Source organism: Phalacrocorax aristotelis, chromosome 8 (genome assembly GCF_949628215.1).
Source record: "Phalacrocorax aristotelis chromosome 8, bGulAri2.1, whole genome shotgun sequence".
NCBI classification, from domain to species: domain Eukaryota; kingdom Metazoa; phylum Chordata; class Aves; order Suliformes; family Phalacrocoracidae; genus Phalacrocorax; species Phalacrocorax aristotelis.
The window spans coordinates 33375963-33500076 of NC_134283.1; the positions used below are offsets into that span (position 1 = coordinate 33375963).

General features: G+C 53.7%; 12 protein-coding genes across 24 annotated transcripts; 5 read left to right on the plus strand and 7 right to left on the minus strand.

The window, feature by feature from the left end:
- Nucleotides 1-9659: 9659 nt before the first annotated feature.
- On the minus strand, nt 9660-19361 carry ZMAT2 (zinc finger matrin-type 2). Its single transcript, XM_075102345.1, has 6 exons — nt 19239-19361; nt 16218-16311; nt 15608-15731; nt 14475-14548; nt 12047-12192; nt 9660-10513 (listed from the first exon to the last, which is right to left on the minus strand). The coding sequence occupies exons 1-6, from the start codon at nt 19254-19256 to the stop codon at nt 10370-10372; spliced, it is 600 nt and encodes a 199-aa protein (XP_074958446.1). The 5' UTR covers nt 19257-19361; the 3' UTR covers nt 9660-10369.
- Nucleotides 19362-19435: 74 nt separating this feature from the next.
- LOC142061380 (histidine--tRNA ligase, cytoplasmic-like) lies at nt 19436-25122 on the plus strand. 7 transcript variants are annotated; one of them, XM_075102334.1, is made up of 12 exons: nt 19436-19660; nt 19759-19878; nt 20289-20384; nt 21164-21289; nt 21459-21566; nt 21728-21826; nt 22135-22228; nt 22384-22511; nt 22614-22856; nt 23644-23760; nt 24051-24197; nt 24443-25122. In XM_075102334.1, the coding sequence occupies exons 1-12, from the start codon at nt 19436-19438 to the stop codon at nt 24497-24499; spliced, it is 1560 nt and encodes a 519-aa protein (XP_074958435.1). In that variant the 3' UTR covers nt 24500-25122. The 7 variants fall into 7 exon arrangements, with proteins under 7 accessions (XP_074958435.1, XP_074958434.1, XP_074958439.1 ...); XM_075102333.1 differs by lacking the exon at nt 20289-20384 and adding an exon at nt 20699-20803; XM_075102340.1 differs by having other exon boundaries at nt 19520-19660; nt 19759-20159.
- A 120-nt stretch (nt 25123-25242) lies between these two features.
- LOC142061382 (histidine--tRNA ligase, cytoplasmic) lies at nt 25243-40591 on the plus strand. 2 transcript variants are annotated; one of them, XM_075102342.1, is made up of 13 exons: nt 25243-25409; nt 26291-26380; nt 28243-28362; nt 28559-28654; nt 29227-29352; nt 31488-31595; nt 33105-33203; nt 35791-35884; nt 36040-36167; nt 36270-36512; nt 38001-38117; nt 38897-39043; nt 40083-40591. In XM_075102342.1, exons 1-13 carry the CDS (start codon nt 25332-25334, stop codon nt 40140-40142), a joined length of 1506 nt encoding a protein of 501 aa, XP_074958443.1. In that variant the 5' UTR covers nt 25243-25331; the 3' UTR covers nt 40143-40591. The 2 variants fall into 2 exon arrangements, with proteins under 2 accessions (XP_074958443.1, XP_074958444.1); XM_075102343.1 differs by lacking the exon at nt 36270-36512 and having other exon boundaries at nt 25257-25409.
- Nucleotides 40592-40805: 214 nt separating this feature from the next.
- DND1 (DND microRNA-mediated repression inhibitor 1) lies at nt 40806-45077 on the plus strand. The gene is made up of 5 exons (XM_075102344.1): nt 40806-41170; nt 42285-42402; nt 42523-42984; nt 43720-44118; nt 44396-45077. Exons 1-5 carry the CDS (start codon nt 40952-40954, stop codon nt 44410-44412), a joined length of 1215 nt encoding a protein of 404 aa, XP_074958445.1. The 5' UTR covers nt 40806-40951; the 3' UTR covers nt 44413-45077.
- Nucleotides 45078-49481: 4404 nt separating this feature from the next.
- On the minus strand, nt 49482-52659 carry WDR55 (WD repeat domain 55). The gene is made up of 8 exons (XM_075102130.1): nt 52439-52659; nt 51953-52279; nt 51721-51821; nt 51555-51642; nt 51192-51371; nt 50966-51065; nt 50713-50882; nt 49482-50548 (listed from the first exon to the last, which is right to left on the minus strand). Exons 1-8 carry the CDS (start codon nt 52657-52659, stop codon nt 50230-50232), a joined length of 1506 nt encoding a protein of 501 aa, XP_074958231.1. The 3' UTR covers nt 49482-50229.
- A 402-nt stretch (nt 52660-53061) lies between these two features.
- Nucleotides 53062-62271, minus strand: IK (IK cytokine). Its single transcript, XM_075102332.1, has 20 exons — nt 62190-62271; nt 61367-61433; nt 61048-61140; nt 60501-60560; nt 59770-59937; nt 59575-59689; nt 59266-59336; nt 59107-59153; nt 58678-58841; nt 58449-58557; nt 57972-58011; nt 57361-57562; nt 56988-57006; nt 56409-56487; nt 56047-56127; nt 55427-55484; nt 54912-55000; nt 54487-54595; nt 53761-53795; nt 53062-53327 (listed from the first exon to the last, which is right to left on the minus strand). The coding sequence occupies exons 1-20, from the start codon at nt 62203-62205 to the stop codon at nt 53300-53302; spliced, it is 1650 nt and encodes a 549-aa protein (XP_074958433.1). The 5' UTR covers nt 62206-62271; the 3' UTR covers nt 53062-53299.
- Nucleotides 62272-62307: 36 nt separating this feature from the next.
- On the plus strand, nt 62308-63856 carry NDUFA2 (NADH:ubiquinone oxidoreductase subunit A2). Of its 2 annotated transcripts, none has more exons than XM_075102347.1 (3): nt 62308-62466; nt 62642-62881; nt 63661-63856. In XM_075102347.1, exons 1-3 carry the CDS (start codon nt 62360-62362, stop codon nt 63707-63709), a joined length of 396 nt encoding a protein of 131 aa, XP_074958448.1. In that variant the 5' UTR covers nt 62308-62359; the 3' UTR covers nt 63710-63856. The 2 variants fall into 2 exon arrangements, with proteins under 2 accessions (XP_074958448.1, XP_074958449.1); XM_075102348.1 differs by having other exon boundaries at nt 62642-62748.
- On the minus strand, nt 63778-71260 carry TMCO6 (transmembrane and coiled-coil domains 6). Its single transcript, XM_075102341.1, has 12 exons — nt 71129-71260; nt 70354-70478; nt 69995-70104; nt 69670-69853; nt 68345-68449; nt 67595-67680; nt 66906-67022; nt 66131-66242; nt 65869-66043; nt 65629-65723; nt 64857-65024; nt 63778-64357 (listed from the first exon to the last, which is right to left on the minus strand). Exons 1-12 carry the CDS (start codon nt 71217-71219, stop codon nt 64193-64195), a joined length of 1533 nt encoding a protein of 510 aa, XP_074958442.1. The 5' UTR covers nt 71220-71260; the 3' UTR covers nt 63778-64192.
- Nucleotides 71261-71306: 46 nt separating this feature from the next.
- CD14 (CD14 molecule) lies at nt 71307-77501 on the plus strand. Its single transcript, XM_075102349.1, has 2 exons — nt 71307-73395; nt 74479-77501. Exon 2 carries the CDS (start codon nt 74489-74491, stop codon nt 75842-75844), a length of 1356 nt encoding a protein of 451 aa, XP_074958450.1. The 5' UTR covers nt 71307-73395; nt 74479-74488; the 3' UTR covers nt 75845-77501.
- Nucleotides 77502-83518: 6017 nt separating this feature from the next.
- On the minus strand, nt 83519-85470 carry SLC35A4 (solute carrier family 35 member A4). Its single transcript, XM_075102350.1, has one exon. It carries the CDS (start codon nt 85468-85470, stop codon nt 84523-84525), a length of 948 nt encoding a protein of 315 aa, XP_074958451.1. The 3' UTR covers nt 83519-84522.
- Nucleotides 83519-87312, minus strand: LOC142061388 (SLC35A4 upstream open reading frame protein). Its single transcript, XM_075102351.1, has 3 exons — nt 87268-87312; nt 87034-87132; nt 83519-86244 (listed from the first exon to the last, which is right to left on the minus strand). The coding sequence occupies exons 1-3, from the start codon at nt 87280-87282 to the stop codon at nt 86047-86049; spliced, it is 312 nt and encodes a 103-aa protein (XP_074958452.1). The 5' UTR covers nt 87283-87312; the 3' UTR covers nt 83519-86046.
- Nucleotides 87313-102028: 14716 nt separating this feature from the next.
- On the minus strand, nt 102029-111424 carry STING1 (stimulator of interferon response cGAMP interactor 1). 5 transcript variants are annotated; one of them, XM_075102357.1, is made up of 9 exons: nt 110328-111424; nt 110106-110221; nt 108017-108200; nt 107433-107677; nt 106631-106811; nt 105619-105727; nt 105223-105461; nt 103398-103584; nt 102029-102513 (listed from the first exon to the last, which is right to left on the minus strand). In XM_075102357.1, the coding sequence occupies exons 4-9, from the start codon at nt 107675-107677 to the stop codon at nt 102320-102322; spliced, it is 1155 nt and encodes a 384-aa protein (XP_074958458.1). In that variant the 5' UTR covers nt 108017-108200; nt 110106-110221; nt 110328-111424; the 3' UTR covers nt 102029-102319. The 5 variants fall into 5 exon arrangements, with proteins under 5 accessions (XP_074958458.1, XP_074958456.1, XP_074958453.1 ...); XM_075102355.1 differs by having other exon boundaries at nt 108017-108417; nt 110328-111255; XM_075102352.1 differs by having other exon boundaries at nt 102029-102624; nt 108017-108417; nt 110328-111255.
- Between the last annotated feature and the right edge of the window lie 12690 nt (nt 111425-124114).

Here is a 124114-nt window from a genome sequence, read left to right on the forward strand (position 1 = left end):
GGCGGCTCCCCCCACGCGTACAAACTTTCCGCCCCCCGCGAAAGGCGAGGGGGAGGCGGGCGCGGAACGGAGGGCGACAGACGGAGCCCCCTGCTACGTCCCCAGCCCTCCCCGCCCCGGTACCGATCACGGTCCCTCCGCTGGCCGATCCGTTCTCCCCGCAGACCGGTCTTCAGCCGCCGCCGCGCCCGGGCAGCTCCGCCCGCCGCCTCCCACTGCGCCGTCCCCGGGGGCGCCCGGTAACGGGACGGGGCGGCCGCCCCCCCCCCGCCCCGCGGCTGCTTAGGGCGCGGATAATCCCGTAACGATCTAGTTAAGGGCTCGGCGGGGCTCGGAGCGGCTTTAGCCGTGCAGTGATATTTCATTGCCTTTGTCTCTGCCTCTCGGTCCGCGGTGGGAAGGGAACCGCCGGCCCCAGCTGCCCCCCGACCCGCTCCCCACGGGGACCCGCGTGGGAGGCAGGATCCAGGGGCGACCGGGAGAGCGGAGGAAGCGGGAGGCGGCGAGGCTGGAGGGGTTTGTCAGGCTGGGGAAGGGGGGATTTGGTCGCGGGGAGCGCAGCGTGACCCACGCTGGACGTGCCGCGCTCGTGGAGCCGCCGGTTAGGGAGAGGCGCAGGCAAGGGCGGGGTGACTCCGCGGGGCGAGCAGGTGGAAGGAGCGCCGCGGCTGGGTCACGCGTGGGCTCGGGCCGCTCACGGTGGAATCGGGCCGGCTCCCGGTAAGCGAAGCCCAGGCTGCATCGGAAGCGCCGATCGCGGCCGGCCAGTCCTCCGCACCATCTCCCACGCCAAGGCCACCCCTGGTGTCGTCGTTGTCACCCCTCCCCCCCGTCCCTTTCTGTTTCTTTCTCATCCCACAGTTCTCCCCCCGCCTCAGTCCCCGATCCCCGTCCTGCACCGCCTGCCCGGGGCTGGGACCCAGGCCGTGCGAGGGCTGGGGTAGGGCTGCTCTGGGAACCCTCCCAGGGCTGCTTAGGCCAGAGGGGGGTTTGGGGGCGGACAACACACTGGACTCAGAGATTGTCGGGGGTGTCGTTTCCCTCTCTCCAGTCCTTCCCCGTCCTCGACCAAGCGCGTCCCGGGAAACCCTCGGAGCGGCTCTCGCCCTTTTGTTTGGTTCAGAGTAAAATATTCATACTGCACTCTCCAATGTGTAAACTGCTCTCGGCAGCATCCGGCCCCCCCCGGCCCCCTGCCCGGTCCTGTCTGCCCTTTTCTGGCTCTGCTCCCCGCCCCCACAGCTCTCCATCGCTGCTTCCTTGGGGGGTGGTTCTGTCCCCCCCCCCGCTCCTTGCTTTCCTCCCCTAAGGGAGGTCATGGAATAGTCCCATCCTGTTCCTTTTCCTTACCTCCCCAAACCTTGGGGTCCCTTCCCGCCCCCCCCAGCCCCCACGATTCCAGGGGACCAAGACCAAAAGTGGGGGACATGTGAGGGGGCACAGGCTTGTTCAGAGGATCACTTTCCTGAAGGAAATGGCACAGGCTGGGGGTGGCTGCGGTTGCTGCAGAGGGACGTGAGATCCAAAACCGAGCCTTGTTTAGGGGAGCATAGCAGAGGAGGGTGAACGGGTGAACAGCAGGATGGGGGAGATGTCATGGGAACAGTCCAGCACCCCAGCTAACACCCCATTTCACATCCTGTAGATTTTAAGTCCCCTCTTGTGACACAGGGATGTTTTCAGCTGCCAGCCCTGTTCTCTCAGGGTAGGGACTCAGGACGCAGCTAGAAGCTTGTTTTTGGAAACGCTGGAAGCCAGAAGAAGGGGGTGGGGGGTGGTGCCTCTCTGAGATGTCTTGGCACAGGCAGGCAGGTGGCTGCTTGCGGCAGGTCAGCACTGATGTGTCTTGGCAAGGCCAGCTGGAGAGAGATCAGGGTGGGATGAAGCAGGAGATGCCGCAGGTTGAGCTGCCTTGGAAAAACCACGCAGAGAGAAAAGGGCTGGGGGAACATCATAAAGCTGCCTGCAGACACCAAATCTTGCCCAGACACCACCATCACTCCATTTTCCTACCTGCTGTGTTCTGGGGCAGCAGAAGGGTCTGCAAGAAAAGCTGTCCCTGCCAGACCACACATCCCTTCCCCCAGCTCCCCAAGGTGCCTGTCCGCCCAGCCATGCATGTGGGTTCGCTGCTCCCTTCTTGCTCAAAGCTACAGCAGTTATTGTTTGCAGTCCCCAAGGAGGGAACCACAGTGGGAGGGGGAGTCTTCTGACTGAAGGCAAGTGCAGCCCTGGTCCCATGCTGGTCACTCCCAAGTTGCTGGTGCAGGGTCAGGTGCTGGGGGTTTGGCCTTTGAAGCCACAAAGCTCTGCAGCAGGATGCCCTGATCAGTGCTCCTCCCCCTCCGAGGCTTTGGCTCCCTGCTTTCCCTCAGGAGGAGAAAACAGTGCCCTGAAGGGGTTGATGGCCATCTCGGTGTGTTTATCAGGGCCAGTGGGGCACTCTGACTGCCCTTGGGTGCTGGGATGCAAAACATGAAACATGCCCAGTCTTGTTTCAGAGGTGCACAGGGATGGGATGAGAAGCTATGGGCATGAGCTGGAGAAGGGAAACTCTCATTGGGTATTAGGGAAAATATCTTCACCGTGAGGATGAAGGGCACAGGGACCAGACTGGGGCAGGAATTGCCATCCTTGGAGAGCCACCTGAGCAACCTGATGTACCAGCCCATATCTGACCAAGGATACACCAGGAAGCTCCAAAGGTCCCAGCTGATAAAAACTATTGTGTGATTCAGAAAGCCCCAATCTGTAGCAACCCACCCTGAGCAGAGGTGAAGTGGTCACCAAGGCGAGGGTGCCCAGAGAGCCTTAGTTTCACAGAATAACAGAATCACAGAATGGTAGGGGTTGGAAGGGACTTCTGGAGATCATCTTGTCCTACCCCCCTGCTTGAGCAGGTCCTGTCATTGAGCACCACTGAAAAGAGTCCAGTTCCATCCTCTTGGCAGCCACCCTTCAGGTATTTATAAGCAGTATAAGATCCCCCTTCAGTGTTCTCTTCTCCAGGCTAAACAAACCCAGGCCTCACAGCCTTTCCTCCTAGAGTGAGATGCTCCAGTCCCCTGATCATCTTGGTAGCTCTCCACTAGACTTGCCTAAGCAGTTCCCTGTCCTTCTTAAACTGGGGGCCCAAAACTGGACACAGTACTCTGAATGTGGTCTCATTAGGGCAGAGAAGAGGGGGAGGATAACCTCCCTTGACCTGCTGGCCACAATCCTTTTAATGCAGCCTAGGATACCATTGGCCTTCTTGGCCACAAAGGCACAGTGCTGGCTCATGGTCATCTTGCTGTCCACCAGCACTGCTAGCTCCTCAACAGAGCCGCTTTCCAGTAGGTCAGCCCCCAACACGTATCAGTGCATGGGGTTGATCCTCCCCAGCTGCTCCCATTTCAAGGGAGCGCCAGGTCCTGTGTTTGTCAAGCAGCCATTTCTTTTTGCAGATGCCTTGCCCAGAGGTGAGGTATGGAGCAATGAAGGATGCTGGGACTCCATTCCCACTGGAAGTCTTAGTCCATGGGCTCTGTCCTGCAAGGTGCTTGAGTTGTTCATCACCTTCATATTCCCTGGCAGTGGTGCAGGTAGACCTTTCGCACTAGACAGGTGTGTCAGTAAAGTTTTCCTGAAGTTCAAGGTGGTTTGTAGGTGAGAAGAAGACGTAGCTAAGATGGACAACTCAGGAGTCACTACTGGTAGAGTGAATTGGATTCCCTTGGTCAGTGACACATAGCAACATATCCCCCAAACCTTCTTGCTGGGATAGATAGAGGCTGAGACACTGGCCCAGCTCTGCATGGACCCTCCATAGCCATTATCTACTTTTGAGCATTTTCAGGACATGAGGGGCCAGTCCCACCCAACTTCTGGGTGAGCCAGTTCTTACTCACTGTGGGACATGAACCTCACTGGCAGCTCAGAAAGCCAATGTCTCTGCTCCTGTTTCAGAAGGGTGGATTTTCTTGCAAGCTCAAGCCTGCAAAGGGAGTTGCTTTCATGGCTGGTGTCTTGTTCCTCTTGAAGTAAGAGACCTGAGATCCAAATCAGAAGAAGGGCTGGGTCCCCATTATACTGAGAGCTGGGACTTGCACTGTTCTGGGCACCTTATTTAGAGGCCCCCCCCCAAGTGTCCTGTGGGAATGTTTCCTCTCCCCTGGGAAGGACTGAGAAGGAGGGGGAAGGCGGTCAGTGAGCAGGAAAGTAAGGGTGGGCAACAGTGTAATGCTTGCATGGGGGAAGAGCAGAGGCTTTGGGAGAGAGGAAGTGACAGCTCTCCTTTGTCGGACACCAGCGTGCCCGATCTTGGAATACTGTGCACAGCACCTGTGTCTGAAGTTTTGAAAAAATATTAAAAAACTGATTTAAGGCCTGGAAAAATATCTTATAGGGAGAAGCATAAGTGAAACTGCCTGATCTCTGTGCAAAAAGAAGCCAGAGGAGGTTTGATGGCAGGACCAGGGAGGTGTCACAAGGATGAAAATTTGGGGACAACTTGAGAGTTAAAGGCAAGCAGACCCATGGCTTGAGCCAGACAGCTTCACGTGCTGGACAGCGAGAGGGGATCAAGCTATCAGAACTGTTGATGTCTATGTTTCTTGGTGTCTGCAGATCCATGTGGAACAGAAGATGTGGCTTCATTAAGTCCATTTTCCCCAGTGTATCTTGATTGAACGGGAAGACCGGCCCTAGGGAGGGGGCGTTCCGATTCACCTCACCTCCTCCAGCAGAGAAACCACTGCAGGTCTCCCCTCCATATGGGTGATCCTACAAAAAATTTGACCTGCTCTTTCCTATGAGAAGAAGGTCCTGTAGCCACAAGGAAGTATCTTGTCAGCTCCCAAAGGACTCCAGGGAAGGGGCCATAACTCTAACAGCTCCCCTTGGCAGGATCCATGATCCTCTCCTCTCCTCTCGTCTCCTCTCCTCTCGTCTCCTCTCCTCTCGTCTCCTCTCGTCTCCTCTCGTCTCCTCTCGTCTCGTCTCGTCTCGTCTCGTCTCGTCTCCTCTCCTCTCCTCTCCTCTCCTCTCCTTTCCTCTCCTCTCACAACATGCTAAACAGCAGCTGGAAATGTTGGAGTTGGGACCCCAACAAGGCGGCCAAGCAGCAGGAGCTGGGGTGGATGTTTCCTTGTCCTCTCCCCACACACACCCAAACAACAAACAGGTGCCTGCATTTCACTTTGAAGTGCCACATCCCTGGTCTAGGTTGGTGGTTTCAGGAGGGAAAGGTAGAAAAAGCATGTTCTCCTTTGTCCCCATTTCTAGTTTTTAGCCGTCTGCTTCTGTGGAGCCATCCTGGATCTCTGGGGATGCATCTCTGGAGAATAAATTCCAACTCTTCCAGTCTGGGACAGATATGGGGATATTCCCTGCTTCCCTGCCCCCCCTTCACTTCATTTCTCTGTCCCAGTTCCCAGGATAGGGACCACTTCTACCATCTCACCCTCCCCGAGCCTCTGCCAGGGCCTGTGTGGTGCTTGAGACACTCCCCAACATCCCCATCTGCTCCTGGGAGCAGATCCTCCAGATCTCCCTTTTCTCCCCCACCAGCTCTACTTCTTTCATCTCTGTCTGGGAGATCAGTTATCAAGGGTGTTGACATGCACGCACCCGACTCCCCTGGGAGGATGGGGAGCAGTGAAGCTGGGGGTGGTGTTCTGCTGCAAGAAGGCAAAGCTGCCATCAGCAGGCACTTTGATCTACAGACAATTACAGACGAGTGTAGGACCTCGCTCTGCTCAGCCAATAAATAATGGAATTTGTGTGTTGACACAGACAGATTTCCCCCAAACTGTCAGGGAAGGGGAGACAGAGAGTGAGTGAATGGGTGCCTGAGCAGCTGGAGGGAAGGGGAAAGGAGCAGGCAGGGGAAGGGACAAGGAGGGCCTGTGTGAAAACAGGGAGAGGGGGCAAAGTAGGAAAAAAAGAATAGGTTTGGGGAGGCAATGCTGATGAGGGAAGCTGCTCAGGGAAGACAAGGAGCCTAAGGAACACATATTTGTAGAGGGGAAGGAAAATCAAGACAGGAACTGTGGGTGGAAAGGCAGGGAGGGAGTGCTGCATGCGCAGCAGGCTGGTAGCAGAGGGAAAAAAAATCTGAAGGTGGAAAAGAAAAAGAAGGAGGAACAAAGGCATGGCAGGGCCACCGGGGCTCCCCGGCTGCCTGGCAGATCACACAGTCTCTGAGCAGGGACCATATTCCCACAGCCCCCTGCAGAGCAGCCCTGACCCGCCCCCCACCCCCCAGCCTCCCATTCCTTCCCACTCCCTTCTGCAGAAACACCAGCTCCAGCAGGGGTTGGACCTTTGCCCTTGCACAGAATGGGCTCTCCACCAGGGACGCTTTGTCCCACCAGCTGAGGAAAGCAGGACAGGTTACAGGTTGGGCCAAGCATTGACAAATTGGGGTGATGCTTAGTAAACAGGAAGCTCATAGAGCTGTGGGGAACAGAAATACTGGCTCCAGGGTTGTGTGGGATGGTGCTGCAGCAGTAGGTCAGCTCATGGGGCATGGGAGACCTGGGAGCCTCTCAGCCCTCACAGCTCGTCCCCAGAAGAGCAGGGGTTTGGTTGTACATCCTCCCGGCATCGCCATACTGGATCAAAGAGAAGCAGGACAGGGGCTTTCCAGGGATATTGCCCATGGATGTTTAGCTTAATGATGGCAAACGGCAAGAGCAGCAGCCTAACTGGGGCAGCAGTAGCTTATGGCCTGAGCAGTGGGAGGACTGGAGCTCCTGCCAAGCTCTTAAACCTCTCTTTCAGGAGGGCAGGGTGTAAAACTAGTGTAAATCGCTAAAAAGCTGGGTCTTTTTGGTAATAAAGCCACTGAAGCAGGTAATGATTCACCTGGCCAAGGCAGAGCAATGCATGGGGACAGTCTGGGACCCCTTCTTCTCCAGGATGACTCCAGGTCCCTGATCCCAGTCATTTTACTGGGATGGTGGGAATCCGGGGCTGTATTTGGCTGCTGCTCCTCTAGTCCCGAGCAGGACCTGAAGAGAGTGATGGGAAGGTGGGACAGCAGGGGAGGGCAGGGTTGAGGGGTGCACAATGGCATCCCAGTTCCCTCTGAAGGAAGGGAGAAAGGCAGCTTTGCAGTGTGGGTGTTGGTGCTCAGCCTCTCTGCAAGGCTTCAATCCTCCCTCCCAGAATGAAGCCAGGGAAGAAGATGACTGGGAGAGAAGTGGTGGGGGCAAGATTGTGTTTTCTCTGGGGTCTGCTGCAATGCCCCAGTGCTTCTTCAACAGTCCCATCACTACTTAACAGGGTGGAGCTATAATAGTCCGGCTCAGGCTGATCACGATCCCCAGCCTGGCTAGGACATACAGGGTGCAGGTAGGTCTGTTGAACTGGGAGATCGTACCCCCAGGTCCTCTGAGCCACACGCTGTGAGGAACTGCTCTGTGGCCAGGGCAGAGCCTTGTACCCTCTGCCCAGGTGCTGACAACAAGCACCAAGGCGGCTCCAGGCACCTCAAAACACTTTTACAGTGAGACCACGCAGGATACCCCAGCCTGGATGTGGGAACCATGAGAAACGTTCCTCCTTACTCCACCAGCTCCCAGTTTCAGTCCACAGAACAGCTGCACCAAAAGGGGCCGCAGGTCCAGCAAGAGGGAAGCGGGAATCATCAGGCAGGCACAGAGCACCCTGGCCCTGTTTGCTGGTGGGGAGAAGCAGGAAAGAGCTGCAGAGCTGGGGCCTCCCTCTCTCTAATTAAAACCCCAAGCTCTGACCCATACAGGTACGTCCAGCACCAGCAGCCTTACAATTCAGCATGGAGATGGAGAGTGCTAATGAAGAGTCACAGAGAACCACTGCTCCCACACTGGGGGCAGTGAGAGAAGGGTTAACACCCCACAGCAGCACTGAGCAGCTGTGGGCACAAAGAGTTAACATGGCAAGTGCAGAAAATGTTATCCACCTCTTTTCTAAATATTATTTCTTCCCATGAAACCAGCTTTTCATCCTTGGCTAGAGGCAGCTCCCGCTGCTGGGAATCCAGCAAAAGCTTGTGTCTGCTGCTGCACACACCACTGCTCCCAGCAAGCCACTGAGACAAAGAGCTCGGCTCTCCCAGCAAGAGCAGCCCCAGCGCTGGGACCAGGCTGCAGCAGTGCAGAGATGCTGGGGCTGGGGCTTCAGTCCAGAGGGTGCAGACAGCCTCGGGATGGAGGCCAGTCGTTTTACCAAGGAGGAATCTTGTTAATGAAAACCCTCTCTCATCCCACTGCACCACAGAGGGATTTCCTCCCTGTCTCCCAGGATGGAGAGCAGTGGGCAGCAGCACTGGGACAGGCTGGGTCAGGCCAGTGCAGGCTCCAGCCCACGGCAGCAGGCTGCACAACCCCGGCCATCTCCCATGGAAGGTTTTTCTGGGGCTGCCACTTCACACCTCCCCCCCTTGGGTGCACCGTAATGGACAAGAACAGCAGCATGCTCCGTGGGGAAACACAGGCAGCAGCCACTGGCTCCAAGGTCACAACCTGGGGATGAGGGAGGGTGCAGGGCAGCCCCTGCCCCTTCCCCAGAAGCCCAAACCGAATTCAGGCTGCAGTGAGGCTCTGGTTGGCTGTAGAGCTGGTGGCTTGGATAAAATGGCTACTGCTAAATCTTCTCTGAAATGTCCTAAACTTTTAATGCGTATGAAACCACAGCAGCATCCCTTTCGCGCCCCAGAGGGCACAAAGGCACAAGCACCTTCCCTCTCCCATTCAGCCTGCTGAATTCACATGCTGCAATCTGAACAGCACTAGGTACGTGGCTGGAATGAAAGTTGCCTTTCCAGCTTGTGTGCTCAGAGAGCATTTGCCAAAGTCAAAGGATTGCCAAGTTAAAAGGGTCAAACCTCCAAGGACAGTTGTATCTGACTGGCTATAAATCATTTCAATAGCATCTTCAACGGGGATTATAATCTGAATTGAAGCGTAAAGACCCAAGGCAATGAAGCTGTCAGCAGTCTAAGATTAAGGAATTAAAACAGCAGCAAAGCATTACAGGATTTGTTCTAGATGTATTAGAAAGAGCAGGCTAACCACACTGCAGCCTTCCTCGGGTCGGAAATTTTATATGAGTACAGAGAAGGGCAAGAGCAAGGATCTCATCAACATACATAAAAAGAGAGGAAAGACAAGAGCTATGAAAACCCAGCCACACAACATATAAATCCTAACTGTAGATGGAAATGAGTCACACAAGGTTTGACTGAGGTAAATAAAAGCAGAAATGAAGTGGATTTAAGGGAGGGTAGAGGTGAAAAGACACTGATAGCCAGCAGACAGGAAAAAAATGGCCCTTAATATACTAAGGCTGGTAAAACCTGGAACACAGCCCAGCCTGCTCTTCGATTGCCTAATGGAAATGCAGCTCCCCAGTCCTGTCCTCCTTTCCCCTTCCCTTTCCCCTCTCTTCCCTCCCCCCTTCCATGTTCTTACACCCATCTCCAGAATTACTTGAAAAAGCCAAGAATGACCGCAACTGCCTGCATAGGGCAGCTGGCAGCTGAGCTGAGAGAGAGGGTGACAAGCCTTGCCTTTGCCTCCATCAAGGTCCCCAGAAGGCCACCACCATTTGCACAGCTTGGGAGAACCAGCAACTCTTCTTGGTGGGAAGCAGCAGCTCTCAAAACAAAGAAGGAATCAAACTCCCACCAAAGGGCCCATTAAAATGATCCATTTATTTCTGGCAAATTGCACACACCTTTCTTTCATTTGCTCTATCCTAGATCAGTCATGGGGAGGAATTTCTCCCCTGCCTTAAAGATATCAAAGTTATGGGACAAAACACAAAGAAAAGCAGGGAAGTATCCCTTGCAGATAAAATACACAGGAAAGTTTTGGTGACCCGGACTCCATGCAGCCACCAGCTCTGCTCAGTACAAGCCATAAAGATGCAGGTTGTACCGCTCAACACCGCTCGCTGCGGCATGTTTCCTTCAGTTACACGATCCAAAAAGAAACTGAATTACTCCCTGCGTCTCAAACACACAGCCTGGTTGGCAACTAGAACAACTAGGGCCTGGAACAACAATATCTGGTTGACAACTAGATTAATCCTGAACCAGGCCATCTGTACAGAACTGTTGCACTTTATTGACACAAAAACATACCCAGCAGAATGCTCCCCTGCACGCATAAGGCCATAGAGCAGTGATGAGCAGCCAGATCTAGGACACAGAAGGAGATGGGAAGCTAATGACAGGCAGAGCTTGTTCTGCAGCACAGGTAGGGCAGGGAATCGCTTTTCGACTCCTCCAGCCAACCTCTACTGGGAGATTTACATAAAAGTCCTCAATTAAGTCTTTTGAGAGATATCCAGAGTCCCCTGGGTAAAAACAATTTGTATCAAGAGGAGAGTCCAGAGCTGCTCAGTGATTCTTTTTGGTTGAGCCGAAACCAGAGAAACCCATCACAGCTGCCATTTCATCATCCTCTTCAAATGTCAAATCTTCCTCCGCTCGTCTTTTCTTCTCTCTCTGCTTCTCCTTCTTGTAGGCTTTGGCCTTCTCCTCCTGTAGCAAGGGACAGGACAGCAAAATAATTTGAACCTCCTGAGCTGAGTAAGCTTTTGAGACACCGGGCACTGCACAGTTAACCCAAGTCCTACCAACAGTACCCAAACTGTGTCTGAGGAAATAGAACAGCCAGCAGAAATCCTGGACTGCGGTTTCCCAGGAGGAAGTCTCCCACTGTCTCCAGACCACTCCACCTACCACCCCAAGAGCAGAGTCACACAGAGGACGTAGCCAAAAAGAAGTGTTATGAAACTCTCTCTCCTGAACAAACGTCAGAAGTTTTGTCTGGAATCAACACTGAGGCAAGAAGGAGCTGTTTTTAAAGCGGGAGGCATTTCCCTCATAGGATGCCCTGTTCTAGTGACTGTGATGCTGAATGTTGCTTCCTGTTGGCTTTCAGCCTGGCAGTGACAGCTGCTCACTGGAACAGAAACTGAAGCTCTGAGTGGCTTTGGGGGGTTTTGGCATCAAAAAGTTTGCACTGTTTTAATCAAAGTGTTTTGCTCTGCAAGGATCACAAGCCCTGGAACAGCGCCAGGCTTGTACTGGGCGATGTAGAAGCACGGCTTCAGCTCTCAACTTAGCAACTGCTCCTACCATTCCCATCACCATCTGCTGTGCCGCAGCTACTGGAGACATTCATGCCTTGGAGAAAGCTACACCAAAAGCTGCTGCTGATTTCTTTGTTGCCATACGTTGACTGGCAGTAGCTTTTTAACCCACAGCACTTGCTGCACGGCTGGGGCACCTGTCTCCTAACTCTCCCAACAAATCAGGCTCAGCGGCACCAAAGCCTGCTCGAGAGCAGAGCAGAGGGCTGCTCTGCCTGCACCCCAGCAGAGTAATCCTGTGGTGAAGCAGAGCTCAGGGCTTGGGCAGGGAGACTCAAATCGGCAGCAGTTTTTAATGTTTGGTTGTTATGTGACTGCTGATGGAGAAGAAGCATCCACAGAAACTCCTCAACTGTCAGAACTTTGTCAGATTTTCAAATACATTTGATCTTCATGTCAGGGAGCTGACACCTAAGCCCAGGTTTGGGAGGAATCTGCTGTCTTTCACTGCATCCACGCATATCTCACACCACAGCACGCTGCTCACAGAGCCCTTCCACACTCAGGGAGGCCACACAGAAGCAACATGCCACATGGAGAAGGATCCCAGCAATCCTAAGAACCATGGAAGATAAGGGACAAAGACACAGATCTGCTTATCAGAGCACACAAGTTCAAACACAACTAATGGGAAACAAAAACCAGGTGCACTGTCAGGCTTGTGCTGCTCTCAGTGGAAACCTGAAGCATCAAAAGTTATCCTTACACAGAACGAGGGGGAAAGGGTTTCCAAGAACAGCAGCAGAAAACTTTTTAAAAAGAAAACAACAAAGAAACAAAACCCACTCATAGCAGCAGACAAAAAGCCCATGCTACCAAGAACAAGGCTTCTGTGGAACAAGATTAGGAACCAGGGTTGATTTTCTCACAAAACATGTTTCGGGGGGGCTTTGCTTCATCAGCCGCTGCCCAGACTCACCTCCTCACGGAGTTCCTTCATCCTCTCCTCAAAGTCATAGTCCTTCTGCTTCTCCTCCATCTTCTTCTTGTTCACCTCAAAGCGTTTCTTCACCTGGTCCAGTGTGGAGCGCTCCACCCGCATGGACATGCCCAGATTTCTCTGGTCTAGAAAAACAGGAGTGGAATCAAATATGTTCAGCAATACTCACAGCCTTTGATGGTCTGCACATAGGCCCTGTCCCTGATCCCAATTTAAATATCTCAGCACAGTAGTCTCTTCCTGCCTGTCATCCATGCCGCAAAGCAGCTTCCAGGGCCACACTACACTCATGCACAAGGCCACATACCCTCAGGGCTCAGTGCTCTAAGCTGACCTAATTGCACTGACTTGCAGGCCACCCACCACCCAATGCACAGGGAGCAGCACTGTCCCCTGTGTTCCCAAGCAGCAAAGCCTGGCAGGGCACTGTACCACCGCACAGGTAACCCACAGCCAGCTTGAGGAGTGTAACGCAGCAGTGCCTCCTCCCCCAGGGAGGCATGCACTTTCTGTCCTCATCTGGTCCCATATTCCTACGCAGATTGGGATTTCTTATGTCAGAGGGGATGGGCTTAAGAGGGACACCATAACCTAAACCAGGCAGTGACTACAATGATCTGTACATTACTTGTAATGAGAAGGAGGACCCAGCCTATTCTTTTAAGGTTCCCTATTAGGATGCTCCCCATTGTGTTGGTGTTCTGACACTTCAGGAAATTTAATTTTGGACCAGTGGAAAAAAAATGGTTTGAGTGCTGAAAAAGGGGCCAGGATAAAACTGGCAAGCTGGCATCTCTCAGCTGTGGGAGAGGCTAAATAAGACATCAGCGGCTCTCAGTAGAGTTCCTGCTTGCACAGGACATTTCTAGCTAAAGCAGAGACATGAAATATTAAGCCAGGCCTCTGATTCGGTGGCTGCTTAGAACAGATTCCCAAGTTTCTGCTCATGAGTAAGCCTAGATTGAAGGGGCCACCCCTGGCAATGCCTCCAACCCGCACTGCCTGGTGGATCCAAACAGCCTGTTGACAGGTTTGTCCCAGGGATGCAGCAGCACTTAGAAGCCCAAAGTACACACCAGGAACTAGCAAGAGGGCTGCCAAGAACAGGCAAGTTTCAGCCAGATTTATGGACTGGATCAAAAGCTCCCAAACTTACTCTGTAAATCATATTGTACTAAAGAGCTATGCATCAGCCACTTTCCAGCCCCAGCTCAACCCTTCATCTCAGGCCCATGCACGAAGTCATGCCAGGAGTTGTGATTCCAGATTCTCTCATGTACTTATTGCTAATCTCCCAACATGTCAAACAAAGCACTTAAGCGTCCTTCTTCCATTCACATAAAAGCACAGGGCTTTAACATGTTGGGTTTTCTTTTCCTAGCTACAGAAAACTGGCCCTTGGGTCCTCTTCTGAACCTCCCATTTCTCAAAGGTTCAAGCAGCCAAGTGTGCAGCTCTGGATCACATACATCACTGCCTTTTTATAATGGGTCCATTTGTTGACTTCCACAGGGATCCAAAATCACCTTCAGGAGCAGAACAACATGGCAAGAATGTGTCAGTGCATCCTGCTGCTCCTCTACTTTCTCCACTTTCCCCACTCTCTGAACAAGTTGAGGAAAAGCAATGCCCACAGTCATGAAATGAGAGTCAGTTCAATAAGGTTCCAGTCCTCTTTTTCAAGTTAAACACAGTAAGGGAACACACCAATAAACTGAGAATCCTTTTGTCTTTGTCTTGACCTAAGTTAACTGCATCGTCATGGCAATGGAGAGAAGAACCAGAGCTAGGTACAGGATGATAACACCATCACACTGCTGGACCCAACTTCAGGGTCATTGTGCCCCACTCCTGTCTCTGCTCATCCTCAGCAAACCACAGCCTCCATCCGTGTGAACCCTGATCCATACTCTGGAGCCCAGGGACCAGCTAGTTTTGAGCTTCATACTCAACTTTCTACAGAGAAGCTTCTGATGCAAAAATGGGCTACTCCTATACCTTTTACTTATTTAAGAATTTCTTTAAAGTTTTAATGCTGTAAAAAAGCCTGGCTCCAGATTTTCAAAAGAGATATCAGGATTTGCTGACCCTGGGCTTCTCACAGCACAGACTCTCTGGGTGCTGAAAATACGTCCATCTAAACAGGGTAAACCAATCACTCTTTCTTCTGGCCTTATTGCGTGAAAATGGTCCAGTACCCTGGAATGTGCCAGGAGGTAAAGGCAGCACCTCCACAGCTCTCATGAGCAAACATTGCCTACATCCAGATCCCCAAAGCACACTTTGATTCATGTATGAAAGTGTTCAGCCCTCAGACACTGTTGAGGCACACAGGGAACAGCCCGGCGCATTGCAGCTGTCCTCCAATTCAACCAACCCTCCAACAAAGCAGAAAAATTGTCTTTACGTTTTTTGCCATTGATGTGATCCAAGAAGTTAATGGAGTCTTTCACCACACAGTCGCATACGTTACAGTAATACCTGGCAGAGAGAGAGAAAACATTAATGCCAAAGCATGAGACAAGCCTCACCTCACAGAACAACTATTTGAGATAATCTAAAATGTGAAATCTGCATGTCACTTGGGATATGACTCCTTTCTCGAGGGCAAGAGGGAAGCTACGTCCATTACAGAGAGCCCCAGGGAAAAGAAATGTACAAAGGCACACCCCAGATTGACAGAGCTGCCCGGGTTAACGCTGGAGGTACCGACCCTTAAGCTGACACCACTCTGACAGACTACAGTAACCAAGACATGAGCTGATCTGTAACTATGTCAATCACAGCATCTTCCCCTTCCAGTTCCAGCCAACAGGGTGGGATGGACTCTGTGACATTGCAGGGCTCAGCTGCCCTTCTCCAAGGCAGGGCTGCCCACACAGCCAGGTTTACAGACTGCAGACTGCTGAAGGCTCTCACCTGGCTGCAAGATAAGTTCTCCCATCCCTATTAGCTCACAGCAGCAAGTCCCTGCTTTATACAGCAGTGCCTTCTGCCCGTCTTAAGAGCTGTTGCAAAAACCCAGCCAGGGCCTATAATTCCTGGGTGCTGTTCAGGATGCTGTGCATCTCCCTGGTGCTGCTAGCTACTAGGCTACAACAGTGAAACACTGATAGGCTTACTCTTGAGATGGCACAAACTCAATGCATTCTTCTCAAGTTCTTGACAGCTTAGGGTGAGCTAAGATTCCTTTCAGCCTTTGGCCGAACACAATCTGCACAAACAGCAGCCAAACACCATTCCTAAGGACAGGTATCTGGATATTTCTCCCATTCCCAGTGCACAGATATCCAAATCAGAAACTCAGATCAACAGCAGTGAGGGTCTCACTGCAAGCAGGCCTCTTGGCTAACAAAACCCAAGCAGGCAGCAGAGATCTGCCTCAGTTGTTTCTACAGATGGTCAAAGCAACACTGATATCAAGTACTAATGTCTGAAGGGGCTCAGCCTGCTGCGTCTCTTCCATACGTACTGCTGTACCACAGCTCCCTGGTCTCATCAGCACAACTCTGAGACTCCAACAAAAAGACCATGACCTACCCTCCCATCTCTGACTGAGGGGTAGTTTTGGTGATGACGATGGTTTTCCCCAGCTTCGATTCCAGGTCCACTTTGTAGTCTCGGTGCCGCAGAAGTTCCCTTTTGACAGGCTGAGCTGGTTTGCCTAACACATAATCAAAAAACCGAAGCATTTATCAGAAAAGGTCAAGCTTGACACACTGGATTTCATGTTGCCCTTGATGAAGAGGGGCTACCAGGAACCTGGGGACTACTTGATTCATGCAGAATCAGTAAAGAATATAACTTCTTTCCCACTATTTCCTGGTTCCTATTAGAACCACATAGATCTGTGAGGTATCTCCAGCTCTGATGTGGGTTATACTCTGATATTATCTTTCCAGGGGCTGATTGTTCCTCTTCCTCCCCAAAGAACAGGCAAAAAGAGGCAAAGGTTCTCAGTAATTACTTTTATAAAAAAAATATATTCAGTGGCAAGCACAGGAAAAAGGATCAGAGCAAGCCAGCCTTGAATTTCTGCTGCTTCCCCCAGGACTTCACTTCTAGCTGCTCTCTCCCTCTCAAACTCAAAGGGTTTGGGTGACTCACTGCCAAATGAGCAAAGCTTGCCTGAAGTCAGTACACTACACACCATCTTTCTTTTCTCTCTCTTCCGTAAGACGCTTCTCTGCAAGTTTCTCATATTCATCTTTGTCCCACTTTCGGCGGAAGTCCAAGTTCTTAGTCTGAGAAGGAAACAAAGTGTATTAACATTTATTATACAGTTTGACTAGCTCTGAGGGGAGACTGGGAAAAGAGGTAGAATCACTTGGCTTGTGAGGCCACAGCAGTAAATTAGGGGCACTACATTATATCCCCATGTCCTCTCTTTTCATACCTAGGAATGAATCACGTAGCTTAAGAGAATGGTTGGATACCAGGGAAGCACCTGTACAGAGCACACAGTAAGCTGTCCTGCTCCTGCAGCTTCATACTGCAGACAAGCAGTGAAGGGAAAGAACACCTCTGAGGCAGACTGTCCCTATGGCAGGTCCCCAGAGCACTCTACACTGGCCATGACAGGATAAGCTGCGTGAAGAGAAGCTGAATTCAGGTGAAGCTGGCACTGAAGAATACAAAGACTGTTCTTTTCAGGGGGGATTGTCACCTACTCACTAACGCTGAGGACAGAAGTGACTGGACAAGAACCCCTCTTCCATTCACATCACCAGACCAGCACAGCCTCTCCTCAGCATCTGCCCCAACTGGAGTTAGGGTCCCTGCACCTGCTATCAGTCATGGCTTATAACTCAGACACTTCTTTACTTTCTTGAGAACATAACTCTCGTTTGGTTAGAAAGCTGCATTTCACTCGGCACAGCAATGAGAGGCTCTCAAGTTTCATATTAAAAAAAAAAAGACAGATGTATTTTAAAACACCTCCGGGAAAGAAGGACCCCTCCACACCCCACCGCCTTCTTTGTTCAGCCAAATCAAGAATCCAGTCACAATCCAAAGGAAATAAATCCCATTTGAAGCTATCACAGCAGAACAGCCATTTAACATTTTCTCCACTGGCAATCCTTCAAATGGAACGAACAACTACTGATAGGAATGAAAATGCCTTAGGGAGGCGTAGAAAAATTCTCATTTATTCCCAGCGCTTCTCAAGCACTTTAAGCATGTCATAACAGGTTTTATTAACCACCTTGAGCAAAAGAAAAGAAAATATGATGGAGTGTAAATTAACATTTGGGGGTATTTTCCAGAATCTAGGCTCTCCTGCATACCAGAACATTATCACAAATCATAGCTGGCGGGAGTCCAGGGGGGAAGCGATATACTTGCTGCTTCACTCTCCTGTTGTAATAAACGGGAAAGAGTATTTTGCAGCTCTTTTACCAATCTCCCTCATCCAGACACAGGGAAAGAAATTAAACCCAAACACCTAGCAAGATCTTGGCTAGACGTTATCCAAAGGAACTTTTCTTAACTGGTCTGGTGGAGGCAAGGGTGGCTGCAAGACCCAAAATAATTTTCTAAGAACTGCTTTGGATGACAGTGATATTTCCCAAGTAAGTAACGACAATTAAAAACCAGAAGTGCCCCATAGCCTCCTGTTCCCTGTGGAGGTGGACACTGAATGATCGGCCCAGTATTAGCATCAAAGCCTATTAAATAATACAGGAGTCTCAAGTCTGGCTCAGTCTAACAGGAATGTAACCACCAGCAGCTGAGAACAGAACACAGGCTCCTCTCAATCCCGGGCAGACACAGAATCATAGAATCGTTAAGGTTGGAAAAGACCCTTAAGATCACCGAGTCCAACCGCTAACTTATCACTGCCAAGTCCACCACTAGACCATATCCTCAAGCACCACATCTACCCTTCCCTTAAATACCTCCAGGGATGAAGACTCCACCATGTCCCTGGGCAGCCTGTTCCAATGCCTGACAACCCTTCTGGTGAAGAAGTGCTTCCTAATATCCAACCTAACCTTCCCCTGTCACAGCTTGAGGCCATTTCCTCTCATCCTATTGCTTGTTACTAGGGAGAAGAGACCAACCCCCGCCTCACTACAACCTCCTTTCAGGTAGTTGTAGAGAGCGATAAGGTCTCCCCTCAGCCTCCTCTTCTCCAGACATCCTGCTCCCTGACCGCTCTCAGTACTGCTTCTCAGCAAGTGGCTTCAAGTGAAGGAAAGATTGGCCAAGAAAGGAGAAGAGCACAGCCCCTGCAGTGCTGACAGCTGTCTGGGGTGTTACTGGAGGTGTTTAAACTGGTCTGTCTCTCCAGGCACGTTATGCCAATGGCATCCACCTCACCTGTCCAATCTTGGTATTCCCAATGCCAGATTTTGCAGAATCCATAGAGGCATAAAGACCTCACTGCCACATTACACAAACTGAGCAACACTGATAAAATAATCAGGTTACACGGGAGCCATTGGAGACTCCAGAATAACAGTCATGGAAAGGGTGGTTTATCCATGCAGGGCAGATGGCAGCAAGCAACAACTTCAGCAGGACAGTGTGAGAGCCAGCCAGGAAATAGGCAACCCCTTCCCAGAAGAGTCAAGAAGCAAAGGGGCAAGACAAGAGGGGGAATGGAAGGAGGGAGCTGCCTCCACCCTCCATCGCCCAGCCTCACGGGGACCCTGGGATGGGCTGGTCCTGGTACCCCCCCAGGGCCTGACGGAGAGTGGGTACCCCCAGCCCAGGCGTTGGGGCAGTATCGGATCTCCTCACGCTGCCTGCCTGAAAGAGGGGCTCCCTCGGCGGCGGGCTGGCCCTAGGACAGAAAGATCGGGGAGTGGACCATCCCCCTTTTAGCCCTGAAGGCATCGGGGCCTCTCGGGGGGCCTCAAATCTCCCACCGTCCACACACAGGAGGCACAGCGGTGTGAAAAGCAAAGACGGGGCCTCCCCAAAGGCCCCCGCCCAGCCGAGCACCCCCAGCCCTCCCGCGTCCCCCCCGCGAGGGGCTCCTCAACCAGCGGCCTGGCAGCAAGGCCCGAGCGAGGCCCAGCCGCAGCGAGGCGGCCCTTCCCTGGTCCTGCCCGTACCCCTGCCCCTCCAGAGCGGCCAGGGCCGCCCCAGCCCTGCCCCCGGCACGGCCTAGGGCCTACCGAGAAAAAGCGAGGGGCGCGGCCCCGCCGCCGCCCGCACTTACCCCGCTGCCCGACGCCATGTTGAGGGTATAAGCGACAAGAGAACGGAAATTGTCGCGCGGCGGTGCCCGGGCCGTAAAGCGAGGCAAGTCCGCCCAAGCACCAAAAAGCGTCTGCCGCTTTGGCCTAGAGCGTCGCGAGGCAGCGGCACCGGGTAGTCACGTGGACTCCGGTCGCTTTGGGTTTCCCGGGACCGGCCATGCTGCGGCTGGGTCCGCTCGCCGCCGCCGGACGCCTGTTGCCCGCGGGTCCCCGCCTCGAGCCGCCGCGCCCCGCCGGGGGCCGGGTGAGCTTCCTCCGGTGCTGGCCGCCTCGTCTGCCGGGGCCGGTCGGTGATGGCCGCCCGCTATCCCAGCAGGTGCGGGCGGCGGCGGACTCGGCCGGCGGCGGCGGCGGGCGAGGCCTGGCTCTGAAGACGCCCAAGGTAAGGGTGGGGGGCGGGGGCTGTGCTGGCAGTTACCGGGCGTTGTAACCCCGCTGCCCCGTCCTCGCCGCTGACGGCTGCTCTCTGTCCCGGGCCAGGGCACCCGCGACCATCCCCCCGCTCACGTCGCCCTCCGCGACCATCTCCTCGCCGCCGTGGTGGCCTGCTTCAAGCGGCATGGGGCGGCCGCCATTGACACCCCCGTGCTGGAGTTGCGGGTGAGGCGACGCCAGGGGATGGGGTTCGGGGGGCGGCGGGATTCCCCCTACCGACTTGGTGCGGGGGGTGACTCCCCACCGGGGCTGTGGGATCCCCCTCTGCTTCCCGTGGGGCTGTGGGGTCCCCCCGCGGGACTGGGGAGCACCCCCTTTCCCGGGGGCTGAGGGGGAAGGTTTGGAGAATCCTTACAGGGGGAATGGGGACACAACGATGGCAGTCCTTTGTGAGGGTCGGGGCCTTAGACCCCACATCTGCCCCAGGTCAAAAGGGGCTGCTGGGGGTATGTGTTCTGTCTCCCTCCCTGTGCTCCCACTCAGCTTGCGGGGCTTGGGAATGCAGGGCTCTGTGCCCCCTCCCAGGGGACCCTGTGCCCCAGAGCCACCCTGCCAGCCCCCTCACCTCTCCCCAGGAGACGCTGATGGGGAAGTATGGGGAGGACACAAAGCTCATCTATGAGCTGCAGGACCAGGGAGGGGAGCTGCTGGCCCTGCGCTACGACCTGACTGTATCCTGTGCTCGCCCCGCGCGGCTGTTGTGGAGGGAATGGTGGCACACCGGGGACAGTGGCACGTGGAGGCCACTGCTGCCTCTGCCTTGGTGGGCCACCCGTGCCCCACCCTGCCTTCAGGTCCCATCAGGGTGATGGAAACCCCCTCCTGGCAGAGCAGTGGACACCCAGCACGTCTGGCTGTTGTCGGTGTGACCCTGCCTCAGACCACTCCACAGCCTGTCTGGGATCTGCAGGAGAGGGGCCCTTTCTTCCATGGGCTGTGGACATGCACCAGTATGCTCCACTGTACTGGTTTTATCTCTTCCCAGCTACAGACCCCACCTCTGCGTGCTCCTGTCCTGCCCATCCCATCTTTCCAGTGGCTCAGTAGCTGTTCTGAGAGAGCAGTGGTGTTTGCTATGGCTACAATGCAGGTGTTCATCCTTGGCCTTTTCCGCTTCCATGTCTCACCAAAAAGCTTTCCACTTTAATGTCTATATGGCTGTCCTATATGTTGAATTCTCTCTGATTGCACTGTAAGAGGGCAAAATCATCTCACAAAGGTCTGTATTTGCAAGGTGTTGATGTACTGTGGCTCCGAAGTAGGAGATGGAGTTGCCCTAGTGTTGGAGGAGCTTGCTGTGGTTCATTGTGCTTGTTGTCAGCTGGGGCTGATGATCTCCCTGGAGATCAGGGAGTAGCTGGCAATGTGAAAGGGGGACAGGGCACTTTGATGTTCAGCTTTCTGCAGCTCAGATCTCCAGGTTCCTGTCCTTAACTCCTCGGCCCCCCAGGTGCCTTTTGCTCGCTATTTGGCAATGAACAAGATCACCAACATGAAGCGCTACCATGTTGCTAAGGTGTACAGGCGGGACAGCCCGGCCACGACCAGAGGCCGCTACAGGGAGTTCTACCAGTGCGTGAGTGTTGTAGTGACTGCCACCATGTGAGGGACCGAAGCCACTGGGGGACTGGTGTGGGTTTGACCAGCTGGATTACCTTCAGCTGCTGCAGGGCCGCATAGCGTGCCTGGCGGAGCCGGAGCAGCTCAGCTGTGCCAGGAGCCTCTGCAGCATTTTCTGCCCCCAGGATTTTGACATCGCTGGGCAGTGTGACCCAATGATTCCCGATGCTGAGTGCCTAAAGATCGTGCACGAGATCCTGAGTGACCTGCAGCTTGGGGACTTTCTCATTAAGGTGAGATCAAAGCCAAGTGGTTTTCACACCCCTGCACCTTCCCTTCCTGTGGGATTGAGGCGCTCGTGAAAAGGCACAAGGAAACTCTCTTGCACCTCTGTGACAAGAAGAAATAGCAGTGGGGCATCTCCACTGAGATGAGCATGCCTTTCCCACCCCAGGTCAATGACCGACGGATTTTGAATGGTGTGTTTGCCATCTGCGGTGTCCCAGAGAGCAAGTTCATAACTACATGCTCTACCGTGGACAAGCTGGACAAGGTACGCATTGTGCTCATCGGGAGATCAATTCCAGACTGAGGCTGGGCAGTGTTGTGGCTGTTCTCATCATAAAGAGGCTCACATCAGCTAAAGGATTTGGGGAGCTCTTGAGTGTGGCTGAGAATAAATCCCGGCGTTTCCAGTTGTTTCTATTAACAATTCATGTGAAACAGAAAGAAAGAGAAGCGGATCATTAGTGAGATTGCTGACTGCTGTTTTCCTGCCTGTGTTGTGAATATGTGGGCTGGTGAAGATGGTGGGTGATGAGAATGTCCTGCAGCAATGGATGCTTTTGTTTCCCTTCGCAGGTGCCTTGGGAAGAAGTGAAGAGCGAGATGGTAGAAGAGAAGGGGCTCTCTCCCGAGGCTGCGGATTACATCGGGGAGTATGTCCAGCTTCACGGTGAGCACTGTGGGGTCGAGCCCTTGGCCTTGTTCTTCTAGGCCAGGTAGGGACGGCCAACAATGGGGGGTGCAAGGCAGTGTACACGGCTGGCCGGGCCCATCATTGCGGGTGCTGCTGCACTGGCAGACTTGAAGCATGGCATGTTCCCACAGGTGGCCTGGACCTGGTCGAGCGGCTTCTCCAGGACCCAAAGCTGTCCCAGAACAAGCTGGCCAAGGAGGGGCTGGGGGACATGAAGCTGCTGTTTGAGTACCTGACCCTGTTTGGCATCACAGGGCAGGTGAGGAGGTGCAGAGGCAGGAGGGGGTGCTGCCCTCATGGCCGGGCAGCCTGGGCCCCCCACAAGTGCACCCAGTGATGGGGCTTCCCTTGTGTCCTGCAGATCTCTTTTGACCTGAGCCTGGCACGGGGTCTGGACTATTACACAGGGGTGATCTTTGAGGCTGTCCTGCTGCAGCAGGAGAACGACCATGTGGAGGAGCCAGTCAGTGTTGGGAGTGTGGCTGGAGGCGGTCGCTATGACGGGCTGGTGGGGATGTTTGACCCCAAGGGACGGAAGGTGCCCTGCGTGGGGGTCAGCATTGGGATTGAGCGGATCTTCTCCATCCTAGAGCAGAGAGTGAAGGTAAGTGCTGCAAGTGGTGCATGGGGGAGGGCTCGAGGCAGCCAGCTGTTTATTACAGAGCTCTACAGCTCCACTGATTTTGAGGGGAAAGAATTTTGGGGGAGAGGGTGGCTCCTCTCGTGCCTGAATGTCTATGCACAGGAGACAGAGCCCTTTTCAGCTCAGCAGGCATGGGCAGCTAATGGCAGCGTTTCGTAGCAGATGCCAAGGAAGAGTTAGAGATGGGCCCTGAGCTCTGGTCCTGACTCTGAACTTTGTGCCCCAGTCACTTTGCTCTTGTGTCTTGCCTGGGAAAGTTGTCTGTTCTGGGGATTGAGAGTGATGAATTTGGTTGTAGCTGTGGCACTTGCTCTGTAATGAGCACCCTAGGAAAGCATGTGAGGAAATTCATCACTGTTTAGTTCTGAGCTTGTTGCTGAGGTAATGTGTTTGTACTTGAAGAATCAAAGGAGACATTGGAAAGCTGTCCAGGTCCCATCAGGAGGGAGGGAGGGAGGAAGGCCAAGGTCCCACAGGAACAGCAGCACATGATTAGGTAGTGTGTTGCAATGTGGATTCTCTGGGAAACTCATTAAATGTGCCCAGGTTGTCTTATTTGTGCACTCTTTTGGCTTCTGGAAGGTTAGCCTTACTCAGTAATGTTCACTGTATGGTGATGGCTAGCTCTTAAGTATACCTGTTTTGGGGAGCTAAGTTAAGGTCTGAAGGTAAGGTCAGATGAGCTTCCGTTGTGAGCTGCAGATTCGCATGGAGCCAGTGTGTCCCACGAGTATGTCTGTCCCTGCAGGCTTCTGGGGAGAAAGTTCGAACAACTGAGACACAAGTGCTGGTCGCTACACCTCAGAAACACTTGCTTGCTGCGAGGTTGAAGCTCATCTCTGAGCTGTGGGATGCAGGGATCAAGGTAAATTGAAGATGTGGGCTTGGCAGTGGTACAGATGAGGGAGGGAGGAGAGTCTGAAAGGAGCTGTACCACAGCAAGACCAACTCCACTAGTTGTGTGTCTCATTCAGGATCTGGGCCTGTCTGAGAGCTAGCATGCAGAGAAGAAGAACAGCCAAGAGCACTAAAGGCAACTGCTTGCTGCAGGAATATTAGTTAGTGTTTTCTGTGGCATTTTTGTGCTGGCTGTTTTGCTCCAAGATTCATCAGAGCAAATTTTGCATTAATGATTCCTTCTCTGCTTCCTCCTAGGCAGAGATGCTGTACAAGAAGGATCCTAAACTGCTGAAGCAGCTGCAGTATTGTGAGGACACGGGGATCCCCCTTGCTGCCATTGTAGGAGAGCAAGAGCTGACAGATGGAGTTGTCAAGCTGAGGGATGTTGCAAGAAGAGAGGAGGTGAGAATACCTTTTACACCAGGTTTCAAAAGTGCTTCAAAAATCTAGAGATTACTGAAAGGCTCTGGGTTTTCCCTTGGTGATGTTCCTTTGGGGAGCTGTAGCACAGATCTGTTGGGTGACTGCTCCAGAAAACCAGTCACTAACTGCGTTGGTATCCACAGCAAGTCCTTAGGGCTGGATTGAACCATGCTCTGCGCAGGGTTCCAGCGCTTCTACCTCTTCCTCTCCTCGTTGCTTTGTAGGTTGATATCCCAAGAGAAAAGCTTGTTGATGAGATCAGAAGAAGGCTGGAGCCCTAGGACGTCTCTGTCCAGAGCTGCTTGACTGAACTGCTGTGCAGCTGGAACACTCCAGTGCCCTCAGCCATTCACTTCCTGATGAAGTCTGGTCACCATCTACTAGCCTGAGTCTCATCTGCCTGGGCTTAAGGCAGTGTTGTCACGGGGTATCTGCTTGGAAAGGAGCAAGTGGATTTTAAAACTTATGGACAATGCAGTCACCAGATTAACCTTCTGGTTTACTGCTCTGAAGGATGGATCAAGCTTGTGGGTTGTACAGCCATTTCCATCCACCCTAGGTGGTCACAGTGGTGGCACAGGCACAGACGGACGTGGTGTAGCTCAAACAGGATCAGGCTGAGCTCCAGGGTCGGGGGAGGGACATCTGTGGCATGTTGGGTGCTGGCAGGCTCAGGAGGTAGGGAGAATGGTACTGGAAGACCAGCCCCAGCCTGCAGCCGGGCTCTCCCGTGGGGTAGGGGGCCAGGCATGCTGGGGCTGCTGCACCGACCTGTGGGGAGCGCAGCCCCCCCTCAGGGAGGGACACAGCAGGGGCCTGGTGCAGCTTCGCGGGCAGGCTCCGGCTGGGGGGAGCGTGCAGGATGGCTGTACTTTAATATGTTAAACAAAACAAACCCCAAAAACTCACGCTTGTGCATTTATTTGAGCGCCGTGAGGCCAGCAGTATCCCCAGCCGCCGCGTGGGCTGAGGCGCGGCAGTGCGCGATGGCGGCAGGGCGCAGGCGCGGAGCGGCTGCTGTGACAACGCGCGGGAGCGGCAGTGCGCAGGCGCAGCCCTCGCCCTCCGGCAGTGCGCGGGCGCTGCGCGGTGGCGCGCAGGCGCGGAGTGGTGATGGCGGACGAGGCGGCGGTGCGGGCGCAGGCGGAGGCGGTGCGGCGGCTCAAGCAGGATAAGGCCGATCCCGACGAGGTGTGGCTGGCCTCAGCGCCCGCGGGCCCGGGAAGGGGTTGGCGGGGTTTCGGGTACGGGGTTGGGGAGGGAGGGCGCGGGGGTTGCTGGGAATGGGTGCTGGGGGAGGACTAGTATGACTGGGAGACTGGTGTGACCTGGCCTAGGGAGAGGGGATTGGGGCACTCAGGGTGTTGCGATGCGGAAGAGGGGTTTGGGGGGAACTGGGGGTACTGGTGCTGGGCTGGAAAGAGGGCTGCTGAGGTGATTGCGGTGTGGTTGGGGTTGCTGAGCTTAGGGGGAGGGTGCTGTGGGGAACTGGGAGTACTGGTGTAGGTGTTGCTGGGCTAGTGGTGGCGGCATCGGGAAGAAGGGTGTTTGGGAGGCTGGGAGTATTGGCCTGGGCTGGGGAGTAGAGGGGCTGAGGTGCCTGGGGAAAGGGTTCAGGGGAGACTGGGAACGGGAACTGGTGATACTGGTGTTAGACTGGGGAGAAGGATGCTTGGGGATGTTAGAACTGGGAGGAGGATGCTGGAGACTTCTGATGCAGGGGTGCATGTAACAGGAGCTGGTGGTGGTGGGCCTGGGGCTGGTGCAGAGGCTGGTAGGATGGGAGCTGTGGGGACTGGGGAGGCAGATGTTGAGGGTAATGGAGCTCGTGGGAGTCAGAATGGTGGGGTGTTGGGGGTGCTGAGATTGGGGTACTTGTAGCAGAAGTGGGGAGTACTGGAGAGGAGCATGGAGCACCCCTCTAGTTGCTGTGGAAGGCTGGGAACAGTGCATGTACTAGGGCTGGGGAGTCTGGGTGTACTGGGAATGCTGAGGGTACTGGGGAAGGCCTGTGGGCTGGGCCTGCAGGTAGGCTTACACACACACACACACACCCCCTTTTCCCTCATCAGATTGCAAAGGAGGTGGCGAAACTGCTGGAGATGAAGGCGCAGCTGGGGGTAGATGAGGGGAAACACAAGTTTGTGCTCAAGACCCCGAAGGTAACTTCCCCTAGCGCACGCACTTGCATGCATCTCTGTGCACGACTTGGTCCTGTGCACACACACGGCAGCCCCCATACATCTGTGTGTGCAAAAATCTCAGCACAGACTTGCCTGTCTTTGTTCTCATTTCTGTTTCCCTTTTTGCTTTTTGTAGCAGGGGAGAGAGGGATGTAAACGTCCCTGACAGCATGCGACCCAGATACCCTACTAACTTAAAGATTTTTCTGGTGCTTCTGTGACAAGCCAACAACTAGCTGGTGTGGTCAGGAAACTAAATTCACTTTTAGTCAAGCTTTATGGTAGCTGCCCAGTGTGAGAGGTTATATATCTGCTTGGATTGCACTATTTGAAGTAAGGTTATGACTTACATTGCCCTGATGAGTTTAGGGTTAGGACTCTTCAGTTCTTGTAGTACTGACCCCACTAGTGCCTGCAGACATTGGCTTTCATGGATCACAGATCCTCAAGTTGGTCCTGTTCTTTTGTAATGTGGACAGAGTGCACAAAGCTGCTGGTAGGTTGGGGGAGCACAGAGTGTTGCCAGGTGCAGCACACTGGAGTGAGGTTCATTGTGGGGCAACCGCAAAGCATAAGCCATCCACAGAAGGCCAGACACCTGGCAGTGTTTGCGAGGAATGTTCAGCACATGTTGAAATGCCGGGAGCAGGAAAGGTCTCATGGCTTTTGATCTTGCTTTAGTCTGTGGAGATGGGTAATCCCGTTTACTGAGCAGGTCTGGCCAGACCTGCTGACATTTTGTGTCCTCTTGCAGAAAGACCCTTCAGGGGTAGTCTTTCATTCTCCAGCCCCCTGAGAATAGTGTCCATAATGCAATTTATGCTTAAATTTTTTGTAACCTGAATGTTTCATCGCTAGCAGCTGACCAGAAATCCAACTGCACTTCCATGTTGTGGCACGAAGACAGTTAAGAACGTTGCTCACAAATAAACCAGTTTATGTTAATGCCACTGACTTAAGAAATGCCTCAAAACTGTCTCCCTTGTCCATTTCCATGTTTTGGTAAATGTAATTGTGATGTGAGGCCTGGAAAATGGAAGGGTATATCACTGTTTAAAGATGTGGAGAGGATTTTGCAGTTCTGTGAAGGCCAGGGAAACATAGCTTGGGTACGGCTGAAAGCTGCTCTTTGCTGTGCGACCTGCAGGTGGGGTGTTGCGAAGTACCTGCTCTCTGCTTCCTCCTGCCTAACTGCCAGTCCCTAGAAAATGAAAGTGGGAGATCTATTTAATTAACAGTGATTTATGCATTGCTGAGAGCCTAAAGGTGGTCATCAAAATAATTTAGTGACTGAAAAGAGAGTTAGAAGAAACTAAAAGGGAGCACATCCTTGTTAACAGTAGGTGGGTACCTCACAGGTATTATGCTTTGAAAAGATGATTTCTCTGTGTGTGTGTTCAGAAATTGTAGAGCTATGGGTTTTTCCACGGTTTCATAGTGTGCCTGTCCTCTGATTCCATCTCTCAGGGTGGCTCATTGTGCAGGGGTCTGGCTAATACGTCTGAATCAGAGCTGTGGACGGACCCTAGCTGTGCTGTCATGCTCAAAATCACTGAATTCTGACTGTTTAATCTGTGTTTATTTCCTGCGTCATGAAACTACTGACTTAGATTTAGCTCTGCAGACCATGGCAGATCATGTCTGAGCTGTGTCCTGAAGTTTTTTTACTGTTTTTTTGGTGCTGCTTTTAAGCACGTCTCCCAGTATCTAGTATCTGGACCTGATCTCTCTGGTTTTGTTAGCAGGATGATAGCTTCTTCACTTTGCCTCTCATGTCTGTCCCTACTGCATGCATCTCACCTAATGTGTCCTTTGCTGCTCTTTTCCTTATCTCACCCCAGGGTACACGGGACTACAGCCCCAAGCAAATGGCCATTCGTGAGAGAGTCTTCAATGCCATCATCACCTGCTTCAAGCGCCATGGAGCAGAAGTAATTGATACGCCAGTGTTTGAGCTGAAGGTGAGTGAGGACACAGCAAGGTGGCTGAGCTGGTGGGGTTGCAGGATTGCAGTTGAAAGCTTGTGGTGTGTTGAGGGCTGAGTTTTCTTCTTCCACCTCCTAGGTGTCCTCCCTTTCTCTCCTTCTTTTCTGTGTGGTCTAGGGCTCATCCCCTGTCACTAAAGATGCTGCTTGTTTGTGTTTCCTTTTGTTGTAGGAGACGCTGACAGGGAAATATGGTGAAGACTCGAAGCTCATCTATGATCTGAAGGATCAAGGAGGAGAGCTGCTGTCCCTGCGCTATGACCTGACAGTATCCTGCCACAGCTGGTGCTGAAGGGTTTTGTCACCTTTGCTGCCCTCCTTTTGGGACAGTGCTGTCCAGAGGGCAAGGGAGGAGGAGGGAAGACAGTGTCTTGGCTCTGACGCTGTACCGACAGGGAGAACGTGAACAGGTAGTGTGGTTCAGTGGGTGCAGAACCCTTGCTCAGTTATTTACTGTACATTGCTTCTGTTCAGCAAAGTAACGCTTGTATGTGGAGATAAGGAAGATCTGTGTTGAGTGAGGTTTCTCCCACAGCAGGGTACCCAGGCTAGGCTGCTGCGGTGCACAGCTTACATGAGGCTGAGATCCAATCTAAGGTGGTGCTGGAGGATGCGTGTAGGGACCCTTTCCGGCAGCGTGTGTGCGCTGTGTCTTGGACAGTTGTAGAGACCCTGGGGAGCTGTGGCAAGTCGAGCTGTCTCTTAGCAGTTGCTTTGCCCCATGTGTGTGTACCACACTGTGCTGGGTTTGGGGAGATAGTGAGGACCCAGCACTGCCGGTGACTGATAACTGGGTGGAGTGATCCCTCCCTGTTCCCATCCTTAACTCTGCTGTCTCAGGTGCCCTTTGCTCGCTATTTGGCGATGAACAAGATCACTAACATTAAGCGCTACCACATTGCTAAGGTGTACAGACGGGACAACCCAGCCATGACCAGGGGCCGCTACAGGGAGTTCTATCAATGTGTGAGTTTGGCCATTGACAGGGATGCTGCTGAGTGAGGCTGTAGGCTGGGCAGTGCTTGTGGAGATGTAGCTCCATAAAAACATAGGACCAAAGGCTGTGTTACCTTGCAGTGCCTTCGCTGTGGCTGTGGAAGGCTCAGGAGGATCCACTAATCTTCTCCTTAGTGTGCCGTTATGGGTGTGAAAAACAGCTTGAGAGTGAGGATGATGGCTGTGACACACGCTGCTGGTGTATAAGGGAATTTTGTAATATAGCCCCCAGATGCCCCAGGTATCTGGCCTGCTTAGTACTGTGGAGGAGGGCAACTCCTTGCTCCATCCCACAGTGCTTGCCAGCCTGGTGGAGAGGAAGAATTTCCTTCTAATCCCAAATCTGGCAACAGTGGAACTCCTGGGTGTTCACAGGACACATGAACCAGGTGAGTGAGTGACACAGCCATAGCATATGCTACTTCTGTCCTGTGCTTAGTCAATCTTTATTTCAAAGGAAGGGAAGAACCCAGAGGCCAAATTACAGAACAGGTAAGAAAGCAATTTCCTTTGTGGCTTTCTCAGATGAGTATGGTAGCCCTGAGGAATGGATTTGTTCCGCTGTACTAACACAGCCCCCAGGGCCTCATATTGCAAACAAATTCCTGTTTGACAATATTCCTGCTTCATCATACAACCCCTGTGGTTACCTTCCAGATCCAGCTGGGTGAATTCCCATTTCCAGACAACTTGGGGTCTTTGCCTCCTGTCTCATCTAAAAGACTGTTCCAAGATCTCACTCCTAGGATAGCTAGAAATAGTCTTACAATATCCAGGCTAAACTTTCTTGTGTCTGATAGTTTACTTCTCCTTGTGCCAGTGCAGCTCTTTAAATGGTAGCTGTCATTCCTTAATGTGGATTCTTCCCTTTTCCAGATAAACATTTGGGAAATGTTTAGAGAAATCTTCCCCTCCTTAGGCCACATAAATCAAGCTTTGTTACCTTTTCTCCCTGGAGATGCTTTGCTTCTTTGCTCAGCCTAGTAGCTTTTTCTGCATCTTTTCTTAAATATAATTAACCAGCCCTTGGTTGGGTTTTTTCAGTGAGATTTCACCTGTGCCCTGTACAGTGAGTAGCAGCACCTTCCTGACTGTACCAGACCTTGCCCAACTTCCATGGGGATTGCATCAGCCTTTCTTGCACTCAGCTGATTGGGGATCGACTGATGTGATCTCTTCTCTTTCCTCCTCCATTGCCCCAGTTTATTTTGGAAGCTTGCTGAAGCCATGTTGAAACATACCCGCTTAATTAAAATTGTTGTTGTACTCAAAATCTCATTGAAGACTTTGCATTTGGGGATTCATAAATGGGAGTTGAATGTCTCTTTTTGCTTCTGTGTTTTATTTCTCTCTGAACACTGATGTTGTCATTGCTATTTTCCAATCATGGGGTACCAGCCTATTAAAACATCTTGCTGTTGGGCTTTAGTTCTATGTCCTAGTTCATGTGGTAATCTCTGGTGGAGACCGCTCAGGCTTTCTGATTCCTTTTTATGTCCTGGCAGTTGAAATTTTGGTTTTGTCTAAGTTGGGATTGCTTCTCCTGTCTTTCTCCCTGATCATTAACTTGATTGGCATGTGTATTAAAAAAAGAACATCCTAAGAATCAAGGTGAAACATCTGACATCTAGGACATATTAAAGAATAAGTAGCTTTCTACTCCCCTTCCTGGTTCCTTTGTTCTATTTTTTTTACTGCTGATGATTGCTCTGCTGTCTCCTTTTTGTTGTTTTTCAAGGATCTCTGTTTCAAAGTGTATCATACAGTAAACTGCTGTGTCAGAGGCAGGGAGCAGGTCACACACCTCCAGAAGTACAAAGCAGGGAGAAGCAGAATGGCTTCTTGCAAACTGTCTGCACTGGCCACAACACAGTATACAAACTCTTTGCAACGCAGTGGACGTGAGAGCACTGCTGCCTTTGATGGAAGAGGTCATAACCCACCCACTGTCACTTCTAGATTGTATTGGCGAGGACTAGTGCTCCCTTACATTCCATTTCTGTTGCTTTTTGTAAACAAACTGCTGTTAATAGCAGAGTTGAATCTGTATTGCTGCGTCCGTGCCAGTGCTGCTGAATTGCTCCCTGCTTTTTCCTGTGCCCCAGGATTTTGACATCGCTGGCCAGTTCGACCCGATGATTCCTGATGCTGAGTGCCTGAAGATCGTGCACGAGATTCTGAGTGACCTGCAGCTCGGGGACTTTCTCATTAAGGTGAGAGTGGGTGGGTTTCTCTGTGCCACAGTGGGAAGCAGCAGTCATTATTGTTGTGGTTTTACACAGCAGCACCTGTTCCCACTCTAATGCTCACTAGGGCCTGACCCAGAAGTTCATCCTGCCTCTCTGCCTCCTCATAGTGTATATAGTCAAAGGCTGGACCTCAGCTCAGACTTGCCTTTAGCTGGGAATGCAAGGAGGCTCTGTTAGCTGAGTTCTGAGGCTGCAGTTGGCCGAGTTCTCTCTAGCACTAACCACAGTCCCCTGCAAAACATCCAGCATTCAACTAACCAGATGACTGTCATATTCACTGCCTGAAGTAAAACACAGGCTGTAGCCCAGGATCCCTGCTTTTGTCCCAGCTCCCAGTGCCCCATTAGTAGGCACATCTGCTCAGTGTGTGTGCTGTGTTGTCTGCAGACTCCTGTCTTCCCACCAAGTCCTTTCTGGGGTTGAGGCCAGAAGAAAAGTCATGCCCTACTGTAGTTTGAGCTTGCTATCTGCTTCAAAACACCTCTGTTATCTCAGTGTGGCAGCAAATGATGCTGGGTGTGCATGTCAGGCGGGATAGGCAAGGGTATATAGCAGTAGGAGAGTAACGAGTAGGAATGACTGATGTGTAGGAGGGTGGTGGGATCTCTGAGAGGGAACAAGAGAAGGGTTGTTGCTGGGCTCTGCAGTGGAGGTGAGCAGTGCCAGCTGGTGTTGTGCTTCTGTGTGCAGCCCCCACTGTGTAGGGGGGGCAGTTACCTGCCCTTGGACCTGTCTGGGATGAGCTGAAGAGCTATGCACAGGAACTGCCTGTCAAGCTACCTTGTGTTTAGGCAGTGGTGAAAGTGGATGCCTTTGTGGATGAGAAGGCACACTTGTAATGGGGAACAGCAGAATAACCTGCCTGCAGTTATTCTTGTCTTCCATGAGCCACTGACTGGTTCATGTTGATGCTGGAAGATCATGAACTCCTGAGCAGTCTTTGTTTCTGTCTAATTAAGATGTTCTCACTACCAATGGAAATATTGAATCCAGCTGACCCTTTGGCCTCAGTTGCCTACTATTACAGAGCATAATTGAGCTATGGAATTCACTATACTATAAAAAAAAAAATCCTTAGCGAGGTATTACCATGATCAGATGTTCCTTTGTTCCTACACTGAGAGAGCAGGGTAACACACTGAATTAACCTTCTTAGTCTGTGGTCTGTTCCTGAGCTGTTTTGACATGTCCATGAGAGGACTTGTAGGCCCTGTTGGTGTCTGTGGCTCTACAAGGAGAATTTGATAGCTCTTCCCAGGCTTGGTAGGAGTCAGGTGTGCTAGTTGGCATGCTGTGGGCAGAGAGGTAGTTTAGCTCCCCAGCAATGGGAGAGAGACAGAAATGGCAAACAGCAAAAAATCTCGTCAGCCATCTGCTAGTTTTGCTTCTATGCTCGAAACTGGAGAGGAGAAACTGGCACAGCTGAAGCATCTGTTTGAGTTCATAGTTGATGACTTGCTCCCTCTCCCCAAGGTCAACGATCGGCGCATCCTTGATGGGATGTTTGCAGTTTGCGGTGTCCCAGACAGCAAGTTCCGAACGATCTGCTCCAGTGTTGACAAACTGGATAAGGTATGGCCTGGGCTGCAACTGCTGTTGCTGGAGTTTCAGTCAGTCTCAGTCTCTCTGGGCTGCTCTTACCATGGTCCATGACAACTGGCTGGAAAATGCTGATAAACGTTGAATTGTTCTTGTCCCACCCTTTCTCTGGAAGGGAGGCATGCAGGGCACAGCAGTCACATAGGAAAACTGGATCCTATCTTTCTTCTCCAGTATCCCACGAGGTTCTGACAAATGGAAAGGTGGGTGGGATAAATGCTCTTCACATGGGAGGTTCAATATCCCAAACCTTAGCCTTCTTAAGATGCTGCTGCTTATGAACCAGGATCATGAAAATGTGCCCCCAGACTGGGCCAGGGCATTGAAAAGCCTTTTCAAATGCATCAGGCTCAGTTGGGTGGTGTGAGGAATCACAGTTGTGTTCTGGAATCATAGAACAGCCCAGATCAGAAAGGATCTTGAAAGACCATCTGGTCCAACCTTTACTAAAATTTCAGACCTCAGTTGCAAGGTGAGTGTGATGTAAACAGTAAATCTCTGTGGTAATGCAGTAGAGAAGTGCAATCGTAAGTGATAGTCTGTAATCATGATTTGTAACACAGTTAGGCTGCACGTGACAGGGCTGAGTTTAATGGAAATCAACAGGTGAGTAGGCTGCCACAGGTTGTCCAGGACCCTATTCATAAGTACTGTCCTGCAAGCTAGTGCTGTTCTTGATTGGCAATATGATGTCTAGCATCCCTGCTGAGGACACAGTCTGCAGCATGTGTATATTGCCGGCCAGGCTGTTTCAGCACGATCAGGGCACCACTGGACAGTGTGTGACTTTGGCTGTTTGCAGAACCCACAGGGGGTGGTGAGGAGCAGCAGGGAGACACCAAAGAGAGAATGAGGTGGACACGTATGGATGAGGTTTCTGTATTTTACCTGGAAGTAGAGAAAAGGATTTAGAGTGAGGAGGAGTAAGAGATCAGAAACACAGACTTGAAAAATAACCTCAGCAGCACATTCCTGCCTCCTGGGTAGGGGAAGGCTGGTTTGTTTGGTATCGTGCAGCACTGTGTGCCCCCACAGCATATCTTTACACTCATCTGCGGCTGCCATGAGCGCAAGCATGTTTTGCTAGGGACCAGGCTCCTGGGGGCTGGCCTGGACTGTGCAGCAATTTAGCAGGGCGGACATGGTCACAGGCACAACACGTTGCTCAGTTCCGTAATCTCTCTTCCTGGTGCTCTGAGACGGTGGTAGCCCATCCCACGCCCCTGATCAGTTCATTTATACCTCTGTTCATTTGGGCATGTAGCACAGGTACTTTTATAAAACATGCTGTGTAGACGTTGCTGTTTGTATGGTTTATTCAGGTTTGGTATGACACAGAACAGCCCCCTCTATGTGCAGCTGCTGCTGTAAGACACAAGGCAGGAGGTACCCACAGGTTTGTGCTCAGCAAGCTGCCTTGAGAGCACCGGCTGTTGTGAAGGTCTCTAAGGGATTCAGGCCCTTATGTGGCCCTTTGGGGCCTTTGACTGTAGACCCTAGTCAGATATAAAGATGCTGGAGATCAGCCTATAAATGTGTATACAGTGCTCCACTAATAGCTAAGGAAGAGGAACCTTAAAATGAAGTGCAATCTGAAAATTCAGTTTTCTTGGCTCGGGATCCAAAGTAGAATTTGGAGGTGAATTTCTGTGTGTGTGTTGAGTCATGTGGGGGACACTGGGCTGACTGCTTAAAGGAGTGCTCCTAATATTATGTGAAACCCTGTTAAAGTGGCCTTGTATCTCATCTCGTGTGTTCACATTGCTTTGTTCAAGTATGAACTGCGTTTCCCTTTGGAGGCCTCGTCTGACAGTCGAATGAAGTCAGCTAGAGGAAGTCCTGTTAGCAGTGAGATCTATTGCAAAGGCATGACTAAAGTGTAGGTTTTGGGGTTATGTATGCATAGAAAAGCAATAGGAAGGGAGGATTGGGCTTTATTAGAATGGGATCATTTTCTTGGTTTTGTATTGAAATGCTGTGATTTATCTCAGTGCAGCTGGGATGTGATCAAGACTCTGGTTCTCTTTGACCCGTTGGTCAGTGGCAAAACTGCAGTGTATTCTGCTTACATTGGGTGTTTGCATCACCCAGCCATCTCCTCACACCTTTCTAGGTGGTAGACGTGACCAGCAACAATTTCTTGACTGGTGTTTATGACTGAGTACCTAACCAAGGAAAGCATAGCAGCAAGACATCTCCCAAATTTGGTGCTTTTACAGTCCTGATGTTTGATTCTGGCCAGAAATCAAAACCAAATTATTTGTCCCAGGGCTTCAAGTTTTTGGACAGCTGTGCTGACTGAAGAGTTGGGATACAAACAGACACTGCAGAGGTACAAGAAATGGTGTTCTGACCATCTGACCATGCTCCAAGAGCATTTGGTTTGCTGCTTCTCTCACACACCTCTTAACCATGCTGACACCGATGGGGTTCTGTTGTGTAAAGATCTACTGAGGACAGATGTGTCTGTTCATCTGTATTGGGCAGAACCACCAGAGACCTTCCCAGGAGAGACCACATCCCTGGAGCAATGGCTGATATTCTTCTCTTCCCTTCGCAGGTGCCTTGGGAAGAAGTGAAGAGCGAGATGGTAGGAGAGAAGGGGCTCTCTCCCGAGGCTGCGGATTACATCGGGGAGTATGTCCAGCTTCATGGTGAGCACTGTGGGGTCGAGCCCGTGGCCTTGTTCTTCTAGGCCAGGTAGGGATGGCCAACAATGAGGGGTGCAAGGCAGTGTACACGGCTGGCCGGGCCCATCATTGCGGGTGCTGCTGCACTGGCATACTTGAAGCATGGCATGTTCCCACAGGTGGCCTGGACCTGGTCGAGCGGCTTCTCCAGGACCCAAAGCTGTCCCAGAACAAGCTGGCCAAGGAGGGGCTGGGGGACATGAAGCTGCTGTTTGAGTACCTGACCCTGTTTGGCATCACAGGGCAGGTGAGGAGGCGCAGAGGCAGGAGGGGGTGCTGCTCTCATGGCCGGGCAGCCTGGGCCCCCCACAAGTGCACCCAGTGATGGGGCTTCCCTTGTGTCCTGCAGATCTCTTTTGACCTGAGCCTGGCACGGGGTCTGGACTATTACACAGGGGTGATCTTTGAGGCTGTCCTGCTGCAGCAGGAGAACGACCATGTGGAGGAGCCAGTCAGTGTTGGGAGTGTGGCTGGAGGCGGTCGCTATGACGGGCTGGTGGGGATGTTTGACCCCAAGGGACGGAAGGTGCCCTGCGTGGGGGTCAGCATTGGGATTGAGCGGATCTTCTCCATCCTAGAGCAGAGAGTGGAGGTAGGTGCCTTTGGTGCTCAGTTAAGCATGGAGAAAGAGCAAGGACTTACATCTTTCCCATGTACCCACAGTCCAGCAGATGTTAAAGTGAGTCTTCCTTGCTGTCATCTTTGATGCAGAAGCCAACCAGGCCTCTACTGTGCCCTGCAGGAGTCAGAACTAGGACATAATGTCCAATTTTCTCTGGCCTGGGAGATGATCTCTGGGGCTCCCACTGGAGACAAGACGTCCTCTTCCAGCAATCCTCAGACATGGCTTGTTCAGCTGTAGCTGGAGGGGGCCCTTTAATCCTCAGCAGTACCAGGTACCCAGGTCAGGTGCCTTAGTGCTCCCCACTGCATTAGGCATCCATGTGACCCCACATCCTCCTTGTGAAGGCAGCACTGCCCTGCAAGGCTGGCAGGGAGTCAACAGCCTCACATGTCTACTCATCCTACCGAAGGCACTACAGAGACCAAACAGGGATTGGATGTCCAAGGGCAGGTAACACAGTACCTCTGGGGGTTTGTCACATACCTTTTTCCTATTCCCCCCTCCTCAGGGTTGCTGTACCAATGTGGTGGTCTCTGTCCCCGTCAATGGGTGTTAAATAGGTCTGCGTAGGCTCCCAAAACACTGCTGTACATTTCCCTGCGCCAGAGGCCTGTTGTGGGGAGTTCTCCACATCAGGTCGAAGTGCCTTACTCCTCTGATCTCCCCTTTGGGCACTACACTCAATATGTGGGCTGGCAAAGCCACCTTGCCATGTACAGCCTGTGGGGAGTTCTCTCTCTGGCAGCCAGACACAACTGGGATTTCTAAGTCGAAACTGAATTCTTCCCCTACCACCTCCAGTCCTGGCCAGGTTTGTTCATCTGCAGGTGACCTTTTAAAGGCTCCTCCCTTCAGTGAAAGCAGTGTCAGGAAAATGCCACTTTGAGTATCCGGCATCTGCTAGGCGAGCAGGTGGCTCCTGACAGCACTAGAGCATCTTAGCTTGCTGCTGTTAATCCAACCCGTAGTTAGCAGCTCAGCTGTAGAGCAGGCAGCTGCCTCTGTCCAGCTTCTGCCGGGCTTGCTGCTCCTGAGCTGCTTGGAGCAGATATCTAGGAGGCCCTTGAGTGTGGAGGAACATTCTCTAGGCAGAAGCTGGCAGGGAAGTTGCTCATTCTCAGCACATCCTCCAGTCTGCATGTAACTGCATGTGTTAAGCCCCCATCACGGAAAAACCACAGAAGATGAGATTCAGCTCCAAGATGGGGTCTGTGGGGCCTCCCTGACTCTCCTGAGTTTATGCTCTTCATCCCACTCAGCCTGTTACTCTTCACTGATAAATTGATGGGTCTGGCGGGGTCACCTGGGGAGGCATGGTAGTGTTGGGTTGATGGTTGGACTTGATGATCCTAGAAGTCTTTTCCAGCTTTAATGATTCTACGACCCATCCTGCTCATAGGGTCTCAGATATCTCTGTATGTCTGTGGCATCTTCTGAGCCTTGTCCCCTCTCTAGGCCTCTGAGGAGAAGATCAGGACAACAGAGACACAGGTGCTGGTGGCCTCTGCCCAAAAGAAGCTCCTTGAAGAGCGGCTGAAGCTCATCTCTGAGCTGTGGAATGCTGGAATCAAGGTATGACCAGGTGATGGCAAAGTCAGGAGCTGCCTGGTCCACCCTCTGTGCCAGGAATGCACCAGATCTGGCTTTGCTTTGGGAGGAAGGAGTCATGGAGAAGGTGGGCAGTAGACTGCCTTCCTGAACGGAGCCTGCCTCTTCTTGGTGTCCCGAGATAGGTGTTCTCCAGGAAGGGCTGGGCAGCATGACTTGGTTAGCCCTGTAACAATGCAGAGGCTGCTCTGTCTGTTCTCTCAGGACAGATTCCCAAAACAGACAGCACTCCAGACCCTGCTGCACGGCAGCTGGGATACCATGCTGCTACCAACAGAAAGCAAAAAAAGCTGCAGAGCCTTGCAAGGCAGGGAGAGTGGGCCAGAGGGGAGCTTGGGCTGTTTTCTGCAGGCCGAAGGCAAGCTGTGTGGCAGGGCCCTGCTCACTGCCTGCTGTGGGCAGGCTCCCTTCCTTGCTCAGTGAAGGAGAATGCCTGGGTGCTCTGCTAGCATCCTGACCCTGTAGGGGCACCACAGGTGTCAACTCTGGTCTGATATGGACTAGAGCTAATGACCTGGTGCTTTCCCAGGAAAAGCAGTGTCTTGTGAGAACTTTTGAGCTGTGTTGCATCACTCATTAGCTGTAATGCCCAGCCTTCTCCATTAGCCTATCTTCTCCCCCCAGCACACACCCCCAGGCTCACCAGATGGCAATTAGCAGACTGGCCCAGCAGTGCCTGGTTGAGGAGGTGCAGAGAAACAGGGCAGTACTGATCATGGTGTTGTGCTCTGGTTCTCTTCTAGGCGGAAGTGCTGTACAAGAAGAACCCCAAGCTGCTGAATCAGCTGCAGTACTGTGAGGACACAGGCATCCCTCTGGTTGCCATTGTGGGTGAGCAGGAGCTCAAGGATGGAGTCGTTAAGCTGCGGGTCGTGGCAACCAGGGAGGAGGTGAGGCCTGTGGTAGCTTGGCATGAGGGGAGGGGGCTACATAACCCTTCACCCCAGCTCAGGCCAGCCCTCCAGACCCATCTGTACCCTGCTCTGCAGCAGTGCCATTAAGTTGTACATGGCAAGGTGGCTTTGCCAGCCCACGTTTTGAGTGTAGTGCCCAAAGGGGATATCAGTAGAGTAAGGCACTTCCACCTGATGTGAAAAGCCTCCAAGGCTTAGTAAAGCTGCTTACACAGAAGGTGCAGTGAGGGGAAGGCTCTCACACATGCAGTAGGCAGAGGGGCGCAAGCCAGGGCTGGCAGACTTGAGGTGAGGCCAGTGGACTGATGGTGGTGGCCTTGTGGGTGCACTTTTGGAGACTGGGTGAGGTGATTTTCCTCAGCCCCTCTTGACTTGCTGTGGAGCACATGCCCTGGTGTCAGTTTGCCACCAGGCCCCCCTATAACAGATTCTCAGGATTTTATACATTGGCTTCCTCGTTAGTTCTTTTCAAGCAGTGGTTTCTCCAGGGGCTTCTGTAACAGCTCACGTTCCAGATTCTTGCCCCATGCAGTTTCCTGAAGCCATGGAGCACTGTTGTCTCTAGCTCTGGAGGATTTCCCATCACGTGGCCTCCTTGAACTCCCAGCTATTCCTCAGGAGCCTGGAACATGGAGGGGCGATTCAGTGGGCTGTATGGCTTTCTGTCCAGGGCATGGGACCATTGCAGTCCTGGCAGTGCCCTTTTGGAATGATTGGCACCAGTGGTGATCTATCCACTCGTCTTGGTTTTGGAACCAGCAGGAGAGCAAGAAAGAGCTTTTATGATCATTGGGAAGGAGAGGGTTGCAGGCAGGCTCTTGCTCTTGCAGGATCAGCTCTGCGTGTGCTGCAGCCCGCTCAATCCCCGTAGAGTGACTGGTGACAGCACCACGATATGATTTCCTGAGCCAGAGCCTTGAATGCAGTGGGGGCCATCCCTCTGGGACCAGAGAAGGTCACGATACATCAAGCTGCTTGTGTTGTGTTGAAGCAACTTTGTGCTCCCCCTGTGTAGGTCAACATTCGCAGGGAGAACCTGGTTGAGGAGATCAGGATGCGAACGAACCAGCCTTAGACCCCTTCTGGACCCGTCTACTCATTTGTTGGATTCTGGCTGACAGATTTTCTCCTGTAAATGCCTTCACCAGGCCATGTAGCAGTGGGTGTGGGGTCCGGGAGGCCTTTGAAAGCTGTATTTATTCTTGTCTCGTGCCCTCCCTTTCCCCGTGGGAGCAGAGAGGCTGCACTGACTTCTATGACATGCCCTGGCCCTCGAGTGTGTCGCTGGGAAGATGTTTGCAAGTGGCTCTGGCAAATGCCGCCTCCTATCTGCTGTCATTGCAGTGGCGTGTGGAGCCCCCGTGCTGTCAGCAGCCCCTGGGGTCTTGGCTGCAGCTTCTTGTTCCCATCGCTTTGAATAAACATCCCACCCTGCCTCTCTGCTCTGCCTGCAGGGAGGTGACCTTATCCCAAGTGAGATGTAATGGTGCTGCTCCCAGAAACATAATAAATCTGTCTCTCCCACTCCATGGCTCCTATCTCTACTTTCCACTTGGGGCTGGGATTCACTTACCTGCCTTGCTCAGTAGAGCTGGTTTTTAAATGTCACTGTGGATATTTCTTCAGCTGCCGTGCTCCCTCCTCCTTGCCTCTGGATCTAACCACTGCTGCCAACCCCTGTGCCACGTGCAGAGCAAAGCATCACCGGTCAGGCCGGAGCTCCCCAAGCAGCCCCACAGGGGCTCCCCGTGCCCCAGGCATGGGTGAAACTGGTCCCCGGGCCTCCTGCGGGTGGCTTGGGGTGCCCTCTGTCCCCAGCTCCCCTCGCTGCTGACCCACGCATCTCTCCTGGCTTTGCCCCCCAAACCAGAGTTTTTATATCCCATGCCCCACGGCTTCCCCGCGTGGAAGGGTGGCAGGAGGGGGCGCTGGGGGGCTCGCTGCACCCCGGCAGCGGGCGGGCGCTGCCGGCGGGGTCTCCCCCTGCCCCGCCCGGGGCGGAGCAGTTGCGGCGCCGTGGGCGGAGCGGCGGCGCTGGAACCTTCCAGAGCTCGGCCCGGGCGGCGAGGAGGAGCGGGGACGGCGATGGCCACGGAGGCGGAGGTGAGTGCAGTCGGGGGGCGGCCCGGGGGTCAGGGCGCTGCCGGGGGCAGGGGGGAGCCCCGGCACGGGGCACCTCCGTGCGTGCCTTCCCGGGGTGGGGGGGTGTCTTTCGGGGAGACCCCGGGGCCGTCGGGCGGGGACCGGAGCCCCCATCTAGGTGCGTTGCCTCGTCGCGGAGCGCACCGGCGGGCGGCGCCGGTCCCGACCCCGGTCCCATCCCCAGCCGGGGCTGGGACTTGTAGCACCGGTGCCCCGTGGAGACCGTGGGGGTGATGATGAACCCCGTTAGCACCTAATCGGTGGCGACTGCGGGCTCCGCGGGGCAAGAACCGGGTCCTGCCTCTCCCAAGAGCCCGGGCACCTCTCCGCCCCGCACCCCCCTGTAGGGGAGGACACGGAGGTCCCCTGTGCTGGGAACCAGCTCTGGGAGCTGTAGAGCCGTAGCAGGAGGCTTTGTGGTGTGCGTGGCTGGTGTTTCTGCACCCTCTCAGCAGAGATTTCCCCTATATGGGTCCCCACCTTCATCCAAGGGTGTTTTCTGGTTTTCAGGAAAGATGAAGCTCCTTGGAGATAGAAAGGTGGCACCACCTGCTGATGCACCTGGAGATGCATGAGGTGCAGCCACACTGCATTGTAACCTGAACTAGTGTTAATCCCACTTAGTGCACAGTTTCAGACTTTGCAGTACTTAATAAGCTAAAACCTGGTTATGTTGCTACATGGATGGTGTCTCCAGACCTTCCTTGATGTCCTCAGAAGCCCAAGGAGATGCTGGTAGAAGAGAGTTGGCTGCCTTGGGGTCCAAGCCTGTCTGGGATCTCACGATGTGATGGGTCACCTTGGCTCTGTGCTCCATCCACCTCTTGCAGTGCCAACCACCTGCTGCCTGTGTCTTGTTTTTCAAAGCCCTTGCAGGCATCCACAGGGGAACTGTCAGTGCCCTTGTGCTCTGTCAAGTTGCTGAACTTAGTTATGGGTGTTGGGGTTCAGCATTTGTTCCTCCACGTGTTGGCTGGTGCTAGGCCTTGCAGTTGCTTCATGGGGTTGGGATGCCCCCGGTTGGGAGGTTGGAAACTCTTTGCCTAGACAAGCACCAACCATCTCTCTTCCTCAGATGTGGACCAACAGTATCAACCAGGCCAATAAGATGGCCCTGCTTGCCTGGGCCAAAGAAACTGGCATCGACCTGGTGCAGATCAATGGGCAGAGGCGATATGGTGGCCCCCCACCAGGTATGTGAGAAGAGCATCTCAGCACCATGGTGCCCTGGGAGCATGACATGTAGGGTGCCCTGCAGGCATGGAGGCGAGGTGGGTCTCACACACATATACCATGTTGCTGTGTGCCTGCAGGCTGGGTGGGCGGTCCCCCGCCGGCTGGCACAGAGGTGTTCATTGGGAAGCTGCCGCAGGACATGTACGAAAATGCATTGATCCCGCTCTTCCAGAGTGTGGGGAGGCTGTATGAGTTTCGCCTCATGATGACCTTCAGTGGGCTCAACCGGGGCTTTGCCTATGCGAAGTACAGCAACCGGCGCAGCGCCAAGGAGGCCATCGCTGCCTTCAACAACTTTGAGGTGCGTGAAGGCTGTGCCATTGTGGTGTGCAAGAGCACAGAGAAGCGTGAGCTGAGCGTGGACGGCCTAGCCACCTCAGTGAGCCTGCGGGAGCTGGAGGCCGTGCTGCGACGGGTCACAGAGGGGATCCTCAGTGTCACCCTGTATGCCAGCCCTTGCCAGAAACGGGCCCAGCTTGCTGTGCTGAAATACAGCTCGCACCAGGCTGCTGCCATGGCCAAGAAAACCCTTATGGAAGGTAAGTGGAAGGCTGGGGTGCTGTGGGATGCTGTTTGGGCTGGTCTTCGGGTATCTCTGAGAAGGAACTGATAACGACCTCCAGACTCAGCTGTGAGGTGACCTCAGCCTTGAGACATACCTTGTTCTCTCCCTGTGTCCCATGGGACGCCCACTGTCCTCAGTGGGGCTGATGCCCAGCAGTCCTTGTGCAGACCTAGGGGTAAAGGGGCTGCAGCTCTTCAGGCAGCTGCCTGCTCAGAGCAGAGGCATCACCAGTCCAGGGCATCCAGAGCTTTGACCAAGTTATTAAACCCTCCTGATGGAGGTGCCCTACTCTTCAACACCCCGTCCCATGATTGCACTGCCCTCCAATGGAATGTGTTTCACAGACATCCAACTGGAACCTCCAAAGTCCTGATTTGTAGCCATTTCTGCCCCAGCTGAGAAGCATTTGACTTTCATGTCTTTGCATGTGTCCCTAAAGGCAGGCTGCCCCTAAAATACCCTGAGCTTTGCAGCCCTGAGCCCACCTTGGGTAGCAAAAGGAGATGGAGAAGCAACCGCCCTGTGGCTGCGTGAGGGGTTATGGAGGGAAGGTAAAGGATCCTGTGCAGTTTGTACACTGTGGATCAGTGCTAAACCACCCGTGGGGGTCGCTGTGCCAGATGCTGGGGGATGGGACAGGGTAGGATGGGGTGTTACTGGAGGCCTGCTGCATGAGCATCTCCTGCCAGCTGCTGCTGGTCTCTCCTAGGGAACATGAGGCTCGGTGGGGTGGAGATGAGGGTGGACTGGCTGAACCCTGATCTGAAGCAGAAACTGCAGTTGTGCGAGGAGAAGCCATCGTCCATCCAGGTGCAAGGGGGCAAGTGCCTGAGGGTCCCCAAGCAGGCACCCTTTCATCTGTTACTGCACAACGTGCTGGACCACCTGAACACCCTGTGCCGAAGGCAGTACCTGGGGACGCCCCTGTTCCTCACTAAGCGCATCCAGGCAAACTCCAATGGGTGGCTGCAGTTCTGGTGCCGGGTGGTAATCCCAGGGTGCCCTGTGCCATTCAGTGGAATCACGTGGGTCCGGCAGGATGGGCCAGGCAGGAGTGGGCACGAGGAGGCAAAGGTTGCAGTGGCGCTGCAGATTCTCCGGATGCTAGGTGAGTCTCCACACGATGTTGATTGCAACCCCCTGCTTTTCCCAAAGTCTTGGAGCATCTCCTGGGAGTGTGGAGCTGTGGCGCTTCTAGTGCATGAGGGGACCCAGCCTGGCAGGCAGGGCTGAAACACTGTCACCCCCCTGCCAAATGTGACCCAGGAGGCTCTGAGCTACGGGTGGGATTCCTGGTTGGAAGCAGAGGATGCAATGGGAGGGGGTTTTGGGGTGCTGCTCCCCACAGCACTGCACAGAGCCTGATGCTTTCCTCTCTGCTGCAGGATGCCAGCTGACATAGGCAGCTGTTCTGCCCGAATCACAAGTTGAACCTGAGCCACCAGCTGTGGTGCCACCGGCCGCAGGAACACTGTGTGAGCCCTGCTGGGGACCTGATCCTGTTCTAGCTTTGCTTTGAGTTTGTTTGGGTTTGTTTTGAGAGCCAGCTCTGGAGGATAGGGCTGCTGGCCTGGTCCGTGACGGCTGCCCTGTCCCTGGCCTTGGGGACTGTTCTGTTATTTGAGGATTTAGGTTTACCTGACCAGTTTGGTTTCTTTTAAGTTGTTTTGTGTTGCTCTGCTGCAGTGGAGAGGCCTGGTGCAGGTCTTGGGAGAAGCAGCAGCTGCTTGGAGAGACTGCCGGTGTCAGATGGGGCGGTAGAGGGGACATAGGGGCTGCCTGGGCTCACCAGGGGACCATCTCTCTTCTGCTGGCATGCCTGCTTCCTGGGGAACAGCCTCATGAGGACAAGGCCAGACACAGGGACTGCCCTGTTGAATGGGATGTTCTATGGGCAGATGGAGCTGCTTTTTAATGAGGGGAGTGTCTGTGGGCTCTTGGAGGGGCAGGGCTGTTGGTAATGCAGGGAAGCAGCTGTGGGATTACCAGCTGTCTATGAATGATTCCTTGGGACCAGGAGGTCTGGCTGCATGCTGTTCACTTGGTATTAAAGTAGCCTGAAAAGTACTGGCTGTGTCATGTTGTCTTTTGCTCCTGCACCCTCAGCTCCCTGCCTGGCCAGTGCCATCTTGGTGCTCTCCCTCAACACCAGAAGCCCATCTTCTCCAGCAGCAGGAGAAGGAATGAGGTGGGACTTGGATCCATCCTGTAGCCTTCAGGCTCTGGAGCCACAGCCTGCTGGGCCCCTGAAAGCAGCATTTGCTCCTTGTAGGAAGCAGCAGTCCCTGGCACCCACAGTTTTGTGTCCCCAGCTTCTCACCGGGGTCTTTCCGACTGCTTCTTGGTATGCTCCAGGTTCTTCCGAACACCTCCTGATGAGCCCCCAGTGAGCTTTGAGTGCCTGTGGGTACACCTCTAGGACATTGTAGCTTTTATGCTTGTCTCCAGGGCCTCCAAGTGCCTTTCAGTGTGCCCAGTGGTCTAAAAGTGGTTTCTGATGAACACTGGGGGCTTTCAGGGCATACCTGGCTGCCTCTGAGTACAAAGCTCTGCTAGTCCCTTCTCCTGTGTAAAGGACCCAGGTGGTCTCCAAGAGCATTTCTGTGCTCGCTATGGTCCGCAAGTGCCTTCTGGCCCACTTAAAGGGGGTTCAGTGTGCCTTTGTATGCTGCCCAGGTGCTTCCAGGTACTTTGCAGTGCAGCGCCAGGGGACTCTGAAGTGCCTTCAGGTGTCCTCCATCAGCCATTCTGTGCTCAACACTGATGAACCAGTGCCTTTTGTAGTGTCCCAAAGGCCTGCCAGAGCTTTGGTATGTGGCCTAAGATGCTCTGAGTCTGTTTGGTGCTCCTTGAATGGCTCTGCTTTCCAAGCTCTAGCATCACCTTCTGACAAGCATCTGGACCCACCAAGTCCCTTTGGCAGCACTGAAGTGTCATCCGTAGTCCTTTTGGAGATTCCTCAGGGGAGATCCTCCAAGACCCTTTTGGTGCACCCTCAGGTGCCTTTTTGTACTCCCCAGAGGCCTGTCTGTCCCTTCTGATTTACACGAGGACTCTCACTGTCTGTGCACCTGCAAGAGCCTGAGTGAATTTTGGTGTCTTCAGTGTTTCTTGTTGCACTGCAGGGGCTTCAATGTGCCTTTTGTTGTGACACCCTCCTCTGGGACCTCCATGGGCCATTCTGTGCCTCCCAGAGGTCTACCAGTACCATTTCAGGCACCCCAAAGGCCTCAGGGGCTATGCGGGCCCTGGAGATGTGTCCCAGCCTTCGTGTGTCTCAGGACCACATGGGAGTCTGATAGCCCAGGAGCAGGGCTGGAAGAATGGTCACCTCAGCTCCCAGAGCAGGCAAGTCTTTTTATTAGGGTAGTCTGGAATGAAAGACACAAGCCCTGCCTCAATGAGTGCCCTGGAGAGAGGAAATCCCCCTCCCTGGGAAGCCCACCCATCTGCATCCACGGTCAGCAGTACCCACCACATGCAGATACACCACATCTTCACAGCTATCTTATGATGTAGCTACAGAAACATCCTTGCTTTATCTTCATGGGAGGAACCTGGACATCCAGCTGGGCACTGGTGCTGGTGAAAGGGGGTGGTACTGCTTCATCTTCCTGCCAGTGGTCTCCACCACTAAGGGGCACTTAGTGGCACTTACAAGCCACTAAGGGGCTAGGAGCACCAGTATAGCCGAGCAGATTTGCTCATAGTCCAGCTCCTGGAAGAACACCTGAGGGGAGCTGCCAAGGGTGAGAACTGTGGCATAGAGCAGCCCTGGACCACAGAGGCCAAGGGACTCTGCCGATGAGAAATCCTGGTGGCCACCTGGGTGGAGGTAGTTGTGAAGGTAAAGGCTCCATGGGACAGATCAGAGCTGAAGGGTGAGGAACAAGCAGCCTCACAGGGGAAGGGTACTGGCAGAGCTGATGTCTGAAAGGACTATCGCCAAAGGCACAGGGTCCTTCCTGTTACCATGGCCAAGGCTGGAGTATCTTACCTCGAGGATGTTGATGTGCAGATGTACCAGTGCAGAAGATGGTGGCATGGGTGTTGCCACAGATTTTCTAGGGGTCTGAGGCAATGCAGACCAGGCTGAGCAAGGTCTCAAGAGGGCAGCATCCAGCAGATCTTCAGTGCCAACACCAAGGCCAACCTGTCTTTCCAGCTGTGGCACAGGTGGGCAACAGAGACCAGGCAAGAGGGAAACTGGCTCAGCCACAGCAGAGTGTGGCTCCCAGGGACACACCTGCCAGGCCTGGGATGGCACCAGGGACCTGCTCCAAGCCTTGACGCTGGTCCTGGACACCCCAGGTGTGCACTGGTCCTACCCCTCAGCTGAGGCAATGGCATGGGACATGGCCTGCATGATCTGCTCATTCTTCACCCTGAGGTCATAAGTGTGCAGGTGGGCATCCTCATCCATCTGGTACTTGCTGATGGGGATGCTGGATGACTCCCTGGGCCAAGAGGCAAAGTTGAGCTGCACTGGGGCCCAGACTGTAAATTTTCCTCCTGCTGCTGGTCTGAGGTGGAGCTGCAGAGATCAAGCTGCTCATCACATATGTGACTGAAGAACAACTGCAGGCAGGGGAATTGTCCAGCTCAACTGTTCCTCCCCAACTCTGCCCAGCCAATACCTTGTGTGTCTCCATGTCCATTTGGAAGGTAAAGCCAAACAGCATGATCTTGGCCATGATGGTGTTGAAGAGGCAGGCAGTGAAGCGGCAGCACCAGTGGTCGTTGAGCTCGAGGACCTGGCAAGAGGTGTGGCAGCAGGTCAGGCCAGGAGCTGAGCTGCCAGTGCTGAGCCACCGCCAGTAGGTTGAAACCTCAAAGACAGACCAGGTTGAGGACATCTTTCTGGAGATGGCTGCCCCCCAAGCCTGTTCTAACAGAGCACCATGGCCAGACCCATGCCAGCTGGGGACACCACAATTTCCCTTAGGGATGGTGACATTACAAGCCTCCACCCCCAGCGTCCAGAGGCAGATGACAAGCTGGAACAACCCCACTGGCTACCAGGGATGATAGGAGACAAGCCAGTTGCAGGTAGATCTGTCCCACCAGGCTAGATGGTGTCCTGGCCTTAAGGCTGGTGTGGACCCAGGAATCTTCCTTGTGCTTCTTGGGACAAAGCAGCAGGGACAGCCCGAGTGTAGTACATGGGCCCAGGAGGGGACACCCACAGGGACCAAGGATGAGGGCCCCACCCACGCTGCCTTTGAGGAAGCACTTGGTGATGTGCTGGTCCACGCTGATGGCGTGGGCCACTTCCTCCACCTTGGTCCCAGCCACCTCACCCAGGACGCTGATGGAGTTGGTGCTACTGATCCTCTGACCCAGGAGCATGATGGCAGCCTGGGCAAGGGCAGTGGGTGAGACCGTCAACTGCATGTCCTGTGCTGGCTGGAGGACAAGAGCACATACCAGCTTGGAGAGTCCCAAACACCACATACTGGGTTTTGGGCACTCAGTGCACATAGACAATGCTGAGGAGCTTTTGCCCCTCAGGTATCTCATTGCCACCAAGGAGGACACAGTCAAGGGTCTTCACATCAGAAGTGACCATGCCCTCAGCCGGGACCTTGACAGGATGTGGGGGGCACAAGATAGTGGGGGAATGCTGTAGCCCTGCACACCCCTTTCTCCTGGTCCATGCTGCCTGTCGGCTGCTAGTGAGATACATGGGCCATGCTCTGCCACCCCCTAACCCATGGTCTCCCAAGGTCCCTGCCTTGCACCGGGGCAGGTTGGACATAGCATTGGCATTAAAGAGCCATGGATGCTTTTACTGCTTGCACCAGCACTGAGCTATTCTTGTGCTGGTTTTGTCTGGGATAGAGTTAATTTTTTTCACAGTAGCTAGTATGGGCTATGTTTTGGAATTGTGCAGAAAACAGTGTTGATAATGTGGAGATGTCTCTGGGCAGGAGAGCTGGGTGCTGGCAGTGACCCCCTTGCTGCACCCAGAGCCTCGCTTACCTGGAGGTGCCCAACTGCTGGACACATCTGCCTCCCCAGCCCAGGGCACTGCTCAAAGGTGGTGTGCCACAGCTGAGGGGCTGTGGGGAAAGTGCTGCATCTGGCCAGGGCCACTCTGCAGATGCAGATGTCATCCGGTCAACAGGCTCCCCCACAGCAGGGGAAGGTGGTGCTAGTCCCCTGCCCTGATTCATGCTGCCTGCAGTCTCCCCAGGCTACCAGCCACCCTGCCCAACGGGGTCCAGCCAGTGCCTGCTGCTTTGCCCATGGCCAAGCCAAGCATCCCCAGCCACTTGGAGCAGTGGGGGAAAAAAACTCTGGCTCCCTCCTAACACCAGCTACAAGTCATGACACCCAGGCACAGTGCTCTCCCCACTGCCAACCCCCCCACCCCGCCATCCCCAGTGCCCTGCAGGCAGGTCCTGGATGTGCCCAGGGATGTCAGGGAAGTTCGGCTGAGCCAAACCATTGGCACAGGGCACCAGGAAATGAAAGGCACTGGGTTTATTTGTAACAGAGCTGATGTCTAAATTAACAAAGGCTGACACACCTGCTTGGACAACAGTGCAGGCACAGCGAGGGCCAGGCAGGCCCTCACTAGATGGACCCGTTTGCCCAGGCCAGGCACCTGAGGGCCCCATGTCACCCCCCACCCCAAACAATGCCCTGCCTCACTCCCCCTGCCCGCCCATCCCAGGCCCCCAAATAAACCAGCAAACCCCAGCCTTAGCCACACCCACACCGCATCCCTCTCCCCCAGGGCTGCATCCCCACCAGGGACACCCAGCCACAACCCCCCCATTATCTCAGAGCCATCCCCCACCATCCACCAGGATCCTCAGTTATGACCCACCCCTCCACCAGGGACCCCCAGCCACATCCCCCATCCCTGGACCCCCCACATACCAGGGACCCTCAGACATGATGCTCCCCCAGGCCCTCTCACCAGGGACCCCCAGCAAAGTACTCAAGTACCCCCTGCATCCCGGGGCCCTCCCTCCCCCAGGACCCATCCTCCCCCCCTCCCCAACCTCCCCTCACCCTGGGACCACCCCTGGGATCCTTCCTCGCAGGCTTCCCACGTCCCATAAGTGCTGCCCACCTGGTACAAGGAACCCACTGCAGTGTGACCCCCGACACCCTCTGTGCCTTTAGGCATGCTGAGGGGAGGCAGCATGGCAGCAGCACCCCTGCCCCGGTCCAGCCCCGACCCCAGCCCCTGCCCAGCCCTGACCCCTCAGTCACTGCTGTCACTGTCACTCCCCGCTGCCTCTGTCTCTGGCTCAGCCTTGTCCCGCAGATCGGCGAAAAAGTCCTCGCCGCTGCCCACCGCCTTGCTGCTGAGGGCCCGCAGCGGCCCTCCCTTCTTCTTCTTCTTTCTGTAGTCATCTACCACCAGCCCCCCCAGGGTAGAGACATTCCAGAACTTCACCTTCTGGTCGTGGGCACAGCTGGCCAGGAGCTGCTTGCCCGGGGCCACCGCCAGCTGCTCGATGGGCTCCCCCAGGTGCTGCCCAACACAGCCCAGGACCCGGTTTGGCAGGATGTTCACTGCCCTGGGGACAGGGGGAGCCCCCATGAGGACCTTGGAGGGAGACAGCACCCCAGTCCTCCACAAGCCCACCCGCCTGCACCACCACGGGCTTGGTGCGCCCTCCCTCCCCTTGCTCTTAACCAAGGCCAGTCTTGTCCCACAACCTCCCCGCCCCATCCGCCTGACCTGATGACTCCATCCAGGGACCCTACACATATGATGCTATCTGTGATGGGGACCATGCAGTCAACGGACTCGGCCCTCAGAGCGAAGCGGTCGCTGGCAGCCCCAAAGCCATCCCAGTTGAAGAGGTAGATGGTACCTTCGCTGGAGCCACACGCCACTTTCTTCCCCCTCTAGGCAAGATGGAGAACAGTAAGGCAGAGGCAAAACAAGAAACCTGGAGCATGGAGAGGGATGCACAAGGCCCATTACCAACCTTCAGCAGCACAACAGATGTCAGGTCTCCATTCTGTGGCTCCGAGAGCAGCTCAAAGCGCCGCCTCTTCACATTGAAGACACCCAGGGTGCCATCACCGCTACGGAAGGTGGAAAACAGCATGTTGTGAACATGGGACACAGCGCAGGATGCTTCCCCCAGGCCTAAGGGAAGGCCCTGCATGGGCACGGGGAGCCCAACCCTGGCATCATGGAGCCCCTGGTACCTGGCAGTCAGCAGCATCTTCCCGTTACCATCCACAGCCATTGCGCTGATGTACTCCTCCTGCTGACGGGCCTCCAAGATGGTGTCCCCCTTGCGCAGATCCCACACCTTCACCGCCCCACCGTCGTCACCCGTGGCAAAGACGTAGTTATCGATGGGTAGCACGCAGTTGAGGGCTGAGCTGCAGAGACCCCAGCCCCACACTGGCACAGTCACAGCTCAAGCCACAGATGAACAGCTCCCAGAGCACTGAGGACGATGGTCCGGCCTCTGCCTGCCGGGCTGAGGGCTGCATGGCCCCAGCAGGGGAGGGGACACTGCCCCAGCAGTCACTGCCCAGGACAAGCCGCCTGTGCACACCTACCTGTGGGCCTTGGGGAAGCGTGTTTCCAGCCGTCCCTCCTCCACCATCAGGACATGGATGGACTTATCCTTGGACACGGTGAACAGCTCTGGAGAACCGCATCAGTGCTCCCAGCCCCGGCGTCCCCCGCCGTGCCCCGGTGCCACCCCATGTCCCCTGTACTCACTCTGCCCATCCTGGGAGAAGGCCACGTCCCGGCATGACTTGAGGTGATGCCCCGAAGACCAGAGCTGCCGGTTCTCCCCCTCGGTGCAGGAGTACGAGTACCTGCCAGCACCGGGTCGGGGCTCGCCGGGGCCCGCGAGAGGACAGGGATCTCCGATGGCCGGTGCCCAGAAGTTTCTATACCGAGGACCCCACGCCCCACGCCCCGGTGGAGCCCCCACGTCCCCACTCACAGGTAGACGTCGCCATCCACATCCCCCGCCGCCAGCAGGGGCCGGGCCGGGTGCAGGGCGATGGCGTTGGCTGTCGCCTCGAAGCAGATGTCCTCGGGGGCGTCCCGCAGCCGCGGCTCCCTCCCCGCCGGCTCCGAGTACTCCTGAGGGAGAGCGGGGCGGTGGGGCCGGGGCCGGGGCCGGGGCCGCGCTGCCCCCCACGCGTGCTCACCTCCGCCGCCGCCATGCCGGCTCCCCGCGCGGCGCAGGCGCTGTGCTCCTTGGCATAGCACCGCCCGCTCATTTGCATGGGGCCGCGCCGCGGCGGGGCTACCACGCTCGGGCTGGCTGTAGCCCAGCAGTCACTTCCATGTTGCACAAAGCTCGATGTGTATCGGTCCATGGGCCCATTTTGCCGGGATTCGCCCCGGCTTTTCCTGGCTGCCTCATTTTTTTCCTGCTTTTTAGCTATTTGGCAGTGGGACCCCCCACGGGACACTTCCTTACATCCGAGGGGAGGGGGCAACCAGGCACTGCCAGTGACCGGGCGCCACTTCGGCCCCTTTCAAGAGCTGGGGCTGGCAGGGCGCCCCGAGGTCCTGCCCAGGGCCCCATCGCAGCCAGGGTCCACCAGCAGCATCCTTGTCCTTGCCCAGAGGAGCTATTCCATCTCCCTGCTGGCCCTGCACAGTGGTGAGCAGCTTTGCCTCGTACTGGCCCCATCGCATCCCCCCTGCTGCTGGCTGGGGGTGGCTGCCGCTCCCAATGCCACGCACAGCCCCATGGCTGCCAGCTGTCACGGCAGCTTGGGCAGAGCTTCTGCAGGGGAAGCAGTGTGATCCCTACACTGTGGGCCATCATGTTCCCTGTGCAAGGGTCCCAATTCTTCCCTGCGCAGAGGCACAGGTTGCTCAGCTGGGATTATTGCCCTCAGTAGGCTTATTTGCTAATTTTATCCGTGGCTTGACAGGGGCTACCTGCCCCCCACCCTTTGGCTGCCACAGTAAACATCCTTATCTAGGACTCACCCTGGGAGACCCACACAGGCCTGAGGGGTAGGAAAAAGCCCTGGTAGCCATGTTGACCTGAGCCTAGCCCAGCCACCTTCTCTCTGCCCACACAAACAGATGTTTGTGAAAATTTAATGTGGTTTTATTAAGACTATGACATTTACACATCACAGGCTATACAGCGAACACTGGAGGGGAGAGCCTCAGCACAGCCCCACAGTGCAAGGCTGGAGGACCGTGCGTTGCCCACCCGAGAGGAGAAAGTGGATAGCGCAGGGAGAGCACACCAGCAAGCTCCAGGAAGGCAGCATCCAGCAGGCTGGCATTCCAAGAGCTAGAGGAGAAGATACTGGAGGCTTCAGTATTTGGGACGTTTCACCTCAACCCTGGAAGAGACAGAGGGGCAGAACGGTGGTGAGGATGCAGGGCAGACAGCTCCATCCCCCTCCCACCCAGAGCTCAGCACTGAGGTCCACAGTTTCACCCCACAAACAGTGGGTGGACCTGAACAGCTCCTCAGGGCACCCAGCTCGATGGGACAAAACTGTCCAGTCAAAGCAGAGCCCCAACCCAGTCCTGAGGTCTGCTCAGCACCCATACACAGCCCAGGGTAGAGGTGCCCTGCAGGCTCTGCTGAGCTGAGCTGCGCAGGAGCACCCTGAGGGAACCAAATGTTCTCCACTCTCCTTCTACACCCACTGCTGAGAGCCAGCAGCAGGCAGGTCTCTCCCCCTGCAGTCCCTGGGAGAGGTGGCAGGAGGCAGCTGGGCCCCAGCACTGCCCTGCTGTCAAGCCCAGAGCAGAGACAAGTTTACTAACCCATCAGCCTCCAACTTCTTCCTCTTCTCAATGATCTGCAGAGAAAGCACAAAGTCCCATTACCCTCAGGGTAGCTGGCTGCCCACAGCTGCGGCAGAGGGATTGTAGGGTTGAAGATACACCTGGGGAGTGCTGTAGCCAGGTCAGAGCAAGCTGAGGTGAGCTAAACTTGTCCACAAGCTGCCCAAAGTCTGGAGGAGCTTGGCCTGTTCCCCCTTTGCTCCATTTTGGCCAAAGACCATTTGTTCTCACCTTCCCCATGCACATCCTGTACCATAGGGGTGCTTGTGGCCAGCTCACCCCACCAGCACAACACCCAGCTCTGCTGTTAGAAAGCAGGGAGCCACTAAACATGCCTTGTCCCCTCCAAGCCCCTTTAAATGGCTCTGAGCTGCCAGTTTTGGACACGTTCATCTGCTGCAGAGCCTGGAGCAAAAAGCCCCCAATTGGGACTGCTCCCAGGGCAATGTCACCAAATGCAGTTCCAGATGCCTCTGCAGTCCCAAGGCCCCAAATATTTGGCTGATGCTCCTACAAGGACGAAATCCAGCTTCTACAGAGCTAGCCCTGCTGCACACGCACACTGGCAGTGCCTGGCTACCAGGACATGGGCTGGACCCAAGAGCTATGCATAGGACAGCAAGGGCAGGACCAGGTGGGAGCTCTCCTGGGCTATGCTGGCAGCTTGTGGCCTAAACAGACAATACCCCAGCACCGGCCACTCACTGCACTGATCTTCTTCCACTGCCGGTCCAGCTCTGCCTTGTCATTTGTCTCCTTGAAGCGACGGGTTTTGCGTCCTTCAGACATCTTGATCCCATACTGGAAGGCTGCCCTGGGGAAAGAGCAAGCCAGAGCTCAACGCTCACAGGGGCTCCACAGCCTGCCGGGAAATGGACACATCTGCCCCAGCCACGAGCCCATACTCCAGAGCTGGCTTGGATGCCTGAAAGCAGCAGCTGGGCAGGAGTCCTCAGGAATGACATTAAGAGCAAAGATGAGCCACCAGGCCCAGGACCCACAGCTCCTCTTTGGGTCCTTGCCAGGGAACCCCCTTCTAGCTTTAAGCTCCCCCAGGACCCAGTTTTGGCCAGCATGGCCTCACCCCCACCTAGAATCCTTGCTCAGCCCTTCACAAGGGCTGCACTCACTTCGGCAGAGCCTCTTTGTTGTTCATGTATTCACTGTACTCCTCCTGGGTGTCGAAGTCCCAGCGGCCCAGAGGTCCTTTCTTGTTACCCTGCAGCAAAAGAATGACCCAGAGCATCTCCCTAGCTGATGCAGCCCTGCACACCCAGGCAAAATGTCAATCTCCCATTAGCCCCAGTTCAACGGGCTTGTGCACCCATACTGGTCTTGGCTCTGAGAACCCCTCCCCGAGAAGCCCCAGTCAGGAGATTCCATGGAAGCGGCAGCTGAGACAGACTAGCACAGCTCCCCAACACCTTCTGGTCAAGTGCCAGTCTCTCGCACGTGTTCTCCCTGGGACAACAGATCCTACCCGGACCCAGGCACGCAGCAGACCAGCAAGCCCCAAGAAACATTCAACACCTGACTCCAGGGCATCCAACCCCTCTGCACAAGCCTGCTTCTCTCCAGTGGGATCCTCTCAGCCTGCACTGATGCCTAGTTCGCTGGCTGGTCCTAAAAGCTGGTGACAGCATACCTGATCCATTTTGCTGTAGTCTACCTCTTCATCGCTGTCCACAGCCATATCATCCATTCTGTAAAGAAAAGAAAAGCAAGGATAGGGTTTGGAGTGGGTCCATGGGACATGGATCAGGACCTTGGAGCCAGGCTGGTGGGAGCCATCTCTTGTGGCCTCAGATGGAACACACTCAGTTCCTGGACCAGAGAGAAGTTCCTGCAACTGCAAGCCCTGCAGGTGAGTTGTACCACAAGGGCATCCAAGATTGCAAATACTCTTAAGACTTCAGGCTGAAAGCTGTTCAGGTTCTGCCAAGGCACTGCTTTGCGGACAGAGCTGAACAAGCACATGAATTACCAGGGAACCCAGGAAACTCCCAGCCACCTCAGCCTCTCCCTGGCACTAAAAGGCAGCAGACTCCATGTAGCCACTTACAGCAGGGACCAGCTAAGAAAAGGCCAGGTTTGCCAGAACCAAGGACTCGGGGGCATTTTAAGAGACAAAGAGCAACCCCAGACAAAGCCAGGCCCACTCCTCCCAACAAGTAGTAGGGCTGATGTTTGGGTTCTTGCTGCCAGAGAATAGCAGCCCTTCAACACACCCTGCTCCCAACCCACAGCTCCTTGTTGCTTCCTTACGTAGCAGGGTAGCACTCAGCATAGCTGTTTGACATGCCGAAGAAGTCCCCCAGCTGCTTCTTGTCTTCTGGCTTCTTCAATGTGACAATGGTCAAGGAAAGCACCACCATGTAGCCTTACATCTAAGGGCTGAGCATAGCCAGCCAAAGAGCCATCTCCTGCCCTAACACAACCGAATTGGAGGCTGCAGAGCTTATATTTGGCATATGAGCAGCAAGGTTTGGGAGGCTTTTCTCTGTTACAGGAATAAGAGCCCTCCCAAATGAGGAAGGACATCCACACAGTCATGCTCGGGCAAGGCCTGCCTGCAAGGGAATCCTGGCCCCACAGTCAGTCAGGCTGGCACAGGGAGTAAAGGATATGACTCTGCTCCTTCCCAGCCAGCAGCTCCAGCAAACTTCTCGTTGATGGACTTGATAAGCTCCTTGGCTGAGCCGGGTCCTGGGTGAGAGAGAGCAGCAGGCTGAGTTTTGGGGGAGGAAGAGCTCACTGCAATACACGTGGGGCTGGGCAGAGTCCCCTTCTGCATGACCAATTCATTGGGATGGGGTAACAGGCAGGACAGGCTGCATGTGAGATAGAAGAGGAGGAGCCAGGAGAACACCAAGGAGCAGCAAAGCAGTTCAAGCACAGAACTGGAGTGATCCTAGGAGACCCTGAATCCTCCTCAGCTTACAGCCAGTATAAGGTTGTTTCAGCTGCTTTGCTGCCTGAGAAGGATCTGCACACACACTCAATCCAGGCTAGCATGCAGCAGCTGGTAGGCACAAGACACTTCACCCCAAAATCCTCATGGCAGGCAATTCCCTCCATCATAGCAGTCTCTGGGAGAACAGGGAGGTCACATAGGCCAGCGAGCAAAACAGTTCTGAAATCTGCAACCCCACATGGCCTTGTTCCAACGTCCAGCCTCCTTCAAATGTCCACACCACTTGACTCACCTTTGTCGATGTCTGTGGGCTGCAAAGAAGAGGGAGAGATACCATGTCACCCAGATGGGCTGAAAGCAAGCAACAGTGCTGCATGACTTGCAGCTCCACTTCAAGACTCTTTGTGGCAAGCACACAGACTGAACCATAAAAGCTACTGGCTTGTGCTAGTCCTGCCTTACTTGCTGAAAGACAGGACAAGCGCCCAGCCACCCACCAGCCTGTCTGGAGAGATGGAGCTCAGCGAGAGCTGAACACTGGCACATGTGGAAGCATGACAAGAGACAGCCAAAGAAACCAGGGTGACCCCACCAACCCCACAGCTGTACTGCCCAAAGGGCAGAGATCAGGTGGGATGGTCCAGGCTTCACGAGCAGAGGCTCACCTCATCATCAGCCTTGGGCTTCTCAAAGTAGCTGTGCCTCTTCTTTTCCTCCTCCCGCTCCCGGTCCCGGTCCCGGTCCCGCTCCCGGTCCCTGTCACGCTCCCGGTCCCTGTCACGCTCTCTCTCACGGTACCTCTCCCGCTCCTTCTCCCGTGGCATCTTCGCAGTGGAGGGCACATAATCCCCAATGTCTTCAAAGATGCTAGAAATGGAAAAAAGCCTGCAGTTACAGGTGCTGTAAGAGAAAAGGCCACAACCACCTCCCTTTAAACTGGAACCTAATACAAAAAACACACAATACCAACACTGAGAGCTAAGGACGACGACTAGAACTGGCTTCTACATCTGTCAGAGGTGTCGCTGTATTTCTGCTCTCTTCTGCTGCCTGGACCTGCTTCTTGTGGTCTAGGACAACAGAGAGCCCTTGCCTGCCTCAAGCCTGAAATAAAACAGAGCTTGCCTCCAGCCTTGTCCTACAAGTCGCAGGTCCAAAGAGGCAGCTCACACCAGAAGCACTAAACCCCGCCCTCTCCAAATATGGTGGGCCAAAAAAGACATTCCTTAAGGCAGAGAGCTGTGACCACATGGCCTGTGGGCAGAGAGGCACTTACTTCATATCAGCTTCAGGGGGCTTCTTCTCATCCAGCTTCCCTGCAAGGACACAATAGCAGTGAGAAGCACATCATCCACTCCACCACCTGCACTGTTTCCCTGTCCCCAATCTGGTTTCCAAGCACCAAGAGTGGCACGCCTGGAGGATGTCCTGACTTCCTCTTCAGTTACATCATATCTAGCCCCCGCAGGAAGCCATTTTGTCCCTCCCCAACAGGGGTCATTTGCCCAAGGAACTGGGCCTTAACCAGGAAGAGCAGAGCAGCACGAGGCATCCTCACAGCTATAATTTCTCAGCAGTCAGTTCCCTGTGGTGTTTCCACAGCATGCAGTGCTCAGGGAGCTCTAGGAAATTGCTGTCCTTTAAGTCCACCACTTCACAGCACAGGGGAATGCCGCTAACCAACACACATCTCATTCTTTTGGGATATGCTTCGAGCATTAAGTCCTACTACTTGGTTCCCTCCAGTTCCTACCTTTGTCTTTCTTCTTGAGCTTCTTGTTGCGGGTCCCTTGCCTCAGATAGGAGAGGATCTGCGTCAGCTTGCTGATGACAATGTCATTGGTGGTCAGTGTAGTCTGTGCCTGAAAGAGAAATCCCCGAGGAAGTGTCCTTCATCCTTGACAGGGAACCCCCTCCTGGCACGACCTGCTCAGGCCAGTTCAGACCAATGCAGTCAAGCAACCTGGATGCTAGCTGGGTACCTCCATGGTGGGGCAGTCAGCCTTGCTCCGGATCAGCGTGGTTGGGATATCAGTGTCAGCATACTCATCGTCCAGATCTACCACATAGGCCATCCTCCCTGGCAGGAACAGCTCATTCCGCTCATAGGCCTTGTTCTTGAACAGAATTCGGTATATGTTGCGACCTGGAGGGGAAGGAAACATGTGGGAGGGCTGCTCTTAGGAAAGCAACAGACAAGTCCATAGTGAAACATATTCATTTTATCAGAAACATCAGAATCACCTCCTAAGAGACATGCTTCCTCCAGCCCTCATATTCAGGACCCCTACACCTCAGACTCTCCCTCTCCAATGACTAAAGGTTTTCATTCCTCCATTCGCCCTCCAGGATTTCTCCCACATTCATGACACAACACAAGGTGAGGAACAACCACATCCACACAGTCTTACCCAGCCGGGTCTTAAATTCAATTTTGTTCTCAGGATCTTCATCTTTTCTGAACAGAAACAGAAAAGAAACAAAACTAGTATGCTTAGCCTATGCCTCTTCTGCATCCTCTTCTCTGGGAGTCAGGTGAACTTAAGAGCACAAAATCCTCAATGACTCACTTAGTTTCTTTCTGAGGCTTCTCCATCATTTCCTCCTCTTCTTTCTCCTTGCTGGCAATCTCAGCCCGTACCTGGCCACAGAGTAAATCCATGCATTACAGACCAATCCATGCCACTGCTGCCCATCAGAACCAGTAAGCCTACTTCCCCCGGCTCCCCAGCCCTTCATAAATCTTTCTGGGAAAAAGAAATCCACAGAGACAAGATTGAAGTACCCCGTAAGTGGCAACTACTACCCTCTGGCCACCCTCTCTGCCTGTGGGAGCAGGCAGGGTAGAAGAGCAGCAGCATCGTGATATCTGTGCTCACCTTCTGCAACAGCGCGAAGTCCAGACCCTTCACCAAGTGAGTGTGCTCCATGTCACCACCCAAGAACTTGGACTCCTGGATCAACTGTCTCCTCTTTTCCGCAGCGGATTTATCCCTGCGCAACAGAAATGGAGTCAGGAAACAGCCCCTCTGGAGCAGACTGGCAAGACAAGGCCCTGCTGCAGGCTCACGTACGCCTCTGCCGTTGGCCCCACAGCCCGGTAGTTGGCAGTTGTGCTGATCAGCTCTGTTTCCTCGTAGTCCTTGTTCACACCATCTCTCCTCTCCTTGGCTCGATCCCTGTACTTCTCAGCCAACTCCCTCTCACGTTCTATCTCTTGCTGGCGCAGCTTTGCGTAATAGCTGGGAATGGAAAAACAGCTCAGTGTTAGAGTAACACGTCTGCACTTTTGATGCACTGCTCAGGTAACAGCCCCCAAGGCTGCACACATGCCTGTTCTGCTGCCAACCCCTTCCCAAAAAATGTACTAAAGCACCATGGGACACAGCATGCCTGGAGGACACCAGACAAGGTGAAATTTCTGTACTGAGGCTAACTAAAGAGTTGCTCAGTCTTCCCTTCCAAAGGGCCAAGTGCCGTCCTTCTGTGCAGATGTGCCCCAAAAGACAGTCACCACTGCAGTGTCCCACCCCTGCCCTGCTCTGCCAGACACCTGCAGAGCCTCTCCCACTCCTTCCAGAGGTGAAGCTTCATCCCTCATCCTACTGCCACCCTCGCACATCTGTTCCCACAAGCAGTGGCAGTCACTCAGTCTGAGCTCTCCTCACTCTGCTTGGCTCCAGAGCCCCAGAATAACCCAGGCCACTCAGGGTCCTCTTTGATAGGCCAAGAGCTCAGAAGCTGCTTCTGCGAGAGGGACGTAATGTGCAAACATAAGTCCTGACGAATTGCTTTCCCCATTTACCTTTTCTTCTTCCTCCTGCGAGCAGCTGGGTCTTCATCTTCATTGTACTCCCGGGGCATCCTGGAAAAGGATGAGAAACCACACATACAGTCTGCAGAGCCATACAAACACAGGCAGCTAGACAGAATAGCCCCTCAGATACAGCAGGGCACTGAGATGCTCAAAGATGGGAAGAGTAGTCCCATTTCTCCCTAATTCCAGTCTGTCAGCAGGGAGAGGAGACGAAAGCACCAATTTTCACAGAACAAAAACTAAATGTTCCTCCTGCACAAAGTGTCTTAACAGTCATGCAAGACTTGCTCTGTTACTTACAGCAGTCCTGACCCACCTGTTTCTCCACTTAACACACACACGTACAGCTTGCAAGGACCCAAGCACAAAGCAATGCCGAGCTCTGTTCCTCAGGCCCTGTCTGCCCACCCATTAGCAAAAGCACCTTTAGATACTCCACTGCAGAGCGCAGGGGGAGAGAGGCAGGCAGGAACACAGCCCCAGAGGGAAAGTGGACACTTTATCCCATGGTCCCGTGAAACAGGGTCCTACTCACTCATGGTGGCGAGACTTGGATGGTGGCGCAGATGTTGGCGCAGCCCGCGGGGTCATAAGAAGCTTTCTGAAGTCTTCATTGGTCAGCTTGGACCTGCAAGGAGGAGAGAGGAAACAGAAACCATCACCTTCCAATGTGCTTCGACAGCCTGATGTCTTCAGAGGAGGCAGAGGGTTTGCCAGTGTGTCCCGTGCAACAAGGTCAGACACAGGGCTGCTGTGGAGGGAGCCCAAAGGCTGCATTGCACCAGCCTCCAGATGGGGAAATTGGCTTTGGGCCCCACAGTCCAGGTCCAGTCTCGCCCCAGTGCTGTACTCACTGGTGGAAGGAGTGCGAGTCATCCACATCATGGCCATCAGGAGCCAGAGGGTTGGAGAACGGTTCATCTCGGGGACAGGAGGAAAGAGCGTGTTGAGAGTCTGTCTCAATGGCTTCAACCCCCACCCACCGCCAGCCCGATCCCTGCTCAGGAACAGGGAAGGGGGCAGCATTCGCCCACTACCCAGCTCCTTCACCAAGCCCAGGCCACTAACACCCGGGGGTGGCCTCCCCAGGACACAGGGGACAAAGATGTCCCAGTATCACTGCCTGCTCCGAGACCCCCAACCCAAGTGACACTGCACCCTCCCGGTGGGTGTTCCAAGTGCCTCTCCCGGGACGTGGCCTCTGTGCCTCCGCGGCGGTGCCCCGCTCCCCCCAGCCCCCACGACTGCTCCTGCATCCCCTCCACACTCAGACGTGCCCTACAGCCCCATCCGCATAGCGTACCCCAACGTAAATCCCCCGCGCAGAAGTTCACCCCCAAACGCACTCCCAGTTTGTCCCCACGTAGACGCCCCCCCGCCACGTCGCCGCCCACCCCCCGACATCCCCTCACGCCCAGGGCATCCCCGGAGCCCCATCCCGGAAGGTCCACTCCCTCTGACCCCTAAGGCTGCCACCGCACCCCGTCCCCCCTCACGGATGTTCCCGGGGGTCGTGCCCGAGCTCCCCCGGGGGGTCCCCCCCACCACAGCCCGGGGCTCCAAACCTAGGGTGGACCTACACCGCCCCCCACCCTCCAGTCCGCCCACCCATACCCCAAGCGCCTCGGCACCCCACCCGAGAGCCCCCGCTGTCCCGCATCCCCCCACCCCACTCACTGTCGCGCTCCGGCATTGCGTCCTTCTCGGCCCCACCGCTCCCCTTCCCAGCACTCCCCGCGCCCGGCTGGCCCGCCCCCGCCCTCATTGGCTGGTCGCTGGCCGGCGGGGGCTGCGATTGGCGGGCGCCGAAGCCACGCCTCCATGTTGTTGTAAGGAGCAGAGAGAAGATGGCGGCGGCAGCGGCCGTGAGGGGCATCGGGGGCGGGCTAGGCCGCAGCCTGCGGGAGCTCCGCATCCACCTGTGCCAGCGCTCCGCGGGCAGCCGCGGCGTCAGGTGAGCCAGGAGCCGCAGGGCTGGGCAGCGCGGGGGCCAGGGGGCCCGCTTTGCGGACCGGCCCGGGGAGAGAGGAGTGGAGTACTGGCCTCCCCTCAGCCTGCCCGGCCTCCTCCCCGACCCGGCCCGAGCGGACTCAGCCACGGGGAACCGCCGTTCCTCCTTCCCTCCCCAGAGAATTCATCGAGCAGCACTACGTGACCCTGAAGAAGGCAAATCCCGACTTCCCCATCCTGATCCGCGAGTGCTCCGGTGTCCAGCCCAAGCTCTGGGCTCGGTACGGTAAGTGGGGCCTGCCCGCCGGGAAGCACCACCTGAGGACATCTAAGAGAGCGCCTGAGCCCCACCGTCTGCAGCAAATGGGGGGATACAGCAGTTACAATGATGGAGGGGGAGCAACTGTCTATGCGGCAAGGTGGGGATTGACTTCAGAGTTACTGGTCCATGACCTGCTGGGAGACAAAAACGGGCCTGTGGTTTCTGAGCCGTTTGCCAGCTTGTGTCTGTGATCTTCCACCCTGGTAGGATTCATATACAGAAAAATGTTTCTGTTTTTCTCCTTTGTTTTCACTGCATTCTCAGTGAAACACCAAGGAGGGAGCAGAAAAATCTCTGTAAAGGCTTTGTTTTCTTCCTAGAGCCATCTGGGCTAGACAAAAATAATTTAGAAACTTTCAAAGAGGTGCAATGACTCTAAGCATGAGTTTCCCAGTGCAAGCACATGGGCCAGCAGAGCTTGCTAGTATGATGCCTGTCTCATCTGTATGTGACTTGCAGGGAAATATACCCCAAGGTAAGGGCTGCTGTAGGAACAGCAAGTTTTTCAGTGCTATTTTACTGAAGTGTTGGTGAGCATCTTGATGTGAGTAGGCCTAAAGCCACAAGGTTGCTCTGGGATGTGGTGGTGGCCTTTGCCCAGCTGCTGCCCACCAGAAGTGAACAAAAAGAGGCAAGGAAGCCTGTTGGGCGGCATTGGCTTCTCTCCAAGGGAAAGGCTGAGAACAGAGAGGTGAAAACCGTAACTTGGGCACAGGGAGGCATACTGGGGAGTGGTGGGTGCAAAAGGGTGGTGATGGAGCCTGGGCTGTGACACCAGTGGCGCATGGGAAATATAAAGCAGGGCTTTGGGTTGTCCTTGCACCAGAAAAGGACCAAGGCACCTGCTCCCTCTGTCACCCTCTGTCTTTCCTGCAGAGTTTGGCAAGGAGAAAAGCGTGCCGCTGAACAACCTTACCGTGGATGAAGTAGCCAAGGCCTTAGAGAACATTGTGAAAAGCAAGATGTGAAGGCAGACAGTTAATATGTGTGTGCTGAAAACTTGACTGATGATCTTTAATGTAAAATGTGTATCTAACTTATCAATTGCATAAACGTAATGTGCTTACCCTGAGCTTCATGTGTTGGGTTTAAAGCTAATGGGAGACACTGGAGGGAATGGCTGATACAGCAGGGTTTATACATCACCTCCCCAGCATCAAGAGCCCATCTGCCCAGGTTGCAGCTCAGCTCTGCCTGTGTACCAAGCTCTGGGGAGGTGCAGGGCAGCCCGCCAGTTGCTGAGGTGGCGACAAGGATGGAAACAGCCATATCTTGCCAAGGACCAGTGTCCCCGTGCAGCCAGCACTGGTGCTTACAGCTGGTAGTTAGACCCTAACCAGTCCTTGGGAAAGCAGGGCACAGGGTGAACAAACTATTTACTCCTTGGATGGAAGGGAGGTGGCATGGTCTAGGAGGAGGCAGACAATGTGGTGTGGCAGGGACTGAAGGTGGAGGCTCCCAGGGGCTGCCCGACCATGTCCAGCAGTGCTCGTGCCCGCTCCTGCAGTTCTGGGGTGCTCTGGTGCTGCTCAAGGGCTCGGTGCCCACCTTGCCTGACGAAGTCAGCAGCAGCCTATGTGAGAGGAGAGGGGTGAGAGCTGGCTGGCTGCCACCTGAGTAGCTGCTACAGCTGATGCTGGCTGCCCAGAACCACCACTGTACAGCTCAGGGAACAGGGCTGAAGGAATTTCCTAGAGCCCTATCAGACACTAGAGTCCCAAGCCCCGTAAATCCAGCCATGTTGATTGCTGGCCAGGAGCACACAGCTTGAAGTAAGCACAACTGAATCAAAAGAATCTCCAGAATCTCCCCATAATAACCTCAAAGGCTACAAACAACCTGCCCAAAACCCCGTCACTATCAATGAAAAGGAACTCCCCAGAGACACAAGGAGGGGCTTCCACCCTCTGCATCACACAAGTGCCCCCCTTCAGGCACGTGCCTGTGTGCTGAGGAGCACAGGGCTAGTGTGGCAATGACTGAAGGCAGTATTATTTAAATAATAATAGTAATCCCCATCCCTGGCTTTATGATCTTGTGCTTGATTCTGGGGCAGATGCCCCTGCTCTTACCTCTGGCCAGTGCAGGAAGAGGAGGTGCAGCAGCTCAAGGCACTGTCCCACCACTTCAGAGTCGGGCAGTGTGAGGGTGGGCAGCAGCAGGGGCAGGGCAGGCTGCCAGTGCAGCTGCTGGCAGTAGGCTGGCCCCTTCTCCGCTATATTGCACAGAACTGTCAGGACCTGGACAGAGAAGTGAGAGGGAGTGAACAATGAACGCTTTTGTTGGCAGGTAGATTCCTGACAGGCTTAGATTTAGGAGAGCTCCACAGAAGTCCCATGTCCTCCCTGGAGGTCCTGCCAGGTGCTTCCCCAAAGCCACGTGCCCACCAACCATCTGTATTTTGAATGCTCTTTAAAAGCCGCCTCCAGCCCCACCGCAAGGCACTGTTCATTGCTGTGCCAAGCAGCACAGCCGTACCACCCACCGCTTGGCAATACATCCTCCCCAGGGCTCTCTAAAGCTTTAGGGTCTTCCAGAAGAAGGTGGCAGCAGCCTCCCCAGGCCCACTCCAGGAGCTGGCAGGCCTGGCCCCAAGTTAACATCTGCTTTGGAACCCGTCTTCTGCCAGGACAAGACTCCATCAAGGGTAATACAGACATAGTGACTTCAGGGGAGGCAGATGGTGACTATCACAACACAAGACCTTCTGTCAAGCTGTTCCTACTGGCAAGCTGTTCCTACTGCCCCCAACCAACCTCCAGCTTGAGCGCTGTGCTTGCAGGATTCACGTTCCTGAAAGTCCAGTGCTTCCCCCGAGACCTGGAGCATAAGGCGAGGTCTTACCAACACACTGGCCATCTGGGAACATGGCAGGAGCTGCAGCAGGGCCGGGAGCAAGTCCAGAGAGAGCAGAGCGGAGCAGAAGAAGGGCTTGTCCGCTAGGGTGGGCAGAGAAGGTACATGTCAATAAAATAGAGGTTTCTGAGGGAGGTCTCTGTAGACAAGACACCATGAGTCTGGTAGTAATCAAGGCAGGTCCCAGCACCAGCTCTGGCTCTGCTGACACCCCCGCAGGACACTCACCTGTGAGGTTGTTCAGCAGCCAGAGACACTCCTGTATGATGAACGGGTGCTGCTGAAGGAATGACTGCAGGATGAGGAAGAGGGCAATAAGCAGGCGCTCGTCCTGGATCTGGGCTTCACAGCCTGTCTCCTCTGCAAGCAGGTTGCTGAGACAACGCAGCACTGGGCAGACGAGCTGCAATGGTGGGAAACACAAAGCCTTTAGCTGGACCACATCCCCATAGCAATGCAAAGAATGGCCAGCACCCTGCCCATGTCTCACCAGCTCCAGGCCGTCAGGAGCATCTTGGGGTATTTCAGAAGCCAGGTCAAGCAAGAGCAAGCTGAGGGCAGGCAAGGCCCCCAGCGACAGCAACGCCACGTTAGCTGTATGGCTGCAAAGGGAAGGGACAGCGTGGTTGCTCTCAGCACTCAGAGAGGGAAAACTGCTGCAGCCCTCAGCAAGTAACGGGGCCTGGAAATTTGGCGCGCTCTCCTGTCAACCACAGGGCTTGTTTCATGTTTGAATAGCAGCTAGTTTCTGAGCTTATGAGAAGGTTTAAAAGCCCACAGAAAACATCCACTGGAATTATCTGTGTGGATCTTGAAACAACAGCCCTGATCCTTCTTTCTGCTGGGGCTGCTGAGAAAGATGGCACTAGAGCAGCCACACCAAGGCAGGCAGAGATTATTGGCAGCAGCCAGCCCAGCCAGGTGACACTGGGCCAACCCCAGAAGCATGAGGATTCAGGGAGCTTGCCTTCGGAGCGTGCAGGAGAACTCCTGACATGGGCAGGCGATGGGGAGTGTTTCAGAGGACTAGGAACAGCCTCTTCAGATTTATCACCTGTTATCACACTGTAAAGGAACTCAGCGATCCTGCAAACAGCAGGCGTGCGCTCAGATATGAGAGTGGGAATGCCCAGGATGGCAGGAAAATTGCTTTCCCAAGGGAAAGGGACAAGCAGAAGAAATCCAGTTCCCCTTGCAGGACCCTGAGCCTTCGTGTGTCTGTTCGGCTACCCACAGGGAACTCAAAATGAGAAAGGCGCGTTTACCTACAAACGATGTAGTGAAGACACCATGCAAACTCCACGGCTGCTCCTATCCCAGCCTTGAGGCTGGAGCAAACCAGTCGAAGCATGTGCTGGGGGAGAACAGAGTCCAGAACCAAGCTGGAGTCAGAACAGCAGAGTTAACAGAGGCACAGGCCAGAGCACACAAGCAAGACAGACAACTGACAGGGAGACACTAGCCCTGGCCACCAAGCAGGGAGCTGCTCTCCCATGTACTGGGGGCCACATGCTCCAAAAACACACCTGGAAGAGACTCTTACCTAAGGGCTGCAGCCTCAGGTACCACTAAGGCCCAGCACAAGCTCTGCCTGTCCACGGCAGGACCTGGGGGCACCCAGGACACCTTGGCTGGGGTCACGTTTTTAGCACTGGGGGCTGTCAAGCCAATCTTTTCCTTCACAGGAAGAATACAGCCAGAATTTCCCTGCAAGCCTACCCTGCTCAACACTGTCCTTTACTGAAATACCAGAGCTGTCTGCTCAGATGAGGCTGAGGGAAGAGAGTCAAGCCTCATGCCCTGATCTGCAACAAAACCTCCATAGTTCTTGTAGGATTCTGCTCTGAATGATTAATATCAATGAGATGGGAAAAGCATCATTGTCCCTGGCACTCAAATACCACACTGGGCCCCAGGGCCCATCCTGATGGAGGGTTAAGAGGCTTGGACTCACGGTATGATCTCTGTGGGGGCTTCCTTGGCTTGGAGGAGCTGTGAGAGGACGTAGCCCAGACCTTCCAGCACAGCCTCGTGCGGGGACTGCAATCAGACAGAACAAAGCTAATCCCACATGACAGAGCCAGGGGATCCCAGGGTGCCAGCTGCTGTGCTGGTGAGAAGGCAATACCTCTTTGTGACACCAAACCAAGCAGCTGAGTGGCACAGTTTCTCCATGCCTGGAGAAGAAGGGGCACAGCAGGGGACTGGGAGTGACAGAGAAACCTGTGGCCACACCAAAGCTGAGCCTTCCCCCCTCCCCGCACTCACATCAGCTGTAATTGTAGGGATCCAGGAGCCCAAATACAGCAGCAGTGCTGCTTTGAGCATTCAGATGTGCGAATGACAGCCCCACTGGCTGTGTTGCCCTCGTATGCCTGCTGGACCCAAGGTGTGCAGAGGGGAGAAGTCTGCAGCTCCCCATGCTACAGACTGTTTATTGGCAAGTCACAGTTACAGATATGAGAGATTCAGCTGGAGAAGAACACAAGGTGGTGACCTGAGCCCCAAAAATGGAGTGCAGGAGAGCCCATAAGAGGCCCTCCCCTGCGAGGGAACATCCCTCTGCAGAAGGGTCTCTGCCCATGGCCACAGCTGGAAGGAGGACTGGTAACTCAGTACTGTCAGCCAGCATCTAAAGGGTGTAAGAAAAGGCATCTTTCTGGGGCAGGGCAGGGGAAGAGTGTGGCTGAGCTATTTCACCCACCTGGATGCAGGATGCCAGCACTGGAATGATGCCCTGAGGCAGAAGCTGCTTCCTCACAGCTTCGCTTTCTACTACCAGGTTCCCCAGTGTGTACAAACACAGCTCCTGAAACATGCCCGAGAAAGCAGGTCACTTCCTCTGCACTCCCCAGTGGGTCGCTGGCCAGCCTGGGCAGCCAGCAAGGCCCTAGGTCCCTGCACCCCGGGACTATGGCACACCTTCCCCTGAATGGGGCAGAAGCTGTCTTGAGGGGTAAACACACACAGATACTGCCGGACTCTCCAGCTACCCTGTTCCTACCTGTATCAGCTTCAATTTATCCCTTTTCTATCTGGCTCAGGTTGGGATCTAATCACTTGTACTCTGGAGGGTTTTTTAGGCTTCTAATTATTGCTATGACATTTCCCTGAGACCCCTCTAATTCCACAGTATTCTCCTGGAGACTGCCCGTGTGTTGCATTAAATGTGATCACCACCTTGGGGTTGTTTCCCATCTTGTTCCTTAGCTCTGATCTTGTCTGCTTCTCAAAGGAGCACAGCATGATGCACAAGGCACAGTGCTTGGCAGCTGGCAAAACACACAGGCATCCCAGAGCTACTCTAACTGCTCACTCCTTTGCCCAGACCAAACTGCACAGCTTGGAGCCACAGGCGCTCTGCTCTTCCTACTGACCTGGACAAAAGCCTGCCTGCTTGTTCCATGAAGGTAAGCTGATAAAGTAGCTGTCCCTGCATCCCAGCCTGTAGCTGTTCACTTCTTTCACTTTTCCAACATCTTTTAAAACACCTAAACTGGCCTGCATCTAGTATTTCTGCTTTACTCACCACACAGACACCAAGGCACCTCCTGTCCAGGCCCAGCCTGAGTCAAGAGGCCAGACCATGGGTCTGGTGATGGAGGCTAACTGCCACAGCCTGCAGTCCCTGCTTCCCCAAACAGAGCTTGGGGCTGAAGAGGGGGAACCCATTGCAAATAGGGCAAATCACTGTGTCCTGGGCTGCAGCAGGGGGATTTTCCAGGCCCAGATGAGGCTTGGGAGCATTTAAGAGCAGCCTGCAGCTACCTGGAAGGAGGTGCAGCACAATGGAACCAAACTCCTCTTGGTGTTGACACAGTGAAGAGGGTCTCCATATTTCCAAGACTTGGCCAAAGCCTCGCTGCCCTGGGCTAAGCATCGGAGACAGTCCTGCTCCAGAGGGCCCCTTCCCACCAGCACTCCTATGTGAGCTGTGTTAGTCTAAGGCTGGCCAAGAGGTCAACACCCAACTGCTACCAAAGGATTATCAGGTGCCAGAGCCCTGGCAAATGAAAGCACAGATCTTACCGTGAACTCAACGCTGTGTCCTGAGAGGTAGGTGAGGAGATAGGAGGTCACTGGCAGACATGCCTCAGCCACCGCAGGGTCACTGGAGTGGGAGAGCTCGTGGAGACAGCGGGCTGCCTCCATCTGCATGTCAGCCAGGCTGCTGGTGAAGAGCCCGATGAGTGTCCGGATGCTGCTGTCCAGCCTGGTGGAACCCAAAGGGTGCTATCACCTCCTGCCTTCCCACCCTGGGCCACACACCAGCTCACCCACATAAGAACTGGGACATGGGGCCACTCTGGGCACGCTCTTGATAACAGCCATGCAGTGCCAGATCTGGGCTGACCTGACAAACTTCTGCTGAGTCTCCTTGTTCCGCAGAGCCCAGCAGAGGCGGCTGAGTGATCTTTTCCTGTCCTCTGACCCCCTCTGTATGCCTCTGAGCAGCTCAAGAACCTATCCGAAAATTAAAAGATGGGTGAATTTCAAGCAGTGCTAGGGTTAAGATTTCATCCCCTCAATCCTGGAGGCAAAGAAACCCAGGGTGCAAAGATGGTCATAAAGAGCCTTCCTGTTTCTCAACGTGTCTGCAAGTGACTCAGAAAACACTCCAAAACCCACCCCCACCCAGGCTCCTCCACATGCCTAGAGGCTGGGCAAGACCTCACAGACCCCCATCACCACAGAGAACATAAGGCTCTTCACCTCATCCTCTGAGAGAGGGTCCAGCACAGTCTCTGCTCCACCCTGTCCACCCTCCTCTGCCGTGCTGTCCTCCCGCAGAAGCCGCTTGCTGACCAGCTGCTCCTGCCGCCTGGCTTTCCTGAGAGCTGTGATCAGATTGGTCACGGTCACCACCTGCTGAGGTCAAGACGCTTCTCCATCCCACCAGAGACCCTAATTTCTTTTAACAGGGAGAAACTGCCAGTTCCTCCTCGCATGAGCTGGGAGGGATGCATGAGGCAGTGACTGCATTTAGACCTTGCATGTTGCAGGGCAGTGGGGACAGGCATGCATCAGCACGTCAAGTCACGGCTGAGCAAACCACTATGAAAGCAGGAGAACCAGAGCAGCAGTACTAAGAGGGACCCGAAGATGGTTTTAGGCAGACGAGACCTTGGAAAATGCAAACCGCATGGAAGTGGTTGAGGAAACGGGGCATCCAGGGCAGATTAAAATGTGGATTAACAAATAATAAGGCTGTAAAACGTTTCCCCGAGTGGACTGGGGGCTCACAGATGCCAACCATCCCGCCCAGCCCCGCTATGCGCGGCCAGACGGGGCGAGGGACCGGGGCTTTGTTTGGGTCCCGCTATGGGGCAGAGCTGGCAGCCACGGGGGCTCCCACCAGTCACCCCGCCACCCACGGGGCGGGGGGGGCGCCCCCACAAACCCGCCCGGCTCCCCCCGACCCTGAGAGCTCTCTCCAGGGCGCACTGCGCCCTGCCCTGCCGGCCCCGGCCCCGGCCCCGGCCCCGACCAGCCTCTCGCTCCCGCCGCCGGTCCCGCAGCTCCACCGCGCCGCTGCCGCTGGGCCTAGGCCTGGCCCCGCGCCGCCGCAGGCCCCACATGGCAGCGGGGAGGGGGAGGAAGCGGAGGAGAGAGAGGAAGCGGAGGAGGGGGAGGAAGCGGAGGCCGGGGCGGGGCCATCCCGGGGCGGGGCCGGAACGCGGAGGCCTCAGCTGGGACGCTGCTCGATCCTCCGCGGGCAGATCCGGGAAGGGTGGCCGGGATGACTCCGTAGGTTGGCCGGGGGCCCTGCTGTCCCCGCCGACGGCTCGGCCGACGGGTCCGCCCGCAGCCCGGGGAGCTCTGCGGCCCGGGCATCCCCTGCCTCGTCAGCTCCCGGCGCGGGAGGAGCAGGGTCGGCCCTTGCCGGGGCAGGGGCTCTGGTGGGGCGCGCCCCGCCGTCCCGCTGCTGCGGCTTCGGGAGCGAGCTGGGCTGCGTGGCCGGGGTCGGTCTTGAGGAGCACTGGTGACCCTCTTCGGAGCGATCACGGCACCGGCTCCAGGGATGGGTTTGCAGGGCCTCCACGCGGGGAAATCGACACGAGCGTGCACGGCGGGTGGAAAACAGCGGGGGGATGAACTTCTCTGGTCTTTCGGGGCTGAAACCAGCCAGCCTCGGGGCTCAGGCAAGGTTTCTGCTCACACAGGGCTGGGCTGCATGGTTGTTGGAGCCAAAAGAGCCCAGAGACTCACCAGAAACATAAGACAGTGGGGCTTGGTGTCTTGGGATCTTCCACGGTGGCAACTAGAACAAGAAAGTCATCACCCAAAAGATGGCTCCAGGACTACATGTGTTTGAAGCAGGGTGTGACTGGCCACTGAGGATATACAGTGCTCATTTTTTCCCCAGAAAGCCATCTAGGGGAATTTGCAGCTGGTGGCCAGGAATGGGCAATTAAAAGGTACCAGGCCCAGACAGTTAGAGCTGCCGATTTCACCCAAGAAAGTAGCGAGGAGAATTCAGAAAGGCAGCTACAATTTTTCCACAACGCACACAGGTGCAGTTTCATGTAACCTGAGAATGGAGAAGAGGAATCATGGAATTTCTGAACCCCTGTGCACAAGGAATTGCTCAAGCAAAGGCAGCAAAAGCAGTGCAGCACTCTGCCTGAGATGCCAAGAACAAGAAAATGAGCTGCAGTAGATGTAATAAGCAAAAGGAGACCTTCCCTTCAGCCACCCCAGCAGCAGAGTCCCAGAATGTGTGGGACAGGCAGCTCCTACCCAAGCTCTTCTTGCATTGATAGTGTCTTTCTACAATGCTGCATTAACAACAAACTGAAAATGGAATCTTTTTGCTGAGCAGTTTTGTCGCTTTTCTGAAATCCAACATAGGCAGAGAAAGCCCTGGGGAAGACAAAATCCCTGACGGATCTTTCCAAATGCCTGGTTGCCTCTGGTCGCTGATGGGGAGCATTAACATTTTGGCACAGGCGCAGCCACTAGCTGCCTAAGGAGCACGGGGCAAGAGATGTGGGTTCCTTGGCCAAGCCAAGTACCCAGCTTGCCAAGGAGGCTGATCTTGGGTGAAGAAGTGCCCTTCACAGACTTGGGCTGTGTGCACAGTGGATGGGAATTTGTCCCGTCCCCATCCTACTTGAGACACAGGCATCTGGCGATGGTCTGGATACTGGGTATGACAGTCCTGTACTCTTCTGTGGGGCCTCCTGCAGAGTGCTCAGCACCCAGTGGGCTCTGAGACACAGCAAGCCCAGAGTATGTGGAAGCAAAAGTGTGTCTGGGCTGGTCCCCAGAGTGAATTTAGGGTACTTTTGCTGCACTCTCTTCCCTGATCCTGCCTAGGAAAGCGACCAGCATTGGCACTTAAACCAAAACCCTCGCCAGCCTGCAGCTGCAAGAGCTCCTTGCTGCAGGGAAGTGAAGCAGAAGTGACTTGGGCGTTTGCTGCGTGGTGTGTTGCTTCCCGTGGCGCACCCGGCACTGTCCTGCTCGGGAAGTCACGCAGTGGCAGCAAGGGCAGTACCCGGGAACCTGCCTGCAGGTGCCCGCCAGCCCGACCGTGTGGATCTAAATGTAGGCAGGAAAGACTGTGGAGGTGCCAACAGCAGCTGGAAGACACCTGCAGGCATTGAGGTCTTATCCTGCTGGAGGCAGGGGAGGATCAGGCACAGGAGAAAGCTGAGCACTCACAGAACCTTTGGCACGGAAGCCCAGGATTTGGCAGCAGCTAGAGAAGCAGCCGTGAGGCAAGGAAACATTTCAGTCGTGAGCTGGCTGGTGAGTCACTGGACAAACCCACCCCTGCTTCATGTTGCCCTCCCCAGTGAGGGGTGCTTCACACAAGTGCTGGAGGAGAGCTTCTCCCTGGGAGGGGGGTGCAGCCCCGTGAAGCACAGAGAGGTGTGGAGAGCTCTGTCCTCAGAAGTTTTTGAGACGCAGCCAGAAAAAGCTGTGGCGGATTGGGGCTAGTGCTGTCAACAGACCTGTTGACCTCCTGCATGGAGCAGGAGGTTGGGCTGGAGACCCCTAAAGAGTCCTTGCCACTGCCCCATCTGCGTGCTCAGACACAGCTGAGTCAGCACATTCTTAGGCACCTTTAATCTTTGCTGCTTTTTTGCAATCTGTTGGTAAGACCCTCCCCTCAGCTGGACAGCAAAGCGATACTCAGTGCTGTCAGGGATGCATACAGACCCTCAGAAATTATTTCCTAAGTACTAGCTCTTGGAGGCTGGTAATGAATCAGATTGCTGGGTGAGAAAAAGGAAAATATGAAGCCCTCTGTTGCAATTTCCTGCCCCACATTACAGTGTGTACCAAACAGAGAAACAGACAGAGCTGTGGCTCTCCCATCCTGTGGTCAGCCAGATATGGCTTCACTGTCCATACCTCAGCATTTCTAGTTTCTCCTGATTTGTGGGACTTCCTGGTCACTTAGGACAGGGAGGCTCTGCAACAAGGCAGCCCAGGCAGGAAAGCGCAGAGCCTGGTGCCTGCTGCCTTGGGAGGAGCCACTCTGCCTTGCTGAAACCCTGCTTTTGGGCTGGGGTGAGACCAGTGCCACCGATTCCCTGCTGAGGAGTGGGTGGCACAGGTGTAGCTCTTGGGTGTTTCACTGGTGACATGGGCTGGGAGCTTTGCCTGAGTTACGGCTGAGTAGCCAGGTGTGCTGACAAGGTGTGCAGGACCCACATGAAGGGCAGTTGAGCAGAAGTGGTGAGGGCAGTGCTACGTCCCTGAGGGGTGGCTCTCTGGGGCTGAACCTGCCCAAGTCAGCCCTCCCATCATGTGGATCTGAATGGTCCCCTCAGCTGCCTCTGCCACAAGAGTGCTGCCTTTCACCATTGCTCTCCTAATTTCTAGGCTGTTCACCATGAATGTGGCTGTTCTCCTCCTCCTGGGGCTGGGGCTGTTGGAGGCAGAAGGCAGGTGTTTCTTCAGTCGCACTCAGGAGCACTGTGTGTGCTACAACCTGTCCCAGGAAAGCATAGGCAGCATCATCCAGTGCCTCCCAGCCTCTGTTGTGGAGTTTTGGGGGGGAGAGCTGGAGAAGTACATAGCCTTCCCCATCAGTGACCTGGACCCTTCCACCATTGAAATGCTGGGCTCCCTCATTGTCAGGAAAATAATTTTTGGTGATCTTCTGGTACCTGAGATACTCCTTGCCCGAGTCCTGAGGTTCTTCTCCTACACCCATGTGCAGGAGCTGGTATTTGAGAGCTGCATTTTTGAGGGAAGAGGAAGCTGGGCTGAAATGGCCAACCAGGACTTGCCCATATTGTCTTTGCGCTTCCACAATGTGACATCTGCACCACTGACGGGCCGTGAGCAGGACTTCTCTAGTCTGAGCAGCTGGCTGGAGACCCTGCAGGAGCTGGCTGTCACCAGTGCCCATGTCACCAGCCTGCCCTGTGGCATCGGAAGGGTGTTCAGAGCTCTGCGCTCTCTGGATGTGGCACAAAACAGTCTTGGGGATGACAGCTTGATGCCTGCCTTTTGCGAGGGGGCTTTCCCTCAACTCCAGGTACTGAGTCTGCAACACAACAACCTGACATCCTACCATAGTGTGTGCAAAAGTGTACAGCTGCTGCGTGAGCTCCAGCATTTAGATCTCAGCCAGAACAAGCTCATGGCAGACCCGTCCTCCTCCTGCCAATGGCCGGTCGCTCTCCGAATTTTTAACTTGTCCAACACTGGCTTGGATGAAGTCCTCACACCTCTACCTCCCAGTCTGGAAGTGCTGGACATGAGCTGCAACCACCTCCATACTGTAGATGTTTCCCTCAGTACCCTGAAGAAGCTCTTCCTAAACCAAAATATGCTGCAAGCTCCCCCCTCTGTCAGGAATTATCCCATGTTGGACACCCTCGACCTGGACAACAACTTGATTACAGAGCTGCCATTGGATGAGGTGAAGCTTCTGGGGCACCTATGGGATGTGGCTGCGGCTGGCAACCCCTACAACTGCACGTGCTCTGGAGCTGGGGGGCTCCAGGCTCTGGCGGGCATGGGGCACCTTGGGCAGGGCTGGCCCCAGGGCTACACATGTCACTCCCCACCTCACTACCAGGGCAGGCTGGTGAAGGACGTGCCAGTCTCGGTGCTGCAATGTAACAGTGCTGCAGTGATTGCCCCTGTCTGCATTATCCTTGCCCTGCTCGGCGTGGCTGGGGCCATCTGCCTGGTCAGATCCAGGCCAGGGCTCATCCAGCCCTGCCACAAAGTGTGAAGGGGGCGTGTGACCATTCCCAGCAGTGTTTTCCCGCAAAGGCTCAGTCCCAGGGGCTGCAAGGCCAAGACCTCTGTGGGAATATTCACAGGACCCCCACAAGCTGGTGAGGGGCTCTCTCAGTGTCCCCAGTCCAGGTTCCCCTGTGAAGCAGGACTGCCCCCAGCATTATCCCACAGTGGCTGCGGCTTTGCCCAACCAAGTTTTGAGGAAACCCCAAAGCCAAGCCCCTTGCTCTGCTCTGTCCCAGGGCCACACCCTCCCGGGATGGTTTTCCTTATGGCCAGCTTTAACTCCGCAAGCCCCAGTGTGCACCCATTGCCCCTGTGATATCATCTGTCCTGAACAAGAAGAGTTCAGCTCCATCATATTTGCATTGCTGCAGGCGGCGCTCAGATGCCTCAAGCCTCACTGGGATCTGGTGGTCCCTCCCCAGACCCCCCACTGCACCTTGCAGCCCTGTGACCCCCAGCCCAGCTGTCCTTGCAGCCTCTGTGGCCCCCCTGCTGATCCTCCACCTCTCCTCCATGCCTGAGCCATGGCTGTGTGGATGTCTGGTTGTGAGGATGCTATTCAGCATAAGAGAAAAACCACAAAAGACAAGAAAATTAATAAATTAAACACCCCTGTACAAAAACACTAACGAGTAGGAAGTAACAGAGACAGCAACCAAGACCTGAGCTCTTAGAGCACTAGTGGACAAACCCCTCAAGTGTGACCTTGAAGAGGTTCAACCCAAAACTTTTTAACTGATAAGAAGAAAACGGGTTTATTCTGGGTTCTCACTTATTCAGAAAAAGTCTCATAGGAAAGAGAAAATTGATTGTGGGATGATTATGGGATGCTGAGGGAGATTGGGGGAATGTGAAAAACTTACTGGGGAACACATGGGAAGGATCAAAGGGAGGATCATGGTGGGTGGGGAAGGAACAAGCATGGGAGAAAGAGGACAGGGAAGATGGGGGCTGGTCATAGGTAGGCAGCACTTGTCTGGACAAGCCCTGTGCTTTGTCCCCATGGTCTGTCTTGCCTTCTCATTAAAATCTATTCCTGCATATTTTCTGTGTCACCTCACTCTCTATTCTGTTTGTGCACATGCACATGTGAGCAAAGGCTGGACTAGCCAGTGGGTGAGAATCCAGGGTGTGGAAAGACCAAAGGCTGGAGCTGGAGCGTGGCTACACAGGGCCCAGGGTCCAGCTGTGGATCTGTGATTGGCTTAGGGTATGCTGCATGTTTGAGGGCACACAGGTTTGCAGCTGCATGTGGGTTGAGGGTGAGGGTGGTGGGGTTGTGCCATCAGCCCACATCAGCCCTGAGCAGCTGGAGGGGAGGGATGGGGCTTTACTGCCTGTGTGCTAGTGTTCCTGGGAGCACTGTTGGTGGTTACACAGGTGCTAGCAAAGGCAGGGGCTCAGGGCAGCAGGGGCAGCATTGCAATCTCATTCTATAAGGGGAACGGCGGCAGGTGGAGGGACATGTGTGCATCTCCTCATTGTGCCTGGTCCTGTCCAAATGCAAGGGGCAGGGTCTGTCCTGGGACCTCTCTTCTGTCTCCCACAGTCTGCATTTACACACACCACATAGATCCTCAGCTTCAGCATTTCCTTTTGTGCCTTCTTCATACGACTGATCTCCAATAAATGTCATTCTGGGGTTTGCGGTTGCTTCTGGTGTCTAGAAAAACCTTCATGATAGTCCAAGGTCCCTCATCTCCTGTCCTTGGCTTGCAAAGGTGTCCCTCTTGGAGCCAGGAGCATGGCAATGGTGTGAGTGGGTCCCAGCACCCACCTGCCTCCCATGGCCCTGCTGACCCCCTGGCCAGCAGGGCTTTGTTTCCAGGACATGGTGCCTCCAGGCTGGGCTTGGTCCCTGTCCACTTCTGCCGACATGACCGTGCCCAACACCCATTAATATGCAAAGGAACACGATATCTCCGTGTAACCTCGTCCCTTGCCCTGTCCGAAACTGCAGCTCAAGGGCTGCCAGTACTGAGGTAGCCATGGACGCTGGGGAGGTGACTGCCATATTGGCAGACATCACAGGGTGGTTTTGGGGGGATCTGTCCCCTGCCTTCTGTGTGGCATGGCCAGGTGCTGCCCAGCTCCCCAGGGGCTCATCCAGCTCCTGGCAGGTGCTGGGTGTGTGGGGCGGGACCCGGCTCATTCCCTCTCTGCCCTGCGTCCTGGCAGGCTGAGAAGGATGTGTATGTACGAGCAGCTGTGGGACTCTGCCAGGCAGCAGGTAGAGCTAGGGCTGAGGACACCTGCCTTCAGCCCAAACCCCCATGCCAGGGAACAGGGCTAGGGTGGCAGCCACAGCCGTCCTGGCACTGGGACTGCTGCCCATGCTGGTGGGGTTGGCCTGGGTGGTGGTGATGGGGAGGGGGTCTCCTCCCCACCCTGGTGGCTCTGAGCACCTTGGTCATAGTGGGAGGGCTCAGGGATGATGTGAAGCTGTGGGACCTGGCCCCAGGCTGCAGGGGGGAACAGAGCTGGTGTAGGTGGGGATGACACCCCTGCACCACCCCACACTCAGCGTTTTCAGGGGCGGGGGAGAGCTGTGAGGCCAGCAGTGAAGACCCCCTGCAGCTCTTCACTGGGAAGGAGGTCCAGGTGAGAGTGGCAGGGACATGGGCATCAAGGGGACGAGGGTCCCCAGGGAACCAGGCAGGAGCAGGGGTTCCCGTCCCAGCCACCTGCCATGCTCAGGACCCATATGGGTGCTGAGGTCTTGGGCTGATCCTGCCCTACACCACTATGGGCGCTTTTCTTGTGGGGACTCCTGGGGATTACCAGATAGCAGGGAAAGGGAGGGGGTCTCCCTACACCCCTGCCTGTGCCAGGCCCTCTATGCCACCCCTGCCATCTCCATCCCAGTGCGTCCAATCCCACCTTTAGCCTGCATAGTCATACTGGGATGGCAGAAAGCTGAACATTATCACCTTCCCTCCCTTGTGGCAGGGCAGCTGCTTGACTGTTGATGGTGTCTTCTGCTTGGATGCAGGACAGGTGTTGTGGGCCCCAAGTCCTTCTTCTGCAGCCCTGTCCCCAGCCAGATGAGACAGAGATATGCTGGCCTAAGCCATGGGCTGGGACACCCAGCTGTGGTCCTGGAGCTCCTCAGGTGTCACAGGCAGTGCTGGAGACCCAGGGCTTGGTCCTATGTGTGGCTCTGCTGGTGTTTCTCACCCCTTCCCTGTTTCCTCTTGGATGCTGGGATGTGGCTTCCATGCTGTGCTGTGCTGCCTGTGCCTTACTGCCCATGCTCTCTCTGGTGTGCATGTGGTGCATCTACACTATGCCATCTGTACTGGGCTAGCTGTGCTGTGCTACCTGTGCCATACCACCCATGTTGTGCTGTCTGATCCATGTTGATGCCCTGTGTGCTGGGTCATCTGCATGGCGCTGTCCGTGCTGTGTCATGCTGGCTGTGCCATGCCACCCCTGCTCTGTTGGCTACGTCTCTCCTACAAGGAGAAGGTCCTGGAGTTGGCAAGACCCCAGCTGGCCCTGGTTCCCCTTGGCTACAGCATGTCCTTGCTGCTGTGGGATCCCCATGGCCCTGGGACCCAGCTGCCATTCCAGAGCATTGTCTGGCAGGTGAGGGCACAGGACATGGCAGGGGAGAGGTGACAGGGAGACATGACAGTGTAACTGCATGGTGTTGGCCTCCCAGGTCATCCGGCTGACCCCAGTCCTGCTGGTACGGGTGTGAGACCCAGCCATGGATGCCAAGAACCAACAGCTTCCAGCTTGACCAGCTTGTCCTCAGGTGATCGATGCTGTCTTCCAAGAACTGGAGGCCGTGGGGGGCAATGCACAGAGCCTGCAAACTGTCAGCCTGGTCCAGGTAGGGCAGGAGCCAGGATGCCCTGGGGTGGGGGTCCCATTCCCCCTCTGCCACTGGCAGGACCCTGCTGTGCCAAGGGGCATGTATTGCCCCAGGACTGGCACCCAGTCCCCTATGCTGGTGGGTGACCAGGGGCTGGATACTTTCAGATCCCAGGTTTTCTCACCTCTTTGCAGGACTTCCCAGGTGTGGGAAGCCTGGGCTGCCCACGGGGCATCTCCCAGGCTCCAGCAGCATGGTGGGAATGTGAGAGCCCTCTAACACCCTCCTGCTCACTGTATGGCTGGACGTTTCCTGACAGCCACTGCTCCCTGTGGCCTGAAGACCCCTCCAGCATGTGCCTGGTTGGCACAGGAGTGATGCCAGCAGGATACTCCAGGATGTTGTCAGGGACCTCCCAAGCTCTGCACAGGGGTCTGGTGTTCCCAGTGCTCTGTCTTTCCCTGGTGCTGGAAAAGCTGGAAGTGACCCTGAGATCTCTCCCTTCCCAGCCCTTACCTCTGCATGGCCACAAGCAACCTGGGGGTCCTAGTGAGTGCAGGATGCCAGCAGCCCCCTCTTTCTGCCCCCCATTTAACACAGCCCATTCTAGGTCTGCGCCCCTGACAAAGCCTGGGACCTGCTCTGTCCTGACAGCTGAACCCTGCAAGTGTTGGATGTCATGCCCTTGGGCCTGTAGGTACCTGATGCCCTGTGGTCAGGCAGCTACTCCTGAGGGGCTGGTACCCCAACACCGAGCATGGGGCTGAGCAAGGAGCATGGTGCCCAGCTCGAGGACAGCCAGGGGTATTCCCCCTGAGGGGGCCTGGGTATGCAGGAGGTGGGTGGATGCGACCCTCCTTGTTTGATCTTGTCTCTCTCTGCTTCCAGGATGGTGGAGGAGGCAATGGAAATTTCTGTACCAGATGCCCAAGCTGCCATCAGTGTCTATGCCTGGGGGCTGGGTGTCATCCCGGCACTGCAGCCCCCCGCAGACGGGCGCTCGACCATGCAGGGGTGAGGGATTCAGCTGATATCCTGCAGGGTTGGGAAGGATTGGGCCATGGGGTGCCAGGACTGGCTCCAGGCACTGCTGCAGCCCTGCTCATGCACCGGCCTCTCTCTAGTTCCAGCAGCCTCTTCAGTCTCACCATGGAGCGGAAGCTGGAGGATGGCAGGCGCCAGCGCTCAGCTCTCAGGATCCTGGCATCCCCTGGGGCCCCCAGGCCCTGCCCTGAGCCGCACGTACAAGAGCTGCATCTCTGCACTGGGGCTGAGCTGGATCCCCTCTTTGGCACCCATGTGGTGCCTGCTGTAGGGTCAGGGGGGATTTGGTACCCAGAGGTGAAGCAGGAGAGACCTGGACACCCCAATGGGAGCCTGTGGCTGGGAGCCAAGGGGTTGCTACCACCCCTTGGGATGTGGGCTTGCTCCCAGTGCAGCTAACCCATCCTCAGGCTCTCATAGGTCAGAGCTTGCTGCTCTCCCAGACACCTCCAGAGAAGAGATCGTGGCAGCCCTGGGGTTGGCTAAGCGGGTGAAGGTGCTGGACAAGACGATCTCAGCCACCCTCTGGGACCCGGTGCAAGAGATTGCAGCACGTCAAAGGGAGATCTGAGGGCTGCGGATGGAGCTGCTGGCTGGAGCTGGCCTCCCTGAGCAGAAGATGGCTGTGGCCCAGCTGCGGAGAACCCTGTGGGAGCTGCAGGCAGGGGAATGCCCTGGCCATCAGGTGGGACCCCCCTCAGTTGGATAAGGTCCAGGCTCCACCCTGGTGTCAAGAGCCTCCTCTGGCCCTGAGGGCAGGGGCTGGGGGCTGCCTGCCTGGGGGGCGAGACAGTTGGGGTGGGATGTGTCCCTGGAGCTGTGCCATGCCTGGAGGTCTCCAGCACCCCAGCAAGGACTCCCACCTCCTTCCTCCAGGTGCTGAAGAGCCAAAGGTGGGAGGAGAAGCAGGCAGCAGCTGAGGTGCTTAGGACAAGTCAGATGTGCCAGCCCAGTGCCAAGGTGGGCACAGGTCAGGCCACAGCCTGCTCATCCAGGAACAACCCAGGTACAGGAAAAGCCCTGAATCCTGGTTGCGTCTCCGTAACATCCTTTCTCCTCCGACAGGACCAGGTCGATGCAGGGAATACAGCACCACGCCAGCAGCCTAGGACCCAAACACCCCCAACCAGTGCCAGCTGGGAGCCAGCAGGTCTGGAGCATGGGGACAGGCGCACACCCCACGCCTGGGTGGCTGATATGTGGGCACAGAGCATCACTTCACATGGTGGGAAACGGCTTCACTCAAGAGGCCTCAGTCATTAATTTAAACTGGCTCATGAACCTCAGTGGTTCATTTAAACTGGCTTCTTCAGCCATACCACATCACTCTCATTCTGCTTCCCTCTCCCCACCCAGGAATGGTGCCAGAAAGAGCAGCCAGGGAGGGGACAACCAAGACTTGGGGAGCACAGGACAGAGCTCACTGGAGGAGCACTTGCAGAGCAAAGCGCCACAGCCATGGCCACAGACTGGAGGTGACACAGTAAGCGGGACCCCACTGGTGGCCTGGCTGCTGCTCCCAGGCAGGGGGAACACCCAGTGCCTGCAGTCTACTGCACCAGCAGCACTGGGTCCCCAGGCTGTCCGAGCTGGCTCTGCTCTCCACCAGACAGGGAGTCAGAGCCAGCCATGCCCATCCCTGGAGGTCCAGTATGCCATGGCCAAGGCACAGAGGCAGCAGCTGTGGGCTCAGCACTGCCTGCTCCTCCAGCGGGAGCTTGGGAATGGGGCAGTGTCAGGGCAGAAGCCAACCAGGGAGGTGTGCGTGGGAAGAGAGCCCATCACTTGTGGGCTCCAGGCTCTACTTCTTCCCTGGCTCTGCTCTCCCAGGGCAGGGCAGCCTCAGGGAGCAGAAACACCCCAGAGCTGCCATGTCCTTGTCCCTGTACCCTGCAGTGGGACACAGCTCACTGTCAACAGGAGGTGGCCACACTGGGCCTGAGCCTGGAGGCAGTACAGAGGGAGCGGGGAGGCAGCCAAGTGGGACCTGGAGGCCCTGCTGCAGAGACACCAGCAGGAGAGGCAGGCCTGCAGGCAGCACCTGCTGCAGGTGTGCAGGGAGGGCTGGGGATGCACCTCCAAGCTGCCAGGGCTATGCCAGGCAGCCCCAGCTGTCCCTACAGGTGCTATGGGACCAGCAGCGCCTGGCAGAGGAGCGGAGGGAGGCACTGGACCACTGGTACCGGGTGCTGCTGTAGGAGGTGCTCCAAGATGCTGTGCAGCTCACTGGGCACAACCAGCAGCTGCGGGAAGCCAAATGGCTGTGCTCAGCCAATGCCACCACACAGACACCCTGAGCCAGCATCCCAAGGTGGCAGGCACTGCTGCACTGGCAGGCAGGCAGGATGGGGTGCCTGCAGACCCCTGCCATCTCAACCCCACCTCCCTGGAGTAAGCCACAAGCCCTGATGCCAGGGGACTGGCCAAGCCCAGCTAAGAGAGTTACACAGGGCAAGGCCTCCAATCCTGCCCACTTTGGCTTCTGAGAGCTGCTCCCTGCAGAAATGTGGCTCCAGGGAAGGTGCTGGCTGGCAGAACATGGGGAGTGCTTCATCCCTCTGTCCCCATTGGGAAAAGCCTGCTCTGCCACTAGGCATGTGCCTGTGGGAGCATCGGTCCGGGCACAGCCCTGGAACAGGAGCAAAGCAGGCATGGTGCGAGGGCTAGTGGCCCCTGGGCTGCTGCCACATAGAATAAAGCAGGTGTACCTTCACTGATGAATGTCTTCAGGCCAATATGCCCCTGGCCACCTGTCAAGCAAAAGACACCTTCCTGCAGGGAAGACAGACACAAGCATGGTGTTGAACTACAACTTTAATAACCCCAGCCAGAGCCAGCAGTGACTTCTGCCTGCCAGGAACTCACAGCATTGGTACAAATTCAGGTGCTGCCTCACTTTTGGGGAGCAGGTGAAACAGTTCTCACATCTCCCCTATTCCCCATCTGCTCTGCACAGAGCAGCGACACTATGCTTGAGAAGGGCCTAAGGACAACAGCCGTTCACCCAGGGGCTGGAGCAAGGGATGGGCTGAAGAAACAGAGAGAGAGGTGGGAGAAGTGCCTCTGGCCACAGCATGAGGCTCTTCCAGCAGCATCACCTAGCCCCATTCTGATGGCTAGTACCTCTACAGACCCAGAGGGAAAAACCCTCTTCCCCACCTCACTAGAGGCTCTGGGGGGGCACAAGCCACAGAGGGGGCACCTCCCACAGCACCAAAGCTCCCCTGAAGCCAAGGGCTGGGGATCAGATGGGCACATGAGATGGACACAGCCGCCCTGCCATGGGGAAGCACCATCCACAGGAGTCAAACCAGCATCAGACCAACGCTGGCCAGGTAGCAGTTGTGCAGCAGGGCTGCCTGCACACAGAGCCCACAGCACAGTGGAGCTAACCAGTGCAGGCGCATTTACAGGCACAAGAAACAGGTGCACTCTTTGGTGCGGGGAAGATGGGGGAAGCAGCTTGAGAATGCGATATGCCATGTGAACGAGGTGCTCAGGACCCACCCTTGAGGCTGGGCCCACCTAATCATGCAGGAACTCTGTGGCACAAAGCCCAGCTGGGCTGGAGCAGGGCTCAGCTTACCCTCAGGAACCAGGACAGTCCCCCTCAGCACTCCTCCGCTGGGGGCCCCTTGCTAGTCTTTCATGCACCCACCAGCAATGACTCCCTGCAAACAACAGGGCAGGTGGGCTGATGGCCAGACTACTGCTGTGCTTCTAACCCCAGCACAAGCACTAAACACCCCTGAGGAACAACTGAAGACTGCCCTGGCACACACAGGGCAGGAACGCAGCATCTATGTAACCCCATAGTACAAATGAACAGCGAGGCTGACGCATGAGATGGCAATGAAGAAGAGGAGGGTGAGCTGAAGGTTGAAGAGGGTGATGGACAGGAGGGCATTGACCAGGACAGAGCAGGAGATCACAAAAAGCCTGGTGATGTTACTGCTGTGCTTCATGACCACAGACATGATCAAGCCATTCAAGGCCTGGCTGACCACAATCACCAGCACCCAGGAGGAAAAGCCCTCCAAGAAACTGCCCTCTGCACTGCTCCAGAAGTAGCCGATCAAGTTGAGCAGGACCCCAAAGAAGTAAAGGAAGAGGTTCTGAAGGCTGAGAGGCAGCGCCTGGGTTTTCAGAATGGCTTCCGTGTAGACAGCAGACAAGCCTGATATCAGGCAGTACACAGAGATCAGCAACAAGCCCACCAGTGTGATGTGAAGCTGCATCTTGGAGGGGCTGCCAGGATCCTGCAGGCCGCCACAGCTGTAGCTCACCCCAGCAGCCACCAGCAGGAAAAGCGCCAGCCATTTGCGCATGCTCAGTCTTTTGCGCAGGAGGAGGCTGTAGAGGAGTGCGGTGCTGACAATCTTTAAGTTACTCAAGACCTGGTAGGTGCTGGGATCCATGAAGAGCTGCATGTGAACCACCAGGTTGTTGTTGGCAGCATAAAGCAGGGCAGAGAGGGCAAAGGGGACAGCATGGTGCCACGACATGGCGACTCCCAGCAGCTCCCGATTCCAGGTCAGCAGGAACATGAGGGAGAACACCAGTTTCGTCAGCTCGATAAGAACCACAACAGATGTGGAGCTGAAGGGGATCTTCCCATCCACCTTGCACATGGTCAGGAGGGGAGCATGAGAGCCATATATGACTACAGACAAGACCAGCATCAGTCCCCACAGGCCCCTCTGGAGCATCCGGCTTGCAGAGCCACCAGCATTACCAAACATCACCATTTTCAGGTGGCAGCCAGCAAGGGTGAGCTGCTACCAGTGCAGACAGGCCAGACAGACTTGTACCCTAGGACATTCAAGAAGACACCAAATACCATTAATTTAAGGATCCTAATTAAAACAGGATGTTACCTGCTACATTTCTGACACAGTGAATGGTTTTATCTTTCGTTAGGAAGAGAACTGCAAGTCTCTCTAGGAAGCCACACAAAGCACGTTCCTAGGGCAAAGCGTGCACTCAGCAGAAGGGCATACAGGTGGTGAGCGTGATGACATGTCCCAGGCAGCCTTTCAGCCTGCAGGGACATGGGGAGAGAGATGACAGGAAAAGGCAGGTGGCGAACCGTCAGCTGCCAATGCTTCCAAGCTACTGTGAGTTAGTGGAGTGATCACCGCTGCAATGATGCTCTAATAAATACCCCATAGCCAGACCCGCTGATGCCTTGCAATGATGTGGTGTAAAGCCCTTTCCCAGCAGAAAAGAACAGTGTACGTGATGTGCCTCTGAAGGCCCTAAGAATCTTCTGCACCTGCTAAGGAGTACGGTTCCTAGAGTCACTGCTGCCAAAGGCCTCCTTGCTAGTCCCGACCTTTTTTCAGTAAGCTGAAATAGTCCCGTACTGTCTTTTCAACATTGGGGACGGCGTAGTTCTGAGCAGCATATATCCCTGTGCAGGTTCCAGCCATGAATCCCAGGATAGCCGAGAAGCGAAGTTTAGCTACAAGGTAGCCTGCCAGGAAGCCTTTGAGAAAAGGTGAGGCCAGCAGAGAACCATCCTGCAGAGAAGAGTGAACAGTGAGGCCACTGGGCAGGGCAGGCTGGCACAGGGGATGCAGAGCAGGGACATGCCCTGGGGATTTTTATTCTTTTTCCAAGCCCCCTTGTCCTGAAAAGTGGGTTTGTTTGCCCGGTGGGCAAAACGCCAAACTACACACAGAGCGGAGGTATTTCATTTAATTCATTTTTGTGCAAAGATGGGCGCTAGGCGGTAACCCCACAAAGCCAGCACACCACACTGAGAAACTATAAGGCATTTATAGAGTTAAACGTGTCAGTCACAGCTAATATTCACACACCTCAGCTAATAATTGGTTAATTTCTTTTCTCATTTCACCTTAAAGGTACAGCTCCCTTTAAATTTACCATGCATGTTCAGAGACTGAGGGGCTTATTTGAGCGGTGGGTTCCTGTCCTATAGGCATGATTTTTAGTATTATCATGAGGATAGTTCACCTAAAGGGCACTTTTAGTTCTTATCAACACCCCAATTAGTTGTTCTCCCTGACTATACACTTTTATCACCCCGTCTGCAGCATCTTCTGAGGCGGGATATTTGCTTTTATCAGTCTCTCAGCTCTCCTCATGGATATAGTTGTAAAACAAGCGCTTCCCTGTCTCTCAGAGTTCCCTTCTCTGGCCGTCAAATTCTGTTTTGCCAAGCTCACATAGTTCCTTGTTATAACTTAGCAGAACATTCCATTTCCTTCGGAATATCAGCCTCGCAAGGGGTGACAGGCCGGCCCCGAGGCACGGAGCTCGCCACGCCGGCGGGGGGTGCGCCTTACCTGCCCCACGCCAGCCTGCACCTCGTCCTCCACCCTGCGCTGCAGGCTCTCCAGCTGGTCCTTCAGGAACGCGAGGTCCTTCAGCTTGGGCAACGGATCCTGGGGGAAGACACGCAGACTGATACCCGCCCCCGCAGGCAGCGTCCAGGAACAAGAACCCAGCGCTGCTCCCTCAGCCCCAGGCCCGCCCCACCACAACCGACCGGACCCTTCCCGCTGCGCCGCCCCACTCACCTTATCGTCCGCCATCTTAGCGCAGGCCCGCCGCGCAGGCCCCGTCCCCCGCCCCCCCGCTCCCACTGCTGATTGGGCCACGGTGAGGCACGTGACTCCTCACACGTTCTCCCCTGCCCACCCGCCATCTTGAGATGGGGCGGACGGTGGGCGAGTGCTGTCATGGTGGCGGGGTAGCCGCTTCCCTCCGGAGAGCCGGCCCGGCCCGGCCCGGCCCGGCCCGGCCCGGCCCGGCCCGGCCCGGCCCAGCCCTGCCGCGGGGCGGGGGCCGAGGCCGGTACCGAGCCCCGTCGGGCAGCGGGGGCTGAGGGGCCTCAGAGCCGCCTCCAGCGAGGTCGGGACTCTTCAGAGGGCCTGTCGGGGTCCAGTCGCCTTCCCGCCCTCCGGGGTGGGGAGCTCTGGCTGCTGCTGGCGCGGCCCCGGGGCCCGGGGAGCGGTGGCTGGTGCTGAGGAAGGAGGTCCCCGTACGTGTGGGAGGGAAGGGCTCCCTTGAGCAGGCCTGGAGCGGGGCTGGGGGCTGCCTCCAGGCTGCTGTGCCCGCGGTCCTGCTCTGTCCTGCCTGGAGCGGGTGGGAGCCGCTGGAGGAGGATGTGTGTGCGATTACTGCCCTGGGACGGCTGGGGCACAGGGGCCTTCAGAACAGGGTGGGTGCACACCCGTGTGCCCATATTCTCACAGGTGTCCCCTTCACGTGGTAGTTCCTGTCATGACGGCCCAGGGATCAGCCCAGCATCCTTCCTGGGCAGAGAGGGGTGCTTTTCCCTTCCTGGGCCAACAAACAGGCAGGGAGAAGTCCTGATACGGATAAAGATCTATTTAGCTCACTTTACCCTAACAATACTATGCATATATTACTGTATCAGAACAAAAGCTCCAAAGTGAATGATAGGCTGCTTTGTTAATGGCCTTTGAAGGACTGCTTAGTGTTGCCAAATTTAAGTGAAACTAGGGCAAAGTTAATTCTGTTGGGGGAGATGATGGCTACTGAGTCAAAGACCACCCGCTCAAGAAACCTGCCAACCCAAAAGATTAAGGAAGTAAAGGTCTCAAAAACCATAGTGGGCATGCATAATTATTTACATGGTAGGTGAAGAATTTTAACCAATCCTTTTAACAGAATAACTGAATATGTATTAGGTGGTTAATATCTTGTGTATAAATGTTAGTTTCCACCAATAGTGTGCTGGTTTGTACCTGGCACCTGTATCTGTGCATTTACGTTAATAAAGGAAAACACCTTGATTTGGTGCGTAAATTGGGCGTCACACACAGGTTTTTGGGACAAGGGTCCCAGTGGCTTGCCAGGCCTTGGCAGAGCATTTGTCAGAGCTTAGTGCTGAGGACCCGCCTTGTCTCTGTACCAAAAGATGCTGCTGTGGTGCTGGGGCTGGCTGCAGTGTTGGAGTGGCCCCATGTATCATTGCCCTCTGCTTCTCCTGCCTGCCCTCTTTGCCCGCACAGGCAAAGCTCTGCCTTGGGCTTGGGGACCCAGTCACAGCCCAGTGGGATGGACACATCCTGGCACTGAGTGTTCAGATCTGGGGAGGGGGCAGCAGAAGATGAGCAGGAGGGCCTGTGAGGGGTACAACGAAAAGGTGATGGCAGGATGTCTTTGGTTTGTGGCCCACTGGTGGAGGACAAACCACAGCATGGTGTGGGACAGCCTTCCCCTGCCAGCCCACAGGGATGATTCTGGCAAGTGCAGAACACTGCAGGGATGTCACATCTGCTGCACAGTAAGTGACAGAAGGACAAGAGCAGGCTGGGCCTAGCCTTTGAGTCACTGTCTTTCCTTTTGTTCCCACTGCCTGAACTGAAGAAGGAGGTAAGTGGGGTCCCTCACGACAGAAACCTCAGTCTTCCTCTGCCCTTGTGCTTCATGCCTCTGAGTGTCATGATGTGGCTTTTCAGTGTAGCTCAGTGTCATAGTTTTAGCTGGGATAGAATTAATTTTCTTCACTGTATCTGGCATAGTGCTGTGTTTTGGACTTAGTTTGAGAATAATATTGATAACACACTGATGTTTTAGTTGTTGCTAGGTAGTGCTTGTACTAGTCAAGGACTTTTCCAGCCTCTCATGCTCTGCCGGGTGCACCAGAAGCCAGAAGGGGACATGTCACAGCCAAGGGACTTGATCCAAACTGATCAAAGGGATATTCCATATCATACACTGTCATGCCCAATATATCAACTGGGGGGAGTTGGCCAGGGGAAGCAGCAATCATGGCTCGGGGACCATTGGCATCAGTCGGCAGGTAGTGAGAGGTTGCATCACTTGTTTGGGTTTTTTCCCTCCTCCCGAGGTTTCACCTCTCTCTCTCTCTCATAATTTTCCTTTTAATTATATTATTATTATTAATTATTATTGGTTTATTTTAATTATTAAGCAGTTCTTATCTCAACCCATGAGTTTTCTTACTTTTGCCCTTCTGATTCTCTCCCCCATCCCACAGTGATGGGGGGAGTGAGCGAGCGGCTGGGTGGTGTTTAGTTATTGACTGGGGCTAAACCACGACACTCAGAAGTTAGCTGAGGTGGCAGCAAGTTGTATGGAGCTGTGGCTGAAGGAATCACTTGTCAGTCTGTTTGCCTCTACCTGCAGTCTCCCAAAGATGCTGTGATCCACTTGTGGGCAGGGGCTGCTGTCAGAAGAGGGGATATGTGAAGGAAAACGTTAAGGTACCAAATGGAGTGAAGGCAGCTGGGTGAGCGAGAGAGTCCAGAGCTGGGGTTCGAAGGCAGCGCTGTCAAGGCTGGCATGGTCCAGCTGTGACCCCTGCCAGGACCTGCCCCTCTGCAGTCCCTGTTCCCTCAGGGTCTTTTCCCTGGGATGTCTGGGGACCAGGCTGAGGAGATCTCTGCTGGTTTGCCCCCTGCCTTGCCATGGGGGATTGGCTGGCACCTTGGTGCGCATGTGTGCCCTGAGGACACTGGTGTCTTGCTCTGCTTCTGAGTGATGATCTGGATGCCCTTCACAGGGTGCCATGCCTTCAGGCCTACAGGGCCAGCTCTCGTGTCCCAGAGGGCCCTGCTGTGTAAGTTTGTGTGACCAGGTGCTGTAGGGGTGAATGGAGAAATAGCTACCACAGGACAACAGGCCAGAGGAGAAACACATGCTGAAAGGCAGTTTGTGAAAGTCCCCCAAGAAGTGATGAGAAACTGGAGGCTGACTGTGGTTTTGAATCCACAGGAGCTGGTGAGTGTAGGACACTATGAGGCTCCTGGCACAGGCAAGCATCAGCTGGGGGTCATGTAACTTGGGCCGGGTCTGTTGCACACAGCAGGATTTTATATGAACATCTGATAAGAGAAGAGACCCTCTGAGGCACATTGTGAGCACCTTCTTGGTGGGCTCTGGTGTTTCAGTGCAACACCTTACTCCAGGGAGCAGTTGGGGTCAGCTTCCAGCTATTGCTGCCTGAGCGGGTGTGAGTGACCCTCGTGAGTTAGTGACTGTACTATGGGGCTGGGTATCTGTGGTTGGTACCTGCTTGAGTCTGTTAATAGCAAATGCTTAATGGTCTTCTAATGGACCTTCTTGAAGGTCTTCTAATAAATACCTACTCTGACTTGATCCCCTCTCAGGTAAAAGGGAATTTACACCACTTGAGCACCCCTTCCATGTCCCTCCTCAGAGGTGGAGCACTGGGAAGCTACAGAGCTGGGGACTCCTCTCCATCTGTGTGTGCTGCAGTACCTCCAGGCACTCCAGGCCAGCAGAGAAAAGCCAAGGGCCACCAAAGGTGACCTCCAAAAGGTAGCAGACAGTTGTTGATGTGTGTGTAATCCTTGTAGCGCCAGAGCAGGTGAGGGGCGGATTCACCCCATAGGGCTGGCCAGGAAGAGCATGTTGTCCCCACAGCCACGCAGGAGGTAGGGTAGCCCTCAGGTGAGAGTGTGCTGTCCCTGGCACGTGGAGGGGAACTGAGCCCCAGGGATTTCTATCTGCAACATGTTTGTTAGTGAAAAGCTGTGTGCATGGTGAATATGTGCTACTGCAGCTCCAGCCTAGACGGATGTAGAGCACAGAAAGGTAGCAAGCAGCTTCCAGTGTAGGGATCTGTACCAAAATATTAAGGGCTTGAGTCTGTGTCTCATTCCATCTCTGCTCCTGCTCTTGTGGCAAGCCCTCACCTTGGGGTGCTGTTGTGGGCCACTCAGAGAGCTGCACTGGAGGCTCCAGTCCTGTGGCTGGTGGCAGGATGTGTTTGGTCCCAAGTGTGCTGCCTTGTCCTGTGGCTCAAGATCCCTCCCACCCTCTTCCTGGTCTTAGGCCACAGTACCAAGGCAGCCATCCTTTTCCCAGTAGCAAGGGGTGGAGGCAATCCCCCTTGGCTCTCTCCTGCTGCTGGTTGCAGCACAGATATAATGGTCTCTGGCCTCAGAAGGGTACGTCCAGCCCAGGGCAGTATTGGGAGCAGGAAAAAGTGACAAAACACATTCCAAACTAATTAACCCCTCTTCCTCTCCCTTTCACGAGCAGGATGTGTTTGTGCAGCCAACACTGTGGGCTCTTTCCTCAGTGGTTGAAGTAGGTCAGATGTCAGTGCTGTTTTGCTGGCAATAGGTGGTGACTCAGGGCATCCCCTCTGCATCCATTTCTGCCATGGTTACCCAGGTCACTCCTGCCCCAAACAGCTTTGTGCCATACCAGACAGGTCTGGGGGGATGCTCAGCTATGATAGGAACAGCAGGTTGGCTGCACTTGCTGGCTCCTTCTTTTACTGCAGACCCCAGCACCAGAGGCCAGAGCAAAACTGATGAAGAAAGAACAAAAATGGCTCCCTAAATCGAACACCTTGAAGTTACTATCTAAAGGCTAGAGTTAGTACTTCTCTCTCTGCTAAGAGGCTTGGCTTTGTAAAGATCTGGGCACAAGAAAGGACCCTGTGCAGGCCACCTGTGTGCCCAAACTGGCACCCAGAAATAACTCTTCTTCCCTAATTGGGGCTTTAAGTTGTCTTTCCATTTCTTTGCTTACCTTTCTGTGACACCTAAGCATCACACAGTTGTGCTGGGGACCATACTCTGTCTAACATCCATTGAAGGTGCCAGCAAAACACAAGCTGCAGCACTTTCAGCTTGGGAACTACAGGCACTACAGAACTACAAGTAATCTGAGGGATTTTGAGAAATGCACATTTCAGATGCTTGGCTAACAATTTAATTAAAAAATGGGATGTTGGGTTTTACGTGTATGTTACTCCCATGGATGCTACACCGGGGTTTAAAGGCTCAAGGATTTTAAGGTGTGAATCTCCAGGCACAGCTGTGCCCTAAAACAGGCAGTGTGCAAGAGCCTTGAGACAGCCCTGTGAATGCTTACGGACTGCCAGCCTGCTGGCTTTCAATTTATATGCACCCCCCATGTATCTTACACTGCTCCCACTGAGCCACTGGGAAGAGGATTTGAAAGGGACTGTGAGTCAGTAGCACGTGCAGCATGACACAGAAGTGGTTAATTAATAGCCATTGTAAGTCCAAGAGATGTGAGAGTCCAACCGTGGCTGACAGCTAAAGTGCTGAGCTGCTGTTTTCCTTGCTGTGCAGGATGCCAAATGTTAACCACAGACAGGCGTGAACTTAGTGAATCTGCCATTTTCCTCAGCCACTTCAAATGAGCCCACTTTTCAAGCAGTATTTTTGCTACATGAAAGGTAAAAAAAAAACATCCGTGTGATTGCAAGGGTCTTTCTTGGAGCACAACCACAAAACTTAAAAAATGCAACTTCGTGCAGGCTGACGTTGAAAATTTGGATATGGCTAAAAAGCAACACTTGAGGGCAGCATAGCACCACTGAACAGTCATTGATGCTCACCTGTAGCTGTTTCCTCTACAAAGGTGTACCCATCACCAACCTTGCAAGCAATTTTCTGCAGAAAACGATGTGCATGTTTTTCTGTCGAAGAACACAACCATCCCTGACTGGCATACACACCCATCTGCCAATAATTTGTTTTATTTCAGCCTCACAAAGTGATGACCACTGCACAAATTGGTTGTAAAGCATTGTCATGCACAAAGTGTTCTTTGCTCTGGACCTGCACAGTTATCAACCAGACTCACCTGCTCTTTAGAAATTACATGGATATAAGATTTAAGGATGCAAATAAAATTAAGTGCTGGGGCATCTTTTTAGCTATTGTCAAACTTCAGAAATAGTTACCTTTGGCAGCTTCTCCGCTCCTGCCCCAGATACAGAACCATCCTGCATTTGCAAGGCTTCATAATTTGACTTTTTAAAACAATCAGAAAGTTTCTGCCCAGAGGCTTGAGAGCCTAAGTTTCAGGATGAGTTTGTAGCTCCCCGGAGTGGGGGGGTGGGAGCACAAATGAAGCTGAGAACACTTCCTGCCTTTCAGCACCAGAGAGAGGCTTACAATGAGTCAGGTTTGAGGGTCTTCAGGAAGATCTGTTTTGTTAATGCCAACATTTATGTTCAAGCCACTGCACAAAATTTTTAAAGAGTCAAAACTGACTCTGGTTCTTCCATTACAAAGAAACATTACAGCCAAGGTGTATATTTGGCATAAGACTTCAGCAGACAGTAGTTACCAGGAATGTAAGCCAAAAAGAGAAATCTCTATGCGTTTTCCATCATCCGGTCACTAACCACCAGCATTACAAGAATATTCTCTTTACCAGCCTTTGGCAGGGACAAGGTCCCACAAGCACAGACAACAGGAGCAAGAGGGAGAAAACCAGCATCCAGATCAGCTGCTCAGAGTCACACGTAAGTAAGTAACAGTATAGACAAGAGCAAGGAATGCTGCATCTTTTCTCTTTGTTCTTTTAAGCCACATGTCTTTCCTTAAGCTGCTGATAATAAGTGAGTACATAAGCATTTTGTACAGCACTTGATCAGGTCCAGTTCCCACCACAAACTCAATGAATTTAAACGACTTAGTATGTTTTTCTGATTTTGAGCAAAACAGGGGCTTATGCAGCCTTGGGGCTAGAGAAACTGTGCAAAGGCTTGAATCTGGAGACAAAAAGGGTCATTTCCCCATGGCGAATAGCAGTGTACCCCCAAACTGATGCTGGATGCCAAGGAATTGATACCTAGACATGTTTGAGAGGACTTAAAAAAAGTCAGTGCTGAAGCCAGCCAAGATTGAAGGAACTGGTTTGTAGTAAGGGCCACATTTTGTTGTTGATGAGCAGCACAAGCTATCCTTTTAAAGTTTTCTTGCCATTCAGCACTGGAGCAGAAGTCTGAGGTGCCACCATCCATTGTAAACCAGCGAGAAAATGGATGATATTTCCATGTAGAGCTGGATGATATTCCCTGCTCCTAAAATATTTTGTTTCTCACAGAGAGCATCCCAGAGCAGGGGGCTATAGAGGCACAGCGAACTGGATGCTGTCACTTCTGTGGCCATGTGTGACACTGTTCTGATACCGCTTCCTGTGAACATCTGCCATACAAGCAACAGTTGCTTCCCCTAAATGCATGTCCTGTGTAGTGTAGGTTGAACTGCAATTCTGCACCACCTCTTGTTTGAAGGGACTAGCAAAAGGAGGCAGATGATTCCTGTTTATTGGTATGTTCAGTCATGACACATTCAAAGTGGAAACTGGACAGTTAAAACAAGCAGGTAACTGCAATAAGGATGACAGTTCACTATCCTGTATATGAACCAAAGCCCAGATGGGTAGCCAGGTTTGCTGAGGTCAAAAAGCAACAACAAACTGGTGCCTCTTCCTGGAGATCAGCAGCTCACAATGGTGGCAGGGAACCCCATCCTCCTGCACCAAGCAAACATTTGCCAAGAGAGGGATGAGACCATTCCTGATTCTCCAAAGCAGTCAGAAAAAAACAGCAGGAAAATTTCTCTGTTGATGTTCCAGCACTTTTTTGTGTCACATAAAGAAGCAGGAAGCCAGGAAGCTGGATGGCGTGGGGCATCTTTTAATTACCAGTCTTGTTCTTTAAATTATTTAGCACTGAGATGAATGATGGTGCCTGCTACTACTGTCAATTATAGGGATAAGCTCTTGAGGGTCATACAGACACTGACCTCTCAACCCCAAAACCCAGCAGTAAAACAGAAGAGAGGAACTCTCCTTTCCAGCCTTAAACCAAGAGTCACAAAGATGTCAGCATCAGCTGGGATTTATGTGCAAAAGAGGTAAGAGTTAAAAGAAAAACATCCAAAAGGACACCTGGGAAAGGCAGCTCCTTAGAGGTGCTGCCCTGCTTTCAGCAGACTGCAGCCTCCTGGGCAATGTGTCGGCCTTCCCAAAGGATGCTCATGTGCCTGGTCCAGGCTGGTGATGTGTGCCCAGAGCTCCCGCTGACTTCTGCCATCCACCATGGCCATGTCAGTTGGAACTGGCTCCTGAGCCAAAATCACTTCTCATCCTGAATCTAGCAAGAACAAGGCAGCTTTCAGCTCCATCCCCTTCTTTAAATATTGGTCCATGTAGCTGGAGTAATCCTGAAAATTCCCAGGACTTCCAGTACAGTGATCTTTAGTACACACATCCCTCCAGAGAATAAAGTATTCAGAGAGTCCAGAGAGACTTTAGGCAGTAAGGGGAATGCAATACTCATAAAACCAAATCCTAAATTCACCATTCCCATAGCAAAAGGCAAGAATTCAGGAGCACTCTGTCTCCATCCTCCCCATCCCTCTGTCCCAAACAGTTGCTGTATTTGTGCAAATGGCAGGCCAGTCTTCACTGATGGCTTTAAAGGAGAAGACGTACAAGAGCAGGAGCAAAGACACTCTTGTAATAGGCACATGCATCTCTTGCAGAAAAACTGAAGATCAGTTTTTCTGAGTTCTTGGTAAAAGCCCAAGCACCTGCTCTACAATGGGTCTTTGTGACAACCCACATATCAACCATCCTGAGGTTAAAAAATAAGTCTCTTTGATGTATGGAGCAGGATGGGTATGGATGGATCACTACAGGAGTTAATGGTGATTTCTGGTCACCCACAAGGAGAAAAGACCAAAGTGTGCCTCAGAAAGGACTGATGACCTGGCTAACTCTATGGTTGCTAGTGAACAAGAGTTGGCCTTATTTACATCCAAATGGCACTAGCAAAACCTGATGGGAGAACAGCTCAGATATGAGGAAGAACTGGAGAAGCATCATCCTTGCTGCATCCAAGCTCAGCCCTGTCACAGCCCTGGTTGGAGGGAGGGTGCAGTCATCCTGTGGCTGGCTCTGTGCCTTGCTCACCTGGACCCTGACTGTGAACCTACATCCCCACTCAACCTTGGGTCTGCCTCATTGTCGCTGGATGGTGGTAGACCTCGGGCATGCTTAGCTCACCTTGCTGAGGTATGGTGGTATTGTGGCTCTGTATGGCTCAGGTATGGGTCTGCTGCTCCCTAATGCCTCTCCTTCATCCTGAGTGGAGAGAAGAGCTGCTCAGGCTATGGAGCAGTTCCATGTGTTAGGCAAAATTGTTTGGGAAGACCACCCTGCTGCTGGTGGGGCTGATGGGCTGTGACTGGCTTGGTCTTTAGTTCTTTGAGGCCTAGATGCCCGGGACCCAACAGTCCCACTGCAGATCTGCCTGGAAAGCTCAGCTCCTTGTCCCATACCTTCTCATCAAGCGGAGAGAAGCTGTGGAGAGAGGAAAAAGTAGGGCAATAGCAGTGCCAGCCACCTTTTACTACTGGACCTAGTGAGACCACATTTGGAGTACTGTGTCCAGTTTTGGGCCCCCCAGTTTAAGAAGGACGTGGAACTGCTTGAACAAGTCAAGCAGAGAGCTACCAAGATGATCAGGGGACAGGAGCATCTCCCTTATAAGGAAAGGCTGAGAGGCTTGTGTTTCTTCAGCCTGGAGAAGAGAAGACTGAGGGGGGATTTCATCAATACCTATAAATATCTAAAGGGTGGGTGTCAGGATGATGGGACTAGGCTCTTTTCGGTAGTGCCCAATGACAGGCCAAGGGGCAATGGGCATGAGTTGGAGCACAGGAAGTTCCAGCTAAACATGAGAAAAAACTTCTTTACTGTGAGTGTGACAGAGCAGTGGAACAGGCTGCCCATGGAGACATTCAAAACCCGCCTGGATGCGTTCCTGTGCCCCCTGATCTAGGTGTGCCTGCTCAAGCAGGGGGGTTGGACAAGATGATCTCCAGAGGTCCCTTCCAACACCTACCATTCTGTGATTCTGTGATTCTGTGACCAAGCCCATCCATGAGTCACCCCTGTGTCTCTGTGCTTGCTCTGGGGATAAGCAATAGCTGGGGCCCACAGCTTGTGTCAGGAACCTCTCCATAATGGTTAGGCTTGGGGCCATGCTCCTGTGCCCCACAGCTTGTGCTCAGGTGGCTCAGGTTAAATATGCCCCCTAAATGTGCTCATCACCCCTCACAGCCCTGGCAGTCACTGCGTATTTGACTGCAGATCAGAATAGTGCCTGTGCCCCTTACACACTTTTGCCTACCGCTGGTAACCATGGCACTGGAGCATCACTGAAGCAAGGCCATGCCTGAGCACTGTATGATGACCAGAGACATCCAGGGCTTTTGCCCCTACATGGCAGTGGGCACAGTGACAATGGAGGCATGGGGCTGCAGTGGAGACAGTACTGCCCTGCTGGTGCATGCCAGCAGTGGGCCAGGCTGTGTCCGTGCTGCTGATGCCCTGTGGCACCTTCAACCAACCACCCCAGAAGCTGAGGAGTCCTGAGTCAGGTCTGATGTGGAATGCGCAATTAGCGCAAATACTGAGCTGATTTGTTCTGTTAGGGAGCTCAAGGGGTTATCCTCTATTTGCCAGCTTGGGCAGCGAATGTCCACTTCTTCTGAGGTTTGATTTTTGTGCCTCCGATTCAGCTCTGCCTGTGATTCACTCTGCTAGCAAAGACTTTCACCTTGGTGTTTTCATGGCTCTGGCTTTGCCCTTGAGCAGTGGCAGGAGCTTAGCCTTTGGCTGGCAGCATGGTTTCTGCTGGAACAAGGTTGTTCTGTTGGGTTTCCTCTGGGCTTGTGCCTGTCTTTCTACCTGTCCCCTGATAATAGGGGCTTAGCTTATCAGCCATATTCAGCCCAAACTGATGGAAGGCAGTGATGGGCAAGATAAGAAGCGCCCATATAGGAAGGGAGCAGGGTGTCAGGGAGGAGATGGTGTTCATGCCCCACGAGGATCCCCAGTGATTTGAAGGTGCAAACCCTCAAAGACTGCAGTGTTGTTTGCTTTGTTGCTTACACAGCTGCTTCTGGCTGTTCCCATGTCACTGAGCTCAGCCCCGATGTCATGCATTTACCTTGAATCAGCAGGTGCCCACAGTGTTTGCTCTGTGCGCTTGGGAGCACTGCTCCGAAACAGGAGGTGGGTGGTCAGGACACATGTCCACTTGCCCACACTCCAGAGCCAGACCTCTTGGGTGCATCACTCTGCTCCCTGCACCCAGGGGTACGTGTCTCCTACCACAAGTAGGAGGTCCCTTGCCTGCAGCAGCACAGCTCTCCCCGTGCAGCACCAGGCACTTGGCACATCCTGGAGGCCTTGGAAAAGATCCCTGACACCTCTGCAAACCAGTAGGCCAAGAGGAGCTGGCTCTTTGCAGGGGCCTTTGCTGTCACAAACCCTCCCTTACAGCCCTTTCATTTGTCAATTTTGTCTTTTGCACAGATGCAGTACCCAGAGATTAGGCTGCAGACAGAGGTTTTACTGAATCCTGAAATGGGTTCCAGTTCCCAGACCCAGCAGGACCAATGTGCAGCCACATCCTCTCTGTAAGCTTGCTGGGCTGGAGCCAGGGAGAGGCACCTCCCACTGTGTTCTCCCATGTGTGTGAAAGATGGAGCCCTGGTATTCACCTGGACTGCTTTGCTGAGAGGGAGCTGCCAGGTAAAAACAGTTTTATCCTGGGAAGGAAAGCTCAGGAAGGAACTGGGGCTGTTTCATGAGCTGCTTTAGGTGAGAGGAACAAGTTGTAGTCTATCCCTTTTTACTCAGGGTCACACCGGGAGCAGAAGTTCTCAACACAGAGCACAATTCCAGGCCAGGAGAGTGGTATCATCCCACAAAAGTCAGAAAACACTGTCCTACAGGGCTCACAGGGTTCGCAGGCATCCCTGGAGCCTCACCACACTGGCACTGTGTGAGGGGAAGGACATCCAGGTGCCCACTGGCCTTGGGCTGCCTATTGCCCAGGAGCCTGAGCAGGTCCCAGAGGCTTCAAAAGGTGTTTAAGGAGCTGGATTATAAGATCTTTGTGCCTCAAAAAAAGCTTCAGCTGGGTTTAACAGCACTGCTGGGTCTCCTCAGGTAGCTGTGAAGCGCTTGGCTCTGCAGGCTTCATGTGGGCTGAGCCACTGGTGGTGGCTGACTGCAAGGTGAGGGTTTTCCAGGCTGCCTTCTTCCCAACAGAAATTGCAACCGTCCAGGCTTTCATCCAACTGTTCAAAATAGTATGCCCAGGTTTTTCTTCCTCCACTCAGAGGAGAATTCTGGGTGGTGTGGCTATGTTTCTGAGATGAGCCCAATGAGCTCTTTGGGGAGCAAACAAGGCTGAAGCAGCACTGTCATGGTGGAGCCCTTTGAGCTGCCCTTGGAGGCAGGGCAGGCAGACTTCTCTTAAACCAAGCTCCTGGCAGCATCTGCTGCTGTGCCACGTTGCCCATTAGAGCTGCCTCCTTGCCTGCTGGCAGCCTCATGCACACAGGCCCCCACCAGCACCAGAGCTGTTGTACCAGATATGTGAAGAAGTGGTGACATAAATGTCCATCTGTTTAGTTTGTCTCAGGGTTTGTCCCCAGCCATCTCTGCCTCCCAGGCTGGGGCATCTGTCTTCCTGCCCTTCTTTCACCTTGGCCACTGCCTGGGACTAACAAAAAAACCCAGTGCCCTGCCATGGTCCTCGCTGCCACAGTTGGCTCTGTCCTCTTGGCTGATTTTGTTATCCTTGCAGTGCATCACAAGCCTTGGATGGGCTGTGCACACTCCGACCAGTGGAAGCTGGGCTCCTGGAAGAAGCATCTTGTGGGGTGCTGCTGGCAGCAGCCATGAGGCAAGGACATGGCTAGCCTGGGGAGCCACAAGCCCGATAAAGAACCTGAGCCTGCTGTTAGATCACATACCTGCCACCAGACCATTGGCCAACAGGTCCAGACAGGACTTGAGGGATCCTACCCACACTGGAAAAATACAGGCAGGGAAGCTGGCTTACCTGGAGACTGGCTAGTACCCATAGAGGTGGTACCACTTCTTAGGATGCTTTTGTGCATCTGGCTCCAGGCAAAGCCACCCAGGAAGCTGTGAGTAGAGCCAGGAGGGAACCAGGCAGAGCACTTGTGTTGCCATCCTCAGCCACGTGGCCAGGTGACCTCCTCTGGGCTCCTGGACTTTGCAGTCCCCTTGGGGTCTCCATGGCTGGCCCAGAGGATGGTCACAGCTGTGTCTGGGCCCTGATGCTGGAAGTTCAGGCTGAGGGTGAATGAGAGCTCTCAAGGGATTTCATCCTTTTGCTAAAGTCCTGGGAGCTGGGAGGGACCAAAGGGATCACATCCATGCAGGGATGCTGCAACATCAGAGGGTAACAAGCCAACTGAGCTGCCTCCTGCCCCCCTTTCCCTTCCAGGGAAGACCTGTCTGTCTGGATCCTCCTTCAGCTCTTGGCAAAAGGGGAAACTGAGGCATGGAGCAGTGGGTTCACAGCTCTGGCCCCTGCTCTGTGGTCTTGCCAAGCTGCACCATGGCAAACCTTTGCCATGGTCTCTGGTAAGCAACAAGCCCTGGAGACACCATCCTGCCCCATGTCACACAGCTCTGGCCATGCTGTGTCGTGCTTCACTGCCTGAGGGACCGGCTGGCTCCCACGTCCCGTAGCTGGCCCAGGTCATGTGGGGCATCTTTGGGATTTTGCTGTTTTCCCAGCTGGGAAGGCTCCTGGTAGAAGCTCACTGTGGGGACTGTATTTCTCAGGCAGTTGCATGGTCCTGAGAGTCCCTTGGGAGCAGGCTCCATCCCTCACAAGCTGGGTTTCTCCAGCAAGTGTGGCCTTATGTGGGGTGACCAGGCATTGGGGCTGGCATGGGTTCAGCCCCTTTTTCAACCTAGGCGTCTTCTCCAGGCAGATCCCAGAGGAACATGTAGATGGGCAGAGCCAAGCTGAGCTGACCCACTGCAGGTCCTCTGCCCTGCTTCTGCCTGACCTTGTGGGGCCTGAGGGGGCAGGGAGGACCCAGCTTGCTGGGCTTGTCAAGGGTACCTCACTCCCACACACAGTGGGATGAGCAGCCCAACATGTGTGTCTTGCACCAAAAACCCCATGAAAGTTCTCCCAGGGCTGTACCCTGCCCCTTTCCCAGAGCTCCAGGAAGTCTGGCATGTCCTTTGGGGCTGGAGAAACAATTTTGCAGAATGCTTAGGAGGAATGTGGGCATGAAGGGCATCCACAGGCACCGTGGATGGCTCTCAGCATGAAATTACTGGACGGAGCAAAGGCAGGGAGGTTTCTTGCACTGTGGGTCTACTGAATGTCAGAGTTCCCCAGGCCTGACCTCTTCTTCTTCTACCTCCACATCCCAAGTAGGTGGAAAGTGAGGATATTCATGTGTGACTGCACAGTGGGTCTATCAGGCAGGAGGGCACCCTGGACGTCCTCCGCATACCCCTTGTGCTTGCAGAAGCCATCAGATTAGCCAGGCCTTGCTGGCTGGATGTGTTGGACCCAGCACACACATACACACTCATGGCTGGGATTTCCAAAGCCCTGTCCAACACCACAGGATATCCAAGGGCAGACAGCACATCATGCCCAAGATTCAGGATAATGCAACTTACTCCAGAGGAAAATGCTTTATATGATATTAATCAAAGCAGATTTAAAAAACCCCACCCACAGATTAATACATGAGATATACATAACAAAGAAAATGGGAATTATGTCACAGGACTGTGGTTGGAGTCAGCTGTTCCCATCATGTAAGATGATGCACAGGAGGTTTTGGTGGGCAGCTCCTGCAGGAGGCTGGGGATCGCTGCCATGGGTGGTACTTGCTGCAAGAGGAAGGGGCTTGAGGAAGGGGGACAGAGCCCCGAGGCAGCGGTGTGGGGCTGGGCAGCACTGGTGTTTTAGAAGCAGTCACTTCGCAGCGGCAGTGGCAGGTCTGACTCACTTATCTGGAGGTTGAGCTCTGTCGAGCTGAGGGACATGGATGGGTTGTGCACCTGGTTCCTCTCGTAGAGGGCATACTCCTCAAGGTGCTGCTGCCGGAGGTGCCAGAGGATGTATCTGGACAAGAAGTGGGTCTCTGCTTCGCCTGTCTCTGGAACAGAAGAAAGACAAAACCCACCTTCACTGGTCTGGTCCGAGGGAGGGGTCTGCGCAGGAAGAAAAGCACAGTGTCTGCGAGATGCCTCAAAGTATGCAGAATTTCCTGAGAATTCAAGATACAGTTCTTACTTCCTCCTTTCAGCATGCCAGAAGAAAGAAAATACAACACAAAATACAGGAAGAAGAGTAAAATACAAGCAGTATGTGCCGGTTTCCCAGTAGTGCTTGTTGTGATGGGAACTACCTTGTCGGATGGAAATGCTTCTCCCCATCAGGGAGAACACTGAATTTCCTCTGAAAAACAATGAGATTCGTTTCAGCTAGAAGCAGCAAGCTATTTTCAAGCCCTGCCACTCTGGCAGAGGTGAGGAGAAGGGAAATTAAAAGGAAGAAGGGATAGCCTTGCTCCTTCTCGTCCCCTGTCAGGAAGAATGCCACTGAGCCAGCACACACACCAACACTTGTCCCGGTACTGGGTGCACCTTGACAGCCCCAGCCATTTCTCCCAGGAATATCAGCAGCCATGGGAGCTGCTCCTTCCTTGCTGTTATAGTCAATTGTTGAGGGACCCTCTTGCTGCCCCAGTGGAAGACTGCTTGTCTCAGGTGCCTCTGGGGACTTCAACAGGGACCAACTCTGCCAGCATCCTCCCCACTGCTCTGAGACCCACAGCAAGAAGTCCTTCTGTGTTGGGAAGTAATCACTTCCTCCCACCATGGCAGGGACCCCCATGGCTGCATGAGTGGGAATATCAGCCAAATGCTACATGCATCCTGCCTTCTTCCCCTTGTGTGCCCTGATCTGAGGTCACTCAAGGGGCTGGAGGAACACAGCTACCATGCTGGGAACCCCTATCCTCTTCCCCTCCTTACTCACTCTCATACGCAATGAGCCGGAAGGTACCCGCGCACTCCTTGGAGCCTTTCAGGATCTCCTCCAGTGTCCTGTAGAAAAGCTTGGCTTGCTCCAGGCGGTCCTCCCTGCTGAAGGCAGCACACTCATCCTGGGACATGGCGTAGAGGGACTGCAGTGGTGTGGCATACTCCACTGCACAGTGCCAGAGCTGCAGGCATGGAAGAAAAAGACACAGGGGCAGGAGGACCAAGCACCTGGTGAGAGGCTGCCAGGGGACCCTGGTGCTGGGCAAAGCCCTAGAGACCCCTTGGCAGCTCTGTGGCCTGCCCTGCACTGGTGCTGTGTGCTGGAACCCCTGGACAGGGACACTGGGTCTGGCCCCAGTGTCCTGTTGCCCTCAATTGAGTGGGGAAAGAGCAACTGGCTTGGCAGGGAGGCAGGTACAACCATGCCCCGTGCACCAGGTGGGCTCAGGAAGCTGCTTCCCTCCTGTGGCACCCCAGGGTGCAGCCACTGGCTTTGGCAGCACTCCCAATCCACAGCCTGGGGAGTGATTCTCCCATGGAGTTTGGTCCTCCGTGGACATGCCCCTTGCCTGTGTCTGGTCACACCTTCTTGGTGGCCTTTCTGCTAGAGGATGGGAAGTCTGAGCATCCTAATGGAGTGTAAGAGAATGGAGAAGAGGATAAATGCTGGCAAGGTGAATGCACAGCTACAAGGTGGCTGATCAAACAAATGAGGAGAGATTTGTTAAGGCCATAAAAATTCCAGGGAGAAGCAGGTTTACTATTAAGTCTTATACTGGCCAAACTGGAAAGTTTAATAAAGTATATTAGAAGGAAGAGGGATGGGATCTCTGGGTAAATGCAGAGTGGCAGGAAGAGCTACCAGCCTTGGAGGGCAGTTGCCACAGTGACCTGGAACAGGTGCCAAGGATGGGAGCTATCATTGCTGCCATGCATGCGTTCACCAGCAACTGGGCAGCAAGCTGAGGGACAGACAACATGCAGTGGGTCAGGACAGGTCCAGGCTGCAGAGCTGCTGGAGCTCACCTGGTGCTGAGTGACTCAGCAGGAGACTGGCAGATGAAGCACAGCACGAGTGCATGCCCTGTAGCAGGAAAAACCTGATGCTGACTGTACTTCCTCAGGAGCAGGGCCAGGAAAAGGATCTGGAAGCCCCTGCAGGCAGGGCTTTAAAAGCAGCAGCTCAGTGCTCAGCCACCATCAAAGGGCAAATTAGGGAGACCCAGGTGAGAGGCATCGCTCTGCCAATGCCTCCATCCATGGCTGTGTCAGCAGGACCAGTTTGTTCCCTCCTCCAAGGGTGCAGGGGCAGAGGCCCATCTGCATGGCGATGTGGAAGGAGATGAATGCAACGTAAGAGGGAGGGATTTAGGGCTCAGCAGCCTGGAAAAGAGGTGACTGGGGGAAGGGGAGGGAGTCAAATTATATAATGACTCACACAGACATTTTCAAGCACCTCTTCACAACAAAAGGAAATATTCATTCATCCCATGGAAGTGATGCTCTGGACCCCACACCTGCTATTTTCTGCTCAGTTTTCTGCTGTTTTCCATACTTAAATCAACTCAAGGAGGGGTTAAGTGAGCCCAACATCCCCACAAGGGCCGAGCCTGGGAGGAGGCAGCCAGGAGGAAGGGGTAAGATGGCTGGTACAGACAGGATGTCTCCATCTTGCGGAAGCCTGCTGAAAGCTGGGAGTATCTAATAGGAAAGGGAACACTGTCCTGCCTTTGTAGCCACTTCTGGGCTGGGCTCTGAGGCCAGGAAGAAGTCTGGGCTGATGCATGCTGATTGCTGTCCTGACACCGCGCTCAGTCTACCTTGTTGTCTTCATCCCTGATTGCATAGAGGCTGTGTTTGTAGACCCTTTTTTTGGTGCCAGCTCGGGTCAGGGTGGTTTCAGTGAGGTCTGTCACATACTGGATATTGCTGTCAGCTTTCTCCAGGTCATCATAGATGTCACAGCTCAGAGGGACCAAGATGTGGAGCTTCCAGGTCTCCCTGTATGCCAGCACGTTGGGGTTGGCTCTGCTGAATTCCTCCATTGACTTTTTCACACCTGGTGGAAGACAGCATTGGGCAAAGGTGCCTGGCCTGAGTACAGCTGTTTTGTACCTTGCTCCCCATTTCCCTGCTAATGCTGTAAAAGTGGGAGGATTGTTATTAGGACCTATTTCTGTTCATAGGCATGATAATGCAGGGAAACAGCTACGTACGTGGTAGGACTATTTTTAGGTACCCAATGTAATAAGACCAGGCAAGCCCATGAGCAACGTTTTGCTTGGACCTCTCAGACATCTCAGACATTTCCACTGCTGAGGGCTTCTGTGGAGGGAAGGAAAGACAAATCAGCAGTGATGAAAGCAGCCACCTGGGCTCTTCTGCAATAGTTGGTTCTCTACAGGGATTGGAGAGCAGCCACCCTCTCCAAAGAGATCTGGAGACTGAGCAACCCTGCTGCCTCCTTCCACCGCCATGTTGGGCAGGGGGCCAAAAGTCCTCGATGTCCCACACAGCCCCTGCAGATGAGGAAGCTGATGCTGGAGCAAGCCAAACATGTTTTTGGCTGCATCCTCCGTTGGGATCAGGTGTCCCAGTGTAACTTGTGCATCTGCCCAGCGCTTCCAGCATGTGGGAGGAGACATCCCACCACCTGATGGTGGGATTTCCAGGGCCACTGGTGGCCCCTGCCAGCTTTATGTGTTCATTTAGGTGGAAATGGGTATTGAAACCCCACAGGCACCTGATGGCTGCTGTCCCCAAAGCACCCTTCTGTAGCCTGCGTGACCCTTCTTCCCTTCCAGCTCTGCTGGGGTAAAGCAGAGCCCTCCCAATGCTGCAGAGGTACCTGGAGCTTGGCTCTGCCACCCAGAGCTGCCTGATAATTAACCCTTTGGAGACCACACAGACTATCCTTTCCCCCAGGCACCAACTGACAGATTTAAAAATACCCGTTTCTTATGTCAGTGGGGTTCTGGCTGCAGCAGGGCTGCTTCCAGTGCCTCAGGCGGCTGTGCTTATTAAACGGCAGCCTGGTCCTCCTGCCAGTGCATGTGGCAGTACAGAGCCGAGGAGATTGGCTCTTCCAGGATAATGAGAGTGTTTCTCCTGCTGTAGGGGTGTGTGCGGGTAGGCTGTATGTGCAGGGGCTGTACGTGCCCCCATGAACGCTCGGGGCTGCTGTGCTCCCCAGGATGCCCGGCCAGGCTAGAGTTGTTGGTGCCTTACACTGAGCCCCAGAGCGAGGATGAGGAGGTGGCACAGGCAGGCCAGGCCGAGGTGGAGGCTGAGTGGCTGCCCATCACCATCGAGAAGAGCCACGTAGGCTGAGCCACAGATGAGCAGCATAGGCCCATGCCAGCGCAGGGGGAAGCAGGCACTCAGGGCCCTCCAGAAGCTGCTGTGGTGCCTGGGTGGGAGAGGGAAACAGGAGACAGGCTAGTGGCCACCCATACACCATCCCCATCTGCAGCCCACAGGGCACTGGCCAGGGGATACTCCTACCTCCCTGCCAGTGCTGCTGACCTTCTAGAGCAGTACGGAGCCAGGGAGCCCCGTGGGACCCTGCTCAGTGCACCCCAGGTGCCCCCAGCCAGGAGAGGGCTTGGGTCTTTTGCAGCACCCATAGGTCTCAGAGGGGAGCAGATGCAATATTGCCCTAGATAGCAAGGGGAGATTATCTCCAATAGCCCTGTGCCCTCTGGCACTGGGTGGTGGGGGAAGGCTGGGGGCTGAGATCTGCTCCCCAGGTAAAGGGCACACTAGGGAGCTACCACAGAGGTGAGAGGGAGAGGTCCATAGATCAGGGCAGCTGAGCAGGCAGGAGAAGTGAGAGGAGGAGGAACTGAGAAAGACACAAGGCTGATGTAGAGCAGCGTGTGCTGCCGGGGCACAGCAAAGCATTGTCATAGGGGCAAACATGGCTGGAGCAACAAGGAACAGATCCCTCCCAACACCCAGAGGCTGCTATGCACTTGTCCCCAGAGTGGCCCCAGGAGCCTGGGAGACAGCCTCCCCCACACTGGCTCACCTGGATTGGAGGTGGAAGATCTCCTCAGCCAGGTAGCAGGTGCCCTTGAGCAGCACCCCAATCTGCACAGTCACAAAGTGGTGGGTAAGGCTGCGGGCGGTGGACACAAGGGGCTCCCCGGCAAGGTACAGCACTGCAGCGCACAGAGCCAGGAGCACATACATGGCACACTGTGCTCGCCTTCCCCGTGCCTTGGGGATGAGTGAGGTGGTGGGGGGGCTCGGCTGCCACAATTCCTGAGACATCTGCAGAGAGGGAGGGGTCAGCAGCAATTGTTGCCCCCAGCATCCACAGCAGCACTGTGAGGAGTTGAGAAGGGACACACATATGCACATCCAGTCCTCACTGAGCACCCCAAAGCACACAACAGAGCTCTCCCTTCCTTTGCATCCTGCTGAAATGCAGCTGCTGCTGGAGAGGTTCCCTTGCATGCTGCACAGGTCACCCTGGGGCTGCTCCCTGTGCCCAGTTGGGTTCTTCAAGACAGAACCTGGCTGGCCACCCCACTCCCAAATCAATGCCAACCCAGCAAAGCCCTCCCTGCTCCACAGGTATGGGGCCATCACTCCTCTCACCGCACTCACCGGAGCAATTATCAGCTGCAAGACTGGACGCTGCCTGGGTTTCCTGGACCGCAGTTAATGGGCTCTGTGATCGAGCCTGTGTACCCACAGCTCTTTTTTGAAGCCGCTGCTGCAGATAGAGGTTCAGAGCCCCTGCACTCTACAGGCTTCTGGTGGTACAGGTGGAGCTGCACAGCTCTGAGCACTGAGAAAAATGAAAGTGAAAGGAGCTATCGCGGCTGCAGGCAGCTTGCAGAAAGCACCAGACCCTTCCCACGCAGAGCACCCATGAGGTCTTGCAGCCTGCAGGAAATCCAGGCACTGGTAAGCGCTGGGTGGATGTGGCAGTTTCCAACATCCATGAGCTTACACCCTTGGAAAGTCCCAACGTATCGGTCAGGTCATAGAGGGTCTGAGCCAAGCTGGAATGAGGAAGGAAACCAGAATTTATTGAGATTTAATATATTAAGTGCAGTAGATTTCAAATATTGAATATATTAAGTGCAGCAGGTTTCCAGAGGCAAAACAGAGGGAAATTCTTTCTAGCAGAGTGGGTGACTCACAGCACCCTGGATCTCCACACCCCACACAGCTCTGGGAGATGCTGGCTCAGGAGGCAGTGCCCATGGGCACTGGTGACACAGCAGGGGCTTCCTGCAGCCAGGATTTTTCTGTAGGGGGGATAAGGCCCTCAAGCCTCTCCGGTCCCTGGTCCTAGTGACCACAGACCCAGAGCAGCCAAGGTACTCAAGGCCTTCTTTGACTCAGTTGTTATTGTTGAGGTTTGCCCTCAAGCCTCCCAGACTCCTTTGTGGAGCCTGCAGCAGTGAGGCATTACCCATCCTAGAGGAAGATTGACTTAGGGCACACAAACAAGCCCATAGGACTGGGCGGGATGCACTTGAGGATGCTGAGGCTGCTGGCTGATGCCATGGCAAGTCTCCTTTCTGCTCTCTTTGGAAGATTGTAGCAACTGGGAGGTTCCTGATGAGTGGGAGAAGCCAAAGATCACACACAACTTTGAGCAGGGCAAGAAAGAGGGCTTGGTGAACTACAGCCTGCCCAACATCACCTCTGTCCCTGGGAAGGTGATGGAGCAAATCCTCCTGGCAATCACTGCCAAGCACCTCAAGGATGAGAAGGGAACAACCAGCAGGGATTTACAAAGGGCACATTGTACCTGACCATACCTGACCAACCTGAGTGCCTTATGAGATAAGATAACTGGCCATGTGGATGAGGGGAGGACCTTCACTTCAGCAAAGCTTTAAGCATGGTCTCCCATGGCCTCTGTGTAGCCAATCTGGGTAGATACAGGCTGGGTGAGGGGCTGACTGTCCAGAATGTGCTCTGGGTTCAGTTGCTTTCTGCCCAGGAATGCCTGTAGACACAGGGAGGCTGCCAAGGGACCCTCGCAGTCCCTGCAGAACTGCAGGCACCTTACCAGGGTTCTCTGCAGGCTGCAGTGGGCACACAGCACAAGGATCTTAGTTCAGAGGTGCCCACAGGTCACATTTATTTCAAGTGTTTGCAAACCCAGAGGGTGGGAAGAAGGAATAGATGCCCAAAGAGACTGGCAGTATGCTACTTGTGCTCGTCTCAAGGTTATTGGAGTCTGTTTCAGTGGTACCTTAGAAACCCCAGCAAACCTGCTTTACAGGGCATCTGGCCTGTGTTCCGAGCCTGGGGAGGGCTTGTGGATATAGCCATCGTGTTGTTTGCTTCTTCAACACACAGGCTGGCTAAAACACAAAGTGAATCACTTCCTCCTCCTGCGCTGGGTTGTCTCTGATGGCCGGGCTTCACTGACCAGCTCCAGCTCGCTCTTGCAGTGCATAAGAAAACCCAGCAAGTGACCCCCCAGACCAGTGCCATGGCACTTCCAACGAGGCTACTGCTGACATCCCTGTTTGAGGTTTAGTTGGGCAAAGAAATCAACACTCTGTAAAACAATCTATAAAATGCACCTACACTGCAGACACCACTGACAGTAGTTTCTCACCCTAGAGGTTTTTAAACCACTAGTGTGACAGGCATTGTAAACCCCTCATGCACCATGTGCCATGGCCTTTTACTAATACAAAGCAGCTGTACATCAGCTGGTACTTACTCATGAAAACCGCCATGTGTGGCACAGATGGACGTGTGGTGCATCCTCACCTTCCCCACACCTTGGGCCACAATCCATCTTGGGCGGTGTTTCACCAATGCATCTGTGTGGTGCTCCTGATGCAGAAAAATCACAGCAAACCCACCTCATTATGTTACTGGAGATGTCCATGGTCACCTGCTGAATAACTGACTCATCAGCACCAAACTAGTTAGCACTAACCTCTCACCTGCTTGCTGGTTTCCACATTGCTGCTGTGCTGCTGTAAGTGGAGATGGGCTAGGGCCAGGGCAGCTCCGTGGCTGGGTGTTCCCTGGGTGCCTGTTCTCAGGCTCTGCAGCTTGCTCTGCCTCACCTTTCTGGGCACCCAAAAGACCCTATGACATCCCTCTGAGCAGCTGCTCTATTTGTATACACCTGGGCAGAGATGTAGGAGCTTGTGGTCCAAACTGACTGTCCAAACCACCCATGGTTTAATCACTGTCCAAAGGCTGCAAGAACTAAGCTGTCTGCTGGACCAGCAAAGGTGCTTGCAAAGGCAGGGAATCAGAATCATATGAATCATAGAATAGCAGGTTGGAAGGGGCCTCAAGGATCATTTGGTCCTTTCTTGGCAAAAGCATGATCTAGACAAGATGGCCCAGCATCCTGTCCAGCTGAGTCTTAGAAGTGTCCAAAGTTGGGGAATCCACCCCTTCCCTGGGGAGATTATTTCAATGGCTGATTGTTTTCACTATGAAAAATTTTCCTCTTGTGTGCAACTGGAATTTCCACAGGAGTAACTTGTACCCATTACCTTCTCATCTTTTCCATCTTCTTCTCCATCTCCTTTGTAGCCACCCTTTAAATACTGGAACATGGTGATAAGGTCTCCCCTAAGCATTCTTTTCTCAGTGCTGAACAAACCCAGTTCTCCCAGCCTTTCCTCATATGGCAGGCTTCCCGGTCCCTTGATCATCTTTGTGGTCCTTCTCTGGACCCTCTCCCACCTGTCCACATCTTTTTCCTATAGTGGGGACCAAAACTGGACACAGTACTCCAGGTGTGGCCTGACAACCACTGAGTAGAGTGGGATAATGACTTCTTTGTCTCTGCTGGTGATGCCCTTGTTGATGCAACCCAGCATCCTGTTGGCCTGCTTTGTTGTAACAGCACAATGTTCACTCATATTGAGCTTGTTGTCCACCAGGACCCCCAGGTCCCTTTCCACAGAACTGCTCTCCAGCTGGGTAGATCTCAGCATGTGGTGCACTCCTGGATTATGTTTTTTCCCAGGTACAAAACCTTACAGTCGTCTTTGTTGATGTTCCTGGTAGCCCACTCTTCCAGCCTATCCAGGTCTTCCTGTAGGGTGGCTCTCCCTTCTGAAGTGTCCACTTCCCCTCTCAGTTTGGTATCATCGGCAGACTTCATCAGGGTACACTTGGTCCCATCATTCAGATCAGTTATGAAGACATTAAACAGCATTGGGCCCAATATCGGTCCCTGGGGGACCCCATTTGTGACAGGTTGCTGATTTGGAAAGGAGCTGTTTACCACCACCCTCTGGGTGCGGCCCATCAGCCAGTTCCCCACCCACTGCACAGACCACTTGTTTAGACCATAACACAGCAGTTTCTCTAGCAGGAGTCTGTGGGAAACCATATTGAAAGCCTTGGAGAAATCCAGGTAGACAATGTCCACTGCTCACCCCACATCAACCAAGCAGGTTACTTTGTCATAGAAGGCAATCAGGTTTGTCAAGCGTGATTTGGCCTTGGTGAATTCATGCTGGCTTTTCCGAATCATGTGCCTCATTTGACTTGTGATAGCCCCCAGGAGGATTCGTTCCATAACTTTCCTAGGGACTGAAGTAAGACTGATGGGCCTATAATTTCCTGTGTCCTCCTTTAAGCCCTTCTTGAAGATGGGGGTGACATTAGCCTTGTTCCAGTCTCCTGGGATGTCCCCGATCCCCACAACTTCTCAAAGATTATGTAGAGCAGCCTTGCAATGATGTCAGCCAGCTCTCTTAATACCCTTGGGTGGATATAGCCAGGGCCCATCGATTTGCAGGGGTCAAGCTCCTGTAATAATTCACATACCAACTCTTCCTTCACTGATGGTGGATCTGTGTCTGCATCAACCTGGATTTTTGTTCCCAAGGCCTGGGGCCCAACAATGCTGGTAAAGACAGATGTGAAAAAAGTGTTGAGAAACTCTGCCTTTTCAGCATTGTTGGTAACAGGTATTAGTCTGGTCTTCCATCTCTGCTATGCTTCTCTTCTGGTTTTGAGCAGACCCAGAAGCTTGCAGTTAAGCCAAAGAGGTCTTTTGCTCTGCCTACTTCCCTTACCTTTAAAGGGGGTGAACTGTTTTTGTCCTTCCAGGAGACTGTTCTTGAAAAAATCCCAGCACTTGCTAGCTCCTTTATCCTCCATGAAAGCTTCCTATGGAACCCCTCCCAGCCGAGCTCTGAGCGAGCTGAAGTTCGCTCCTCTAAAATCTAAAATATCTTAGTACTAACCTTCAGCCTGCTTGGCAGGATCCCAAACTCCACAATATTGTGATCACTACAGCCAAGGCTATCACTAACCAAGATATTACAAAGCAGGTTTTCTTGGTTTGTGAGTAGCAAGTCCAGCAGTGCCTCATTCCTGGTTGGCACATCGAACATTTGTATGAGGAAGAAGTCCTCTATGCTTTCCAGGAACCATATCCTTTTTCCAACAAATGCCTGGGTAGTTGAAATCACCCATAAGAACCAGGTTCTGTTGACCCAAAGCTTGCTTAAGCGACCCAAATATCACTTTGTTGGCCTTATCGTCTTTGTTTGGAGGCTGGTAGCAGATGCCTACTGTAAGATCCCCCTTGGAAAAGACCCCTCTGATCTTGACCCAGCGGTATTCAATAGGGCTTCCACAATTGCCATAGTTGATTTCTGTACATTCAAGGTTCTCCTTCATGTAGAGCATGACAACTTCCACTCTTGGGAGCATCTAGAAGAGCTGAGTTGGCCCATAACACAACATTGGCTGGTTTCTGGCTTATGGTTAGGCTGGCCGAACCAGGGCCTTGGTGTACTGGTTGGGGTTGGGGAAGGGATCAGCCCTTCCTGACATCCCACTGGCCATGGGTGGAGCGGACAGCTGTAGCCAGGACTTGGTTTAGACAGGGAAGGGGCTCGGTAAAATGCCTGAGAATTTGTAATAACCTGGAAAAAGAGGTGACGTCCCTTGCAGGTAGCCAGATGCTGTAAATTTGCTTGAAGTCTCCCTCACCTCTGGAGACACACTGGCTGCTCTGTATGAGGTGCCTTAGGTATATGGTGGATTAACCCAGGAAGCTGGGCCTGGCCACTGGCCTTGTGCAAGGCTGAAGGTGGTTAGGAGCAGGTGCTGGATGCATGTGGCATGTCCCCAGTGAAGTCAGGTCAGGAACATGGTCCTTTCCTTGGTATTTCCTGGGTAAAGGACTGCTCCTGGCAAGCAGGCAGGCAGCAGGTGTAACAGCGCCTGCTCCTGCTGCAAGATGGGCATTGCAGCAGTGCTTGCTCTTTTTTTTTTTTAAAAAATTTTTTTTGCCTCATGTGCTGTTGCCCTGCAAAAGCTGGTAGAGCTGGTGGCTTCAGCTGAAAGGCAAGCTGCTCGGTGACAGCTCGGGGATGCCTGTGGGGACAGGGTTTGGATGCCAGGCTGGTGTTAAAAATGGCTTTGGTCCCTTGGCTAAAAAGTGCTGGAGCTGGTGGGTTTTTTTAGTGCTGCAATTGCACCACCAGTGTACCCTCAGAGGTCCTGCACACTGTCAGGGCTTGTTTTACTGCTCCCCCTAGCAAAAATAAAGTGCTCTGCAATATTCTGTGTTGCACTGGGCTGTGTGAACTGGATTACTCTCTCTGATGCAGTGAGGAGCCATTCCTGTGCTGGTTAAAATCCTGTAGAAGCAAGCAAGCTCCCAAATACGTCTCTCACTCATTCAGCAAAGCCGTTTCACTGTAGGACAAAAGATGTGACAGTCAGGGGAGCCAGGGAGGTGTCCCAGCCAAATGATTTGGTAATTGCCCCCTCCGTCTCCAGATTATGCAGGGTCCTGATCTTCACTCACAAAGTCCATGTGGAGATGGGTTGCCTTTCCAGGGATGTGCCCATCTTGGGAGAGCCTTTGCCTCACCCTGACCCCAAGCTGCGACCCGTCAGCAATGATGAGTTTAAAATCCTGATGGTGCCATGGACTGTCCCTCCATCCCCAGATTGTGGGGCTGCTCTGAGTGTTGCATGCCCCTTATCCATTAAGATTCTTCCTTCTTTTGTGGCACGAGAACTTCCTACATAAGAGAAAGTTTTTACCCATTTAATAAACTTTAGTGGATCAATCTGTGTTTTATGCAGTCTTCTTTCGATCCCCTGTAAACTGTCAGCATGTGCAATATCCTGTGGCACTGAGGCCCCAATTACATGTTTGGTGGAGAAGTAATTTTTGTTTGTTTTGAAGCTGTCGCAGGCTAGTGCTGTTTGGGGTGCAACTGTTCTGGTGCTGGGAGACATGAAACCAGCCCTTTCCTCCTCCCCAGATCACTGGTGGCTTCAGAGCTCAGCTATCTCTTTCCCAGGCTGGAGCATCTCAGGTACTCTGTTGTTCTTCGAAAAGAAGCTGTTTTATACTTGACTGTGCTGGTCAAAATGCTTTGAGTAACTCCTCCAGGTCTCTTCCAGGTCTGACTCCTCCAAGTCACCATGTGTTAAGCTGCCCAGGTCCCAGCACAGGTCCCTGGGGGGATCCTGCTGGGACCCCTCCACTTACACACATGTGCTCTTGCTCTCTGTCCTCCAACAGTCACGTATTTTCCTCTTTTGTCACAAGTCACCCTGGCACTGAGACTGCGGAAAGGGAAGTGGCTGTCTGTGTGTTTTCTGGCCTCCCACCACATGTCCCCTGGGGACCTGACTGGGCTGAGCTGAGAACAAGTGAAACTACAATGGAATAAATGGCTGTGTATGCGTGTGCCTTTTGGTCACTTTTGGGGTTTTTTACAGGTATCTTCCAGCCTGCAGGACAGGCAAAGCTGACTTTGGGGATGGAGCCACCAAAAGCTTGCTTACAGAGAGTGGCTGGTCAGTGCTGCAGTCCCAGGGACCCCTGGAAAGCTGCTCTTGCCCTAACGCATCCTGACTCCCACCTCTGCAGCAAGGGAAAGGACAGACTTTGCAGACAGGATCCCATCCCTGAGCCACAAGAGCCAACAGAGCATCTTCTGAACTGGGTGTGATACCTCGAGAAAAACAGCGGTCCTTGCGTGAACATGCCTTTCAGTGATGGTGTTCCCCTTCCCCTGCAGCGGCAGGCTTGCAGCTTTGCTGGCATTCTTCTGTGCAACAAGGCGGCACAGAAATCCCAAGCGAGGCCAGATCCCCCTGGGGCAGTGCCATAAAGGCACAGAAGAAGACTTGGCAGTTGACCCAGGAAGACTGCCATTCATGCAGCCAAGGAGTATGAAAGGGTCATAAAACGACTTGGGGATGAAGAGAGGAGAAAGTGAGTGTGTGATATGGAGGGAGATTGTCTCTCTGAAAAAAGTACTTTGGAGAATTGAAAGTGGCAGGGAGCAGCATGGGAACTGTGCTTGCTGCTCCCAGGGATCTCTGTGAGCTACCAAGCGGAAGGAGGCAGCTGCAGCAGGGAGATGCTCTCTGGAGGTGAGGAGGTGCAGGGGTGAGTGGGGACCTCAGCACAGCAGTGCCTGGGGGGCTCTGGGAGGGAAGCCAGCATGCAGCAGGGCTCAGCAGGGCAGCCCATGGAGTCTGAGCAAGGAGCAATGGCCGGGTGGAAAATGGAGCCAGAACCTGACTGCCAGAGGGAGGTGCCAGGCTTTCTTTTTCTGTGCAAGCAGGTGTAATGACATGTGTGAATATCCTGTCTTTCCTTGTTACCCCTCTCTCAGCCACTTACAGGAAATTTATTGTTGCCTTCTTGGTCAGGACGTGCATTGAAGGGAAGGTTATTGGTGCTCTCATGGCCAGAGAGGAGAGACTAAGAGGAGCCCATCCCCACAGTACAGACAGGTAGACCAAGGGCATAACATGGAAGTCTCTGATTTACTATGGCAAATGATGGAGATACAAGCAAGCTGACTAGCGTGGCTGGGATGCTCACTCAAATACACATGGAAGCCCAAACTGCCCCGCAGGTTTCTAGCAAGGTGGGAACATTGGAAAGTACAATTCAGAGCCTGCCTATAGCTGTCAGCACTGCCTAGATTTCTGCCCCCAAAGCTCCTGTTGTTTCTCTTTGACTATGTTTAACCATTCCACGACTACCCTGTGATTGCCCTCCATAGCCCATGGAGAGCTCTGCGATGCTCTCAGCAATGAGCTCAGCTGCTTCCCAGCCTGGGACTGAGCTAGAAGATCTGGGTCTAGCCCTCTTCTTTTAACTTCTGCCTCTGATGCCAATCCCTCAGCCTCCTGCTGAGATTGGCATGGCTGCAGGATCGAAGTGGGGCAAGACTGTAATTGTTTGCTCCAGAAATATGTGCCTTGAGGAGGCTAATTGGTGAGGATTAGTCTGAATTTGAGTGGTGTGGAAGCTTTTGACCATCTCGGTCAAGCAAAATCTTGGTATTCAAGTTTGTCTCCTGCATCCCACATGGTGGCAGTGGCAGGCTGAGGTCCTCACTGTGCCCCCCAATGCTCAGAGCTGTTTGTGGGGCTGTGCTGTGAGCTATCTCCATGTTTGCACCAAAATCAGCAAAAGCCTACAAAAGAAAAATCAGAATTTGAGAGAAGACAGGGTGGTAAATATCAAAAAATTAAAACACATTAGCAAAACAGCAAGACGAGCTTTTTGAATCTGTAAAATCTGGCAATACTTATTTCAAGTTTGTATCATTTTACCCTGAAATTTCCATGAATACCCCTTTTTTCTTGTAGAAAAATCCATTAATTTTAAAATAAAAACCTAAAACCCCCAAACCCTGCTTTATTTGAAGAATACACGTTTTCACAGTTTCTTGGACTTAGTTTTAAACAAGAGCAAGTCACTTTAAAAGTTACTTCTGCTAGGTTTTAAAATTGTGACAATCCTGGATTTGATTCATTCAGCATGTGCCAAAAGACTCTAGAAATGGAAATGGAAAATCACTTTGGAGCAGGGGCACATGACACCATGGGGTTTGTTAAAGACCCTCCAACTTGTTTGGCCACTTCTGGACTGCTGCTGAAGGGTCCTTCTGCAAATCTAGCCCATCCATGCACCTCTGCGGCAGAAGAAAATGCTGGATCTCTCTAGAAGCTGCTTTGGGCATCTGTTACTGAGACAGCCAGAGGGGCAAGAAGGTGGGGAGGAGATGCTCCACAAGTCCCAGCAGAGCCTGCTGTGGGCAGCACCGGGGGCCTCTAGGGCTTGGCTGCTTTAGCACACCAGACTTGGCTGGTGAATGGAAGGTTTAGCAACTGCTGATGGGAACCTTCTCTGGAACACCTCCAAGTAGCCTAAATGCAACTGAGGAAGTTTATCAATGCTCCTCTGCATCGCATGAATTTCCAGACAATGCTGCCAGTGAGAGATGGTTTTGTCCTCTTTGAGTGGCTTCCTCCAACTCACTCCTGTGTGTTGGCATGACTGATTTCAAAATGAACCAGATCAGCTCAGAGTTCTAGATGCCAAGTGAAGGTAGAAGTTACTTTTGGGTCAGGTGGTCCAACTTAAGCACAACTGCATGTTAGAGAACAGCTAGCAATTTGCTTGGGTGGGGGGCAGGACTGCTTCTTACAGCAACAATTTGTTGTTAGATGATTTAAAGCCATTTGTGAATTTGTATCTTTTGCCTCCAGTGCCAGAGATTATGATGCATAATTATACACAAGAAGAAGGATTATGTCCTGCTAGGAGAAGCTTGTTACCACAGTTCCAGGGTATCCAGAGTCCTGAGAGAGCTAGAGATGAGCACCGTGCCTCTTCTGTGACATCAAAGCAAGTGCCACTGAGATTGACAGTTATGATACCTTCAGCCCACAGCAATGCATTGCCTGCTGGAGATTTTCTTGTGGACAGGTGGTGGTGGTAATTTGTGGGTTTTCCTTTGTGGTTGTTTCAGTTTGTTCTTTGCCTTTCTCGAAGTTTAAGATCCCAGGTTGTTCTGTGGCAGGGTACTAGACTGGAAGAGTTTCTAATGATGTGTTATAAGAAATTCTATCTTCTATGTTCCTACACTCAGCAATCCTTTGGTCATGGTTTGAGGGTTGAACTGACTCCCGTGTTCAAGCCTGGAACAGCTGGTGCCATAAGGCAGATTAGCAGAGACCTTGCTTCTCTGGTGCCTCGATGGATGATGAAGGGCACCTCTGTAGGGCTCAGATGGCCAGTTTGATCTTCCTGCCATGTACCATCATAAACCCAGGCCTCCTGGACTAGAAACTCCCAAGTTTCTAGTTCCAGTTTTGAAAAGAGTCCAATCATTTTATAGTAAGACTCATCTTCAGATTTCAAAACTCGTGGTTGGGAATGATCCCACATATTTTCTTCATGGTTGTGATCTCCCATATTCCATTGACACATACTCCATAGGATTGGGCCAAGACTAAAAAGAGCATTTCTAGAGCTATTCACCTGGGCTGAAAATTAGCTCCTTGATAACTACTGCTGTGGATACTGGTTGGTCTCTTGATGGAGAGGACAACGGAGAAACAATGCTACAGCTGACTTACAGATTGCCATGGCATCCGAGTACAGCGAAGCCTATGATTTGCAGCAGAAGAGGGAATAAGTGTGGTGGGAGTCTCCCTAGACATACATGACAACTTATGTATATAAGTTCAGCCCAGATTTTTTTTTAAATGCTTTGAACCAAGGTGCCAAAGAATCCCCTCTGAGACTGAAAGGCTTTTAGCTGCTAGCCTGGCCAACTCACCCCAGGATCTTCAAGCTTCTGCCCTGGAATTGCCATGATTCCTGCTTCTGTGGATAACTACGAAGCAGACTGGACCTCGGCTCACTCTCCCATTAGTAAATTACTCTGCTGGGTGTAACTGAGGGAAGAATTTGTGTGTGTGTGAAATTGTAGATTTGGGTGGTACTGGTGGGCAGAGGGCCTCTGGGACAGGAGCTGTGCTGCCTATAGCTAAGAGGAACCTTCACTACACCAGCTCTTCTGGCTGCAGGTCAGCAGTCAGGACTTCAGCTGCTCCTGGAGGAAACACCAACAAGCAAGGGCAAAATGTGGCTGTGGCATCTGTTTTTTAAAGACACAAGGGTTTTAGCAGCTATGGAGACAAGCAATCCTCCTCAGTTCATGACTGCAGAAAGGGTGGCAGATCCTTTGCTGTTTGCCAAGGGGCAGAGCCATCTTCTCCCCAACCCTTCACTCTACTTCCTCCACTCCTTCAGGTCAGTTTTTCTGGGAGTTTTTTTCTTTGGAGCTTGCCCACTAGTGTCTGCCCAACATTTGGGTTTTTTCATTCTCCAGTGTGTCTTATCTTCTTTAGAGTTATCTTTTTACACCTCCTAACAAAGGGCTCACTAGTTACTGAAACCTAGAAAAATTGTATTTACCCAGCTAGGCTAGGAAGTTTGTACTCCTTTGAATTTTGTGCCTTTGCCTAAGCATGTCTAATTTTTTCCCCTAACACAGTACTGCAGCCTGACCCTGTTGAGCAGAGCTGATCAGAGGAAGATGGTGAAGGAAAGGTACGTGGAGGCAGTGATACTAGCAGGAGTTGTGTGAGGATAAGGCAGGGCTCACCTAACTCCTCCAGTGATGCTCCGCTGTTTTGCATGGGTTGATGTTGGCAGGCACAGACAGCATATAATTCAGTGCTTCTCTTTGGACCAGAAGCTAAGAGCACAGTGGTGTCCCTGAGACAACAGACCATGCTACCCCACAGCACCCCAGGTCTGCACAACCAGCTCTCTCCCTGGGAGAAAGAAGGTGGAAAGCTGCAGTGGAACATCTCCTAAAATGACGTGGCAGGGTGCTGCACAAGGGACCAGCAACAACTGGTGTGGGAAGACAGCATCTGCTTAACAACGGATGCTTTCTCTGCAGCAGGGGCTGGTATGGATGGAGACCAACTGTGAATTTTCACAGCAGGTGTAGCCCAAAGCATCCTCTCTGGTGCTGGTGAGCAGAACTCATCCTTCTGGAGAAGAGGACCAGGGTATGAACTCACGTGGGATACAGAAAAGTGCCCAGAAAATGGGTAAAACATCTTTTACAGGAAAGAATGCAGAAAATAAGGGTCAATCCCACCATCTTCATATTTGGGCAGGAGTGGGAAGAGACTGAAACCTGCAGGACACCTGCAAAAGTCACAGGTGAGATGGAGAAGCAAGTGAGAAAGGCAGCAGGTGGGATAAGGAAGTTGTAACAAGAGAAAGTAGAAGTCAAGAGACAGCAGGGAGGTGGGCAGTGAGGAGGTGCTGCAGTCAGGACTGGGAGGGGGAAAGCTAAACCACACACTTCAGCAAAGCGAGAAAGCAAAAGGGAAGAGAATGCAAAGGACATAAAAGCTGTATTGTGATATGGCAAAAAACCAGGAGGGGAAATCCTGACCTTGAGCTCAACAGGGCTAGTTATTCCTGGGATCTGCTCCTTGTGATTTTTGGTTAATGTTTATTTGTGCCTAGTCTTTCTTGCATCTCATGGCATTTCTAGACAGGTCTGAGCTCCAGTGGGAAGTATTTAATCTATTCCTACATCAGACAAAGATCTAACTGTGAAGGTTGAGGAAAATCCCTTCTGGATTAGATATGGCCTAGTCTTCAATTCCCTGCAGCCTACAGCAAGTTAACATCTAACTGTTTACAGCTACAGGACAAACCTCAGAAGCTGCAACTGAGTTTTGCCTTTCAGCAGATCTAAGGGGACTGATCTTGTAAGCAACAACAATGAAAATTACTTTTCTACTTGTGTGTCTTTTCTCTCTCAGAGAAGATCACGTCTATCTGGTAAGAAGCGGCAAATCATAGTCATATAACGTAACAATACTATAGTTCAGTGCCATGGTTGTTGTGGCACTAAAAGAACAATACTATTTTAGTATCTATTTTTATTTTAAAAATTGTGGATTCTCTGGGTTGAGTTTTACAATGCTTTACTGCTCAAAGAGGTCTTTCCAAAGCTTGACAAGGAAAAAGTACCAATCTAGACTGTTTCTGTTGCTACTGGGAGCCAATAATTTTTCATTTTGGGGACATAATCCAACACTTTTTTTCTGAGAATACTGGAAAAGGTTACTTGGCTGATGTGCAGACCTCTGAGAAGTAAAGATGTTAGAGGCTGTGACTTGACAGTATATTGAAAATGGACCAAAAAAGCCATGAGAAGGATGCTTCTGGAGAGACACCCGAGGAGAGGGAGCCTTTTGTGCTCCTAACAGTCGCCAGCCAGGCAGCAATGCAAGACGTGTTTGCTTTGTCAAGAGGTGGGCCAAGATTGAGCTGGGGCAAAGCTATTATGGCTGCAGTACTCTCAGGGACCAGGAGAGTACCTCCTAGTAAAGAGGAATTTGCAATGTCACTTCTAGTAAGTGGGTTCAGACTGCCTGACCAGGATCAGGTGTTGGCTGGGCAATAAAAGAGGAAAGCAGAAAATGCTGGGAGAAAAGCAGTTTTGCCTCTGTCCAAGGACTGGGAAGACCTTATTGCCAGGACTACTTGGGATTGGTATTTGAGCACTTCCTGCTCCTCTATGCTGGAGGTGACAGAACAATGAGCTGGGGCAGGGTTGTTGCCTGCCCTTCTGCAATCAAGGGGTGTCCAGCAATGCAAAAGACAACATGAAGAGCAACAGGCCATAAAATGAACCAAAGTAGTTGAACATCCCACCCACCCTGAAAACAATTTTTATGAATCTGTGATTTATGTCCTCCACACCAAATGTGGAGGAGGAAAGAGAGGTTAATTCAAAACACACCTTATGCTAAAGCCACCAGAAAAAAAAAATCTTAAATTGTTGTGGAAAGGCTGGCAGCAAAGTCTGCAGGAGAAGAGATGACAACTATTGCTGAAGGGCAGCACTCCCCAGGCTCCCGAAAGGTCAGGGCAAGCACTGCTGGAAAGCCTCATGTCCACCTTGACCATGGCAAGCAGCAGCTACGCAGGCAGGCACAAGTTTGTCATTGCCAGCATCTCAGAAGTCATGTGGGATTTCCAAACCTTGCCTGTTCAAAAGCAGCGAGCAAATTAATTCTGCAGGTACCTTGGCTGGCTGGCAGAAGGGTGCTTTAGCAAAGGGGCAGTCTGACCCCAGGGGAAGTTTTGGAGCTGAGCTCCAAGCCCAGAGCTGCTTCTTGCTGCTTCGAGTTGACTATTTTACTTGCCTCTTAAGTCTCCTGTTTAAGCCTTTCATCCCTCTCTGCCAAGAGATGCACAGGTGTGGGATTGACAAGAGCAGTGGAAAACAACTCTGCTGCAGCACTAGATGAGAAGACAGGCAATAATGGAAAATCATAGTACAATTCACTAAAACTGTTAATTACACAAGAGAGAAATCCATAGGAAACCAGGCTTTCCTGTGAGTGCCTGTAAAGGAAGAAAACCTGATGCCTTCTTGGAAAGTCTTAGGACTTCCATCCCTGATTAAAAATGCTCTTGGCATTTTTCTTACTCAACTCGGTAGCAAGGCTGCCAGCTCAGAAAGGTGCACGGGGCACTGGCCACCACAAGCCTAAGACAGAGGGGCAAGGGTCCAGTTCAAATTCATGATACAAAGCCAGCACTGGGAAGAGAGGCAGGACCAACACAAAAGACTCCAATTTGATGCAGATTTTAAAATGTCTTACCAAGATGTCCCAAGGGTTTGCATATGTGTGGGCAGTTTGGTTGTTAGGCTGAACTGCCCTGCAGAGGTACCTTGTTTGTGTGTTAACAAGGCTAAGTGCCAGGTCCTGCACTTGGGTCACAACATCCCCATGCAATGCTACAGGCTTGGGGAAGAGTGGCTGGAGAGCTGCCCTGAGGTAAAGGACCTGGGGGTGCTGGTTGACAGCCGGCTGAACATGAGCCAGAAGTGTGCCCAGGTGGCCAAGAAGGCCAACAGCGTCCTGGCTTGTATGAGGAATAGCGTGGCCAGCAGAAGCAGGGCAGAGATCACGGCCCTGTGCTCGGCACCGGTGAGGCCACACCTCAAATACCATGTTCAATTTTGGGACCCTTAGTACATGAAGGATGTTGAGGTGCTGGAGTGTGTCCAGGGAAGGGCAACAAAGGTGGTGAAGGGTCTAGAGAACAAGTCTTATGAGGAGCAGCTGAGGGAGTTGGGGTTGTTTATCCAGGAGAAAAGGAGGCTGAGGGGAGACCTTACCGCTCTCTACAACTACCTGAAAAAAGGTTGCAGCGAGGTGGGTGTTGGGTCTGTTCTCCCAAGTAACTTGTTATAGGACAAGAGGAAATGGCTTCAAGCTGCATCAGGGCAGGTGTAGACTGGATAATAGGAAAAATTTCTTTACTGAAAGAGCGGTCAGGCACTGGAACAGGCTGCCGAGAGAGGTGTGGAGTCCCCATCCCTGAGGTGTTCCAAAAGCGTGTAGACATGGCACCTCAGGACATGGTTTAAGAAGTGTGGTGTTGGGCTGACAGTTGGACTTCATGATCCTACAGGTCTTTCCAACCTTAATGAGTCTGTTTGACTGTGTACACAAAGCCCGTTAGGCCCTGTTCCCAGCCTTGTCGCTCAGTTGCTGATGATTTAGACCTGAAATTAAGTTACGCTTTTGTTTCTAAGCTGGCTGCTTACCACCAATGCCCATCCATGCTTTATTACACAGCTACACAAACAGGCTGCAGTTACTTGGGGGTTCGCCAAAGCCATGCAGAACCCTTCAGCTAGTTGGCAGCCATCAGAAAGATGATTTGATGAACGGCCGCGTTCCAGCCCTGTGCCACTTCCCATAGGGATGGGATGCTGGGGCATGTGCCACCCCCGCAACGTACACGTTGTCACCAGCATCGCTCTCAGTACCAGTGAGTGCGTTCCCAAAGGGCTTCCGCCTGTCCCGGTGCCATCCCGGCCCCGCCCGGGGGGCGCAGCGCCGGCC

What these genes read in the sequence shown, in the direction of transcription:
- IK (XM_075102332.1), bottom strand. An exon ending in CGCAGGAGGAAGAAGAAAAG is followed by an intron (nt 59,938 to 60,500) that starts GTAAATGGGGAA and finishes TTCCATTCCCAG; the next exon opens with CTATTACGCAAAGCTGCGCC. An exon ending in ACTACAGCAAAATGGATCAG is followed by an intron (nt 55,001 to 55,426) that starts GTATGCTGTCAC and finishes CTTTTGCTGCAG; the next exon opens with GGTAACAAGAAAGGACCTCT.
- LOC142061388 (XM_075102351.1), bottom strand. An exon ending in TGCAGGCTGGCGTGGGGCAG is followed by an intron (nt 86,245 to 87,033) that starts GTAAGGCGCACC and finishes TCTTCTCTGCAG; the next exon opens with GATGGTTCTCTGCTGGCCTC.
- TMCO6 (XM_075102341.1), bottom strand. Translation starts at nt 71,219, where the DNA reads ATGTGGGGCCTGCGGCGGCGCGGGGCCAGGCCTAGGCCCAGCGGCAGC. An exon ending in CTTCACTACATCGTTTGTAG is followed by an intron (nt 66,243 to 66,905) that starts GTAAACGCGCCT and finishes TTCCCTTTGCAG; the next exon opens with CCATACAGCTAACGTGGCGT. An exon ending in GCTGCTGAACAACCTCACAG is followed by an intron (nt 65,724 to 65,868) that starts GTGAGTGTCCTG and finishes TGCCCACCCTAG; the next exon opens with CGGACAAGCCCTTCTTCTGC.
- LOC142061380 (XM_075102333.1), top strand. Translation starts at nt 19,436, where the DNA reads ATGCTGCGGCTGGGTCCGCTCGCCGCCGCCGGACGCCTGTTGCCCGCG. An exon ending in TTGGGGACTTTCTCATTAAG is followed by an intron (nt 21,567 to 21,727) that starts GTGAGATCAAAG and finishes TTCCCACCCCAG; the next exon opens with GTCAATGACCGACGGATTTT. An exon ending in ATGTTGCAAGAAGAGAGGAG is followed by an intron (nt 24,198 to 24,442) that starts GTGAGAATACCT and finishes GTTGCTTTGTAG; the next exon opens with GTTGATATCCCAAGAGAAAA.
- ZMAT2 (XM_075102345.1), bottom strand. An exon ending in AGAGAGAGAAAAGAAAGATG is followed by an intron (nt 15,732 to 16,217) that starts GTGTGTAGTGTA and finishes ATTATGTGTTAG; the next exon opens with GCAAACCAGCTCAGCCTGTC. An exon ending in TGAAGGAACTCCGTGAGGAG is followed by an intron (nt 10,514 to 12,046) that starts GTGAGTCTGGGC and finishes CCCTTGCTACAG; the next exon opens with GAGGAGAAGGCCAAAGCCTA.
- SLC35A4 (XM_075102350.1), bottom strand. Translation starts at nt 85,470, where the DNA reads ATGGTGATGTTTGGTAATGCTGGTGGCTCTGCAAGCCGGATGCTCCAG.
- DND1 (XM_075102344.1), top strand. Translation starts at nt 40,952, where the DNA reads ATGCCCCACGGCTTCCCCGCGTGGAAGGGTGGCAGGAGGGGGCGCTGG. An exon ending in CGATGGCCACGGAGGCGGAG is followed by an intron (nt 41,171 to 42,284) that starts GTGAGTGCAGTC and finishes TCTCTTCCTCAG; the next exon opens with ATGTGGACCAACAGTATCAA. An exon ending in ATATGGTGGCCCCCCACCAG is followed by an intron (nt 42,403 to 42,522) that starts GTATGTGAGAAG and finishes GTGTGCCTGCAG; the next exon opens with GCTGGGTGGGCGGTCCCCCG.
- CD14 (XM_075102349.1), top strand. Translation starts at nt 74,489, where the DNA reads ATGAATGTGGCTGTTCTCCTCCTCCTGGGGCTGGGGCTGTTGGAGGCA.
- WDR55 (XM_075102130.1), bottom strand. Translation starts at nt 52,659, where the DNA reads ATGCGATGGGGCCAGTACGAGGCAAAGCTGCTCACCACTGTGCAGGGC. An exon ending in GTTGCCCCCTCCCCTCGGAT is followed by an intron (nt 52,280 to 52,438) that starts GTAAGGAAGTGT and finishes GCTGGGCTACAG; the next exon opens with CCAGCCCGAGCGTGGTAGCC. An exon ending in TCCCTGGATGGAGTCATCAG is followed by an intron (nt 50,549 to 50,712) that starts GTCAGGCGGATG and finishes CCCTGTCCCCAG; the next exon opens with GGCAGTGAACATCCTGCCAA.
- LOC142061382 (XM_075102342.1), top strand. Translation starts at nt 25,332, where the DNA reads ATGGCGGACGAGGCGGCGGTGCGGGCGCAGGCGGAGGCGGTGCGGCGG. An exon ending in GGAGTATGTCCAGCTTCATG is followed by an intron (nt 35,885 to 36,039) that starts GTGAGCACTGTG and finishes ATGTTCCCACAG; the next exon opens with GTGGCCTGGACCTGGTCGAG. An exon ending in TCGTGGCAACCAGGGAGGAG is followed by an intron (nt 39,044 to 40,082) that starts GTGAGGCCTGTG and finishes CCCCCTGTGTAG; the next exon opens with GTCAACATTCGCAGGGAGAA.
- NDUFA2 (XM_075102347.1), top strand. Translation starts at nt 62,360, where the DNA reads ATGGCGGCGGCAGCGGCCGTGAGGGGCATCGGGGGCGGGCTAGGCCGC. An exon ending in GCGGGCAGCCGCGGCGTCAG is followed by an intron (nt 62,467 to 62,641) that starts GTGAGCCAGGAG and finishes TTCCCTCCCCAG; the next exon opens with AGAATTCATCGAGCAGCACT. An exon ending in GCAACTGTCTATGCGGCAAG is followed by an intron (nt 62,882 to 63,660) that starts GTGGGGATTGAC and finishes TCTTTCCTGCAG; the next exon opens with AGTTTGGCAAGGAGAAAAGC.
- STING1 (XM_075102352.1), bottom strand. Translation starts at nt 107,677, where the DNA reads ATGTCTCAGGAATTGTGGCAGCCGAGCCCCCCCACCACCTCACTCATC. An exon ending in ATCTTCCACCTCCAATCCAG is followed by an intron (nt 106,812 to 107,432) that starts GTGAGCCAGTGT and finishes TCTCCCACCCAG; the next exon opens with GCACCACAGCAGCTTCTGGA. An exon ending in TCCTCGCTCTGGGGCTCAGT is followed by an intron (nt 105,728 to 106,630) that starts GTAAGGCACCAA and finishes TTCCCTCCACAG; the next exon opens with AAGCCCTCAGCAGTGGAAAT.